Source organism: Orcinus orca, chromosome 9 (genome assembly GCF_937001465.1).
Source record: "Orcinus orca chromosome 9, mOrcOrc1.1, whole genome shotgun sequence".
NCBI lineage: Eukaryota > Metazoa > Chordata > Mammalia > Artiodactyla > Delphinidae > Orcinus > Orcinus orca.
In genome coordinates, this window is record NC_064567.1 from 85115581 (window position 1) to 85259759 (window position 144179).

Genomic DNA, 144179 nt, shown 5'->3' on the forward strand with positions numbered 1-144179 from the left:
AACTTAAAAAAAGACTTTGCTTGCCTGAATTGTAGTAAGATGTATTTATTTTGGTTTTCAAGCATTAAAACATTTGTCTAGTTCTTGAAGATTTGTCTAACTTATCCAACAAGCATACATAGTAATAACATAATGGCAACAAGAAAATTACTGTCAAGAAGACATCAAAACAGCATAATGAAGCCAGATTAGGGAAAAGGGGCCCAAATAAGAAATTAAGACTCAGTACCCCAACTTTTATTTTTTTAAACTGGGAAGGAATTCCCTGGCAGTCCAGTGGTTAGGACTCTGTGCTCTCACTGCCAAGGGCCTGGGTTCGATCCCTGCTCTGGGAACTAAGATCCCATGAGCTTTGTGGTGCGGCCAAAAAAAATAAGATTATATAAAATAATTAATTAAATAAAAAACTGAGAGATTAGTACAATGAACATCCATATTAACACTCTTCATTTCGGTTTCACCAGTTGTTAAATATATTACAAATACCATGTTTGCATTATCACTAATCATTATTGGTCTTCCACAGGCCCAACAGACCCCAGTGCTGTCTGGGACCTTTTTGATCTTGTTAACGGCTTCATCAGACTGTCCTATCAGGACTTTGCCCTGTGAAACTGTAGAGTATATTATTCTCCTATCACCAGAGCTGCTGGTCTGGTATCCTCAAAGAAACTGCAGACCTGAGGGTGCTACGTACTTTCACAGCTTGGATCTAGGCCCATTTATGGTCTAAGAAAATCGTGAGAACTTGGCATTAACTGAATTGATACTTAACTTTTGTCAGGTGTGTTGTAGGCCGGTACTGTGGAACTGGTATAAGGGAAGGAAAGAATTAGGGCTCCCTGGAGGAGTTAAATCCCTTCATGGTAAACCAGTGACCTAGGAATAAAATGTTTCTCTGAGTTCTATGAGCCACTCTAGCAAATTAATCAAACCACGGGAGGGCGTTGTGGGAACCTCCTCTTTATAGCCAGTCGGTTAGAAGCACAGGTAACCACCTGGACCTGTGATTAGTGTCTGAAGTAGGGGGCAGCCTGGTGGGACTGAACCTTAACCTGTGGGATCTGATGCTATCTCCAGGTAAATAGTGTCAGAACTGAGTTGAATTGTAGGACACCCAGCTGGTGACTGAGAATTGGTTGGTGTGGGGAGAAAACCCACACATTTTCATTGGTGTCAGAATCGTAATAAACAAACAAATAGATGCAGGATTCAGGTGCCAAACCTAAAGAGAGAACTAGGACACTTAAATGACATTACCGTTAGAACATCTACATCTAATTTAAAAACAAATTATGAGGCTAATAAAACAACTTTAAAGTAAAAGAAAGTGGTACAAACTTCCTGGTTTCATCTCTCTCCCTCTGCATTTAAGAAATAAAGAGTGTAAACTGGAGAAGAAATATTTGTCTACATGCTTTGCCCAACAGGACCTCCAAATAGCAGAAGTGAGGACTTCCCTGGTGTTCCAATTGTTAAGAATCCACCTTCCAATGGGGACGCGGGTTCAACCCCTGGTCAGGGAACTAAGATCCCACATGCTGCAGGGCAACTAAGCCCACATGCTGCAACTACTGAGCCCTCGAGCTCTGGAGCCCACGCGCCACAACTAGAGAGAAGCCTGCATGTTGCAACGAAGACCCAACGCAGCCAAAAATTAAAAAATAAAATAAATAATAAATAAATAAATATCTTAAAAAATAGCAGAAGTTACTTCAGAGAAGGAACTGCTTCTATTGGACAAAGAGAAAGGATAATTAACAGGAACCATTCTGGAGAGAATCATGTATCTCATGGTGGGGATTTCTGGGGAGTCTTTAATGAGGGTTGAACCTCAAGAAGCCAGACAAGCTGCTCACGACGCTGCCCCCCCACCAACCCCCACCCCCCCGCCACCAACACAAAGGAATTACCCTCATTCAGAAACTGAGAGACTTAATCTCAGAGCTCCTCTCTGTTCTCGCAAACCTGGGTCCCAAAGAAGGCCCCCAGATAGACCATTTTTTCTAAAAACATTCTTCATACTTGATCTGGTATTTTTTACTTTCTAAATGCAATCCATCAAAATATTTTTCTATTTTCTAGGTTATTTCTATTTAAGTATAAAATTAAATTTATTTTAATAATATTATATGCAGAATTCTAACTTACAGATACCTCCATTCATCAATTTCTTAAAAGCTTTTTAGTTTAAGGTTTCCACAATATTTAATCCATACTTCCGTGGACTTTTATGTTCTTAAATCCCATGATTTTTAACTTTCTGTTTAACCTAAACCTCAGACTTGGGAACCATCTCTTCACATACTTGTACTTAATCGTTCATCTTGCCCAAATGTCTTACATTTGACTGAACATGCCCAGTTCTTCTGACAATTCTTCATAGGTCTAATTTAACAAACCTTCAATCAATTGCTGTTCTCTGAACACTCTCCAAGTTTTTTTTTCTGTATATAGCATGGCATGTAAAGTTGAATATCGTTTGATCCAACTGAAGCCTGGCCAGTGTCAAATAAAGCAAAAGTAACTGCTTTTCTTTTCTTTTCTTTTCTTTTTTAACATCTTTATTGGAGTAAAATTGCTTTACAATGGTGTGTTAGTTTCTGCTTTATAACAAAGTGAATCAGTTATACATATACATATGTTCCCATATCTCTTGCCTCTTGCGTCTCCCTCCCTCCCACCCTCCCTATCCCACCCCTCCAGGCGGTCACAAAGCACCGAGCCGATCTCCCGGTGCTCTGTGGCTGCTTCCCACTAGCTATCTATTTTACATTTGGTAGTGTATATATGTCCCTGACACTCTCTCACTTTGTCACAGCTTACCCTTACCCCTCCCCATATCCTCAAGTCCATTCTCTAGTAGGTCTGTGTCTTTATTCCTGTCTTACCCCTAGGTTCTTCATGACATTTTTTTTCTTAGATTCCATATATATGTGTTAGCATACGGTATTTGTCTTTCTCTTTCTGACTTACTTCACTCTGTATGACAGACTCTAGGTCCATCCACCTCATTACAAATAACTCAATTTCGTTTCTTTTTATGGCTGAGTAATATTCCATTGTATATATGTGCCACATGTTCTTTATCCATTCATCCGATGATGGACACTTAGGTTGTTTCCATCTCCTGGCTATTGTAAATATAGCTGCAATGAACATTTTGGTACATGACACTTTTTGAATTATGGTATCTCAGGGTATATGCCCAGCAGTGGGATTGCTGGGTCATATGATAGTTCATTTGTAGTTTTTTAAGGAACCTCCATACTGTTGTCCATAGTGGCTATACCAATTCACATTCCCACCAGCAGTGCAAGAGTGTTCCCTTTTCTCCACACCCTCTCCAGCATTTATTGTTTCCAGATTTTTTGATGATGGCCATTCTGACCGGTGTGAGATGATATCTCATTGTAGTTTTGATTTGCATTTCTCTAATGATTAATGATGTTGAGCTTTCTTTCATATGTTTGTTGGCACTCTGTATATCTTCTTTGGAGAAATGTCTATTTAGGTCTTCTGCCCATTTTTGGATTGGGTTGTTTGTTTTTTTGTTATTGAGCTGCATGAGCTGCTTGTAAATTTTGGAGATTAATCCTTTGTCATTTGCTTCATTTGCAAATATTTTCTCCCATTCTGAGGGTTGTCTTTTGGTCTTGTTTATGGTTTCCTTTGCTGTGCAAAAGCTTTGAAGTTTCATTAGGTCCCATTTGTTTATTTTTGTTTTTATTTGCATTTCTCTAGGAGGTGGGTCAAAAAGGATCTTGCTGTGATTTATGTCATAGAGTGTTCTGCGTATGTCTCTAAGAATTTTATAGTGTCTGGCCTTACATTTAGGTCTTTAATCCAGTTTGAGCTTATTTTTGTGTATGGTGTTAGGGAGTGTTCTAATCTCATACTTTTACATATACCTGTCCAGTTTTCCCAGCACCACTTATTGAAGAGGCTGTCCTTTCTCCACTGTACATTCCTGCCTCCTTTATCAAAGATAAGGTGACCATATGTGCGTGGGTTTATCTCTGGGCTTTCTATCCTATTCCATTGCTCTATCTTTCTGTGTTTGTGCCAGTACCATACTGTCTTGATGACTGTAGCTTTGTAGTATAGTCTGAAGTCAGGGAGCCTGATTCCTCCAGCTCCGTTTTTTGTTCTCAAGATTACTTTGGCTATTCGGGGTCTTTTGTGTTTCCATACAAATTGTGAAATTTTTTGTTCTAGTTCTGTGAAAAATGCCAGTGGTAGTTTGATAGGGATTGCATTGAATCTGTAGATTGCTTTGGGTAGTAGAGTCATTTTCACAATGTTGATTCTTCCAATCCAAGAACATGGTATATCTCTCCATCTATTTGTATCATCTTTAATTTCTTTCATCAGTGTCTTATAATTTTCTGCATACAGGTCTTTTGTCTCCTTAGGTAGGTTGATTCCTAGGTATTTTATTCTTTTTGTTGCAATGGTAAATGGGAGTGTTTTCTTGATTTCACTTTCAGATTTTTCATCATTAGTGTATAGGAATGCCAGAGATTTCTGTGCATTAATTTTGTATCCTGCTACTTTACCAGATTAATTGATCAGCTCTAGTAGTTTCCTGGCAGCATCTTTAGGATTCTCTATGGATAGTACCATGTCATCTGCAAAGAGTGACAGCTTTACTTCTTCTTTTTCGATTTGGATTCCTTTTATTTCCTTTTCTTCTCTGATTGCTGTGGCTAGAACTTCCAAAACTATGTTGAATAAGAGTGGTGAGAGTGGGCAACCTTGTCTTGTTCCTGATCTTAGTGGAAACGCTTTCAGTTTTTCACCATTGAGAACAATGTTGGCTGTGGGTTTGTCATGTATGGCCTTTATTATGTTGAGGAAAGTTCCCTCTGTGCCTACTTTCTGGAGGGTTTTTTATCATAATGGGTGTTGAATTTTGTCAAAAGCTTTCTCAGCATCTATCGAGATGACCATATGGTTTTTCTCCTTCAATTTGTTAATATGGTGTATCACATTGATTTATTTGTGTATATTGAAGAATCCTTGCATTTCTGGAATAAATCGCACTTGATCATGGTGTATGATCCTTTTAATATGCTGTTGGATTTTGTTTGCTAGTATTTTGTTGAGGATTTTTGCATCTATGTTCATCAGTGATATTGGCCTGTAGTTTTCTTTCTTTGTGACAATCTTTGTCTGGTTTTGGTATCAGGATGATGGTGGCCTCGTAGAATGAGTTTGGGAGTGTTCCTCCCTCTTCTATATTTTGGAAGCGTTTGAGAAGGATAGGTGTTAGCTCTTCTCTAAATGTTTGATAGAATTCGCCTGTGAAGCCATCTGGTCCTGGGCTTTTGTCTGTTGGAAGATTTTTAATCACAGTTTCAATTTCAGTGCTTGTGATTGGTCTGTTCATATTTTCTATTTCTTCCTGATTCAGTCTTGGCAGGTTGTGCATTTCTAAGAATTTGTCCATTCCTTCCAGGTTGTCCATTTTATTGGCATAGAGTTGCTTGTAGTAATCTCTCATGATCTTTTGTATTAATGCAGTGTCACTTGTTACTTCTCCTTTTTCATTTCTAATTCTATTGATTTGAGTCTTCTCCCTTTTTTTCTTGATGAGTCTGGCTAATGGTTTATCAATTTTGTTTATCTTCTCAAAGAACCAGCTTTTAGTTTTATTGATCTTTGCTATCGTTTCCTTCACTTCTTTTTCATTTATTTCTGATCTGATCTTTATGATTTCTTTCCTTCTGCTAACTTTGGGGTTTCTTTGTTCTTCTTTCTCTTATTGCTTTAGGTGCAACGTTAGGTTGTTTCTTCGAGATGTTTCCTGTTTCTTAAGGTAGGATTGTATTGCTATAAACTTCCCTCTTAGAACTGCTTTTGCTGCCTCCCATAGGTTTTGGGTCGTCGTGTCTCCATTGTCATTTGTTTCTAGGTATTTTTTGATTTCCTCTTTGATTTCTTCAATGATCACTTGGTTATTAAGCAGTGTATTGTTTAGCCTCCATATGTTTGTAGTTTTTACAGATCTTTTCCTGTAATTGATATCTAGTCTCATAGCGTTGTGGTTGGAAAGGATACTTGATACAATTTCAATTTTCTTAAATTTACCAAAGCTTGATTTGTGACCCAAGATATGATCTATCCTGGAGAATGTTCCATGAGCACTTGAGAAAAATGTGTATTCTGTTGTTTTTGGATGGAATGTCCTATAAATATCAATTAAGTCCATCTTGTTTAATGTATCATTTAAAGCTTGTGTTTCCTTATTTATTTTCATTTTGGATGATCTGTCCATTGGTGAAAGTGGGGGTGAAAGTCCCCTACTATGAATGTGTTACTGTCGATTTCCCCTTTTATGGCTGTTAGTATTTGCCTTATGTATTGAGGTGCTCCTATGTTGGGTGCATAAATATTTACAATTGTTATATCTTCTTCTTGGATCGATCCCTTGATCATTATGTAGTGTCCTTCTTTGTCTCTTGTAATAGTCCTTATTTTAAAGTCTGTTTTGTCTGATATGAGAATTGCTACTCCAGCTTTCTTTTGGTTTCCATTTGCATGGAATATCTTTTTCCATCCCCTCACTTTCAGTCTGTATGTGTCTCTAGGTCTGAAGTGGGTCTCTTGTGGACAGCATATATATGGGTCTTGTTTTTGTATCCATTCAGCCATTCTGTGTCTTTTGGTGGGAGCATTTAAACCATTTACATTTAAGGTAATTATCGATATGTATGTTCCTATTCCCATTTTCTTAATTGTTTTGGGTTTGTTATTGTAGGTCTTTTCCTTTTCTTGTGTTTCTTGCCTAGAGAAGATCCTTTAGCATTTGTTGTAAAGCTGGTTTGGTGGTGCTGAACTCTCTCAGCTTTAGCTTGTCTGTAAAGGTTTTAATTTCTCTATCAAATCTGAATGAGATCCTTGCTGGGTAGAGTAATCTTGGTTGCAGGTTTTTCTCCTTCATCACTTTAAATATGTCCTGCCAGTCCCTTCTGGCTTGCAGAGTTTCTGCTGAAAGATCAGCTGTTAACCTTATGGGGATTCCCTTGTGTGTTATTTGTTGTTTTTCCCTTGCTGCTTTTAACATGTTTTCTTTGTATTTGATTTTTGACAGTTTGATTAATATGTGTCTTGGCATGTTTCTCCTTGGATTTATCCTGTATGGGACTCTCTGTGCTTCCTGGACTTGATTAACTATTTCCTTTCCCATATTAGGGAAGTTTTCAACTATAATCTCTTCAAATATTTTCTCAGTCCCTTTCTTTTTCTCTTCTTCTTCTGGAATGCCTATAATTCTAATGTTGGTGCGTTTAATGTTGTCCCAGAGGTCTCTGAGACTGTCCTCGGTTCTTTTCATTCTTTTTTCTTTATTCTGCTCTGCAGTAGTTATTTCCACTATTTTATCTTCCAGGTCACTTATCCATTCTTCTGCCTCAGTTATTCTGCTAATGATCCCTTCTAGAGTATTTTTAATTTCATTTATTGTGTTGTTCATCGTTGTTTGTTTCATCTTTAGTTCTTCTAGGTCCTTGTTAAATGTTTCTTGCATTTTCTCTATTCTGTTTCCAACATTTTGGATCATCTTTACTATCATTATTCTGAATTCTTTTTCAGGTAGACTGCCTATTTCCTCTTCATTTGTTAGGTCTGGTGGGTTTTTATCTTGCTCCTTCATCTGCTGTGTGTTTTTCTGTCTTCTCATTTTGCTTATCTTACTGTGTTTGGGGTCTCCTTTTTGCAGGCTGCAGGTTTGTAGTTCCCGTTGTTTTTGGTGTCTGTCCCCAGTGGCTAACGTTGGTTCAGTGCGTTGTGTAGGCTTCCTGGTGGAGGGGACTAGTGCCTGTGGATGAGGCTGGATCTTGTCTTTCTGGTGGGCAGGTCCACATCTGGTGGTGTGTTTTGGGGTGTCTGTGGACTTATTATGATTTTAGGCAGCCTCTCTGCTAATGGGTGGGGTTGTGTTCCTATCTTGCTAGTTGTTTGGCATAGGGTGTCCAGCACTGTAGCTTGCTGGTCGTTGAGTGAAGCTGGGTGTTGGTGTTGAGATGGAGATCTCTGGGAGATTTTCGCCGTTTGATATTACGTGGAGCTGGGAGGTCTCTTATGGACCAGTGTCCTGAAGTTGTCTCTCCCACCTCAGAGGCACAGCACTGACTCCTGGCTGCAAAGAAAGAAAGGAAGAGAGAGAGAAAGAAAGAAAGAGGATAAAAGAAAATAAAGATAAAATAAAATAAAGTTATTAAAATAAAAAATAATTATTAAAAGTTTTTAAGTAAAAAAAAAACGGACAGATAAAACCCTAGGACAAATGGTGAAAGCAAAGCTATACAAAGTCTCACACAGAAACATACACACTCACAAAAAGAGGAAAAGGGGAAAAAATAATAAATCTTGCTCTCAAAGCCCACCTCCTCAATTTGGGATGATTCATTGTCTGTTCAGGTATTCCACAGATGCAGGGCACATCAAGTTGATTGTGGAGCTTTAATCCGCTGCTCCTGAGGCTGCTGGGAGAGATTTCCCTTCCTCTTTGTTCGCACAGCTCCCAGGGGCTCAGCTTTGGATTGGGCCCCGCCTCTGCGTGGAGGTCGCCGGAGGGCGTCTGTTCTTCACTCAGACAGGACGGGGTTAAAGGAGCCGCTGATTCGGCGGCTCTGGCTCACTCAGGCCGGGGGGGAGGGAGGGGCACGATGCGGGGCGAGCCTGCGGCGGCAGAGGCCAATGTGACATTGCACCAGCCTGAGGCGCGCAGTGCATTCTCCCGGGTAAGTTGTCCCTGGATCCCGGGACCCTGGCAGTGGCGGGCTGCACAGGCTCCCAGGAAGGGAGGTGTGGATAGTGACCTGTGCTCGCACACAGGCTTCTTGGTGGCAGCAGCAGCAGCCTTAGCGTCTCATGCACGTCTCTGGGGTCCGCGCTGTTAGCCGCGGCTCGCGCCCATCTCTGGAGCTCCTTTAAGCAGCGCTCTTAATCCCCTCTCCTCGCGCACCAGGAAACAAAGAGGGAAGAAAAAGTCTCTTGCCTCTTAGGCAGCTTCAGACCTTTTCCTGCACTCCCTCCCGGCTAGCCGTGGTGCACTAACGCCCTGCAGGCTGTGTTCACGCCGCCAACCCCAGTCCTCTCCCTGCGCTCCGACCGAAGCCCGAGCCTCAGCTCCCAGCCCCGCCCGCCCCGGCGGGTGAGCAGACAAGCCTCTCATGCTGGTGAGTGCCGATCGGCACCGATCCTCTGTGCGGCAATCTCTCCGCTTTGCCCTCCGCACACCTGTGGCTGCGCTTTCCTCAGCGGCTCTGAAGCTTCTCCCTCACCCCACCCCTGTCTCCACCAGTAAAGGATCTTCCTAGTGCATGGAAACTTCTCCTTCACAGCTCCCTCCCAGAAGTGCAGGTCCCGTCCCTATTCTTTTGTCTCTGTTTATTCTTGTTTTTTTGCCCTACCCAGGTACATGGGGAGTTTCTTGCCTCTTGGGAGGTCTGAGGTTTTCTGCCAGCGTTCAGTAGGTGTTCTGTAGGAGTTGTTCCATGTGTAGATGTATTTCTGGTGTATCTGTGGGGAGGAAGGTGATCTCCGCGTCTTACTCTTTCGCCATCTTCCCCCTCTCCTCAAGTAATTGCTTTTCTCCTTTTTCTCATATATGCCTTAATACACTCCTATTAAGTACTTGTCTCATTTCAACATAGAGAAGACTCATCCAACTTGACACCAGCCATAATTGTTGGATCTCACTTGGCTTTGTTTCACTCATGGCTGTCTTAGCCGGTATTTCCACGTTTGTTGCAACTCAGTAGCATATTAAAAGTTAAATGTTAAATCCATAAGAGGATTCCATATATTTTTCCTTCAGAGATTGTTCCCTGAACAATTGGTATAAATGTGGAATTTAGTGCTTGGGGTCTCAAGGACCCCAAGGCTTGAAACATTCAGAGTATTTCTGTGATGTGAATTGGAAAGGATTCAGATGGCTAGATACAAGGAGAGGTTGCTGAAACCTGCAGAAGCAGCAGGCTGCCTTTGCTTTCTCTTATCAGAGTTCAGCTGTAAGCACTATAAACCAATTTCAGCCAACTTAAGCAAAGGGGAATTTATTGGAAGGATATCAGTATTTTCAGTAGGCTGAAGAACCATGCTTAGAAACTAGCAAACACCAAGAATGCTCCAAAAAGCAAGAATCTCAGCCATGCTCTGAAGAAGAGCATTAGCATCCGCTTGTTGAGACTGTTGTTTGGTTCTTCCCTAGTCCCTCAGGGTTCTAAACCCTGGTGTTGCAGGAAAAATGCACTTCAAGAGGATGGTCATGTCCCAGGTCTCAAGTGAGTCCCTGGGATGGGCTGCCAAGTGAGGGTCCTTGGCTTCACACAGGAAAGAATTCAAGAGCGAGCCACAGTGAAGTGGAAGCAAGTTAATTTAGAGAGATACATGTTCCACAGACAGAATGTGGTCTGTCTCAGAAGGGAGACTGGCCCCAAAATATGGGGTGGTTCGTTTTTATGGGCTGGGTTGTTTCATAGGCTAACAAGTGGGAGGAGTATTCCAGCTATTTTGGGGAAGGGACAGGGATTTCCAGGAATTGGGCCACCACCCACTTTTTGGCCTTTTATGGTCAGCCTCAGAACTGTCCTGTTGCTGGTGGGTGTGTCATTTAGCATGCTAATGTATTACAGTGAGGCTCAAGTTCTACTGGAAGTCAAATCTTCTACCATTTTGGGCCTAATCGGTTCTAACCAGTTTATGTCATATCCTTGGCTATGTCATTCCTTTAAAGGTTATTCTCTGTATCTATAAGCTTAGCTTTATATACATATTTTAGATTCCACATTTAAAAAAGATCATACAGTATTTGTCTTTTTCTGTCTGACATCTCACTATTTCACTTAGCATAATGCACTCGAGGTCCATCCATGTTGTTGCAAATGGTACAATTCCATTCTTTTCTTATGGCTGAATAATATTCCATTGTGTGTGTGTGTGTATATATATATATATATACCACAATTTCTTTATCCATTCGTCCATCAGTGGACACTCAGGTTGTTTCCATATCTTGGTTATTGTAAATAAGGCTGCAATGAATGGGGTTCATTTATCTTTTTGAATTAGTCCGTTTTCTCTGGATAAATGCCCAGAAGTAGAATTTCTGTATCATATGATAGTTTTATTCTTAATTTTTTAGTAATCTAAATACTGTTTTGCATAGCGGTTGCACTAATTTACATTCCCACGAACAATGCAGAAGGGTTCCCTTTTCTCTACATCCTCTTTGAGTCCTTTTGATAATACCCATTTTGACATGTATGAGGTGATATCTCATTGTGGTTTTGATTTGCATTCACCTGATAATTAATGATGTAGAGCATCTGTTCATGTACCTGCTGACCATCCGTATGTCTTTGGAAAAATGCTTGTTCATATTATCTACCCAGTTTTTAATTGGATTATTTGTTTTCTGATATATGAGTTCATTATATATTTTGGATGTTAACCCCTTATCTGATATACGATTTGCAAATATTTTCTCCCATTCAGTAGGTTGCCTTTTCATTTTGTTGATGGTTTCCTTTGCTGCGCAGAAGTTTTTTAGTTTGATGTAGTCCCACTTGAATTTATTTTTGCTTTTGTTGCTTTTGCTTTTGGTGTCTATTGTTCTTATTCTACAAATGATGAAATTGAGAGAGCTTAAGTGACTTGCAATGATATTGCACAAAGATGAATTACTAAGAGTTATCACAGTAATTTTATCAGCACAATCCAATTACTTGGGGGTGATGAGATGTGAAACTCAGAGTAAATTCTTGCTTGATTTTGTGGCTTGCATGTAAGATCCTCCCAAAAGTAGTAAATTATAACTTAATAAATAATTCAAGTAATTTATTAAGAATATGTAATGTGACAATAGCCAAAAGGTGGAAACAACCTAAATTTTTATTGATAAATGAATGGATGAACAAAATGTGGTATTTCCATAGAAGTGAGTATTATTAACCTTAAAAAGGAGTGAAGTTCTGATACATGCTACAACATGAGTAAACCTTGGAAACTTTGTGCTAAGTGAAATAAGCCAGGCACAAAAAGCAAATACTGTATGACTTCACTTACATAAGGTGCCTGGATTAGTCAAATTCATAGAGATGAAAAGTAGAACAGTGTTCACCGGGAGCTGGGGGGAAGGGGTAATGGGTAGTTATTGTTTAATAGGTACAGAGTTTCAGTTTAGGATGATGAAATCTTTACATGGATTACCTGACTTAATCTTCACAACAGCCCTATGATGTAGATACTATTATTATCTCCATTCTGTGAATAAGGAAATCAAGGCACAGAGTGGGTTAAGTAATTTGACCAAGATAATACAGTTGGTAAATGTTAGAGCTAAGAATTAAACTTAGGCAGTTGACTTCAGAAGCTATCTTGTATTAGTTAATTTTATTACATCCCTTGAGGGAATTTGAGATGCTTTAGGGGGCTGAAAATGGGGGAATTCCTGCCCTACCAACCAATATTTTCAACTTGTTCAGTTTCATGTCCAACACCTGAACAGGGAAAATGAATTCATAGAGTTGTTGATTATTTTATTTGTTTTTTGCATTGCAGAATCTTATTTTGGAAGAGACTTTTTGGTTTTTCTAGACATTGGACTTTCATGTACAGTTAAATTTTCAAGATAATTTTGGAGACTAACATGGAGTTTTTTACTTTCATTTTTGCCAAGGTAAGTGCAAGAAAATATAAAACTATCATTCATCACCACTACTAACAAAAAGGACATCTTAACACCAAATAAATAGGAAAGTCATAAAGACAGAGAAAAAGAAATTTCAATTCAATTGGGTACGTTTACCCTTATGAAAGTGTCGCTCACTGCATGTTTCTTATTTCTCTGAATGTACCAGTGGCTAGTGGAAACCTTGACATAGAGAAGCAACATTCTTAGAAAAAGCAAATGAATATTTGGTCTCAGTCAACCACCTTCCACCAATATCCAGTGCTTGAATTCATCACATTCTCCCAAGTGGCAGGGAGCCTCTGATGTCTCACTTGTAAGAATGTGATTTCTCTTAGGTATGTTTTAATGACAGTCATCACTGGGCTATTTGAAAGTCTTGTGGGGACCTGCAGAGCATATGTTTATTTAGTGAGAGGGTAGCACTAGCTGTAGCACGAGATTGCTTTGGACATTTAACCTTTTATAGCTTATGGCATAAAATTTCTCTACATACCGATTTTGAGTATAAAATACGAGGTAATTTTATGGTTTTTAAATCTTTCTAATTTGCTGGTCCCTTGATTCCCATCTCGGTAGGCCGCCATTGTGATCTCTAACAGGAAAACTGAATAGATTTGAAATTATTGTTTATGTTGCTCTCTATACAGACACAATAAAAAATAATTTGTCTCTCATTCTCTTGAAGAGACTAAAATATATTTTTAAAAATCTCACAGTAGCTGTTGAGATGTGTGCTAGCTTGATGAACTTGTGCTGAATATGGAAATGCTCTTCCAGGCCAAGGAAATCTCAAAGAAAATTATCACCTTAAAAAGGTAATTTTAACACTGCAGCACATTTAAATTTCCTCAGGTATCACCAGTCTGAAGGTACAAGAGGAGAGTAACATCAACGGTAATAATTCACATTCCACTGACTCTTGCCCCCACTGATTTATAGACAAACTTCGCATTTGTTTCTGGGCAGTCCAGGGTGTGTTTGCAAAGTGCCCGAACAGTTCTGGGAAGTTTTCCTATGGTCCCCATCAGAAGGCAGGGCTGGGACTTCCCCGGCCGTCCTGTGGTTAAGACTTCACCTTCCAGTGCAGGGGCTGCAGGTTCGATCCTTGCTCGGGGAGCTAAGATCCCACATGCCTTGGGGCCAAAAAACCAAAACAGAAAACAGAAGCAATATTGTAATAAATTCAGTAAAGACTAAAAAGTAAAAAAATGAAAAGGCAATGCTGCTTCTTCCCAGCCATGGGCTTTGGCACAACATGCCCCACAAGTCAGCTGAGCCTCAGCGGCGGGTGCACAGTAGGCTGGTGCTGAGATTCCTGCTGCACATATGGAAAACATGGTCCCTTCTGTGTAATTGCAGTTCCAGCTCTAGGTAATCAACCCATGCTCTTATTTTTATGTTAAGGCTTATTTTTATTTTAGAAAAACTTCTTTCATTAGTAGTGGCATGAAATATATGAAGATTATGTTTGGAATCAAGCACTTGAATTCACTCCTTCCTTCAGTGAATGTGTATTGAACCCTAGTATATGCCAGGCAGTGTTCTACATGCTGGGGATAAATGATAAAACAAACTAAGCCCCTGCCCTCAAGGAGAGTAACAATAACCAAATTAACATCGAGTTCATGATGCCAGCTCATTTCTGCAAATATAACATCTTGATTTCCAGCAAGTTTTCTGAGATTCTGATCTAAAGAATTGCTACCTTCAATAGCACAAATCATTTGAGGGGGAGAGGGGCCAGTTATGTATTTCCTCTTTTATAATTAAAGTAACTGTAAAAAGAGGAGGAGAGTTCTGAGGGTAAAGGCAGAGAGTGTTGCAATCTTGCTAGATTTCACATTGAGTCTCTCACTCTGATTGATGCCATTTACACTCCGTGCAACTCCTTCCCTAGATCTTCGCCAGGACTTGACAATTCAGGACACTGTAGACTAGTTTACTTTCTAATGCATTTTATGTCATTTGGAAGCCCTTCAGTGCCCAAATACTATATACTATGTTTGCAACTTACTTTGAAATGTATCAAAAAATAAGATGGATTAATGTATGATAGAGGGCTGCATAGATGGTTAGGTATGTAATAAAGCAAATATAACAATGTTAACTGTAGAGTCCAGGTGACAGGTATACGTATAATTAGGTCACTGGATAGGTCATGGTATAATTCTTTTAACTTCTCTGTGTTTGAACATTTATGTAGTAAAATATTGAATAAAAATCTGTTTACTAGACTGAAGATTTATACTTTTTAGTTCCCATTATGGAATTAAAATTTTGTGAAGACAATATTTAAATTACCTTTCAATAAAATTGTCTTCATTAATGGACATGGATTAATTTTTCTTAACATGGATTAATTTTTAAATGTTTTTTAAAAACACTGGGGGGAGGGGGAATTGGAGAAAGATGGTCAAAAGGTACAAACTTTCAGTTATAAGATAACTAAGTACTAGGGATGTGCTGTACAACATGATGACTATAGCTGACACTGCTGTATGACATACAGGAAAGTTGTTAGGAGAGTCATCTAAGAGCTTTCCTAAGAGCTCTCATCTCAAGGAGAAAATTGTTTTCTTTTTATTGAACCTATGAGATGATAGATGTCACTTGAACCTATTGTAGTAATCGTTTCACAATATATGTAAATCAAGCCATCATGCTGTCTGCCTTAAACCTGTACAGCAATGTTTGTCAATTATTTCTCAAAAAACTGGGGTGGGGGGAAGCACTTCCATGTTTCTTTTTAGAAAGTTTATACAATGGGAATGTGAAATTGCTGTATGATTTTTTTGTTTTAAAAAGACATATCTTCCTAGAATATCTATTTTACATACTCAGGCAATTGTTAACAAGTTTAACTATTAATAAATTCACTTCTTAAAATAAAATCAGAGAGGCAACTGTTTGACAACTGCTGAAAATACTTTTTCTTAGAGGAGCTGTATTGGTCAGGGTTCAAAGCAGAGAACAAAATCTACTCTAAAGTAATTTAAGCAAAAAGGGATTTATTACATGGTCTATTACAAATGGTTGGCAGGATTGCAAAAACAGCCTGCTGGCTAAGCTTCAGGAGTGACTCACAAATCCAGGCTATAGAACCGAGCTGTCAAGGGACTGTTGTTCAGGCCATTCTCGAAGTCCACCTGTTGAATGGGGAAGCCACCCCTACAGCTACTGGTTCCACAGCCATATGTCCTTCACTACAATACACCCTGTCATGAAGATGCCTCATAAACTGCTCCTCCCCCACTTAGTTCACTCTACACAAGTGCCTCTAGTGGTGGAATTTATATCACATCAATAACTCTAGCTGCAAGGGAATTTGAGAAATGCATTTTTAGCCTTCTAGATACTAAAGCCCAAGAAGGCATGTTAAGAAGAGGGTGGCATTAAATGAAAGACTGTTGGAGACTTTTTGATGAACAAACCAGCCTGACAGCGCTCACTGATCAACATTACCATTGAGTGTCTACATTACTAAACACTATAGCCCTTCTGCTGGGTGTAATGAGTAAATGGCAGCACCTATGAAGCCTTCTTGCCCAAAACATCAAACCTGAATCTGAGAAAGCCACCAGATCCAACTATCAAGTTTACAAGAACTAGAGGGAAAGAGGCACATGTTAACACCACCACAGGGGTGCAATTAGCAAAATCCAGTGTGGGAAACTTTATAGGACAAATGACACAGTTCAACAAATAAATGGAAAGGGGAAAAAAAAGGGAGGGGAACCTAAAATTAAGAAATTTAAGAGGTGTATCAAGTAAATGCAGTGTGTGAATCTTGTATGGATCTTGATTCAAACAAAACAATTGTCAAAAACATTTTATGAGACTCTCAGGGAAATTTGAACATGTATAATACTTGGAAAATTGATCATATTAAAGAATTATTAATTTTTTTAGATGCGATAATGGTATTGTGGTTATGTCAACAATAGTTTCAGTCACTTAGACAATAAGCTCTTTGCTTTTCAGTTGGTTATATATTCTTTCATAATTTATGGCTTCGTGTTTTATTTATTTTTTTTTTTGCTGTATTGGGTCTTCGTTGCTGCACGGGGTCTTTCTCTAGTTGCAGCGAGCGGGGGCTACTCTTCGTTGCGGTGCGCGGGCTTCTCATTGTGGTGGCTTCTCTTTGTTGCGGAGCACAGGCTCTAGGCACACAGGCTTCAGTAGTTGTGGCGCACGGACTTAGTTGCTCTGCGGCATGTGGGATGTTCCCGAACCAGAGCTTGAACCTGTGTCTCTGCATTGGCGGGCGGATTCTTAACCACTGTGCCACCGGGGAAGTCCGTGTGTTTTATACTAAAGAGAAAGTTTATTGTGCTAGGCATTTTATGTATGTTAAATAATTTAATCCTTGTAACAATCCTTTGGTAAAAGGAAATTATGGTGTTCATTAAGGGAAACACCTATTACAGCCTTTCTGGAAGGCTGTAATATCTATTTTAAATATGTATCTATTTTAAAGTACACTTAGTATGTTTAGGAAGGAACAGGAGGCAGAGAGTCTTTCAGGGAAGGAACAGGCCTCTCAGCTAATTAATGGGCCTCTCAGCTAATTAATGGGTAAGGCAAATTATCAGATATCTCCTTTCAAGAAAACAGATTTGTTAGATTCCATAAAGGAAACATTAGATTCAATGTTCAAAATATTTTCAAATTTTTCCCTTGTCCCTAAAAATATGAGAGAGCGTGAAACTACTGTCTCATTTTAAAGATGAGGAAAAACCCAAAACACACTCCCATCAGGGTGAGCTAAGGGTGAGAAGCACATTGAGAGTCTTGATATTTTCAGACACAGCCAAGGGGATGACACCTGGCCCATCAGTGCGTCTAAAACTAGTTGGGCAGAATCTTGAATTTGCAGTTTTCTGTTAATGGGCTTATACCATGCATTCTGAAACTTCTTTCTTGGAGGCAAAAAGACCCTTAGATATGATAGTGGCTTGTGCCCCTTCAAAACTCAACTCTACCCAACAAAATCTTATTCCTTATTTCTCTCACTAGGAAGAATTTAAATTTAATTTAAATTTTCTCCTGTACGGGGAGGGCAATAATGGAAAAAAAAAGTTTCAGAAACACTGCCTTAGTCCAAAAGATGTTTTATTTAGAATACAGTGATTTTTTTAAACTATAGTTGATTTGCAATGTTTCAAGTATATAGCAAAGTGATTCAGTCATGTGTGTGTATATATATATATATGTATATTCTTTTTCAGCTTATTTTCCATTATAGGCTATTACAAGATATTGAATATAGTTCCTTGTGCTATAGTGCTATACAGTAGGTCCTTGTTGTTTATCTATTTTATATATAGTAGTGTGTATTGGTTAATCCCAAATTCCTAATTATCCCTCTCTCCACTTTCCCCTTTGGTAACCATAAGTTTGTTTTCTATGTCTGTGAGTCTATTTTTGTTTTGTAAATAAGTTCATTTGCATCCTTTTTTTAGATTCCACATATAAGTGATGTCATGTATTTGTCTTTCTCTGTCTGACTTGCTTCACTTAGAATGATTATCTCTAGGTTCATCCATTTTGCTGCAAATGACATTATTTCATTCTTTTTTATGGCTGAGTAATATTCCATTGTAGAATACAGTAATTTTTAAATCATGTTTTCATGTTCTTAGAAGTGGATATCATTACATTTTTTAACACATTTATTAGAGTATAATTGCTTTACAGTGGTGTCTTTTTTCCTGCTTTATAACAAAGTAAATCAGCTATACATATACATATATCCCCATTATCTCCTCCTTCTTGCATCTCCCTCCCACCCTCCCTATCCCACCCCTCTAGGTGGTCACAAAGCACAGAGCTGATCTTCCTGTTCCATGCGGCTGCTTCCCACTAGCTATCTATGTTACATGTGGTAGTGTATATAAGTCCATGCCACTCTCTCACTTCGTCCCAGCTTACCCTTCCCCCTCCCCGTGTCCTCAAGTCCGTTCTCTACGTCTGCGTCCTTATTCCTGTCCTGCCCCTAGGTTCTTCATAACCTTGTTTTTTCCCTTTAGATTCCATATATATGTGTTAGCATATGATATTTGTTTTTCTCTTTCTGACTTACTTCACTCTGTATGACAGTCTCTGGGTCCATCCACCTCACTACAAATAACTCAATTTCTTTTCATGGCTGCGTAATATTCCATTGTATATATGTGCCACATCTTCTTTACCCATTCATCAGTCGATGGACACTTAGGTTGCTTCCATGTCCTGGCTATTGTAAATAGAGCTGCACTGAACATTGTGTTGTTCATTACTGTTTGCTCTTTAGTTCTTCTAGGTCCTTGATAAACGTTTCTTGTATTTTCTCCATTCTATTTCCGAGATTTTGGATCATCTTTACTATCGTTACTCTGAATTCATTTTCAGGTAGACTGCCTATTTCCTCTTCATTTGTTAGGTCTGGTGGGTTTTTACCTTGCTCCTTCATCTGCTTTGTGATCCTCTGTCTCCTCATTTTGCTTCATTTACTGTGTTTGGGGTCTTCTTTTCTCAGGCTGCAGGTTCATAGTTCCTGATGTTTTTGGTGTCTGCCCCCAGTGGCTGAGGTTGGTTCAGTGGGTTGTGTAGTCTTCCTGGTGGGGGGACTCGTGCCTGTGTTCTGGTGAATGAGGCTGGATCTTGTCTTTCTGGTGGGCAGGACTGCGGCCGGTGGTGTGTTTGGGGTGCCTGTGACCTTACTATGATTTTAGGCAGCCTCTCTGCTAATGGGTGGGGTTGTGTTCCTGTCTTGCTAGTTGTTTGGCATAGGATGTCCAGCACTGTAGCTTGCTGGTCATTGAGTGGAGCTGGGTCTTAGCATTGAGATGGAGATCTCTGGGAGAGCTTTCACTGTTTGATTTTAGGTGGAGCCGGGAGGTCTCTTGTGGACTAATGTCCTGAACTTGGCTCTCCCACCTCAGAGGCTCAGGCCTGACACCCAGCCAGAGCACCAAGACCCTGTCAGCCACATGGTATCTAGAAAAACGTCTAGGAGAAACCACAGCAAGGCCAGCTGCTTAGCAGTTGCAGCTGTAACAGGAAGCTTATTCCTCCCTATGGATGGGGCAAGTTGTCCTGCAGGTGCAAGGGTGCCTCCTTGGTCCTAAGGAAACTAACTTCTTTTCACCCTCGCTGTGGACTAGTCGCCAACATTGTGTCATTACATTTGTTTTTAATTAAATTAATTTTAAAAGCAAATAAGCATATATATAAAGTTTTTTTTCCAGATTCCAAGTGGCTTATGAAATCAAAATGCTACCTTATCTTCCTAAAAATGATTCACCAAAAATAAATAAATTTTTAAAAAAAGAATTCTAGACCTAAGGAAGCATGATGGAAAAAGCAATTGATTCTAGAAGTCAAGAGAGTAATATACTGAGAATTAGGAAGGCTTTATGGGGAAAGCACTACTGGTGGACTTTGAAAGGTATATAACTCCCTTTTACATTTGAAGAGGGTTCTATGCAGGGGGTCAATGTTGGGTGGGACCAGATGAGCAAAGCACAGAGGAGAATAATTCCAAGGTATACTTGTTTCTGCTTTTGTTTTTTTAATAAATTTATTTATATTTTATTTATTTATTTTTGGCTGTGTTGGGTCTTCGTGGCTACGTGCGGGCTTTCTCTAGTTGAAGAGAGCAGGGGCTACTCTTTGTTGTGGTGCACAGGCTTTTCACTGCAGTAGCTTCTCGTTGCAGAGCGTGGGCTCTAGGCATGTGGGCTCAGTAGTTGTGGCTCGTGGGCTCTAGAGCGCAGGTTCAGTAGTTGTGGCGCACGGGCTTAGTTGCTCCGCGGCATGTGGGATCTTACCGGACCAGGGATGGAACCCATGTCCCCTGCATTGGCAGGCGGACTCTTAACCACTGCACCACCAGGGAAGTCCCTCCAAGGTATATTTTGGGGCCGAGTTTTCTATAGCTGAAGTTTAGGGTGCGGGGGCCAGTGGTGGCAGATGAAGCTTTACAATTGGAGCCACATCATGGACCTCAAACGACATGCAAAAGCCTCCCTGCTTTCACAGATACTTCTCTGGGAAGAATTATTTAAACGGAGCTGTTACTTGAATACATACCACCACCTAACTCCACTTCTGCCTCCTCCCCCACCCCCTTTATCCGAGAGAGAGCAAAATGCCGCTGCATTGTAACCTTGGACAACTTACTTCTCTCTGTACCCTGATTTCCTCATCTATAAATGGATATTAAAGGTAGTACCTACTCATTGAGTCACTTATAGCAGTATATGGGCATAGTCAGCAACGTATGAGTGTTCGTTACATAAATAATGGATATAGCTCTACCTAGTAGAAAATCTCAAAACATTGTTCTGAGTCATATAAGGAAAGGGAAGGATTTCAGATCTGTTTAGATCTCTGCTAACTTCCAACCTTGGGCTTAAGACTTTTCACATTACAAATTTAAGTATATCATTACAGTCTTAAAGAACATAATTGCTAAAAGGACTGCTAGTGTGCCCTTTTATTTTAGAGCTCAGGTAGATGCTGCTTTTCCAGCCCTAGGAGCTGCTTACAGAGTTTCATTAAACGAGTACATTTCTAATTATGTAAGGCATTATTTAAGACTTCGGAAATTCCTTGGCTTCTAGCTACAGCATTTTGACATTTTCAGTTCATTACCAACTGTATATACACCTATGAACCGTGGAAAAGTGATAGTAAATAGGAAAAATGTGGAATCTACATTAAATATTTTGAGATTTGACTTATGCATTTTCTGTTCTCCATGTTTGTAGTTGTCACAGTAAAACATAATGTCTTTAAAACAACACTTTGTTATTTTGCACAGTTCTGGGGATTAGGAGGGCCACCTGGACACTGCTCCACGTGGTGTTGGCTGGGATTAGCTCTTCACATAGTTCCTCATCATTCTCTCATTGTTCAGTGGTTTAGCCTGAGGTTCTTTGCATGCCAGCAGGGACCCAAGAGACTGAAGCAGCCTGTCCTCTTAAGGTCTACACAGAGAGTCAGCCTAGAAACACATCTGCTGCATTTGATTGGTCAAAGCAAAGCAGAAGGCCAGCCCAGATACTAGAAAACAAACTCCACCTTGATGGGAGGAGCTGAAAATATTGTGGCCATGATTTCCAACCTGCCACAATAGCTTTTACCAAGTTAACTATAAAATTAAAATTGACCAAGTTGGTAAAATTCCAGATTCTGACTTCTGTCCCATACTTTTGCCCTAGAAATTTACTGCAGGATAGGAAGTAAACAGAGATACCAAGGAAAAGCATGCAGATGGCCTTCATCGGTTTTCTTTAACATTTATTTTTCCTCATTTTTTGTGTATGCCCTGTGGCACATGGGATCTTAACTCCCCGACCAGGGATTGAACCCACGGCCCCTGCAGTGGAAGTGCGGATTCCCAACCACTGGACCGCCAGGGAAGTTCCCTTCATCAGTTTTCAAGCTGTGTGATTTTAAAGCCTATTAGTGACATTTGACTTAAGTACCTAGTCAGTTAACTAGCACACACATTTTCTAATCAGTTAACTAGCACACACGTTTCTTGCCTGCTAAAGCCTACACTCCAAGCTTCTCTGAAAACTAGGGCATATAGTAGTGTCAGTAGTTAAGTGCAAGGATTTTGTAACAGGAGCTAGGTTTAAATTCTGGCTTTGCTACTTTGTGTGACTTTAAATTATCTAAAGTCTGTATTCCTCAGATTCATCCATAAAACAGGGATGTCCATCTGGCAAAGTTTTCGTGAAGATTAAGAAAGATAATGTATTCAGAGATTAGCAGAAGGCCTGGCACTTGGTAAGCATTCAGCAAGGTTAATAATTATTAGATAGGCCTGAGTCTACATGAAGGTGTATTGATGCCTTAAGATTTGCATAATGACTCTTGCAAAGGGGGCCACTTGGCATTAGGGACTTCACAAACACTCTAAAACAGTGAAGCCACCCCAAGAAGCTTTGGGGCTATAGCTTTCTAAATTTTCTTGAGTGCCTTTCCTGACTTTTTTTTTTTTTGGTACCTATAAATTTCCTCCTGGCTTGCTTTGCTGCCCCCTTCTGACAGAATGGGGAAGAGTTCCATGCTGTCCCACCTCTACAGCCACTGAAACTGCTAAAAGCTATCAATGTCAAAGAATCCAACTTTCAAAAGCCTTTGGCCGTAAATTCAAGTGAATTCAAATGAAAGCAAAGTCTAAATGTAAAATTTCTACATATAAATTTTACTTTATTTCTGTTACATGGAAATCGATATTGACAGATGAAATAATATTAAAATGGATCAATCCATTTTCAATCGTTAGATTGAAAAGATGCCAAGAATACTCTGTTATTCTGAATGGCAATAGTAAATTTCCTATAAACTTCATTTTACCTTTCTGAAACAATGTGTACATATATAATTTTAATTTTAAAAATGTTTTTCTAGGGAATTCCCCAGTGGTTAGGACTCAGTGCTTTCACTGTGGAGACCCAGGTTCAGTCCCTGGCCGGGGAACTAAGATCCTGCCAGCCGCAAGCCACAGTGTGGTCAGAAAAAGAAATAAAAATGGTTTTCTAATGTTAATCTCAGCTAATCTCTACATATTTCAGATTACACATTACATGTAGGGTGCCCAGATTGGTATTTAAAATTTTTTGCATAGAAGCTGCATGAAAATATTATTGTATAATTAATTGAAATACAATGAGAAATGCTAAATACTTAGATTTTATATTTAATACAGTAAATTATTTAATGCTTTCTCACATTTTAGTTTTAGAAAGTATTGGAAATATTCTAACAGGTTTACATATAAGTTGATAAAGCTAAAATTTACAAACTACAATACTTTAAAATATCACAGATGTATTGTACATTTGTGTACTTACTATAAACTTAATCCTACTAAAATTTTTTTCAGTCAGGAAAACAATGTTTTAAGGAGAAATTTAGAACTACTTTTCTGTTTAATGTTTGGCTATTTGGGTATAAATCTGTAGTAGCTAAAGAATATGTTCTTGCTGAAATGTTGACAAGAGAGTTAAGTCACAAATACTATTACATTAAATCACGATTATAGTACATAGGCCATCTTATCTCTAAAACATGAAAAATGGCTGGAATCTTTGGAATTCCCTTCCCCCACTAACTCAACAAAGCCCAGATTTGTTGTAGTTTAAAACACTGAGACACATCTTCTTGAGCTACCCAAGCATAGCTGCTTTTCACTGATTAAATTATTCACGATATAACTGGTCATCTGCATATCATGCAAGATTTGTGCACCTTAAAGACAAATAGCGGGGGAAACAGACTACAGCAAATCTGTTAAGAAAATACAGCTTATATTCAAAACGAGAGCTACTTTTAGCACAATATATTGAATGGATATGTGCCAAAATTTTGTTAAAGTTTTCACAATTCTCCATCTGCCAGAATTGAAAATATGAGCTTCTGGCATTTAAGAGCTGTGTAATAACAAAGATCTAAAATTGGAGAATAGAGTATTAAAAAACTGAAATTAATTCACATCTGATTATTTAGAAAGCTATTAAATGTGAATGTGAACTTTTGATATCTAAAATAACATCACTAGAAGCAGGCAATTAGGAGACATCTGTGTAAGAAAACAAAAACAGCAAAAACTTTTCCAAAACTAGCACAACTGATTTAATTAAATTTAATTCTATATTTAGGATTAAAATAGAATGACTTCACAGATTGCAATCAAGACCACCAAAAATGTACTTCAACAAAAATATTATAATCAGAACACATTTTAAGACTAAATATATTTAAGATGTCCTTCTTCACTTGAATTTCTCTAAAAAGCTTCAGATTGCCAATTGCATTATTTTTATTGCTTCCCTTCTCATTTAGCACAAAATCATCTCTTTTTAGTTTAACTATGTGCCCATTAATAGACAAATGGATAAAGAAGATGTGGCGTATACATACGATGAATATATATTACTCAGCCATGAAAAAGAATGAAAATTTGCCATTTGCAACAACATGCATGGGACTAGAGTGTATTATGCTAAGTCAGACAGAGAAAAACAAATCGTATACGATTTCACTTATATGTGGAATCTAAAAAACAAAACAAAACAAACCTAACAAAACAGAAACAGATTCATAGATAGAACAAACTGGTGGTTGCCAGAGGGAAAGGGGGTGGGGGGATGAGTGAAATCGGTGGAGATTAAGAGGTACAAACTTCCAGTTATAAATGAGTCACAGGGATGTCATGTACAGCACAGGGAATACAGTTCATTAATATTGTAGTAACTTTGTATGATTACAGATGGTAACTAGACTTATTGTGGTGATAATTTTGTAATGTATAAAAATATTGGATCACTATGTTGTACACCTGAAATTAATATAATATTGTAAGTCAATTATACTTCAGTTAAAAACTGACACAGGCAATGGCATTAAAAATGTTTTAAACAATAAAATAAAAAAAAGAATTTCATAGTTTCAGCTATTTGAAATGACCACAGGGGTTTAGGACATACAGTTATGTAAATTTGCTCAGGTAAAAACTTAACCACATGTCCTACGAGGCTGTTACCTGACAGGAAGTCACTTAGCTAATGACTGAGCCTAGCTCAGCACTGACATATGACTATGGCTTTACTGCTCTGTTTACCAATATTAGGAGAAAATGTCCATAAAGTGAAAAATACTAGAGTAAAAAATACTATTTGTGAAAAATTGCTTCCAAAAGAAAGGTAACTGATAGTGTTAGGATGGAAAAGGAAAGATTAAAGGTCTTTGTAGCATTAGCTGTAAGGGAGAGGATTTGGATAAAGTGGCAGGATAAATTTGCTAGTGGTTTATCTCAGATACAAATGACCTTATTATATGCTTTATATAGAAAAATAAAAATGAGTAACTTTATTGAGTGTTCTAGGCAATATAAAAATCACTGGGAGAAAGCTAAAGGTGGAAAAAGGCAGAATTTAAAATATTATAAAAATAGGCAATGGAATAGAAAGAAAAAATCTAGTAATTGACTCAGATCAATGAATATATAACATACGACGAGACTATATATTTAATAGAGGAGGGACGTTAACTGGTGATTCATAAAAGGAAAAAGAAATCTACCTCACACTCTATACAAAAAATTTAATTCTGTAGCTTTAGGTAAAAACATAACAAAAATATAAATAAAAAATAAAGCTTCTAGAAAACTAAAGAATATCTTTATGATCGTGGGGTGGGCAAAGATTTCTAAAAGAGGACACCAAAAAGGAGTGATTATAAAAGATTGATAAATTGGATTTAATTAAATTCAATTAAAACAAAAACCAACAAAAAACACCATTAGTAGAGTGAAAAGGCAAAGCACAGGCAAACCCACTTGTGATATATAAATAATTCCAACAAATCAATAAGAAAAAGACAAACAACTAAATAGAAAAACAGGTGCAAAGTTGCCAGATGACAGGATATCTGCATACTCAGCTTTAGTAGATACTGCCAAACAGTATCTGCTTGAGACTTGAACAGGTCCTTCACAAAAATGAATATCCACATGGTCATAAGCACATGAGAATGTGCTCAACCTCATTAGTCAGGAGGGAAATATGTTAACAATCAGAACCACCACTTTGGAAAATTGTTTGGCAATATCTACAAAGCTGAATATATATGTGCATACTCTGTAATCCAAAAAGTGCACTCCTGGATATATACCCAACAGATTCATATATATATAAGTGTACCAAAACACATTTTAAAATGTTTGTAGCAACAAAATTTGTAGTTTTCCCAAGCCAAAAACAATCCAAATGTCTTATTAGTAGCACAATGAACAAACTGTGGTATATTCATAAAATGCAAAACTCTAGCAATGAAAAATGAACAAGCAACTGCTTAGAAGCCCAAGGGGAAGCTTCTCAGTGGCTGGTCCTGTTCTACTGCTTGACCTAAGGGTGGTCACACTCAGAGGAGTGTATACTTTGTGGTGGTTAATATGCTTTTTTGCACCCTTCTGAATACATGTATACTTCAATGAAGGAGTTCCAAAGCAACTCCTTCCCAAGAAAAAAATCTTTACAAATGATTTTAGTGCCATATTATACAAATCATAAAGTGTATGGAGACTAAATTTTTTTTCAGTTATACTTTATTTCAGTTTAAATTTTATTAAGAAAATGATATGCTATAGAGGTGTTTGTGTCTTATGACTGTCAAGGGTCCACTATATTCACATTTTTTGAACAAATATATGAGAAAAATGTGAAATTCTAAGACCACTGAGCTTTATAAATTTTCCAACATGAAATCATAGTATTATTTTCTCTTCCACAACAATCCTCTTTCTATTCATATATGATTACTTTATCTCACTTTAGTCTCATAATTTCTTCCCTCTTTTATATGCAGAGGGAAAATACAGATGTCTATCAGCTTTGATCCATGATGTCAAAATTCAAACTTGGTACTTACGGAAAGGGCCTCTGCTCCAGTGCAGGATGGGAAGAAACCAGTTCCCTTTTCCCAACTGCACCTTTGTTTGGTGTTTTCCTGGCATCCCAGTAGGCAACAATGAGAAGGCTAAGAAGGATGCCTAGGGCTGACTCCAGGATAAGTATTTAGAACTGCAAAGCCATGTTTCTGCAGAAGGTGCTCCCTATTCTATAATTAAGAAATTAAACCCCATTCACACTCATGACTTAAAGATAAGACTCAGCTGGGAGGAAGGTGGATATTAAGTCTAATTTCCCACAAAAGAGGAATGAAAAACCAAAACAAGTAGGCACTGTAAAATTGTTTTTGTCTTTTTAATGGCAGGTCAAATATCCTGAAACATACATATATTTTGATAGTCTTCTAATCCCAGTTGAGTTCAAATATTAAAGTAACACACACGAGCTAAGAGAATTCAATATTGTTCCAAGGCACTTACTGAATCTCCATGACTAAATGAAAACAAGGACAATTAGGATGGACAATTAGACAGTTTATAATATAAAAATAACTTTTTGCTTACAATTTACAAAATGTATTATTATTACAATCTTTGATCTCTGATAACCTGTAATGCTGGCTGCATGACTCCAGCAATTTTAAAATTCTGAAACTATTTTCTAAAACTTCAGGGCAAATAATTTACAAATAAGGTACACAAAGATTTAGACCATGCAGAAATTTCTTACATCTTCTGTTAATAATATTTTATGACTGTAACTTTATCAAATTATATACCTACTTGCCCTGTACATATACAAAATAATGCATACATGATAAAACATTAGCAAAAGAGTAGTCCTTAAACTCAATTTATCATAAAAGTATTACTATATTAACATGTCTACAAGCAGCGTGTAACAGGGTTAAGAGACATTAAGGCAATAATACTTGAAGTTACAAAATAAACCATATGTAATACTTTTTCCTAAGTGTAATATAAGGCAGGTAGATGGTCCCAGCAAAAAACACTAAGGTAACAATCTACACTGCTGTTAGTCCCACATTTTTAAGATGGAATACTATAAATCTGGCTTTCAGTGGCACTTGAATTTTCCAGTATAATTTAAAGTGTCTTTTAGTTCCCTGAATCATGTCCATTCTGAAGGTGGATCTCTTGGTCCTTTGGGTTTTCCACAGCGATTACCAAAACCTATAATCAAAATACCACAATAATTCTCTAGTGTTCAGAAATATTTTTAAACTATTAAGCTCATGTCTGTAGACATTCTTATTTTATGGAACAAATAAATTTCCATATGGAAATTTAGAACTTAAAACTAAACAAATCTCTACAAACACAAACCAATTCTTAATTTGTTCTGGGTAGTTGAAAATAATTGCTTCTTTTATAAAAATAAAATCAATTCTATCAAAATGTAAGAAAAACAGCTAAGATATTTTAGTCTTTCCGACTCAAAAGAAAGATTTGTTTACATACTGCAGTTTTTTATATTTTAGTTTTTAACCTCAGTATGAAACAGAATAAATTAGTTCATTTGTTTCATAATTAATTCCAAGCAACTTTGACGGTACATGTTTTATTCTTGGCAAGTGCCATTTAAGGGCCTGAATAAATCATAGCACAAAGATAAACTTTGCCTTAAGGAAATTCTGGAATGATGGCAAATAACTTTTTTTCATTCTTGCCAGCATTAACTACACAATTACAGTTTTAAAATCATCTAATAAATTACCAATCTCTGTGGCTTCTGTTGGACTTTCTGATATTTGATCTTTCTTGTTACTGAAATTAGTTGGACATTCTGTACAAGTCTCTGTATGAATACCTCGTGCTGGATGGTCTAAAATGCAAATCAAAGCCATTGTTAGTCATAATCATGTTTAGCATCATAGGTAGAAGAATCCTCTAATTGTTTTAATGTGGGCAGTTAGTTACAAGAGCAAGTTTTTTTTTGAGCATAATTTTAGAGGCCCAGATAAATATAAATGCAAGGGTAATGAACACAGGAAATTATATTAGGTGTTCTTGCAGGCACCTAGAAACCTGCAGCAAGTACTTCTGCTGTGACGATTCTCCTCATGCTCCTACTTTAACTGCAACTGAAATGCCTTTATATGGAAATCAATGGCAAACAAGTTCATAGTTTATTAATGGACTTAATATTTGTGCTTAAAAGTAGTAATTCTTTTAAGATTTAGCATTGCTTAAATTTTAGTTAGTTTACTTATTTAACTGCCAAGGCATACGATTAGTAACAAAAGAAATCAACTACTATGATTCAGGCATTCTTTCACCACCTTCATCACGTCCCCTACACCCCCTGTAAGGAACTTTTCTGGAAACTTGGAATACAAGTCAAATAATAGACAATCCTTGTCCTCGGGTGCTTATAGTCTAGACAGGGGTCGGCAAACGTTTTCTATAAAGGGCTAGAGAATATTTTAGGCTTTGCAAGCCACATACGGTCTCTGTCGCACATTCTTCATTGATTTTTGTTTCTTTGTTTTTAATTTTAAACAACTCTTTAAAATGTAAAAAGAATTCATTCAGCTCAAGGGCAGAATAAGAAAACAAGCCACGGGCAGGATTAGGCCTGTGGGATACAGTTTGCTAACCCCTGGTCTAGTAGGAGAGACAGACAAGTACATTACTTATAGTAGTGTGATAAGGTTTATAATAAACGGGGACAGAAAGGAGAGGCATGTAGACGAAACTAGTGGCGGAGATTCAGCGTTGGCTTCTATAAGGAAATGATGATTTAGGCTAAAAGCCGCAATTTTCTCAATGAAGTAAAGGGTCTACTACTGAGTAAGAGTTAGTGGGATTCATGAAGAAAATAAAGATTTGGAAAATTCAGGGGAAATAAAAAGGGTATAAAGCAGAGCATGTAAGATAACCAAGCAACGCTGAGGGCTCAACTGTGGATCAGTCCTAGAACTGTATGCTCAACCTGTAAAACAGCCAAGTTCCTCAGCAGTATTCAGTAATCCCGAGGGATAAAGCAAAATGGTATGGGAATTAGGGGCAAGAAAGTTAAGGATAACTGTGAGTGTGACTAGAGTGATGGAATCTAGATTGAATAGAGAAGGAAGAGATACCAGAAAGGAGTTAACAGATACTAAGAAAATAAAAGACCCAGGGATCTAGCCATAGCAGCAGTAGTCATATAACATAGATAATAATAACAGCATTGCTACCATTTCAGTGCCTACCATGTGCCGGGCACTGTCTAATACTCTCCATATATGATTTAATTTAATTAAATCTTCGCAACAATCCTCTAGGGTAGGTTACTACCATTATCTGCATTTCACAGAGAAGAAAACTGAAGCCTGGAAAGATGAGGTAACTTGCCCAAACCCAAATAGTAAGTAAAATGGCAAAAATGGGACTCCAATCCAGGTGGGCTTGACGCTAAAGCTTCTGCTCTTTTCCTTATAATATGTTGCTGTAGAAAAGTAAACAGAGAATAATAAAGAGTTTATGAGATGGAATGGAGCCCCATTAGGCAAAGATCCAGGAAGAGAGCAGCTGAAGCAGAATGGAGGGTAAGGGCAGAGGTGATAGATAAATTGAGGGAACTGTATAAGCTAGGATGTTTGATGAGCTGCTTACATAGTTTCTGATTTATAAGAATTAACAATAACTTGATCTATTTTACTATGATCATAAAAGTAATGTAGTAGAAAAATTTTCTAACTTGGCATTATAACACTGCATTGAGCTAACATAATCTTACTAGCCTTCACAAATGTAAAAGTCCTAAAAGGAAGATTTCCAAAACAATTGATTTTTAGGCCCCCAATTCAATCATCTAGGTTAATTTGGCGCATTTATTCAAATCATTGTCAGATCTAGATTCTAAGTGTTTTTATAAACAACAGAAATAAAATACAGGAAAATATTTTTAAAATAATTTCCTTCCCATCAGCCTGTTAACTACTGATAATAAATGCTGTTATCCTCCTGACCAATAATAATATCTGGTATAATAACGAATTTAAAAGAATTATACTACATAATTCAGGTTCTAGAAGAGCTGTCCTACATATTTCCACATACTGAAATAAATTTCACAAATAAATAGCATACACCATGAGACATGCTATCTTATGGAAATTAATCTATATAATCTATAGCAAAAAGGAACACAGTCCAACTTACCACATGTTTCACTTCCAGAGGTTATCAAGCCCTATAAGGAAGACATTCAATAGCTATTACAGTACATCCCTTTCATGTACAAATTATAGAAAATTTGGTCTGTTATAAGTATATATCCCAATAAATCAAGATCTATCAAGATTCTCATGTCAAAGGAAAAGAAAACAATGGTGTTTTCAATTAGGGTTAAAAATGTTTAATGTTGTGGTGTTTTATACTGGGAGTAAAAGGATAGGGGAATTCCTTTTCCTTCTGGATGAAAACTGAAAATGCAGAAGTTACTACATTACGAGAACATACACACAACTGCATTTTGCCAGCCCTCTACTGTATTCATCAAATTATGATATCACTGATTGTAAGACATAGAATCATTATTAGGTTACCAATACTTTATCTACCAATTAAAGTATATCACAATGCTTTTTTAGTCAATTTTAAGATATACCCCAATTTCAGATATTCAAATGTGAGAGAAATACGAAAAATATTAATGTTGATGAAAAATAGCATTTCCAGTGGCTAAAATATTTAGCTACCAAAACATTTCCTGAATGTGAAAGGAAGTCTCATGTGACCAGAAAAACTAAAGGGAGAGACAATATACCTGGTTCTATAATGGAAAGAACAAAATCTAGGAAAGTACTGGGACCCTGAAAATAGTAACTCCTGTTCTATTCATACCTCCAAAATGATTTGAAACAAGGCATAATTTACAAATTTCAAAAGCAGCTTGGGAAAATAATACTCTGAAGTGATGGTCATATGTAGATCATAATGCTCTTTAAAAAAATTTTAGATCTCACATTTTATACACTTTTCATCTGAACTCATAGCGTAAGAAATAATTATCAAAAATTATATTTAATAGCCTTAAGGTAAGTTATTATAACAAACAACTGTAAGATAAATTAGTAAAACAAAAGAACAAAAATATTGAGCTATAGCTGTTCCAATCCCAAAAGGACTCACTTCAGGTTTTCTTTGTTCACACTGTTCCTGATTTTGAAGTTCACTCCACTCAGATCTTACAGGTGTATCTGAGAAAAATGAAATCTTACAATTAAAATTAACATCTTTAATTATGAAAATTTCTTGCTTTAAGGTAATATACAAAATACTGTAGATTTTTAGAAACTATCACTTCCACTAAAAAATTTCTAGCTTCTATTAATTGAAGAATATCCCTTTAAGCTTCGCTTTCTTCCTTAAAATTTAAAGAACTGAGTTATCAGAGTTTATTACAAGTGCATTGTAATCTACAGGTGTGACAGACATAGACTTATGTATTTAATATTAGTGGAGTATACGGCTTCACTGTTTTTAACATTCTTAAAATCAGTTAAAATGAATAAAATATTTGTAAAATGCAGCTCAGATAAGACTAGTAGTGTGCACCTCCACTGAGCACAAGACACCGTAAATATATTAAAGCTGTTTCTATACTCTTTTTCAGGATGGGAAGGAGGAGGAATATATTATCAATACTCTGAAATATCACTTTCTCCCTCACTGATACTCTTGTGGCCTTAAGGGTGCTCAGTTAACGTCAACTGAGTGATGCCTGCCTACAACAGAATTTAAATGTTTACTTACCTACACTGGTACCAAGTGAAGCAGTTAATATCTTTTCATAAGTAAATGCCATTTTTAATGAATGAAAAGACAATAAACTGTATACAGTTATAGTTGCATTTAACTGGATTATAGTGTTTGATATAAATGCAGCCATTTTATTAGCAGTCTTAGCAAATAAAAAATACCATTATAAGTATTTTTCATACAAGGAATTAAAAACATTTGTCAGTATAAATTCAAACCTGTTTTTGAATTTAATTGTGTAGCTCAACAGCAACAGACTGACATCAGCCATGTTTTACAGAGCTTATTATTAAAGCATGAAATATGTAAAATCAGAAGATATACTCACTGTGTTCACTGGCCAATACAAAAGACTCAGGAGTTCTTTCAGGTAGGGGAGGAGGCGAATCTTCACTAACATCAACATCTATAACAAATACATAAAATTTAGACAAATTATGAACTTGTTAAAAAATGTTAACTCATTTAAAAGTGAACTTGTTATCTAAACAAAATAAGACAGCTTTCTTGACATTCTTATAAATCACTGCCACAAGTATCTAGGAGAACCAGTTTTTAAAAATGCAAAAATAAACAAGATATCCTTATCACTTGACTTGTTATCAAAAACAATTATAAAGCTTATTGAGCAAAGACTGAACTCCATCACTGTTGCACAGAGAAAATGACTCTCCCATGACGTTCCTGACACCGTGTAGGTATTAATCACACTGTCCTCTGAGTCTGAAGGCATCTTCAGCAGAGAAGCCAGCAGGCGAGTGCCTTCTCTACTGGGTTTGCTGATAATGCTTTGGGTCCACAAAGGAAAGCTTCAGTCATTTGACTTAAATCAGTGCTTCCCAAACTGTGATCAATTGCTAAACTCCTTTTACGAGTTTTGCCGTACTGTGGACCATATGTCCTATTTTTTTAAATCCCACTCATTTTAAACTTAACTATGTACTTCAGTCATGTTTTAAATAGTAATGACTAAAATAGCAGATTAAAAGTGTTAGTTATTTTCCTAATATACAAAAATATAACCATTAAAATTTTTGGATGTTCATTTATTTATTGCCTAAAATCTTGTGAACAGTGGCATATGACCATTCTTTGAGAATACTGACTGAAGCCATATAAAAGCTTTTCACCAGTAAAAACAAAATTAGCTCTTGGAAAAGATAATGCATTAAGTAAGCCTTGTCAGTTAGCCTCATTATGGCATTAGGTGAAATGAGAGTATTAGATCCTTTGAGGTTTCACTGGAGGTAGAAAAAGAAAATATGAGGATACAGTTCTGTGTGTGGACTCTCAGGTTAGAAAAGATGGGGCAAAGAAAGGAAGCTGTGAGGATCCTATATTGTCTGGCCCTTGACAACTGTTTTCTTAAAAATGTGAACAACTGTGCCATGATACTTGGCTATTTTACCACATTTGATAGGCTATGCATTAAAAAGAGAGTGAAAATCAAGAAAAGCCTTTTCAATTTTCAACATGCATGAGCCAGGTATGACTGCTCTGGTTCCTCCTACAATTGTTTAGCTGAAGACACAAGAAAATACAGCCCCTGGATCCTGCTGAGAGAAGAGTTCCAGTCCAATACTTTATATATATGTGTGTGTGTGTATATATAAAAATCTGTATACACACACATACACACACACACACACACACACACACATATATATAAAACATGAGTACTGGAACTCTCTTGTATATAAAGTTAAGCTACTAAAGAACTATCTAACCTGTCTGGTAGTAACAGTCTAAGCAATCATATTTCCCCTTGCTCTTTTGTTACTAAGAGCTCACAGTGAAGAGATGGCTGTTGAAAGGAAGGGATGCATAATCTTGACACTGTGGTGCCATTTCACAATTACGTGAACAAATCAGGAAGGACAGTATGGCTTGTTTACATCAAGTATCAAGTATCTTTCGGAAACTCTATACCTCTTCTGTTTTAACAGTCCTCGCTCTTAAAAGACTTTATTTTCTAACTGTGGCCTTGGCTTCTCAACTGCATGTTTCTCCCTGGATCTCTGGATTGCCTTTTCTGTGTTATAAATTTGTGTTTCAGAGGTTATCCAACCAGAGGCTGCACATTTTTCGTAGGCTTTTGTAAATCATACACTTTATGGGAGCCTAGTGTAGCCATGTTTGAGAAATCTTTCAGGAGGCCTGAGTCAATATTAAAATCAGAATGATAGCCAGGAGTTTTTTTTAGGCAGTAACTTATGCAAAAGGTTGTTTTAGGTATCAAAACAAAATTATTCCATAGCAAATTTTAAAACAAACAAGCAAACAATAATCTAATCCTTGAGCCAAAGGTTCATCTACAAGGTAAATAATTACTAACATTAAAAATAGGACTGCTTGTAGTTATGCTGCAACACAGAATACTTACACAGGAAAATCTTCTGTTAATACCAAACTCATTTAGCATAGTTAAGGTAGGGTGAAAAGAAACCAGAAATCACATTTACAGCTATCTTTGCTTTGAAATACAAATAAAATGGAGAGAAAGGAAGTGAGCTGGTATACAGAAGAGTGCTTTCAACTATTCTGTACAGTATGTTGTATTCTAAAGGAACTCTTTCTGTTATCACTAAAACACTGGTCATATGGCAGTAACTTTTAATGAGCATGTTATATCATGCATCCTTCCTGCCCTCACCAAACTCTATTTCTAGTAATGGTTTAAAAAAATTTATTTCCTAGGTACAAAACAAATGCCTGATATGCTAAAAAAAAAAAAAAAAACCCAAAACGACAATTTCTTATCTACATGTTTTCTTGTGTAGTTACAACTTAGCAGTTATTTTTCAAACTCTGAAGTCGAGAGAAAAAAATATATTAACAATTTTAAATTATGCCAAACTGGTAAAGTAGTATTTATTGTGGCAACCATTATCTTCTGAAGATCCTTCAAATAAACCACAAAAGAATCAAGAACACAGAAAATCCTGTAAATTTAAAAAACTAGCTTAGACTCTCATTTACTCTACCAGATACATCCCCAAGATAAAAAAAAAAAAAAAAGTATGTGTGAGTTGAGGAAAATAGAGGCACCACAGTATGGGTGGTACTTACTGGGTGAGAATTAGAAAAAGTCATCTTTCAAGTTCACAGTACTTATTTGACTGCACATTATAAATACCAGTCTATGTGTGTCGCTATCAAAGTTCACCGACAAGTAAAAGACCACTGATAGTCAACCTATCAATGAACAGCTTTTGTGTTTATATATTTGCTGTCAACTTCATGGTCTTTTTTTTTTTTTTTTTTTCATGGTCTGTTTAAGACGGCACCGTGGTAATTTTTAGCAGATTAAAGAGGAGTTTCAAGACCCAATAATACATCTTGGGAACTTAGGGGATACGTTATCTTGAAATGCTTAGACTGCTTAAAGAAGAGAGTCATTAATTAAACAGTAGTAGCACTGATGACTAGACATGGAAATATCCCACTTTCTACTGACTGAATTAAACTTCCTATATTCTGCTGAGCAGCTGCAATATTGTTCCTTGGTTAATAAACTCATTATTGAAAGGAGCCATTTTGCAAGCATTTGTGAGGAGGTTTAAAATTTTAAAAAGGTATTTTGTAGTTAAAAGATCATAAAAAGATAACAAAATAGATATCTGTAATATACATGGGCAAAATTAAATGGACAATCAAGCCATTCTACAATATTTGTGTCACTGTCACTTTAAGTAATCCCTAAATTATTTCTAATTATTCAGTTATATAAAATTTTGACCCATATAAATACTAAGAGTTGTAAGATATAAGAAGAGAAAATTTTCAGTTACAACAATTTAAATATTTTGGAAACAAAAAGTCCAATAATGCAATGTGATCAAACTAAGGTAACAATAAATAAAGGGCTTACTTAAAAAAAAAATTAGTATCAAAAATAATGAAATTTTGCGTAGGTTCTGGAGTAAAGTGTGGAATAAAACATAATGAATTAATATAGCTAAGCTGCTTAGAACAGTGACTGGCACATAGTAAAAATATTTAAGTGTTAAGATACTATTATCATTACCTTTTTCAGCACCTGAATGTATTGTTCCTGCTATATCATGTCTAGCAATGGACATTGACAATACTTTCCTTGTAGAAATGCTTTCAGTACTAGCGGCAGCAGAAACAGTGGCACTTGCTGTTGAAATACTGGTTTTATTCTTGGTCACAGCACCATCAGAGTTCCTTTCATCAGAGTCCGAGTCATCAGAGTGAAGAGGATTAGTAAAACTGAGGGGTGCTCTGAATAGAGGGGAACTGTTGTGATGATCTGTGAGATCATGGGTTGCAAGTTGTGTCGTGGGGCTTGGTGTTGAACTCCCAGTTTTCATTGTTTGACAGTGGGTATCTGAGGATTTGCCTTCAGAGGAATCAGGCATGGGTAGAGTATTCTCAGGTCCATGAAATGACCATGGTGCATGTCCTTTCTCATCAAGAGGTAAGCGGTCTGGCCTTGGAGGTGTGTCTGAATTCTTCTGTGATTCTTCTGGTAGGATAACTGGAGCTTTATTTGACTGTGTTGCATTGCAGTCCACACAGGAATTCTGGGAAATACCATCAATTTTTAGATCTCTTGAATTCAGTTCCTGTGATTTAAAGACTTTATCAATTGTACATGGTGAAGCCGAAGCCGATTTAATTTTAATTGCATGTCCCCTATTCAAGAGTGTGTTCCCTTCAAAACTTTTTGGTCCTTCTTGAAGAGGGACCTTCTTAATCTCAAAACTTAAATTTCGCTCCAATTTTTTATCTATTTGTTCAACAGTTGATTCATTTTTCCCTGTAAGTTCTGTTGATTTATTATAGTTTCTGTTGAGGTCTGTTGAATGTTGTTCTGATGAAACCACGTGCAACACTGGCTTTGGATGGTATCTGTCATTGTCCTGCCACACAGTAGTGACTGTTGGAAAAGCTGAAGGGGGAGAAGGTGTCAAGATGGGTGGCACTGGGTGAGGTTCTGGAGGCTGCAGTATTTCTTCCTTAGCATCCCCTTCTACAAGGCAACTGGAAAATATTTAAAAAAAGGGTATTAAAAGAATGTTCATCCTTTTAAAAAATAAGTTTATAGGTAACAGTTATGTAGCTAAGCCTCTTTAAAGTAAAAGTCAGTAGAGTCTGTGGTTATGAATTAAAATTTGCCAAACTAAGTTAATGTTTAACAAGGTAGTAATGTATGTACATTGTTTAAAAAAGTCAAATAACACAAGAATTTTAATAAAAAACCAGCAGTCCCCTCCCACAGCCCTCCATTTACCCTGACACATCAAGTTTCAACTTTTTAAAAACAGCTACTTCGAAGATTTGCCTCCATATTTCAAAATATTTCAGAATGCATAAACGTTATTACTTGATCTTTCTATTTCACACATACTCTACTGTCTTCCTACTATGTAAATGTCTTCTCCATCTTCCTAATACTGCTAATTTTTGGTTAGTTCAATCTTATGACTACAGTTATTATTCATACCAATGACAGCATGATTTCCTATTTTTTCTTATATAACTCTTATTTTTTCCCTAATAATTGTCTTGGGTTTCCTATGTACCATCAGTAATTCAGCCCTTCTTCAAACTTTCCTGCAGATTTGTACACCTCCTCTCAATTGGTCAAGCATATCAGGTAACTATCAATATCACAGACATCCGTCTTAGAAACCTTGAGCCTCGCGCTCCAGTGTGGACCCCTGGCCCCCGAGGCTACCACAGAGCCGACACTCTCTCTTGTGTTACACTCTCCCGTTTCCCAGGTCCTATCTACGTTTTTCTAGCTACACTTGCTCAATTTAGTGGGTTATACCCTCCAATTGCCTCTTAAGAACTATACATAGGAAACAAATTTCCTGAGGCCTACATAATTATTATATTTTCAAGGTTACTGACTTTTGGAAAAGGTGTATTATTCTAGACTAGAAATAACTTTCCTTAAGAATTTTATAATTGTGATTCCTGTTCCTTTGAATGTGAGCTGTTTTTTCTCTCTCTTTTGAGCTTTTAGTTTTTTTTTTAATTCTTCACGTTCTACAATCTCATGGTGTAACTTTTTTTAATCCATTGTATTACAATTTTTAATCCATTATATCGAGAACTTTCTGTGCAAAAATTCATGTTACTACTAGAAGCTTCTTTCATAATTTCTTCTCTTCCAGTCTCCTTCCAGACTATGATTAGTTTTAGTTATAATTATTATTATTACTATGATTATATGACATACCTCTTGGTTTGATTCTCTAATTTCTTTATCTTCTCTCTCCTATTTTCTCTATTTGTTCATTTTCTTGGGAGATTTCCTTGACTGTCTTCTAGCCTTCTTTAATTAAAATTAAATTTTAATTTTTAAAATTTATGCTATTATATTTTTAATTTCCAAGAGCTTCTTATTTATTATGACCTGTTTCTTATTTCATGGTTGCAATATTTCCTAATTACTGAGAAAACAGACATTTGCCACCCCCCCATCTTTTTTCTATTCTGTGTTGTCTCCATTCCATCCATTTTTTCCTGCTTATTTGGATTATGTCTTTCACGTTAGAGGCTTTGTCAAGTGTCTGATAATTCCTGGTTCTGTTCATTTTGAGAGAATGGAATATTTTAAATGACTGGGAAATGTGTGTGTAAATGTAAGGGGGAGGGCTTGTGGCTTAGTGGCCGTCTTACTGCTTGGTGACTGAATACAGTCCTTGCAATGTCATTGGTGGGCCACAACCATCAGTAACTATCGATTTCCTCTCTTGGGCTGGTTAGTTTTTCAAGAGAGGGGTTCTGTCTCCCACCAGAAGTGGCTATCAGTATTCTGGGAGCCAAATAAGGGGTGGGAGCAATCTCACTATTCAGCATGCAGATTCCTGCTTTCAGCAAGGAACTAACAACCCCACCATCAGTTGGACCTGATATACTGAACCCAGAGACTTCCAGGTTCAACCACGCCAGAGTAAATCCCTCCCTACTCTGTTCCCAGGTGTGCGCAAAGCTGTCATCTGTCTGCTCAATTTGATGGAAGGAATCTGGGGTTCTAAACACTCTTTATAGAGACATTCAAGTACTCTTCTTGTTTTCAGTCCCATCCTACACACCAGGCTTAAGGGGGACCTCCAATTTCTGGGACTTTCTGGGGGTTCTTTGAAGATAATCATCTTGATTCTTATTGGCTTCCCTCACCTACAGGAAAGCAAGTTTTAGCTTTCTCTGTTCTAAGTCCCTTTTCACATTGGTCAGTGTGTTTTCCACTTCCCAAAATACTGTCAAAATCTCATTTACTACCACCTTCTCTTCAGTTTTTTGGTTTTTAATCTTTATATATTTTTATGTTCCTCCACTATAATTTTAGGAAGTTTAGGGAGGGACCAGAGTTAAACGTGCTTAAACTGCCTATTTAACCAACAATCCTGTAAATGTTTTTAGAAGCAGTAGCCTTATGTGATGTTGATATGTACATAGTAAAGAAATTATTAGCTACTCACATTTTAAAAATAGCTTTAAGTGAGGTACAGTTGATATACAAAAACCTGAACATACATTTTTTCTAATTTATTTTATTTATTTATTTATTTTTGGCCGTGTTGGGTCTTCGTTGCTGCGCGTGGGCTTTCTCTCACAAGAGTGGTTGCGGTGATCAGGGCCTACTCTTCATTGCGGTGTGTGGGCTCCTCATTGCGGTAGCTTCTCTTGTTGCAGAGCACGGGCTCTAGGCACACAGGCTTCAGTAGTTGTGGCTCGCGGGCTCTAGAGCGCAGGCTCAGTAGTTGTGTTGCATGGGCTTAGTTGCTCCGTGACATGTGGGATCTTCCCGGACCAGGGCTCAAACCCGTGTCCCCTGCATTGGCAGGCACATTCTTAACCACTGTGCCACCAGGGAAACTCTGAATATACTTTTTAAAAAATATATATATATATATATTTATGGCTGCGTTGGGTCTTAGTTGTGGCATGCAGGATCTTTCGTGGCGGTGCGTGCAGACTTCTCTCTAGTTGTGGCACGTGGGCTTCTATTTGTGGCGCACAGGCTGCAGAGCACGTGGGCTCTGTAGTTGCAGCATGCGGGCTCTCTAGTTGTGGCGTGCAGGCTCAGTAGTTGCAGCGTTAGGTCTTAGTTGTCCCGCAGCATGTGGGATCTTAGTTCCCTGACCAGGGATTGAACCTGCATCCCCTGCGCTGGAAGGTGGATTCTTAACCACTGGACCACCACGGAAGTCCCTGAACATATTTAATGTATACAATTTGATGAGTTTGGACATATGCATATATTGGGTTGGCCAAAAAGTGCTTTTGCTTTCCAAGTAAAAATAAAAGACACATTTTTCATTTTTACCAAGAACTTTATTGAACAACGTATTCACTCTTTTGTTCCACTACCTTTTGCCATTTTTCAGGCAATTTTATAATTCCGTCTTCCAAAAACTTTTCATTTTTTGAGCAAAGAACTGTTCCAGGTGCCTTTTACAGTCTTCCAGGGAATTGAATTTTTTTTCCATTAAGAGAATTTTGTAAAGACTGAAATAAATGGAAATCCCAAGGTGCAATGTCTGGTGAATACGATGGATGAATCAGAACTTCCCAGCCGAGCTGTAACAGTTTTTGCCTGGTCATCAAAGAAACATGCGGTCTTGTGTTATCCTGATGGGAGATTATGCATTTTCTGTTGACTAGTTCTGGACGCTTTTTGCCAAGTGCTGCTTTCAGTTGGCTTAATTGGGAGCAGTACTTGTTGGAATTAATTGTTTGGTTTTCCGGAAGGAGCTCATAATAGAGTACTCCACATACACAACATCCAATCCCACCACATACACAACATCACCTTCTTTGGATAAAGAGCAGCCTTTGGTATGGTTGGTGGCGGTTCATTTCGCTTGCCCCACGATCTCTTCCGTTCCACATGTACAGTATCCACTTTTCATCGCCTATCGCGATTTGTTTTTAAAATGGAACATTTTTGTTAGAGAATCACAGGCAGAAATATGGTCAAGAAGGTTTTTCTCACTTAACTTATATGGAACCCAAACATCAAAGCGAGTCACACAACCAAGCTAGTGCAAATGATTTTCAGCGCTTGATTTGGATATTTTGAGTATGTCGGCTATCTCCCACGTGGTATTAACATTGAATGTTCTCAATTAATGTCTCAATTTGATCGCTATCAACTTCAACTGGTCTACCTGACCGTGGAGCATCGTCCAGCGAGAAATCTCCAGCACAAAACTTCGCAAACCACTTTTGAAACATTCAATCAGTCACAGCACCTTCTCCATATACTGCACAAATCTTTTTTTGCATTTCAGTTGCGTTTTTACCTTTCTTGAAATAATAAAGCATAATATGCCAAAAATGTTGCTTTTTTTCTTCCATCTTCAATATTAAAATGGCTACACAAAAATTCACCAATTTTGATAAGTCTTTTTTAAATGCACACTGATATGACAGCTGTCACAATACAGTCTAACAAAATTGTTTCGAATGAAGTTAAAGATAACTAAGTGCTCCTAGAACCATCTTATGGAAAAAACCAAACGAACCTTTTGGCCAGCCCTATACATCCATGATACTATCACCACACTGAAGGTAATAAACATATCCATCACCTCCAAAAGTTTCCTTGTATCCCTTTGTGGTTCTTTTTGTTACTCAAATTTAACTGATAATTACACTAACAGACTTTCCCCTTATCCTTCCTTAATCTAACGCTTGTTGAAATAAGGCTTAATAAATACACTTTTATAGTACTTTCAATATGCACAAAAATTATAAGCCCCATCACAAAGAAATATATGTTACATACTGACTTTCCACTATGGTATTCAGCATTAATATTTTCACGAGGTATTCTGATGGAAAAAAATTCCACTGATGATAATGACTTGCATCATTCTTATTGTAAATATTGTTCTTAATTTCATCTGTGCTGAGGAATGCACTTTTTACTTCTCAAAAACAAAACAAAACATTCAGGACCTACCACTTGCTAGGTATTACACCAGTACCAGAAGACAGAACAATGAACACAACAGTTTGGGTCCCAAAGGAGTAAAATAAGGCTAAAAAGGTAAGTTGGAGACATACTGTGAAGGCCCAGAATTTCACGGTAAGAAGTTTGGTCTTTATAATATAGAAATATTACATTTAATTGGTGTGACAAAGTCTTAAAATGAGTAACTCTATAACTTTTGTTTCAAATTGATGTTTTATAGAAACTCAGAAAATTATTTTCCCTATAATAAATTAGGCTGGATTCAATATGAGATGGAAAGATTATAGAGGTGAAGGAAATGACAACCAAAATATTAGAACATAACATTCTAAAAACAAAAAACCTTCACTACTACCCTTTCTTCTAGAGAGTTAATACTATATAATGAAGAGTATTGGACTAGAAGGTAACAGATGTGTGTTCTTAGTTGAACTCTGCTAGTCTATGCAGGTCAACACCTTTGAGAACTAGCTATATTAACATCCATGTGATCAAGATTACTGTAAAAATCACTGGGTTCACTATATCACTTATCACTTTGACATATCATTGACTACAGAATGAATAAATACATGTGATCTAAAAAAGATGAGAAAACATATATAATAGACACTGTATCAATGCTAATTATTAATTTTCACCAAATGGTATCTCCTAAACACCTTACACTTTGGAGTTGAGGAAGATGATCCACTTGTGTTTAACCTTTATTTCTTGGTTTTATTATGTATTCTAATATCTATCAATAATTTTAAAAATACATCTGAGATTAAAGGTATTTCTAAACAGTGAAAAGGAACAAAATAAGAATTAGAAAAGAAATAAAACACAGAGAGCATAGGAAATTAGAGAAGTACAGTAAGCATGCATAGCAGTGTGTTTTGCCAAAATCTACCCTCATTTATCTTAAAAAAATGCCAATTTGGATAATTCAATTAGAACTTTAAACTTTCAGTAGTCAAATAAATCAATCTTGTCCTTTGTGATTTCCTTTATCCCTTCTATTATATCCCCCTCTACAAGTCTGTCAAACATTAAACTATATTGTATGTTTCAATGATTTGACTTTTTATTTCTTTTTCCTTGTTTAATATATGTTAAATTAATTCATAACACGATATATATTTCCTAGTTGCTTATTCAAGTCCATCAACTAACTGGTATGTATGTATGTGTGTGTGTATATATATATACACACACACACATATATGCACGCTTTTTTTTTTTTTTTGGCCACTACATGCAGCATGCAGGATTGTAGGTCCCTGATCAGGGATTGAACTCATGCCCCCTGCACTGGGAGTGTGGAGTCTTAACCACTGGACTTCCAAGGAAGTCGCAACTGGTATATTCTTATACCACTAACAGATTATTTTTATGTTTATAATGCATTTTATTTATTTGCTTATTTATTTTGGCTGCACTGGGTCTTAGTTGCGACATGCAGGATCTTTTAGTTGTGGCATGTGGGCTCATGGTTGAGGCATGTGGACTCTTAGCTGCGGCATGCATGTGGGATCTAGTTCCCTGGCCAGGAATCAAACCCAGGCCCCCTGCATTGGGAGCATGGAGTCTTACCCACTGGAGCACCAGGGAAGTTCCACTAACAGATTGTTTTAAATATAGTTTTATAATTTTTAAAGGGTTGGTTCTCACTCATCACTACTTTCATCCTAAGTTTTCTTTGGTATTTTTGTCTCTTGATTCTTACAAGTGAACTTTAACATTATATTGGGAAGTTCAGAGAAGATTCCTTTGGTATTTTGATGAGAAGTGCATCAAATTTGAAAACAACTGATATTTTAAATATCACTGAAAAAAGCTAAATTACAGTTAACTTTTCCAACCAAGAACACTTAATTTTTTTCACTAATGCAAATGAATACATTTCTACTTCAGGTTCTACTTTCTACTTACAGTTATTTCCAGGTATTCATATTTTGAAAGGGATCACTTTTAAAATTTTTTCTTCTCCTATTTGGCTGGTCTATAGGACCACTTTCTAGTATTATTCAACCACTTTGCTCCTCTTTCTTATAAATTAGTCATTTTAAGGAAATACATTTGGTTTTAATGTAATTATTTTTTTAAATCAACAAAAGGAAAATAACATTTCAAAGAAGAAACAAAGGGCTTCCCTGGTGATACAGTGGTTAAGAATCCGCCTGCCAAGCCAGGGGACACGGGTTCGAGCCCTGGTCCAGGACGATCCCACATGCCACGGAGCAACTAAAGCCCGTGCGCCACAACTACTGAGCCCACATGCTGCAACTACTGAAGCCCATGTGCCTAGAGCCCGTGCTCCAAAACAAGAGAAGCCACCGCAATAAGAAGGCGGCACACTGCAACGAAGAGTAGCCCCGGCTCGCTGCAAAAGCCTGTACACAGCAACGAAGACCCAACGCTGGCAAAAATAAATAAATAAATTTATTTAAAAAAAAAAAAAAAACAGAAAAAACAGTCAAGTAGAATAATAGCTGTTTTATGTATATGGATTTCTCCCATAACCCAAGTTTCTACTCGCCTTTTTCCCAGGGCCCTGGGTCACCTGAATCCCACCACATCCTGTGCTTGATGAGAGTTCCCGAATGCCTCTATTTGAGCATACCTCAGCTCTTTGTTTTGATCCCAGAAATACCCTCACCTATCCAGGATATTCTAAGTGCCACAGATGTTTAAAAAGTCCAGTTCATTCTCCCATTCTCTCCAGTCCTTAAAGGAAGTAAATAGATATTCATGCATTTCTGCCAGATATAAAACACTCTCGTTCTTGGCCTATATAATGCCACTGTTTCCTGGTTTTCCTTTATCCCTTGATTGTTCATTTCTTTTTTTTTTACAGCTTTCTTTTAGTTTGCTCTTCACACATTTTGGTGCTTACCCAGGTTCCCTCCTTGGTACTTTGAGATATTGTACCCAGAATCTGAAAGATCTTATTCATGCCCAAGTCTTCTACATCAGCTATATACAGAGTCCTCAGTATATTTTTTACCTCCAGCCTAGATATCAAAATGTCTAAAACAGAACCACTTTCTTTCTCCAGTCCTATTCCAACTTAAGTTTGTTTGAATTGAGAGGCATTAGAAGCATCAAGTATATTGTTTTTGTCTCTGAAATATTTATAAATTAAGAAAAATTTACTAAGGCATACTTTTGTGTCTCTGTAGTAAATCTGTTGACAGTTTATAGAAATAACTAACAATGTATACTTCCAGAGTGCTGGTGTTAGTGACAAAATATCGAGAATATTATTAGTTTAACAACATATATATTGAAAAGAGAAAATGAAATCTGCTATTCAAAATCTACAATTTGATTTCTTTAAGTATTTATAAACCAGAATCATATGACTGACTACATCTAATACAACAAACATGAGCCTTCCTCTCCAGATCCGTCTCCAAAAACTCCAATGTACTCTAAACAACTGATTAACTTGCTTACTGTAAGCCATACTGAAAAAATAAAGTATACTGTTTTTATCAATCTTATGCTCTTGGGATTTTATTTTCAGTTAACAAAGTATTCTTTGTGGAACACAATAAAATTCTGCCACTTACCTCTATTTCATGAATAAGAAAGAAGATGGACTAAGCATGTAATACAAACTCACACACATATAAAAACTTGAGCACATATCCCGAAATAAAGCCCTGACATAAGCTGAATGAACACTTTTCTGTTAATACTCATTTACTACTTTTTAGAATTATTTTTTCATTTACTGAAGAAAAATAGGAGCCAAACTTTTTTTTTTTTTTTGCGGTACGCGGGCCTCTCAATGTTGTGGCCTCTCCCGTTACAGAGCACAGGCTCCGGACGCGCAGGCCCAGTGGCGATGGCTCACGGGCCCAGCCTCTCCGCGGCATGTGGGATCTTTCCCGGACCGGAGCACGAACCTATGTCCCCTGCCTCGGCAGGCGGACTCTCAACCACTGCGCCACCAGGGAAGCCCGACCCAAGCTTTTAAAAAGGTATATGAGAAAGGTTTAAAATTCAGAACACTCTACACATTTTTTTCCTTCAAAATTAGGAAAAGGCTACCACGATTTGTAGTTGGAGGTAGATGACCATATAAATCAAAAATATTAGCGTACACTCTGAGGGCCTCTACCTTGGCTCACTCTGAAAATCCAAATTAAAAGATATCAGTGTAGCAAAAATGTTTCTTAATTTCCTTTAAGGTCATTAGTTTCTTTAGGACTCTACAGAACTGATATGGGAGACAAAAAAATTAGAGAACTAACAGTTTATAGGTTTTAACTGGCTACCTTCCATAGTAAATACCAAAATGGAAATCAAATAGGAAAGAACTGTTGAGAAGTGTTGGTGTACAGTTAACATCCTGAGCATTTAAACACTTAGACCTCAACCCACCTATATAGGCTTTTCTGATCTCCCTTAGAGAAGTATGCAAAGGCATTCCAGAGACTATAATAGCTACTACATCTTGCCTTAGTTGTAAGCTTTTACTTTTGTAAAGAAGGATCTCATTAAGGTACAGCAACTCAATGCCAAGACACAACCATAGTCACCTCACCCAACTTTATTCAACTTCTATCAAACTTTTAAGGGGAAAAAATTGGTGAATCCTATACAAAGGAAGTCCTACTTTGAGGGAAGGTGAATCAGTTTGGGCAGATCTATGCTCGAGACAAGACACAGTATAAGTCATTCTAACAGTTTTATTACTTATCTTCCACTGTGTCTCCTTTTAAAAATAATTCAGTAACTCAATCTTTTTTTTTTTTTTTTGCGGTACGCGGGCCTCTCACTGCTGTGGCCTCTCCCGTTGCGGAGCACAGGCTCCGGACGCGCAGGCCCAGCGGCCATGGCCCACGGGCCCAGCCGCTCCGCGGCATGTGGGATCCCCCCCGGACCGGGGCACAAACCCGCGTCCCCCGCATCGGCAGGCGGACTCCCAACCACTGCGCCACCAGGAAAGCCCCCAGTAACTCAATCTTAACTCCACATTGTAATGGGAAAACCAACATTTAGTGAAGACCAAGTATGTGCCAGGTCCTACATGTAGCATTTTCACATACTTTATTTCATTTAATTCTTAGGACAATACTTAAACAAACAAACAAAAAACCCAAGATCAAATAAATTAAGTGGCTTACTCACGACTTCAGAGCTAGTAAGTGGATGAAAAGGATTTGAAACTAAATCATTCTGACTCTATCTATATTCTTTCCATACTACCATCTAACTGACCTAGCTACCCTGAAAGAAAAGAGGGAAAAAGGGGGATAGGAATATATATTGATTTTAACTGTTATAAATGAGAGCTTGGTATGAAAGTAAGAAAATCTAGAAAGAAATAAACTCAGCTTTGCCAGTGATATTATTAAACATCTTCACATAACCTCTTTAACAGGCATACAATTTTTGACAATCATATTACCTGTTCAGTCATTAGAAAACTGAAATAAATCTTAGGAATAGCTAAAATTTTAGTTGTACCACATACCAAAAGATGAGCTATAGTCAATTCATGGTTATGCTCACTGTTCTGGTATAGTATACTACTGAAATTTTATCTAAATTGAAAAGAATTTTTTACAGTACACCATTAAAAAAGTCAGTTGCCATACATATGCTACATACTAAACAAAAGAATGATAAGAAAACTTATAAAATAAAACTAAGAAATATTCAGAATTTTTTTGTTTTATGTAACAATGAGTAAAAGATAAGTATCCTTTCAAAGAAAATGTGACGTACAATACCTGCGGGTCCTTGGTGGTTTTGGAGGGGGAGAATCTTGTTTGTCAGGATCTATGGAGCTGACCATATTTTCAGTGTTAATTTCATTCTGCCAAGAAAAAAAAATGCTTCATTAAAGTTAGGGGAAAAATAATTTTCCTTCCTCATGTTTCAAATAAATTGTTATTGGGCTTGTGAATTTTTAAAACAATGCTAATTTTGCCAAATAATAAAATAGGTGTTATGTCCTCTACATTTAAGCCCGAAAAAACAATATCAAAAAAACAGTCCATATCCAGTTACCAAGAAAATCAACTGTGTCGAGCAGCATTTCAACATATTTCAAATGCTACTGTTAAGAAACAGATTTCCCAAGAAAATAAAGATCCAAGATGATCTTTTTTTCAGGCATTACTACCACTAGATTCGTAATGTGCACATAGGGGGAAAAAAACCAAGGTAAGTCTTATATCCTTCACCTTTCCCAGACTTTTTTGAGACTCCTGTTGCTACCTACTACTTTAAAAGGGATGATCCTGAGTCAATACAGTTCTTATACAACCTATAAGAACCTCAGGTTGTATTTAGGATTGTGAATAGAGGAGATGTGAAATTATTATATAAAACATTGTCTTGAATTAGTTTCAGCCTCAGAAAGTACCTCATTTTTATATAGCTAGGCTATGTCAATTCTGGGCCAGAAGACAAGAAGGTTTTCACCCTTGCCTACATCTCAGATAATTTTACGAAAAAAGCCATCTTTCCATATACGATAATCAATTAAGGAACTCTGAAACTGTAGTTGACTTTTTTTTTTTTTAAAGTCACAAGACACTTCTACCATATCCATCATGGCATCTTCTTTGTCTATATAACTGTTTCTTGCCAGTGTCCTTTTCTACTAAGTACTCCCAACAATAGAAAACAGAGACCTCAAGTTCACAGCAATTTTTAATGGACCCTGTTTCCTAATATCAGATGCATTAGAAGTGTCTTACACATCTTACTATGCATCTTGTTCTGACCAAAACAAGAGTTACATGATGAGACTAAAAGCCTGCATCCTTAATTACAGCTGCCTATCAAATCGGAGGCATCTGTTGCAGGGATATCTGCTATAGATAGGATAACCACATAATTCATTGTCCATATCAGGGCTTTTACACCTAGACAACAAGTATAAACTGGTTTTGCCTCGAGTAAATCAGGACTTTGTTATCACACTTTTAGATCCTCAGATATTACCAGAATTTAAAGACTACTCTCATCATAAAGATTCCTCTCACATATTAGTGATTCATGTGCTTATTTCTATTAATTAAACAATCATATTCCCATAATAACACTCATTAATATTTTTGTACCAAAATCTATAAATATTCTTATTAAGTAGGTTAAAGAAAGATTAGTGAACCATATGAAACTGCTTCGACTGAACTGTTGTTTCTAACCTACAAAAACACATCAATTTTTTACAATTTCAACATAAACAGCCTCATGTCACGTCAAGTCAGGTTTTGCTGCCAAATACCAAACGCACACACACAGACACACACAGACAAACCAACGGTAGGTTTTCAGTGCATTTTATATTTTGGGACAGAGGTAAGGCATTGTGGATCTATATGTGAAAGGCAATGAACAGTAAGCACTGGAAAGGATACAAAAATGTAAAGGACATAGCCCTTAACTTCAAGAACTGTACAGTCATCAAACAAAAAAGTGAAAGGGTAATAATAAAACCATAAAATGGTAAAATCAGTACAATGAAGCTATAAAATCAGAGAAAGGAGATGTTATAGGTGAGAATATTAAGAATATACTTGGGAAAATATTAAGAAGTTGAAAACATTAAGGTAGCATGTCGAATGGCATTAAGGGGTGGATAAGACACTGACAAATAAAAGAGAACAGAGGATGGAAGTATGGAACAGGGAGAGAAAGTAAGGGTATTTTAAGCAAATGACTGCATGTGACAAAGGAAAGAAGGTGTCATGATGATTCCTCATTCTGGGTGAATGAAAGCTATTAACAGAAAGGGACAAAACAGGAAAAGAACTTCTGGGGGAGGTAAGATTTTTGAGCATGTTGAATTTCATATGATTAAAGGAATCCATGTGGTAATGCAGAACTACAACTCAGAGAGCCACTGCCCCCACACAGCATGAACAAAACCTCCTAGTCACTGGACTTGAGAATAAAACAATGTTCTTCTTGGATTCCTAGTTTTTACCTACAATAATGTTTGCTGTACTTTTATATCTTCTGATCCTCTTATATGTACAGCTTTTGTCCCCACACTTGTCCTAATGTATACAGCTCTTTGGCTGCTTCTATTACCACTTAAAACAATCACCAACTTTTGAAGTTGAAAGGAATTTTAGAAATTAAAGAAGCTACTGGAGATTAGGTTCTAGTGTATTCTCTTGTTTAAAGCAGAGCTTGCTAAAGCTATTCTTTTTAAACTTTCGACCACCTTTACCCATTTTGCTAAAGTGTATTAATATTTTTTGTGTATTAATATTTCCACATAACAGCTTTATCAAGGGCCACAAAAGAAAAAAATCAGAACCTAATTATCAAATATATAAGGATATATTATCAGCTGCAGAACAAAATAAATACTAAAGGTGCTTTAAAAAAACTTTACATTGGAAAAAAATTCAGAGTTCAGTAATATCACATCTAAAATGTACAACACAAGCATAACAGAAGGACCATAACACAAACTATTGTTGCTGTTAATCACCCTAGAACTGAAAATCCTGGTGTAAACTGGTGGTAGTATCTTTTATATACAAGATAAAAAGGCATGTGCGCATACCTTAGAGATGCTTGCTTACTGAGGTGTTTCTAAATCCCAAGTCAAATGCTACTGGATTCCAAAATAAATTTTCTCTTTACATCTTCTACTCTGAGAAGTGATTTTAGTTGTAAATACCTCTAACAAATAACATTTATCATAGAGTCATATTGCTGATTAGCATTTCAAACTAAAATCTCTACAAAAATAATTTTGAGACATAGAGCTTTAAGAGCTTTTTTAAAAGTTCCTTAACTTTACTTCTAAATTAAGTTGTCAGAGAAATAATAAATGGAGATTTATGATTGTTTTTCAGAGCATAGGTTCAGAAAGATAAGTAAGATATTTCAAATCATTTTACTCAACCACACAGCTCTAAGATAATTTTCCCCAAATTTTTAGATCCTACATTTTCTCTAACTGGGATTTACGGTTTCTAACCATATATAAACATGTTATAAAAACAGTCATTTATATTTTAAAGTACCTAGAAAATAAGATTTCTTAAGAGGAAAACATTAAAAAGTTATCTAGAATGATACGCTATCTTTTATCCTATCCACTTGTCCTTCCACGTTTTTATCCATTCATCCATTGAGATATATAGTACCAGACATTATGGTACACAACCTTTGGCAAAATATTTATTCTCATAAAATATAGTTTTTCAGAATGGATTCTATAGAAAATTGTTTTTCCCTTTTGCAAAATAGGAAAAAACATCTTGTACAAATGGCAAATTCAGCAGTCATCATGTCAGCTTTAACAAAACACAAGGACATAATCTAATATTTTAAGTTCAGTTAGCATGCAAACATGTAGTGTGTGGCTCCTATATAACCAGGCAATGAGATAAGAAAGTAGGATTGAAGTAACCACTATCTGCTATTGGATGCTATTTCATCTAATCTCATATAATGTATGATTTTTCTTGTATTCCTTAGGGATTTGTAAACCTTTGACCTATTAGAAAAAATCTATAACAAAAATGTAACTGTAGTGTGGAGTTCAGGCTAGTAAAAAGGAAGTTTAATTTTATGAATAAAACCTAAAAAAAAGAAAAATCAGGTAATGAGAAAAATGAAGATGAGAGAGTAATGCAATATTTTTCACACTTTTTTGGAAATATAGTTAAAACCTTTAAAAATACAACATTGAACATTGCCTTAAAATTTTTTTCTAGCAAAGGCAACAAAAGCAAATTTAAACAAGTGGTATTATCACACTAAAAAGCTTCTGCATAGCAAAGGAAACCTCAAGAAAATGAAAAGGCAACCTACTAAATGGGAAAAAATATTCGCATATCATGTATCTGATAAGGGGTTAATATCCAAAAAAAATAAGGAACTCATATAATTCAGTAGCCAAAAAAAAAAAAACACAAGTCGATTAAAAAGTGAGAAGATCATTTGAACAGACATTTTTCCAAAAAGACATGCAGATGGCCAACAGGAACATGAAAAGGTGTGCAACATTACTAGCCTTCAGCGAAATGCAAATCAAAACCACAATGAGACCTCACACCTGTCAAAATGGCTATTATCAAAAAGACAAGAAAAAAGTGTTGAAGAGGATGTAAAGAAAAGGGAACCTTTGTCTATTGTTGGTGGAAATGCAAATTGGTGCAGCCACTATACAAAACAGCATGGAGGTTCCTCAAAAAATTAAAAATAGAACTACCATATGATCCAGCAATTCCATTTATGCATATTTATCTGAAGAAAACAAAAACACTAACTCTAACTGAAGATAAAAAACGCTAACTAAAGATAGATGTACCCCCATGTTCACTGCAGCATCATTTACAACCCAACTGTGCACTGATGAACAGATAAAGAAAATGTGGTATTAAAAAAAAAAAGAAAAGAAAATGTAGTGTGTACACACACACACACAGGAATATTATTCAGCCATAAAAAAGAATAAAACCTTGCCATTTACAACAACATGAATGGAACTTGAGGGCATTACGACAAGTGAACTAAGTCAGAGAAAAGACAAATGTTGTATGAACTCATATGTGGAATCAAAAAACAAAAAACGGAACTCATAGATACAGAGAACAGACTGGTGCTTGCCAGAGGTGGTGGTGGTGGGGGGGCCCAAAGTGGGTGAAACAGGCTCAAAAGTTGCAAACTTCCAGTTATAAAATAAGTAAGTCACAGGCTATAATGTACAGTTTGGTGACTGTAGTTAATAATACTGTATTTTATATTTGAAGATTCCTAAGAGAGTAAATCTTAAAAGTTCTCCCCACAAAAAAAAAAAATTCTGTAACTATGTATGATGATGGATGTTAACTAGACTTACTGTAGTGATAACTGCACAATATATGCAAATATTGAATCACTATGTTGTACACCTGAAAGTAACATGTTACATGTCAATTATATCTCCATAAAAATTAATTAAAATTTTTTCTAGCTGATTCACTTTGCTGTACAGCAGAAACACAACATTGTAAAGCAACTATACTCCAATAAAAATTAATTTAAAAAAAAAATTTTTCTATACATTAAAAAATTTTTTCACTTCTAGAAATAAGGAAATGGTATAACTCTGAAGCATAAGAACCTTAACTTTGAAATTAATATTGCATTTATGGAAAAAAACAGAAGTATTTTTCAATTAAAGGTTAAAGAAAAAGTAGCCTATTTAGCTTTTGAAATACTAAAGGAGTCTCAATTTAGATAAAATTATACACAGTAGTATATAAGCATTCTATTCTATATTATAAAATATTTGGCTTCATTGAGCACAGGTTATAACAGGCTTTAGTTAAACTAAAGGGAAAAGAGAGATCATAATATGAGGCATAGTTGTAAAATGATTTCTATGTTAACAAGGGAAATAAGAATGAGGTCACATATGAATCTTAAAAATCTGAAACTATCACCTGTCTAATAAAGGAAATACACTGTCCCAAAAACCCATGGATTAATATTAGATTATTTTAACACACTGAGGTAAGCATTTGGTTAACAAATCTCTCATTTGTAACACCAAGAAATTTCAAATAGTCTTGGAAATTACCAAAACCATACAAAGGGGAAAAAGGAAAACAGTGGTTATAAATTTTGCCACTAATTTCCTCATTTTACTTCAGTTATTGAGGCTAAATTGGTTTATCATGCAATAGTCATCTTAGATTCAATAATAAAGATGTAAAGAAATTCATCCAAAAAAACAGCCTGATACCTTCAAGGATAAGACGATATATAGAGGAAATAAGAGAAATACTTTAAAAAGAGGCAGAAATGAGAACACTGTGAGAAAAGAGTATTTTTGTCAGGTCAAAAGTTTGAATATCCAATAAATTCTAACGCTAAAATGACAGTGAACTAAAACAAGCCCCAAAGGGACCTAATTATGGTCCTATATTTCTACATGATTAAAAAGCACGTACAAAATAATGACAAAGCTTTATATCATCATGGCCAAGAACAAAACAAAATTCATGTAGAATCAACTTAGAATTACTTTGGTTGGATGGAAGGGGAGAGAGAAAAATGCAGTTAATTTGTTAAAAGTAATTTACACTTGAAACAATATTGAATTATATAACTTTTGACTGAGATCTACATTCATAACTATATTTTACTTAGAATATTATTTAACTTGTAGTGGAGTCATTATATATCCATCACAATAGAGATTCAAAGAGGACGAAGGAAAGGAGTTAAAAAATCAAAGTTAAAAAAAAATAATAACTGTAACGGATATTCTCAGATAAAACACAAGATGGCAATTAAAAAGCTAAATATCACATCTTGGTTAAAAGTTTTCTAAAATTAATAGGTGAAGAATACCTACCACTCCATCAGCAATTTTCTGGGCTCCATGAATTTCATATAGTTGTAGCTGTTTTTCAAACAGTTGGGCGATAGCTCTATGAACAAGCTCATACTGCTCCTATTAGGGAGATGAAATGATAAACAAGGGGAAAGACATTAAAAAAAATAAGAAGGCATTTATAAAAATATAGTTTATAAAGTGAAACAAAAAACTATACCTTAGTTTGTACTGCAGAATGCCTCTGTGTTCTCATTTCTTGTATTAAGTTGAAAACATTAAATTCCTCTGGTATTTTCTAAAACAAAGAATTTAAAACATGAACTGTGGACAACTGTTCAGAAAAAACAGTAAAATAGTCTTCAACTCAGGTTTTCACACAGACCTTATATACGTGCTGGGTAACTGAAAATTTATTGAGCACTATCTATCATGCATCAGAGACTGTGCTTAGTCAAGAACGAATCTTGACACTCAGCACTCAAGCTAGTGAGCTAGATACGTGAACAAATAAATGTCCAGCCAACGTATGGTTGCCGTACAGTGGGAATAAACATGCTGTGACTAACACTGGTGTGTGAGTGAAAAGTGAAATATACATAAGCATGGCGGATTAAATGTATAATCTATGTGGGGAATTGAGAAGCTTGATGTAGATAAAACTGACTAAAAGACTGAAAGAAGGAGAGCAATTCAAAGGAGGAGAAAAAATAAGGCTACTTGGCATCAGACTGCAAACATAATAGAGTCTGAACGCATTCTAGAGGCCGGTGTTTCCTGGGCTGGCTACGTAAGGACCAGCTAAGAGAGCTACATCTCTGGAGACTGTGAAACATCCTAGACAATTCGTTTGTACATCTGGAATTATAACTACTGCAATGGGCAACCATGACAAGGGCAGATCTGATATTCGGGTAACTTTTGTAGCAGGGAAGATGACAGAGTGAAAAGCGGAGAAACTGGTGGAGGCTTACTGAAGCAGTCCAAAAAAACAGAAAGGTAGATTTAAGGCACATTTCTGAGGCAGAATTACTAGAACTTGGTGATCAACAAGAATATTTTGGAGTGATAAAGAAGACAGAAGAGTTAAACATGATTTCCAGATTCACTGCTTGGGAGTCTTTATATACACCAGAAGATTTTTATATCATTTCCTAAACTAAGGCTTAAGATTATATTTATGTTATGTCAAACTCAATCAAATGGGGACTGTGTTCAAAATACACAACTTTTGAAATGACAAGATGTTTGTTTGCTAGTATTCAACCAAATGCCTCTTGCCCCCCCCAATTTTTTTTTTTTTTTTTTTTTTTTTTGTGGTACGCGGGCCTCTCACTGTTGTGGCCTCTCCCGTTGCGGAGCACAGGCTCCGGACGCGCAGGCTCAGCGGCCATGGCTCATGGGCCCAGCCGCTCCACGGCATGAGGGATCCTCCCGGACCGGGGCACGAACCCGTGTCCCCTGCATCGGCAGGTGGACTCTCAACCACTGCACCACCAGGGAAGCCCCCCCAATTTTAATCTTTGACTTTTATGTTAAAATGTATTAAAATCTAGCATTTTTATTCACTTAAAAATTTTCATACAAGTGTTAGGAGATGATTTGTTTAGGGGGAATACAGAAATAAAATTTAACAGAGGGCTTTTTGAAAAACTGTTTAAAATTTAAATACTCCGGGGCTTCCCTGGTGGCACAGTGGTTGGAAGGCCGCCTGCCAATGCAGGGGACACACGTTTGAGCCCTGGTCCGGGAAGATCCCACATGCCACACAGCAACTAAGCCCGTGCACCACAACTACTGAGCCTGCACTCTAGAGCCCGCAAGCCACAACTACTGAGCCTGTGCTCTAGAGCCCACAAGCCACAACTACTGAAGCCCGCGCGCCTAGAGCCCATGCTCCACAACAAGAGAAGCCACTGCAATGAGAAGCCCGCGCACTGCAACGCAGAGGAGCCCCCACTCACTGCAACTAGAGAAAGCCCATGTGCAGGAATGAAGACCCAATGCAGCCAAAAGTAAATAAATAAATAAATTTTAAAAACAATTAAATATTCCCTAAGCAAAAGTGAAAAATGGAACGAAGGCAGGGAAAAAAAGAATAGAAGGAAGAAAGAAGGAAAAAGAAACTAAATATTTTATTATTCCTATTTTATATGACATAGATTGACAAATTCATAGAAACTATAAAGCTATGAAGAATAAAAGCTTCTCCCTAATGTATAGAAAATAAACATTCTATAGAACCGGCAAATAAACCAAATGTACATACAATGAGGAGACTTGTGCTTTTCAAATCTGTAATGAGGGCTATGTCTTTATATTCTCCATAGTATTAAACCCAATTTCTTGGAAATAGTACTGGTAGCAACAATACCAGGGATAGTAAGAGAAACGAACATTAAATTTAGCACTTGCTACATGCCACACATAGTACTGAGGAACTTTACAAACTTTCTTAAGAACTTATTTAATTCTTTGAGTTATTAACATTATGATTCCCATTTTCAGATAAAGAAATTGTGGCACAATGAGATTAAGTAAATCGACCAAGATCCCACAGCTAGTAAATGAGAGAGCCAGAGTTTTAATCTGGGACGTTTGGCTGCAGTTATTAGCATTCTTAACCACCATATTATATAATGTTTCCAGTTAGGCATAAATATTTACTGAATTGATTATACTTATACATAGAATAAATATAAAAGGCAACAAGAGTGCTGTATTTGGAAAAGTCAGTGCAGAGTTTACATGCCTAATGTAGGTATTAATTCATCCAGAACAAATGGATGACAATATGTTTATCTTGCTGCCCAGTGTATTACCTCAAGGTAATATGCATCATTTATACCTTTCACTGCCTTTATCTCTTACATAGCAAAGCTACTTCTAAAAAAGTTACATATGTATAACAAAACATATGCTATAATTTACTGCAATTAATTATCAAGTTTGAAAATCATAACAGATCAACTAGATATAATGATACATAAAAATTATTCTTACCCCAGCTTTTAGTAAATTCCACGTATAATCTATGGCACAAATGGCACCTGTTCTTCCACAGCCTGCACTATAGATATAAAATTTGAAAAAACAATTTGATTTTTGTGGTAAAAGAAACGTTAAATACATGTGGGTGGACATGTTAATATTCAGAAGCAAAAAATCATTTAAGAAATCTGACAAAATTCTACTTAGTAAACAAACTACAACTTAAAGAGTGTGCATGGCAAACATCCTTAACATTAAGATTTATATCTTGTTTTCATTTAATTTAAGGAACTTCCAAAAGTAACTCACAGAATACCTAGAAGCCTTCACTTTGAAAGTCTGTCTGCCTCAGAAAACCTTGTCTAGCTAACAAAATGCCTTGCAGATATAAATTTATACTATGTTCTAGATGGCTCTGGTGCTTTAGAGTAGAGGAGAAAACTACATCATTTCAATTGCAAAAGGTATAGGAAAGACGAAGAATGCTACAAGCCCTAGAAACTGGTTTGAACACCAGCAGTGATTTCACCAAAGAAACAAAAGCCACTAATGCTCTCTAATCTCCTGAAGAACTAATAGAACCTGGAGAATGTAAAGTAAAATACCACAGGTTAGTTATTTTAAAATATGACAGAAATACTTTAAAGCAACTGATTTTCAGCTAGAGGGAGGCATATGCACTTAAGTATTGAGAATCACCATGAGTAATTAAAGATGTTACTGATATCACTAGAATAATTTTAGGCAGAAAAAAAGTTGGGCAGCACTTTAATGTGTATTTTGAAACTTTTAGAAGTATCAGTAGTTTGGTAAACATGTAATCTAAGAATTCCTGATAAAGTACATTATAAGCAACTTAGTATGGTTTTTAAAAAGGTCTTAACAATAAACAGTAATAATATTAATTTTAAACCACTGATGTATTTGTCAATTCCACACATCAGAATGTTTCTAAAATTTTGGAGTTAACAGTTACTAGGGCTAAATGATATACATTTGAAACTTGATGGTTCAAAGTGTGATATTACAGAGACACAGAAAACCAGATCAATGCAACACAACAGAAAATTCAGAAACATATTTGAGTATATTCAAGCATTTATTACATACTGGTGGATTCTCCAATTAAAGCGGAAAGACTAGACCATTCAATAAATAGTACAGGGAAAGTTAAAGCAAAAATTAGATTCTTACCCTTTATCTTAATCACAGAAATATTCCAGATGCATTAAAAATATAATGTTTAAAAAAACCTACAAGTGTATTTTTACGCACTACTGTGTTAGGGAAGGACTTTCTAAGCATATGTCAATGTACACAAATCGTTAATGAAGATATTCACAATTATGTATGGTAAAACACAGGCAGAATAAAAACCATGAAAAACCAGAGCACTTACAACATGACTACACATTAACATCTTCAACATATAAAGATATATAAAGAATTCATAATGTATAATTACTGAGATGAAAATCACTGGCAAAGTAAACAAACAAGCAATCACAAAAGAATATAAATGACCAAGAAAAAAAAAAGCTTGCCTGTCACACTGACACTGAAACAAAAAGATAAAAGTATTGGGAAAAATATGGGGAAATGGGCATTCCCACAAACAAACCAGCAGTGGTATGCTTAATTATAATGAGCATCGAATTTATGGATAACAAATTTTTAAATATATACTAAAGGTATGAAAAGGTTCATGTCCTTTAACTTAGAAATCCCACTTTTAGATATCTATTCTAATGAATTACAGATGTGTTCAACGATTTCACCATAAGATTGGCCACTGGATATTTAAATTGTTGTTTAAAATAGCTGAAAATGAATGGGGTAATAAATGAAATGCCAAGCAATGGAGGTTAAATATAAAATACAGTGCAGTCATAATGTATTCCAGAAGAAAATTTATATGACTTAGAAAGATGTACATAATATATGAAATGGGGAAACATTCTTAAAAAAAATACTATACACACATTGAAAGCACATACACTAAAATTTTAACAGTGGTCATCTCTAGTGGGATTGTGAGTGACTCCTTCCTTTTATGTTTGTGCTATCTAAGTCACTACAGTTACCATACTATTTTGGTTCAAAAATATTAAATGATCAATTTATTTTTTAAAGGAAAATCTTCCTATCAAATTGGATTTATGAGCTATGTACATTGACTGGACAATATTAATAGAACAGGAAATAATTTCAACTAACTTGTAAAGAAGTTAAGCCAAAGCAATTTCTTTATCTTTTAATTCTATAATTAAATAGATCTTTCTAACCAGTTAACTACTTAATTAAAAAGTCAACTAACCACAGAATTAACTACAGAAAAATAATTTTAATTAACCAGATTGTTAACTTATTCCCACATCTCCATCAGCAAGCCACCTTTCTGGCCCATAAATAAAAAGAAGCCCTTTCGGGCCTCCCTGGTGGCACGGTGGTTGAGAGTCCGCCTGTCAATGCAGGGGACACGGGTTCGTGCCCCGGTCCGGGAAGATCCCACATGCCGCAGAGCGGCTGGGCCCGTGAGCCATGGCCGCTGAGCCTGTGCGTCCGGAGCCTGTGCTCCACAAGGGGAGAGGCCACAACAGTGAGAGAGGCCCGCGCACAAAAAAAAAAAAAAAAAAGAAGAAGCCCTTTCACTTCACTAATATAAGGCATCACAATCCAACCAAATGGCTAAGAAAACTATCTTTGGTGTTCCATCTCCACTAATATCTTTTAACTATTTAATTAACCAGTAAATCTCTGAGTCTGAAAAATTTCATTTATTGATGCTTTTTATAACAAATGTGAATGAGATATAAGTCACTTAAAAAGATAAACTGTAGTTTTATAAGTAATATGGTTTTAAATTTTTTAGAAGCATTGACCGTAAAATAAAAATTAAGAGAAGAAAAGCTGCCTCAGGATTCAAATAGCTTTTACTATTTGGAAACCCATATAATGACCTATCTAATGAAATTCCAAAATTTAGGTTTTAAAATATCATACATTACCCATATTATAATGCCACCTATATTTCAAAGTATTTAAATATTTAGAAAATTCTTCTGTACCTGCAATGAATACAAATAGGCACATCTTCATGTTCTTGGTATTTCCTCATTAAGCTTATCATGTCCAGAATAGAATCAAATGATGAGGGAACATCATGGTCTGGCCAGTTCACATAATGAAACTGATATAGCCTACGAGATTCCTTCAAGAATAACAGAAATTCAGCCATTATGAAGATACACTTGCAAATTTTAAAGCATACAGAAAAGCTGCAAATCTCACTTTACTGCCATTTCTAAGAGATGTAATTCATATTTAGCACTTCCTTAAAAAAATGATAGCCTGTATTTATCATGTATAAAGTATTGATCTAAGGGCTTCACATGTAACAATTTACTTAATCCCCATGTAACACCATGGGGAAGGTATTGTTAATACTATCCTCATTTTATAGGTAAGGAAATTGAGACAGAAAGAATAACATGCACAATGTTTCACAGCAAGTGACAGATATGGGATCTGAAAGCAGGCAGTCTTACTTCCTAAACCTACACTTTAACCATTATACTATGTATACTACTTAATTAATCTACAGTATTAAATGGATGAGCAATATACTATAAGCATTGTTTTAGAATCTATTGTAATCAGAAGACTAATAGACTATTTAAACCAAAAAGAAAATTAGAAACGAACTTGTCCAAACCCAAACCTACTCAAATTATGGTGTGGGCTGCCACCCATCTCCCTACCCTTTCAAGGGATCTGTGAGTTTCACACTATTTTTATAATAATACTAAGGTGTTATTTGCCATTTTCATTCTCATTCTCTCATGAGTGTCCAGCAGAGTCTTCTCAAGGCTATATGATTTAGGATGATGTCATCACTTGGAAAGGTAATGGAATGTCTGCTTGTATATTCATGCTTTTAAAAAAACTTCTCAGTTTTAATTTCAAATATAGTAAATATTAAAAGATATAACCCACAGAAACAAGAGCTCTTTGGAATCTTCAACAGTTTTTAAGAATGTAAGAGTCCTGACATCAGAATGTTTTGAGAATGGCTATTCTGGTGTTTAATAGAAAGAGCACCGCTTGGAATTCAGGTAAAACTGTATTCAAATTCTACTTCTGCCATTAACTGAACAACTTCAGGTAAGCTACCTAACTTCTCAAAGATTCTTTATCTTCATCTATGGGCAATAGAGATAACAGTACCTACCACTATGAAGCTAGGAGGATTGAAATGCCTGATACAATACTGAAATTCAGTAAGGTATCTATAATTAATATTATAGATTAAAAAATAGCAGCCAAATGATAATAATTGACTCAACTAAAGGGAAATGATTAGTCAGGTCAGGGGTTGCTAAGAGTACTGGAACCATGTCTACTTATAAACAGGAAGGAGTTGTTAAGTATGCTTACAATGCACTGTTTGGGGAAGAATGATGAGTGTCATGGCCAAGCTTAATTACTTATAGTGATTTAAAATTTAAGATAATAGAAACAGAGAAATTGAGGAAGAATTGATAGGCATTCTCTATTGTCTATCAGATTTTTCTTTGATTCCTTCCTGGAGAAATTATCATTTTATATAGCTCTGAAACTGAAGTCATGGGCCTCCAGTGAAAACAAGTTATATCTAAATGAAGACTTAGCGTTAATAGTGGCTTGTCTCTTTCTAAAAAATTGTAAACTAGTAAAAGTGGGTAATAATTATGTAAATAATACTATAATCTGTTTACTGCAATAGAGGAAAAATATTTGCAGCACAGAAACCAACTATTCCAAATACAGTAAACTTATTTTAGGGAAAGTTGTTCTAAGTAAGTAATTATATTAACTTTAATTGATAAAACATAAGGCTCAAAATGTAACTAATGTAAATGTAACTATATAACTAAAAAAATCAACAAACCTCCTTAACTATGTAAGGTAAGACAGTATACTATTTATATATATCCTCTCTTTAAAAACTATCTCTAAATGGAAAATACTTACATTCTGAAACTCAAGTAAGAGTGTCCTAATGAAGTAGTCTGTTCTTGCTTGTTCAGCTTCCTAAGTAAAGGGAAACGATTGTGAGTCAGTAGAACATTAAAACAAAAACATACACACCAAAACAAACAATAACCTCATATTTAAAGTCCACCATATGCAATTAATCTTTAAAATTCCAGGTATGCCTGATAATTATAAAAACAACAATTCTAGAAGTCATCAATTTGTTTATCTAGGTTTTATTTATTTATTTATTTATTTATTTATAAACAGAAGTGTCTGTTAACCAATTACTTAGCTAGGAGTCTATCATCCAACAAAATATTTGCAAAGTGACAACCATCCCCAGAATCATGTAACAGAAATAACACCTACAAACAAAATGTCACTCCTTAGTACCTACAAACATCTTCAACCATTTTATCTTTCCATTAAGCTTGATTTTCTCTACCTAACACTCAACTCTGAATTAACTGGATGCCAAATGTGGAAGGAAAAGGATGCACTCACAAAATCCCAAATTATTATTTTGGTTGATGACAACATAATCACTTTAAAAGTCTCTTACTATCATTTGTCAATATATTAGAAAGCTAACTATTCTTTTTGCTTTTTTAATTAAAACTACAGACAGGGTAGGACAGCGATTGTCAAGAACAACAGGGTATGCTGCTTTATTAATTAAAAAAAAATCAGTATTATTCCTGCTTTAATTTTTTAAACCATAGTAATTTATTTTGAACTTTTCAAATAACATTGCAGGGGGACTTCCCTGGTGGTCGGATGGGTAAGACTCCACGCTCCCAATGCAGGGGGCCCGGGTTCGATCCCTGGTCAGGGAACTAGATCCTGCATGCATGCTGCAGCTAAGAAGTCTGCATGCCACAACTAAGAAGCCTGCATGATGCAATGAAGGTCCCACGTGCCTCAACTAAGACCCGGCACAGCCAGAATAAATAAATATATATATTTTTAAAATAACATTAAGAGGAAAGTATGTTTTTATTTTCATCATAACAGAGTACAAATGAAAATATTGGTCCAAGACTTAACCTTTTCTCACCTATAAAAGGTGAGATAAATACTTTTGGCTTTGTGGACCATAAAGTCTCTGTCTACTTTATGTTGCTGTTGTGATAGGCAAATATATAATTAATGGGTGTGGTTGTACTCCAATAAAACTTCACTCATAAAACAGGCAATGAGCTAGACTGACCCATGGACAGTGTGCTGCTATCTGATCTAAGTGGTTACACACAGCAACATGCTACTGAGCTCCAGCCTGCCCATTCCCCACTGTTCACCAACACTTTACCCTCCTTCTCATCCCCAAACCAAGAGAGCTCCTGATACTGTCCTGTCTCAGTCTCAAACACTCTGATTGCCAAGTATAGTCAAGTCACGTACTATGGTTATTTTCACTTCCTTGCTTTCTACTTACAAATTTGATTTTTTGTTTGCAACAGTGATAACGAATCCTGAGTTGTCTGAAACAACCACATGCCATACAAATTACTTTCCATTTTGAAAGAAAAATTTTGCTTCTTCAGCATGGATTAATTCCATCATTGACAAATCAAACCAGCTGTTACGAATCAAATCAAACCTCTTATCAAGAGGACTTTTAAAAATTACCTTTTAGTGCAACTGAAAAACCAACCCAAAAAGTCAATTCATCTTTTCCAAATTATAAACTATTTCTTACTTTTCTCTATTCATTATTATAAGCTGTTTACTATTTCTGATCCCCGACTGTTAAAAAATTTTAAGTTGTTTTGTTGTTGACTATTAATCACTATATGTGGTCACTTGAACTGTGACATTCATTACAATTATCTTATTACATTTAAATTTACAAATGTTCAACACAACCATGCTGCACAGAACTAGGTTTCCTGGACTGTCTAGGGACTTAATATTGTAGAATACTTTCTGAACTGGTGAAGGGGTAGTGTTCCCTCACTGGAGTACAATATGGTTATGTATTGGTTTTTATTCATTCCAAACAATATGAAATGCAGTAGGATTTTTAAATTTTTTAAATTTAATCCACAAACAGTTAATTCTAACCAGGACTTTAGAGTATTGACTATACTTTAAATCCAGGCCATTTAACTAGGAGTTACAGTTAACATTACAAAAATCACACTGTATTTATAAAGGAGACTGTGTAAAACAGCCTGAGTCCTTTTCTGCATAAACCTAGAAAGCACTAAATTTCTGGTAGCATCAGAGGAATTCATAAGTCCTAAGTACAAATAAGTCATAAAATTAAGGACTTCTTGAATTCACCAATGACGAGTAAAATCATAAAAATTATATTTCATTTAACCATGGAAAACAAAGTCAAAAACAAGCAATTATGAGATGGGTAATGTAATGGTTAATTTTACATGTCAACCTGGCTGGGCCATGGTGTGCTCAGATACTTGGTCATACGTTATTCTTGGTGTTCCTGTGAGGGAGTTTTGGGGTGAGATTAACATTTAAATCCGTGGACTTTGAGTAGTGCAGACTGCTCTCTCTAAGGTGGCTGGCCCTCATCCAATCAGTTAAGGCTTGAATAGAAAAAAAGGACCAGCCTCCTCCAAGTCAGAGAATTCTCCAGGAGACTGCTTTCATGTGTAACATTAGCTCTTCCTGGTTCTACAGCAGACCGTCTTTGGACTGGAGCTAAACATCAGTTTGCCTGGGTCTCAGCCTGCCCACCTTCGGATTAGAACTATTGTATCAGCTCTCGGTCTCCAGGCTGCTGCTCTTCAGCGTGAAACTGAAGCATCAGCTCCTCGTGGGTCTCCAGCTTGCCCACCCTCCCCTGCAGATTTTGTACTTGCCAGCCTCCATAATCATGTGAGCCAATTCCTTATGATAAACCTCTTTCTCTATATATATAAACATCCTACTGCTTCTGTTTCTCTGGAAAACCATGACTAATATAGGGAAGTTATTTAATTTTCATGTATGTTTAATCATCGTATTTTGAGTTGAGTCAATAAGACAGTATATTTCTTTCAAGTGATTAAAAAAGACACCTTCATGTGTAACCCAAAGCAAATTGTTGGTTCTATTCTAAAGCTTATATTTTACTTCTTTTTTGTTGTTCCTTCACTGTTTTTGTTTTTTAATTCATTTTCTCAGATTTGTGTTGTTAGTTTTAGAACTTGAATTTAATTCACTTCCACAGCTCATCAAATAGGTATATATTTTAAGTTTCATATCAAGTTTTCTGCCATAAAAGATCAACCTCTACTTTCAGGATGGAAGTTCTCAAACCCATCTTTGTATATAATTATAACAATTCTGGGGAGAATAACATAGATATGAAAGATTAACATAATAAACTATACTTCCGTCATCAAGGATCTTTCTTATTTGTTAAATTTGAAACTAATACTTTATATACCACTTTTCAAATAGATCACTCAAAGCAGTTATTCGTTTATTCTTAGATACATAACACTTATGATCAACTTATATATAAAGAATAACACAGAATTAACAAAATAAGGTACAAGGAAATTATACATTTATGAAAAGTCATTCTCAAAGCTTCTTAGTTTAAAAGCAGTATAAAAACAAACATTATTATTAATGTTTGTTTATTAAGTGTAGATTTACATTAAAACATTGAAGGCTTGGCTTATATAAAACCAGGTTCATACCATATTATAATTTAATTATCAGTCGAACATACTCATTACCTGATTAAATAATGTATATAAAAATAGGTACTTACACAAGAAATTTTAAATGGTGCAAATGTTATAGGGTCTTCTCCATACAAAGGCCAATAGCGCTCACATTTTTTCTGTTTTCCAAAAAAAAGTCAGTAAATAATTGATCATTTGTTTTACTTGAACTTTAACAAATATTTTGCGTTCAGGTTGTTCTTCCTTCCCAGAAAACAGAAAAACTGCCATCAATAGGCAAGGAGCTAGGAGCTCTCAGACTTACCCAACTAACCATAAAGGTGGGCTACCATGACCTCTCCAAGATTAGTCATAAGAACCTTATTAACATAAGTGTATAAACTGTTCATTGCTACCGGCTTGGTATATAGAGTAGACTCCAAAGATCCTCCTCTAGAAAAGAAAAATTGCTTAAAAAAAAAGTGCCTGGCACAAGGAGGTCCATTCAGTATAAAAAGTTGCCAGGCAAGTTTTAATGCTTGTAAAATGACAATCTCTATAAAAACTGGCTGAATTCTTGTTAAGTGTAAAATCTGTGGCATCGTGGAAAGAGCACTCCACTTGGTATCCGAAGAATTTTGCAAGTAGCAATTTTACTGTTTGGTTGACCTTTAGTTCCTTTACCTGTAAAAATGGGAATAATAATCCTTATCTTATATGATTGCTTCAAGTACTAAATAAGAGTTTATTTCAAATGTTCCACTGGTGGAACGCTATAAAAGAATAATGTATTATTTAAACTATCCACTTTTGAGATTCTAGGAAGTGTAATTGAACAGTTTCCCCTTTTACTTTCCCATTTTAAACAAGTATAGAAATAGCAGAATATTCAATTTTCATTGGTTTCTAATATCAAGTCCCATCATTTTAGAAACTTAGGTAAGTGAATGAAAGCCTAACTTTACAGAGGATCCAGTGATTCTGATGCAAGAAATGATGCAATTTTACCAAGACCCAATAAAATGAAACCCTTTAAGTGACAATTTAGCTTAAAATAAACCTTTGGCATGGGAAATACATCAGTTCTTACTAAATTCTCATAGTTCCATATATAGTAAGTGGAATTGTTACCTATAGGCTAGAATTAACTGTAAGCTGACAATACTGCTCTCAGGGCAACAAAGTAGAACTGCCTAGTATGTCAGTTTAGCTTAGAGTAAATACTATTAATATTTTAGAAGCCTTAAAGCCACAAACTTCATTTCCCAGTAGAAGTTTATAGAAAATGATAAAATTAAATTATATTGACGGGTTTTTTTTCTTGTTGTTTTGCCTAGTAAAGTTTTAACATCTTGAAACAGAAAACAAATTTATAGAAGATTAACTTAGTAAGAATGAAAGCTTGTGACTAACATGCCCCTCATTCAGACGAGCAATAACTGAGTAATGATTATATTGGTATTTATATTTCAGGTATGAACTAATTACAATTGATACCAAAAATAATGTGTTAAACATCATATATACATAATCTATAATAATTTATCATTCGTTTCAGAGATGAGGAAGCTGAAGCTCAGAGGGGACAGTTCAATGTACCATGCTCCAAATGCTAGTAAAGTGTAGGTCTGTTTGATTTTATTACCTGTGCTCTTTCCATTAGGTCACATTCTAAGTCAAAGTCAAGGTTATCAAACAAATTCATAGCCCTAACTGACAAAACAACAAAACTGACTAACAAAACACTATGAATCAAAAAAACATTAGCTTCAAAAATTTCTGCATGCAATACAACTTAATTTTTCAAGTATTATTACTGATATACAGTGTGAGCCTATTAATAGAATGAAGAGAAACAAAGCCTAAATCTTAAAGGTAATGGTAAAAAAATTAGGAAGGTGAAATTTAAGTTTCCTAACACCACTGATTAATAGTAATGGTACTGAGGTACATACTGACGATACTTAAACAGATAATTACTTAACAGTTTGTACTGTAATTACAATTACTTAATTACTTTCTCAGTTTGTTTATTTTCTAATCTTAGACTGTTCATTTTCTGTCCAATATTGCTAATACTTCCACTATTTGTAAATGATATGGTTGAGCGGAATGACAAAAATTACTAGTAAAAATAAAGTTTTCCAATGATTTATACATCATAACATCTCACATAACTGAAAGATGTATTATCTTGCTTTATGCAACATATCTTTTACTGAAATTTTTCATAATAAGTTTTACAACTTAAAAATGACTTTTTACTTTAACTAATGAACTACCTTTGTATAAGGAGACTTCAAATCATCACATAATTTGTTTGATTTGTTTCTCACATTTATAGAAGCCCACACTTAAAAATGAAGACTTAAGAATTGATGCTGCAAGAGATCACAATGGTTTTGAAACTAATTTCACGTGGACAGAGTTTTTACCAATGTTAAAAATTTCAGATTAAGGAATTTTCTTCTCTTTGGAGATAACATTACAAAAATGTAGTGGTATTGGCAGACAGAAATCAGAATATTCAAATTGTAAATTGATGAAAATTAATCAGAATTACTGAATTCATTTTTATTGCTCAATTTTATTCAATCCATAAAAAGTGTTCTACTTACACCACCATTAAATATTTGAAGACTACTAAGTAACAGTACAAAATCTATTAAATGTATTTATAAAATGTAAAAGTTTATGTGCTTGGGGATTATTTGGCTCCTTTTGATGAAATAAAAGCAACTGCAGAACACAAAAAAAGAAAAGAAGTAACTATTTTAAAAACTAGGGCTAAGAGTATAATAAAAGACCAGGAATATATATCCCTAGAAATGAAGTAATAAAAAGAATACTCCACAATTATTTTAAGTGTTAATAGTTATACATACCCTTCCCATCTCAAATTCACGACAGGCCATTACAATGATCTAAAAAGAAGTGGGGGTGGGATGAGATAAAGAATATATCAGTTATAAAGAATATATCAGTTAAAACACAATTTTGTTTTTTCAATAAAATATACATTTCAAGAATTATTTTTTATTCTGAGCAAAAGTATGCCTGGCCTGTCAGAAAAAAAAAAGTAGGTTGAGTTAAAGAAATGATCAAAATCATTCCTTCGAAGTAAAGGGCTAACTAACTAAATATCAACAAATTAAATTGGCTTCAAATAACATGATGTATTTGATTTGAATTAAATTTTTTGAAGCTTATAGACTTATTTCTATCTTTTGACATAATATTAAAACAGCGCATTCAGGATATTTACCCAATAAAATAGCAATACTTTACATACATTTAATAAAATTATCAAGGTTGAAGGTATTTAACTGTCTTTGATCATAAAGGTTATTACATTTGCTTACCCATCCCAACATTTTATAATGTAATATTTCAAACATACAGCAAAGTTGAAATAATTTTACAGTAAACTCTGTATAGGCACCATCTATTCTCTACCATTAACATTTCATAATAATTGTTTTTATCACATAGCTCTCCCTCCACTCATCTATCAGTCTATCTTATTTGGTAGTTGTCTTACTAGTACTGACATAGGACAAGATTCAAAGTATTATCACACCCTATTCTTGAAATATTTCGACAAGTTTGTCAAAATTTAATGAGAAATCCTAGCCATCAGTTGCTGTCTTTTTAATAAACATTAGCTATAATTAACATATCATTATGGCTCAAAAGTCATGTCATTACATGTAATACTTACTACAACATTGTACTCCCATATCATCCTCCAAAAATCTATTACTGTATTTGCTAAAGGTCCTTGGGTTGCCACATATGCTTTTGGCCCATAAACACCCTAAAAGGGTTAAAAGCAAATTTCATATTTATTATGATTAACAAAAATATTTCCTTACCTAAATTTTAAGTTTTCAAATTTTATTAGTAATACTGCTGTTTTCGCCTAAACCATTCCCAAGTAATTTTTCTTTAATAGTACATAAAAGCATGGCGAAATATATTTCACTTCAGCTTCTGATGAAATGTTACTACTTTTGAGTAATTATTAGACATGGTGCACAGAATTCATAATTAAACCTCCTTGTGCTAATTTTAAAATTATTAGTTACCTAGGAATTAAAAACAAAAGCCTTAGTACCTAGGCAACAAAGCTAACTCTAGCAGAAACATAAAAGCATGCATCAATTCTAAAAGATAATACTGGAATAGCTAACTTCTTTCTTACCTAGATTCTTCCATAACTACCTTTAGTTAATTATTCAACTTAAAGTTTTTTAAGCACCTGCTATGTATACTCTAATAGTAAACCCAAGAATATATCAAACAAAATAGTGGACTAAAATACTAAACCAGCACATAATTGAATCATACAGTGAGTCAGTGTTATTAAGTGCAATTAAAACCTAGAACTTTTAACAGATGTCCTTATTAAAGAACATAAACATCAATAATATCTGAAAGAACGAACTACCTACGTGTTAATTTTTGTTTAACCTATTCGTTTTGGGTTTTGCCATAACTGTAGTAAAATTGACTTTTTAGTAAAAACAGTTTTTATTTGAAACCATGACTGTTCAATGTTGACATAGATATTAATTTTACCATATAACTCTTACTACCTTAATATTTTTCTCAACAAAATATTATATTAAGATACGTACAGGGGCTTCCCTGGTGGCACAGTGGTTAAGAATCCACCTGCCAGTGCAGGGGACACGGGTTCGAGCCCTGGTCCGGGAAGATCCCACATGCCGTGGAACAACTAAGCCAGTGTGCCACAACTATTGAGCCTGCGCTCTAGAGCCTGCGAGCCACAACTACTGAACCTGCATGCCACAACTACTGAAGCCCGAGTGCCTAGAGCCCAGGCTCCACAACAAGAGAAGCCACCATAATGAGAAGCGCATGCATCGCAATGAAGAGTAGCCCCCACTCGCCACAACTAGAGAAGGCCCACACAGCAATGAAGACCCAACACAGCCAAAACTAAATAAAGTAAATAATTTTTTTAATTAAAAAAAGAAAAGAACCTTAAAAAAATGTATAAATACCATATATAAAATAACTGAAATTATACTGCCATATAACTAGAAAGATTCAAAAGCACAGAATAACTAACAGAACAAAACTGTCTTTTATTTACTCAAGTAGCAGTTTGAATCTCTCTCTCTGCTGATAAATATGTTAAAAACTTGACTGCTTTTGATCAGAGTATCCAAAAAAGGTTATCTATAAAGACTATATTTAATCTTGCATTTCAGCTGTCACTTGAAACTTAGTGACAATTGCCAGAAGTTTTTAATCTAAGTTTATATTCTGTAATTTTAAATCAGTATTACCCAGTAATTCCAGCCCTGGTAATTTATTCTAAGAAATTATTCAAAAGAATAACAATGTTCAGGGCTTCCCTGGTGGTACAGTGGTTAAGAATCCACCTGCCTAATGCAGGGGACACAGGTTCGAGCCCTGGTCCAGGAAGATCCCACATGCCATGGAGCAACTAAGCCCATGTACCACAACTACTGAGCCTGCGCTCTAGAGCCCACACACCACAACTACTGAGCCTGCGCTCTAGAACCCGCACACCACAACTACTGAGCCTGCGTGCCCACAGCCCGTGCTCCACAACAAGAGAAGCACCGCAATGAGAAGCCCACACACTGCAACGCAGAGTAGCCGCAACTAGAGAAAACTCGTGGGCAACAATGAAGACCCAACACAGCCAAAAATAAATAGATTAAATAAATAAATTAAAAAAAGAAAAACAATGTTCACTACAATAATACCATCAAGAAAAACTAGAAACAACCTATACGGTTCAACAACAGAAATGACCATGTACATTTGTGTACCTAAACTCAAGGGGACAAACAAGAAGATTTAGCAATCAGCAAGGTGTTTATAAGTCTTCAATGTAAAAGAAGAAACAAAAATAGAAAAACTTTATCTCCACTGTCATAAAACCAAGCAAAACTCTTTATGAATAAGGAAGCTAGAAGGAAAGCCCATAAAAATATGTCATGGCTGTGCTTTTAATTTTACTTCTTTTACTGTTGGTATCACATTAGGCAATTTTAAAATTTTTAATAAAACTAGTATGTAGGAAGACATTAAATATGGCAGAGTTGATACTTAAAGTTAATACATACCTTAATAAAATTTGCATTGATATAGTCTGAATCTTGAGAAGGAGTCTTTAAAGTCAACTTAACTCGGCTGTGATCAACTACAAGAAAAAATAAAGGATTTCATAAATTATGTCCCATTGGCAAACAGGGTTTTTTTCTAACAAACCATAAATAAGATTAAATAAATAACTAAAATTATTTATTTTAAAAAACAATGAATGGGACTTCCCATGGGCAACGAAGCCCATGCGCCACAACTACTGAGCCTACACTCTAGAGCCCGCAAGCCACAACTACTGAGCCCATGCGCCACAACTACTGAAGCTCATGCGCCTAGAGCCTGTGCTCCACAACAAGAGAAGCCTCAGCAATGAGAAGCCAGTGCACTGCAACGAAGAGGAGCCCTGGCTCGCCACAACTAGAGAAAGCCCGAGCGCAGCAACAAAGATCCAACACAGCCAAAAATAAATAAATTAATTAAAAAAAAAAAAAAAAACAATGAATGAAAATTGACTCTAGGTACCAGCAGGCTAATTTCTAACATCATATTGACAGGAAGTCTAATTGTAAAGCTGTGTTTTTAAGTTGGAATCAGAGTAAATCTCAGGCGCTCTTTTAAAATACAAATTCCTGGGCACCGTCCTAGATTTACTATACAAGAGTCTGAGGTTTAAGTGTCTACAGTTTTTAACAAGCATACCAGGTGATGAACACTAACCATTTATACACAAATACATCTGCCAAAGTTCTTGTAAGGAAATCTAACTTTCATATTTTACAAGAAATTAGGAAAATTAAGTAAACTGTGACAAATGAATTAAGATGATGTATGAAAAGTGCTCAATACTGCACTTCACCAATGATACTTATTATTAGGTAATGTCCACTTACGGTAAATAAAATCTTTACAAGAAGGTCTCAAAATATAAATTTTATTGATTTTATAAAATTATGTAGTTGTATTTTTAAAATAAAGGTAATATCAATATGATTTTTAAAAATTAGATCTTAAAGAAAGATAGAAGATGAGACTTCCCTGGTGGTCCAGTGGTTAAGAATCCATGCTCCCAATGCAGGGGGCCCAGGTTTGATCCCTGGTCAGGGAACTAGATCCCACATGCCGCAACTAAGAGCCCGCATGCTGCAACTAAAGATCCTGTGCGCTGCAACTAAGACCTGGCGCAGCCAAATAAATAAATAAATAATATTTTTTTAAAAAAAGATACAAGATGAAAAGTGAACTGCCCCTGTCCTTGAATTCCAGGGCTCTCTCTTTTCCAAAAAAGACACTATTAAAGTTCCTTTTTCATTCCAAAATTCTTATGCATATACCTATATACTTTGAAAAAGCAGACAAATACAATCATACTAAACATGTTGTTCTGAACCTTGTTATTTTTCAGTTAGCAATATATTCTAGAACTCTTCCCAGAGCAAAAACAGATCACCTTACTCGTTTTTAATGTTATATGGACGTTTCATTACTTATTTAACGAGCTACACTACTGATGGGCCATTTTTTCTTACTAGACACACTACTACAATGAACACTGCAGTACTTGTATCTCTTACCGGCAGTACCAGAGGGTAATAAGTTCCTAACAAAGGAATTGCTACTTGCCTTCTAAAAGGTATATACCAACTTATGCAAGTGTTATTAGTAAGAGTAACTAATTGGGTGTTATCATATATTTTAATAGTTGACAATCTAAAAAATAAGACATCAGACTTGCATTTCTTGAATTATGCAAATGGTTGCATATTTTCATATAGTTGTTTGTATTTCTTTTACCAAAGTTGCTTGTTTATACCCTTTGAACATTATCCCCATGTGTCTATGTTTTCCTACTGATTTATATGAAATCTCTGTAAAGAGAGAAAAATCAACCCTTGGTCATAGATAGTGCAGATAGATTTTTTAAAACTTTTCATTTAGAACTAATTTTAGATTTACAGAAAAATTGCAAAAATAGTATAGAGAAATCTCATACATCCCTCACTCATCTTCCCTTAATGTTAACATCTTACTTATATAACCATAGCACAGTTATCAAAATGAGAAAACTAACATTGTTACAATACTATTAATTAAACAACAGACTGTATACAAATTTTACCAGTTAAAAAAAAGTATCTTTTTTCTTTCCAGGATCCCACAATACACTTTGTTATTATTTCTCCTAAGTCTCTTCCAATCTATAAAAGTTCCTATGACTGATATTTTTCTTATGATTGGAATGAGGTTATGCATTTTGTCCAGACAGCAGAGAACAATCATGTGTCCTCAGTGAGAAGACACACCAAGGGGTTCATGATGTCAATATGTCATATTACTTGTGAGGTTAACCTTGGTCTTGGTTAATTTGGTGTCAGCTGGTGTCTCCACTGTGAAGTTACTATCTTTCCCTTTGTAGTAAATAAATATTTGGGTACATACTTTGAGCCTATGAAACCCTAAAGTAGTAGGATTATCTAAGATTCACGGTCTCCAGATTAGAAAGGGCCATAACATGTAATATGCCACTATCATTTTGGTCCTTTCTAATCCAGGGACAATGACCATTAAAGGCAATTAAAATACAAAAAAACATACAGAAATGGTAACAGATACAAATAAACTTCTTAGCAAACTTTTTAAAAGGAAAACTAATGAATAACTAATTTATATGCCAATGACCCGAATTTTATACATTAGTACAAAGGCCCAGTTCTGCTGATTTCATTTATTTATTTTTGGTGAAATTTTCTTTGGAAATTTGTAGGAAGAGATATATAAGAAAGACATAGTAGCTTCTAATTAAAATTATGTATCTCCTTACCATGTTTCCAGGAAAGAGAATGTTTACATGCTTATCAATGCTTTGTTTCTTATTTCATTCCATCCTACATGTCTTTTTTAAAAGCCATTTGGGATAAGGAATATACATATAAAAAATCCTATGCTTTGGGTAAATGACAATAGAATAATTCAGTAGTTAGGACAATGACAGTTAAGTAACTATATGAAGCTTCCTCTCAACCATGTTTGCCAGTAATGATGGGTCCCACCTAACTGCCCTTATTCATGTGGCATGTTAGCCTCTATTCAAAGTATCTCAAAGCCAGAGACTTTGTACAATAGTTGGTTTACCACTGGATCCTTAGTAAATGTTTTGGGGATTGTGAATCCAAATGACAACAGTGGCTCCCAAATGATAGTCAAGACTTGTGCCAAGCTGCTTGCTACATGCAAGCTGGGAATTTTTTTAAATTTTTCTGTGATGGAAAATTTTATGCATATACAAAAATATGATAGTATAATGAATCCCCATCTATCCAGTACCCAACTTCAATAATTATCAGTATTTTGCCAATCTTATTTCACCTATGGCTAATCATACAGCAGCTGGGGACCGGAAAAAGCAAACTAAAATGCAAGATTTCCGAGTCGCATATTCTGCAGTAAGTTTGATTCAGTCAGTTCAAGATGGGGCACAGAAATGGCTTTTTTTAAAAATGAAATAATGCCCTTTGCATGCAGCAACATGGATGGACCTAGAAATTCTCATATGAAGTAAAGTAAGTCAGAAAGAGAAAGACAAATACCGTATGATATCACTTAGATGTGGAATCTAAAATATGATACAAATGAACATATCTGTGAAACAGAAACAGACTCAAAGACATAGGTAACAGACTTGTGGTTGCCAAGGGGGAGGGTGGCAGGGGGAGAGAAGGATTGGGAGTTTGGGATTAGCAGATGCCAACTATTACATATAGGATGGATAAACAAGGTCCTACTGTATAGAACAGGAAACTGTATTCAATATCCTGTGATAAGCCATAATGGAAAGGAATATGAAAAAGAATATGTAAGTATAACTGAATGACTTTGCTGTACAGCAAAAATTAACACAACATTGTAAATCAACTATGCTTCAATAAAAATTTTTTAAAAAGAAATGGCTTTTTTTAAAACTCTAAAGCACAGGCAAATTTTGTAGTCACTACTTCATACTACAGAATCATAGTATATATATATATTTTTTATAATTTTTAAAATTTTTATTTATTAGGCTGCACTGGGTCTTTGTTGCGGCACAGGCTTAATTGTGGTATGTGGGATCTTAGTTCCCCGACCTATTTATTTATTTAGGCTGCACTGGGTCTTTGTTGCCGCGGGCTTGGTTGTGGTATGTGGGATCTTACTTCCCCAACCAGGGTTCCCAGCGATTGAACCTGGGCCCCCGGCATTGGGAGCACGGAGTCTTAACCACTGGACTGCGAGGGAAGTCCCAATCATAGTACATTATTGAGAATTTAAAAATCAATATTATGCTGTGTATAACACATAATGCATATTTTAATATTCTTCATTGGTGCTGTTATTAAGCATAAACATGAATTGAAATAATTTAAAGAATATTAAAGAAATGAAAACAATCATTCCTCTCCATGGTTTTGCAGAATGCCTCTACAATCTCCCAAGAGCACAATTCCAAATAGATAAAACCAATATTCGCTACACAAGAGGCTCTTTAAAGTAGCAACATTTTTTTCTTGAACAAACATCAACACCTACTGCAACAACAAAAATATATATTGTCACCTCCAAGGAAACACACACCTATTGATAAATCCTAGGTCTGAGAAATAAAAGGATCTCCATAATTAATATTGGGATAGGCAGAACACCCTGATCCATCACTTCTAAAGGCTAGCCAACTCAGTTTTAGCCCTTTTCAAGAGACAAAAGCACAGGTTATCCTTGACACAAGAGTATCTAGAAATTTCTTAATTATAGGACTAGCCTCAGTGTTCTACCATAAAATAAACCAAATCTCCAAGATGGCTTGAGAAAAAACTAAGTGATCTCTGAATAGTGATGAAATTGCTTTGAATGGATCAAAAGCAAGGATGTCTGCTCTTGCCACTTCAAGTTAACATTATACTACAGGTTCTAGCCAGAGCAATAAGGCAAAAAAGACACGCAGATTGGAAAGGAAGTAGTAAAATGGTCATTAGTTGCAAATGACAAGATTCTGATATGTAAAAAGTCCTAGTTTTCACCAAAAAAATACTAAACTAAATACTAAAATAAATGAGTCCAGGGAGGTCAGTGGATTAAAAAAAAAAAAAAATCAACATGCAAATGTAAACTGTATTTCTATATACTAGTAATAAAGAACTTGAAAATACAATTAAAATAATTCCATTCACAATAGCATAAAGACTTTTTAAAAAGAAATATAAGACTTGTACACTGAAAACCATAAAACATTGCTGAGAGAAATAAAGAAGATCTAAATAAATGGAGAGAGACATTCTATATATATATTTCACAACTTCTTTATCCATTCATCTGTTGATGGACACTTAGATTGGAAGAGTCAATATGGTTTAAGATGGCAATTCTCCCTAAATTGATCCACGGGTTCATCACAACTCTTATCAAAATTCCAGTAGGATTTTTTGCAGAAATTGACAAGCTTATCTCACAATTTATATGGAAATGCAAAGGACTCAGAAGAACCAAACCAATTTTTTAAAAATAAGAACACAGGGAACCTAACACTTCTTGCTTTTAAAACTTACTATAAAGCTATAATGATCAAGACAGTGTGATACTGGCTGAAGAATAAGTCAATGAAATAGAATCAGGGGTCCAGAAATAAACCCTTACATTTGCAGTCAGATGATTTCCAACAAAGGAAAGAAGGCAATTCAGTGGAGAAAGGATAATGTTCAACAAATAGTGCTGGAACAATGGCACATGCTCAAAGATTATTTTAGACCCTTACCTCACACCATATTAAAAATTAACTCAAAATGAATTATAGACTTAAATGTAGGAGCTAAAACTATAATACTTCTAGGAATGAAATGAGAAAACATAAGAGAAAATCTTTGTGAGTTTGGATTAGGCAAAGAGTTCTTGGATTGAATATCAAAAACATGATCCATAAAATTGATAAACTGAACTTCATGAAAATTAAAAGCTTGCACACTTTAAAAAACACCACTAAGAAAAGACAAGCTATAAACTGGGGAAAAAATTTGCAAATCATAATATCTGAAAAAATATTTGTATCTAGGGTATGTAAAAATCTTTTATAACTCAGCTTTATAAAACTTTATAACTTTTATAAAAGTTATGAACTTTTATAACTTTTATAAAAAATCAATTTTAAAAAACTACAAATGATTTGAAGAGACTGTTCACCAAAGACAGTATACAGTGGCTAACAGAACATGAAAAGATGCTCAACATCATTAGTATTAGGATTCCAATTTGCACAAAATTGGAATTGGAACCATAGGAGATACCTCTATTGGAACCATAGGAGATACCTCTATTCTTCTAGTGGATGTGTAGAGATAACTGTCAATAACTGTGTTAGACTGTCAATAACAAGTGTTAGCAAGGATGTAGAGAAACTAGAACCCTCATACACTGCTGGTGTAAAATGGTACACAGCTACTTTGAAAAACAATTTAACAGTCCCCTAAAATGTTAAACATAAGCTTCTGGGACTTCCCTGGAGGCGCAGTGGTTAAGACCCCGTGTTCCTAATGCAGGGGGCCAGGGTTCGATCCCTGGTCAGGGAACTAGATCCCACATGCATGCCACAACTAAGAGTTCACATGTCACAGTTAAGGAGCCAGTGAGCTGCAACTAAGGAGCCAGCAAGCCACAACTAAGGAGCCTGCGAGCCATAACTAAGACCAAATAGACCCAGGGCAACCAAATAAAATTAATTAATTAATTAATTTCAAAAAATAATTTAAAAAAATAAACATAAGCTTCCATAGACCCAGAAATTCCATTCCTAAGTATCTACCCAAGAAAAATAAAACCATATGTCCATACAAAGATTTACCTAGAAATGTTCATAGCAGCATTATTTATAATGTTCCTCAACTACTGAATGGATAAACAAAATGTGATAGCCATACAATGGAATACTATTGAACAATAAAAAGGAATGAACTACGTACTAATATATTATACAATATGGATGAATCTCAAAAACGTGCTAAGTGAAAAAAGCCAGACACAAAAGACTACATATTGTATGATTACATCTATATGAGATTTCCAGGAAAGGAAAATCTAGAGATGGAAAGCAGATTAGTGGTTGCCTGGGGCTGAAGATTACAAACTGGCATAAGTAACCTTTTTGGTGTGATGGAAATATTCTAAAACTGTATTGTGTTGATGACTATACAACTCTATAAACTTTTTTTAAAGATTGCTTTCCATTTATAGTTATTACAAAATATTGGCTATATTCCCCATGTTGTATAATACATCCTTGAGCATATCGTACACCAATACTTTATCCTTCCCACCCCTGCCCCCATATTGCCACTCCCACTCCCCGTAGCCACTAGTTTGTTCACTATATCTGTGAGCCTGCTTCTTTTCTGTTAGATTCACTAGTTTGTTGTAGTTTTTTTAATTCCACATGTAAGTGACGTCATACAGTATTTGTCTCTGTCTGACTTATTTCACTTAGCATAAAGCCCTCCAAGGCCATCCATGTTGCTGCAAATGGCAAAATTTCCTTCTTTTTCATAGTTCAGTAGTATTCCACTATATCTATATCTATATTTAAAATACCTCTTTATCCATTCATCTGTTGATGGACACTTAGGTTGCTTCCATATCTTGGCAATTATAAATAACGCTGCTATGAATATTGGGGTGCTTGTATCTCTTCAAGTTAGTGTTTTTGTTTTTTGCACAGAGAGGATGTGTCCAAAGTCATAGATAGCAAGTGACAGAACCAGGATATGAACTTCCAGAGTCAGAACTCTTCACCATTATGCTATGCTGCCACTTTGTAAAAATTTTGCTACTACCAGCCACTAGATCCCACAGCTGAGAGTAAAGCTGAACAAAAATAGAAAGATGAAGGATTAAATTTATGCAAAGAAGACAGTAAGGGCTTCCCTGGTGGCGCAGTGGTTGAGAGTCCGCCTGCTGATGCAGCGGACACGGGTTCGTGTCCCGGTCCGGGAGGATCCCACATGCCGTGGAGCTGCTGGGCCCGTGAGCCATGGCTGCTGAGCCTGCGCTCCGCAGCGGGAGAGGCCACAGTAGTGAGAGGCCCGCGTACCAAAAAAAAAAAAAAAAAAGACAGTAAGAAAGAAAGGAAAGGAGACAAGAAAGAGAGAGAGGAGGCAATTTGAAAAAGGGATATTAAGGAAGAAGAAAATTTCAAATATATGGACTGGTCAATGACATCAAAATAGTTAACAGAAAAGAATAAGCACTAAAAAAAGACTACCAAATATGGCAATTAAAGTCATTGGGAAATTTATCAAGGATATTTTAGAAGAACAAGCTTTAGGAATGAATGACATTTTGTCAATTGTACCTCAGTAAAGCTAGGGAAAAAAGGATGAATGGAGAGTTGAGGGAATGGTGTCATGGAATCTATATATTTCAATATACTTGAAGGAAAAGAGAAAGACTACTGGTAGCTTTAACAGATAGCAGGTATGATATAAATTTTTACTTTATAAAATGGGGACCCTTATGTATGCATGCTTTTAGAGGTAAAGGTATTTTGCTAGAAACCTATGCTATTTAAGAATATAATTATGTTATCGTTATTAGAATATGATGCTATCAGTCTTAGGCATGCCCTCAGAGATACCCTCAGAGATCATATTTAGACTACTGAGAACAGCAGACACACAGGCATGAATCATCTTATGGTTCACTTTTAATGCATAATTAATCAATTAAGGTTCTTATTGTTAATAGACAATAGGTAAGAGTTAATATTTTTAGCATTTTACAAAATGTATTCAATTATACTTATTGAATTATGTCTGTATGATTTTATTTTAACAAAATAACTTCTTTGAACAGGGAGTCCACAAAAGGTATTTTTACTTGGATTTTTCAGAATTTAAAAGTGAGTATCAGAGTAACTGTGATGCTTAAAGAAAAATTAAACAATGAAACAACTACAACAACAAAACTATTATCAGAAGGAAAGGCAAGCACAATCACAAATTATTATCATTTATTTATTTAGAATAAAGCTAGTTTAGGCTATAAAACTGCTAATTAGCATTTCTATTTGTTCCTTTAATGGCATTTCAAACTTACATGGCAGTATGTCCTTATATCTGTTCTTTTTAACATTTTCTTCTTTTTCTCCAGTGGCTGTAGGATAAATCTTTTCTGTTCTATACTTGGTTGACAATCTTCTTAGTCGCTTAAAATCAAAAAAAGAAAATTCAAGTTCAGAAAAACATTAGTATTTCAAAATTTTAATGAAAATTGTAACGATAAATAGCTCTTCATTGAATTTTGCTAACCTTGATTCCTCCCAACTCATTTTCTTGTTTTTGTAGTTTCACAATATCTCCCTACCCCTTTATAATTAACCCTAAGATTATTTCATTTTTAGCATAAGTGTAAACATAAGATTAATACTCCAAACAGTAGTAAAAAACAAAAGGGGGGGGGGAACACTAGAATAAAAGTAATTTTATTTAAATAAATCATTAATACACTGAATCAGAATATTTAACTCAGGGTCTCAAAAAGCAAATTTGAAAATCATGCCTAAAAGATTATGTACAAGTTTCTTTATTTCTTCTCTCAATAAACCTTGAGCACCCATGATGTGCAAGCGTCCTTCCAAGGCATAAGCTAATAATTACTTATAAGACACTGCAAAACAAAGTTCTTTGATATTGAATTGGAAATGTCTAACAAAGACCAATTCTGCTTATTCACTGCATTACAGAAGTGGTTTGTGAGTTAGTGACAAATTCTTACCACATATGGCGGTAGGGATGTTCTTTGGGCTGGAATATTTCTGCATGTCAGTAATACACTTCCTGCTTTCAGAAGCACTGAAAGTCAGCATTGTGAATTGTTTAAATTCACTACTCAACTACATTGCTGAAATTTAATTTCAAAGGAGCCTGCTTTCTTCCAGGCTTAAAGACATATTGAAGGCATTCTAGTTTAACTATTCCACAAAATTATTAAATACAAATGAAAAAGAAATCTGGTAATGTTTAACTTTTTCACCATTTTATTTTTGTTCCTCATGATGCTAATAATTAAGCAACTAAGAATATTATGTCTATATTTTTAAAAAATCACAGATAGAACTTTAATTCAAGATCCTTAACTTTTTCTTGTATTGACATACTTTAACATATAACACTTGAAATAATCTTAAAATAGACGCTTACACATAGAATAGTAAGCTTTCTGTTTTTCTCTGAAAAACTACTGAACTTTATCATCACAATCTTAGAGATCTAAAGCAAGAATATTCATTTTTAAGATAAAAAGACTTAACTAGAATCTTGTTCTGCACTGGCACAATGCCAAAGCAAAATTCTCCACATTTATGATGTTATTTCCTGTAGTAATAAAGTTCTCAAAGTATGTAGGTGTACTGGGGGTAAAAATTGTATTTAAAAAGTAAATGTGCTGTTCATAAGGGTGTGGGAAAACCAGACCTTTGATGCAATACTGGTAGAAAAGAACATTAGCACAACCCCTAAGGAGGGTAATTTGTCAACTACAAATACACATAACCCTTTAACCTAGGAACTACACTTCTACAAATGTGTTCTCTAGGTAAATGGCACACACTCATGAAATGATGTACACACAAAGTTATTTATTGCAGAATTGTTTATAACAGCAAAAGACTGCAAAAACTGGAAAAGACTATTAATAGAGGACTGGCTAAAAAGATGTTTCATTTATACAATCAAATATGACATATGTTGAAAACAAATGAGGAAGCTCTTGATATACTGTGATATGGAAAGATCTCAAAAATATATATTAAGTGTAAAAAAGCAGAGAACACAACAGTGTATATATAACTATTGGTGTTAAAAAGAAAAAAATACATTTGTATGTGCTTGTACATGTGCATAAAACATCTCCAAAACTATTAACAAAAGTTGTTGTCTATGGGGAAGAGAATGAGTTGCTGTAGGAAATGGATGGGAAGGAAACATTAATATACGTCCTTTCATACTTTTTGGATTACATGAATGCATTACCTATTCAAAAATAAAATGTTAAAAAAAGTAAAAGAAAAGATTATTCATAATTTCATTATTCCACATTAACAAAGATCCTCCCAGTTATTAACATATATATCTCACATATTTAATCAGAATTTTTGCGTTTTCTCTGCTCAAAGATTTTCATTTTTAAATATAGTACCTTAATGTATTACAAAATATTCTATGTGAATGTGACTAACAGAAGGATATCAATCCAAACAGTTGCAGAAACACAGGGGGAAAGGGATATAACTTAGGTAACTGTCACTGAAAAAAAAACACACACACATACACACATATAAAAAAACTACAAAGCAAAGGGAAGAGGGGATGAATTTAATTATAAAATGTAAATGTACTTCTGGAATACCTGCTGCAATCACTCCAAGCATTTCTTCTTTTACAAGATAAATTATGTTATTGAGAAATGTGCAACACAAAGTTTTTATAGAAAATGACTTCTCATTTCTCATATAATGAAACTTAAGAATGTGTACAAATAAATATCTAATTTGAGTTTGAATTTTTATACATTCAGTTTTCTTAAAGACTAGCACAGCATGGAATGCCTTCTACTGTCACGGTTCCAATGAAGAATGTTCTATTAAAAAAAGTCTACATAAGTAGTGTACTTAGAAATTTTCATACCCCTTAGAGATACTAATCTTTGATGTAGTATAAATAAAACAACGGTGGCCTATTAAACATAAAAACTGTTTCATACTTTTTAAAAAATTGGCATCAAAAAAATTCTACCCAACTGTATTAAAAAGATATCCTCAAATAGGAACTTATTTCCTAACAAAAAGATCAGCTTTATAGTTAGTTGCTTGAATGAAAATTCTTGATCTGACACTCTCTGGCTATAAGACACTGAATTAATTTAACCTGTGTCTCATCGTCTGTGATCTGAGGATAATACCTACTACTCTCACCAAAAAGCCTGGCATGAAAAAATGGGCTCAAATGTTAACTATTACTATTGAGTAATTACTGAAACTCTTTAAATGTTATTTGCTACTACAGATTTCTTTCTTTCTTTAAATAAAACCTTTCTTAGATCAGAGATCAAAAGGAGTCACATATTCTAGGCCAATTTGTTTGCTTGGGAGTGTTGAGTATTTTAAAGCATGCTTCATTCATACTGTCAAATTTGCGCATGCTTCAGAATCACCTAGAGGGCTTGTTAAAAGAAGGATTGCAGAGCCCCACCCTCAGAGTTTCTGATTCGGCAGGTCTGGGATGCAGCCTGGGAATTTGTATTTAATGAGTTTCCAGGTGATGCTGCGGCTGCTGTCTGGGGTCTGTGCGTAAGAACCACTGGTATAAGGTATGTTCAAGAGGAAGGAGTATGGTGATCGACTGCATGGGGGAATGGATGTTGATTTTCAACAATTCTTAGATTCCTCTGGATCTTATGTACAGATTGGCAGCATTGACAATTTCTGAAAAGTGATTAGGGATTTTTCTTGGGAGGAGGAGCACGGATTAGGGATGAAGAAGGAAAAATGTAATTATCAAGTAGCAAAAACAAAGGGATGGGGAGGAAATCACTGTTCAGCAGCAAGTGGGAGCAAAAAAACCACACCACCTATAAACAAAAGTACTTAAATGAAAGAATTAAAAGGTTTTGAGGGAATTCCCTGGAGGTCCAGTGGTTAGGACTCGGCACTTTCACTGCCAGGACCTCAGGTTCGATCCCTGGTCGGGGAACTAAGATCCCACAAGCCGCGCACGGTGTGGCCAAAAAAACTCCAAAGTTTTGAGATTAAATTCTAGATAAACTGGGAGGTACAGCAAACCAAAACTCCTTCCTAAATCTCTTAAAACATCAGAATAATACAACAATGTACAGATCTGGTAGCCCTTGACACCAGCAGTATGTAATTGGTAAACAAAACAAAACACCATAAAAAGATGCTTTCGAGATTCGACTTTTAAAAATTATCATGATAATCATCTTTCTGTGTCTTTGTGAATGCTCTTTCTTTGCTTCTTAGTGGTCATTCCACTCACATACCTCCAAATCTTATACATCTTTTAAGTCCTAGCTCCTTGAGAGTTTCTTACTCCCCTCGTGCAACAATAATCTTTCCCTTCTGAGTTCTTTTTAGACTGTATATGTACTCTTGAAACACCATTTCCTTCTCTTTATGATAAATATATAAAGAGAATACATCTTATTTCCTCTACTAAACTCTAAACTCTATGAGTACAAGATTACTGTCAGATTAAAATGTGTAATGCCCTGCATCCCTGGAGAATATTTAATGCTTATATGTTAAATAAATTAATCTTAGAATAAGATTTGAATGCTGGCCTAAACGAAAGAAGACGGTTTTGTTCTTTAAATACCATACCAAATTTAATGTCCCAATAGTACTTGGGAGGAGACATAGCACCACCAAAGTTCATTTAACTATATGAAATGGAAAGTACCTACACATTTCATTTCATTTTAACTTCTGACCACCATTTCCATTGTCTGTAGTGAAGTTGTCAATATGAAATTGAGAAACATGCCATAATATACTAAGGAACATTATTCGTAACTACAGTGCTACGTGACAGTTTGTATGAGAACAGCACTGAACTAAACACTAATAAAATCATTTATTAAGCTACACATAATTACACTAAAGCAAGAAAATATTTTGAATCGTTTACTGTCCTAACTGGCAAAAATACAGCTAAATGGTATATTTACCTCAACTTATAGGTACTATTGACACCCCTTATCATGTGTGGCGCTTTCTTTTTTTAACTAAGCAAACAAACAAAAAACCTTTAAGAAAGACATTTTCAACTACCCTTAAAAGTCTTGAGAAAGTCACATAATAAACTCATATAATTCCATTCTTATCTCAGTTTCTATTCTAAAAAGCAAGCCTGATTATTTTAATTTGTCCCATGCTTAAAAACCCTCCAATGGGTCTATCACCTCCTAGATAAGTTACCAAATCCTTTCATTTTAACATATTTTGAAAGCTGCCTGTCTGATTTCCCAGCTTCTTCTTTTTATAACACTCTCTCACTCAGAGTATGACGCTTCAGCCATATAGACTTACCACCACCAGCAGAAGCACCCTTCCACCCCTCATCATCACAGTTCTACAATTTTTCCTCTTGCTGGTGAGTTAATAGGAGGACTCTGGCTAGAGTGTTATTTCCTTTCTGAAGGCTTTCTTTCTTTTTTTTTAAAATAAATTTATCTATTTTGGGGTCTTTGTTGCGGTGCGCGGGCTTCTCATTGCGGTGCGAAGCACGGGCTCTAGGCACACGGGCTTTAGTAGTTGTGGCACACGGGCTTAGCTGCTCTGAGGCATGTGGGATCTTCCCTGACCAGGGCTCGAACCCATGTCCCCTGCATTGGCAGGCAGATTCTTAACGACTGTGCCACCAGGGAAGCCCCTAAGTCTTTCTTGAACACTCCCTTCCTCATTGCTCCCAGTTCCCAGCACTTAGTAGTCAATAATATTGTTTTATTACCACTTCTGAAAAGTATTTACAGTCTAATGTGTCACCCATTAGACTATAAAACTGAAAGAAGAGACTGGACTATCTTATTGTACTTTATAGCTAGTGCAATGCAAATCACATTAAAATGGGTGATTTCAAGAATTGTTTAATTAGCCTTCTCAGATAAGTCAGAGATGTCTCTAATACATTAGAATTTGTGATGCAAACAAAAATGGAGTTTAATATTCACTGTTTTAAAGTTCCAAACAAATTAGTTTCTCTTTATTTCTTAAAAACACAGAAGTTTTATTCCCCAATCCTAAATCAATAACTGATTCTCAGAGGCCCCTAAAGTCACATGCAATATGACTATCCTCTTTAAGGTATCCAGTTGTGTGTCAAGATTTGGTTCTTTAAAACGGTAGAACAGTTCCCTTGTTTATCTAAGGACCAAAGCTAGTGACAATGTGTTTGTGACACCTGTTGAAACTCTCCAGTCAAAGAGCGAACTGTCTACTCAATTGTCCACTGGGTGTCTCACAGGCATCACAACCATGTCCAAAGAGCACCACCATTCAATAGCTGCTCAAGCCTCAAAGCTGGGAATAATCACGATTCCTACCTCCGCCTCCCCTCACCCCCAACATCGAGTCAATCCATCAGCAAGCTGTGTTAGCTCCACCGCTAAAACTTATCTAATTCTCTTCATACTCACCAAACAGACTTAGAATTCAGAATAAATGTAGACAGGAATAGGTGTTAAATTTACTTGTTGGCTGGATTTTCAATCAGGACAATTAAGAAAACAGACAGAAAAGTAGTAGAGCTAAAGTAAAATTAAGCTAACTCAAATTCTTTTTGTATAAGATGGCCTATAAATAAATACTGGAGCTCAAGCCTTCTCTACTCTGTTACTAGGCCACACACTGCTGCCCCAAATTCCTGAATGCCATTAACACTTAAAAAACAGCTTCATAAGACACTAATTTTAGTAAATATGCACACACTATACAAATCCAAACAACATTACCTTAAAGTGAAATAAAATGGAATTACTTCAAGCTTTAGAGTTACACTGTAGCAAAATATATGAGTACCTATATAGTACTGCTTTTGCCATTGCTCTGAAATATTTCTGAGGCAAATACTGGAAAATCCATCTGAATTTTAAAAGGCAGGGCGTTTGGCACATAGTTGGCACACAGTAATAACTGTTAAATGAAAAAATTCATCTGGTTTTATGCCTGAAATGTTAATGCCATCAGTCACAAAAGCCCCTCAATCGTAATACTACTGAGCTAATCCAACCACACAAGGTGGATGATTACTAAGAAAAAATAAATTTTTTTAAAACCTCAAATATAAAGTAACAGCAGCAAGTAGTAAAATCAGAGTATAATTTCCACCAAACATATACTATCTCTAACTTAACTGGCTGTTCTTAAATCTTTACAAATATATTTATATAAAACTATGTATGCCTCTAATAATTGTTGAAAGCAACTAAAATAACTAACGGGTCTTTCAGCTACACAACTGCAATGTTTACCTTTAGGTGCAAAATATGAAACTCTGCCTTTCAAAATTCATCTTCCTATCTTTGCTCACGCTTTACCTACTGCTGCATGACAGACTAAATTGTCTGCCATTCTTCTTCAGAAATGCATAGCTATGCCTTCTCATTAAAGCTAAGTCAGGGGCTTCCCTGGTGGCGCAGTGGTTGAGAGTCCACCTGCCGATGCAGGGGACACGGGTTCGTGCCCCGGTCCGGGAAGATCCCACATGCCGCGGAGCAGCTGGGCCCGTGAGCCATGGCCGCTGGGCCTGCGCGTCCGGAGCCTGTGCTCCGCAACGGGAGAGGCCACAAGAGGGAGAGGCCCGCGTACCGCAAAAAAAAAAAAGAAAAAAGCTATGTCAGGGCTGATACTAAAAGGACATACTTTGAAGTAAACAGGGGCCAATCTTACCAGTCTTTTGGGTATTAATAAGAGTAATGATTTTTACTCTTTGATCATCCTGATTTCGATGCTTCAATTATTTTCCTAGTAGTCTACCAAGCAAACTCCTCACTTCTTTCTAGCTCAGTTCTGATATTATCTTGCTGAAACGTTCCCTGAGAATAGTCCTGGCACCCAATCCCATCTTCCACTTCCTCCCATACTGCTTCCTTATCTCTACCCACAGCACTTGCTATATACCTCTCATCTAGGACATCTCCCAATGTACAATAATTATTTATATGTGCACATATACCATCCCTGATAGAACATGAGTTCCCTGAAGATGCAGACCAAATCTTCTTATTCTATTAATACCAGCTACTACAAGCATAACCTGTGACAAACTGCAGCAAGTCAATATACTCTTTAGGTCTTCTCAGGTGGTTATGTTCAGAAGAAACGGATGCAAATCAGAATTGACCAGTGAACTTAGGAAACGATTTTCTCTCCTTAAATTTCATTACCACTTCACAATGAGACAGCTTTGAGTCAGAGAAGCTGGGGTTCAATTCCTAGTTCCATCAAATAACAGCAAAGGAGATCTCCTCAACATAGTAGCTTTATAATCCTCCCTGAATAGATGAAGCAATGGATCTTCATTTTGAGAATTCGTTTTTAAATAAAACTTTGTACTACAGACTTTATATTTTAAAACAATGAATGTGGCAAAACATAAAAGTTTTTAAGAAAAAAGGTAATAAAAAAATTTCACAGCAAGACTATAATCGTTTTTTGCACACCCTAGACAACAAGCAAATGGTTTCCTTTTCTTCAAGGAAAGGCTCCTGTTCTCTGGTTTGAAAAGAAAATACAGTACTTTCTCAAGATCAAAATATTAGGAGGATATAATCCAAGTTTATCCCCTCCCTACCTCTGGGCTATATTTTTTATGGAAAAAAAGTAGAATCCTATTTGAACTAAGAGGACAATACAATTGTTTTGTTAATACAGCAAATGGGGGAAAAAAACAGTGTTCCCAGGTTTACTTTATTTTGTTTCTACTCACAAAGCCTTCAACTCTTTCATCTGTTTCATCATCCTTTATCTCATGTCCCTCTAACTATTTAACTCATGTAACCACTGGTTCCACATTTTCCAGGTCAATCCCAACTTCAAATATTTTGTCCCACTGTCCCCACAGCAAATTGCTCAAAAATTCCAAAACCTGGGTATTAATACTATGGCTTCTGGCTATGCCTCCCTTTACCTAGTTATGTGTCTTGATTTAAGGAAACATGATCACTATAGTGCTCTTTACCCTTTAGTCTCCACTGAGGAATACTCTGCCAAGCCCAGACTCTCAAAGTATTACAAAGCAATCCGTCACTAATCTCATTATTCCAAAATATATAATATAAACATACAGTGAGCTAGAGAATATTGAGTGCCAGGTTTAACACATTAAGTTACAATAACATCGACTGTCCAACTAAAAAATAAAACAAAGAAGACCCCTCAAATTAATAGCATGGATGCAGAATTCGTATTTTCACCTTTGCAAAGATGTAGCACAGGAAGAGTCACCTTTGCAGTTTAAGAAAGCTCAATTCATATCTACCACTATATGGAAATAAATTATTTTTTTGCTAGGCCAGACTGCCACAAAGCTGTGGTCAACAGACCAAACTTTTAAAGAGAAACCTATACTTCCTGGAGAACCATTAAGTCCTGAACCCCCTGAAAAATTTCACTCTTCCCTCTACCACTTACACTGAAAACTACTTTCATGAAGTCACCAATAATCTCCAAAAGGCATCAAAACCATAAGCCTCAATTCCTATAAAGTATTTAACTCCTTTCTTCAATTTCATGAAACAAGTGTCTCTTGATTCTCCTCTAACCCTTTCTGGTCCTTTGCATCAGCCCCTTAAAGCATGTGTTCTCTCTTGAACTATTCTCTCCTCAGATTTTGTCTTTTATCAAGTTTATCTCCTGCCTACCACGCCTTTAACTATTACATTTATGACGATCCCCAAATCTGTATTTCTGCTGACTTTTCTCCCCAGTTCCAGTTCCATATTTTTTTTAAGATTTTTTTTTATTAGTTTATTTATATTTATTTTTGGCTGCATAGGGTCTTCGTTGCCGTGGGCGAGCTTTCTCTAGTTGCAACGAGCAGGGGCTACTCTTCGTTGTGCTGCGCGTGCTTCTCATTGCAGTGGCTTCTCTTGTTGCAGAGCACAGGCTCTAGGGGCGCGGGCTCAGTAGTTGTGGCTCACGGGCTCTAGAGTGCAGGCTCAGTAGTTGTGGTGCACGGGCTTAGTTGTTCCACGGCATGTGGGATCTTCCCGGACCAGGGCTCAAACCCATGTCCCCTGTGTTGGCAAGCGGATTCTTAACCACTGCGCCACCAGGGAAGTCCCTGCTTCTGTTTTATGTTTTTTGGCCACGCGGTATGTGAGATCCTAGCTCCCCGACCAGGGATTGAACCTGCACCCCCTGCATTGGAAGGCAAAGTCTTAGCCACTGGACTGCCAGGGAAATCCCTCCAGTTCCATATTCAAACTGCTAGACTGCCAGGGAAGTCCCAAAGAAACCCTCTGAATGACTGAGGAAAAAGAGAAAATTTGGTGAGCATAACAAAATAGTATAATAATTAATTAATTAATTAATGTATGTATGTCAAGGAGTAGAGACAGAAAAAAATGCATTTATGTTTATTAAACCATGCGTATAAAGCACCATACCCAACATCTAGCATACAGCATGCCTTTAAATATGTAAAGACGGAGGGGCTTCCCTGGTGGCGCAGTGGTTGAGAGTCCGCCTGCCGATGCAGGGGACACGGGTTCGTGCCCCGGTCCGGGACGATCCCACATGCCGCGGAGCGGCTGGGCCCGTGAACCATGGCCGCCGAGCCTGCGCGTCCGGAGCCTGTGCTCCGCAACGGGAGAGGCCACAACACTGAGAGGCCCGCGTACCGCAAAACAAAATAATAATAAAAATATGTGAAGACTGAGATGACCATATAAGATTTATTAACAGATGAGGAACTTAAGGAAATATTTTAATTACCTGCCTCAGATTAGTTGACTTGTTATTGAAACTAGCAAATACCAAAATATCTTTATTTGTATACTCAAATACTATCTTTTTTTTTGTTCTTAAAGAGCATTTTAATCTTTTTGTGTGTACCCTAAGGTTTGATGCCATACCACAGTACAATACTTGAGACCACACTGTTCACTACCAGCTACAGTTTCTATTTAAAAATTCAGAAAGCAATTTTCAACTGTATATTCCAAGTCTATTTTAGGCTGCATTAGACAAAATAAATTATGGGCCAAATTCCAGAATGGTAGAATAAATTGTCATTGATGTTCTCCCTAATCCTTCCATTATGGATCTACACAGAGATCACATATGTCCCGTTATTTATTCGAAAGCTTGAAAATTAACTTTACAAGCCATATTTTTGCAACCTCCCATTCCACTCCCCAAGTCTAGTAACACATAAGGAATTACTATTTAGGGATCTGCTGGGCCCATTTTTCCTATCAATGCATAAAAACACTTTAATATAAGGTATTTATGTTTTTAAAAAGATAAAACATTAACTATAATAAAGGATGTGCTTTCACATAATCATTTCATTTTTCAAAAAGAAGGGAAGACCAAGTAGAGATAAAGTCAAGTTAGGCTGGCAAACTTTTGTTTGTAAAATTAAGGTTTAAATTCTTAACAGAGACACAGTTTGGCAACTATCACAAGGTTAAATATAGAGTTACCATATGACCCAGCAATTCCACTCCTAGGTAAATATACCCAAGGGCACTAAAAACGTATGTCCACACAAAAACGTGTACACAAGTGCTCACGGTAACATTGTTCATAAAAGCCAAAAAGTGGAAACAACCCAAATGTCCATCCACTGATGAATTAATAAACAAAATGTAGTCTAGTCATACAATAGAATATTATTTGGCCACAAAAAGGAATAAAGTGCTGATACATGCTCAGCTGTTAAATCTTGAAAACGTTATGCTAAGTGAAAGAAGACACAAAAAACATTATATGATTCCATTTATATGAAATGTCCAGAATAGGCAGATTTATAGTCAGAAAGTAGATTAGTGGTTTCCAGGGTGGTGGGGTGAAAAGGAGTGAGGTGTGACTGGTAATGGGTATGGGGTTTCTTTTCACAGTGATGAAAAAGTCCTGAAATTAGATAGTGATAATTTCCTGCAAAAAGTATTTCATTCTGGCATTATATTAGACTTGGTCCGGAAAAGGCCAGATCACACTACTGTGAAGTTATGTGCGCCCCAAGTTACCAAGGGCATGATTTTGTCTTCGAATATCTCTTTGTAATAACGATAAACAGTGCTCCTCTTTCATATAACACACAAAACTCAAACAAAAAGCCAAACTTCAATCATGATAAAAACTAGGATCTACCTACATATAATTATCAAGATTTCTGCAAGAAATCTTGCACATAACTTCCTACCCCAAGTTACCAAGGGCATGATTTTTGTCTTCGAATATCTCTACCTATATAGTTGTTTGCCCTAACCACTAAAGGAAGAGGAACCAGCTAGTTGTTGCTAAGTGCCATTACAGTGTCTCAGATTACCAAGCCACACAATATTCATATAACATTAGATAGCTCTGCTCAACTCATGAATTAACTGTTATGATTTTCAAATAAAACCTACTTTCTCAGCTTGCTGACATACTGGATCTGGACACCTATAATAAAAGGAAAAAGTAAGATTCAATTATCACCTTCATGAGGATGACTGGTCTTATATCATTTTTCCTAACCTACTCTATGTGTCAGGTATTCTTTTAGGTGGTACAGATATAGTGGTGAACAATATATTGCCCTCAGGTAGCATATATTCCAAAAGTAGATCTTGGTCATATAGTATTTATCATTCCCGCTTCTTCTATCCATCATTTGTTTACAGGTTTTATCCCATCACTACAACCACTGCTGCCACCCAAGATAATAATTTTCTGTCTTCCAGAGATAATCTTTTATATTTTTCTTTATTCCTCCACAATACCTAGTATCTTCCATGTATCACATATTCAGTAAAGCATGACAAGTCTTTTAAACAAAATGGGCACTGATACCATATTCAGAGCATCACATAGTCAATGAATTGGCACCCTACTATCACATTTATAACTTACTCAGTTCAATAAGCTGAGATAATAGAGTTTGTATAACTGGAGAGTATACATTTAAAATGCTACTTGAAATTTGATCTTTGTGGTTTACCATCATACTGACATATGAAACTGATAAAAAATGAAGTGTAATTTAAAATAATTTATTTAAAGTAATAAGCCCCTTGTCCTAAATAACATACCTGAAGACACTTTGTTTTTGATTTGCTTCTTTATTATATTACCTACAATGTCACCAAGGAAAGTTTTCAATCTTTTATCACCAGGGGGAAAATGTACAGAATATATGGGTGCTAATACACACATATAAAAACCCATCAACATATTCTTAGAGATGAGGTATATATGTGTGCCTATGTATACACATACATACATATAATTTAAATATGTAATATATTAAATTTAACAGTTTAAAATTTATACAAGCAATGCATGCAGATGCTAAAACATTCAAACCATAATGTCAAGTTGTGCCATGGGTTCCTAAGACCACCCGCAGGTTCAGTGATACATGAGGACGACTCACAGGACTATCTCTACCGTCACATTCACAGCTATGATTTATTACGGCTGAAGTATACAAAGCAAAAGCAGCAAAGGGAAAGGAGCATGAGGCAAAGTCCAGAAGAAACTAGGCACACGGTTTCAAGAGTCCTCCCCTAATGGAGTCACACAGGACCCACTGAATTACTCCAGCAACGAGCTGTGACAGCACTGGTGAAATGCTGTCTACCAGGGAAGCTCATTAGAGACTCAGTAGCCAGAGTTTTTATTGGTGGCAGGTCATACAGGTACTCTCTGTCTTAGCAGGAACCAAATTCCCAGATTTCCATAAGGAAAGTAGGTGTTTAACAAAAACTATATTTGTACAGTAAAGGCAAAGGGAGCCATTCTTATCATGGAATGATGGGAATCCTCCCAAAAGTCCAAGTTCCCAGACCCCAGCCAAGGGCCAATCTTGCAAGTAGGCCTTTCTGAGGATAGCAGTCACAGGCTTGTTATGTTAACTTTTTCTGCACACAATTATAAATGAAAAAGTAATCACCTCTCCTCCATATCCCTCCCCTTTGAAGTAACCAACCATGTTAAGCCTCTTTATTAATAGATATTTTATACATTGTTTCACAAAAAATTGCTGTAACTAATATACTTGGACATACTATTTTACACACATATGCAAATATTTTAAAGAAAAGATTCCTAGAAGTTGACACGATGGGTCAAAGAATATACACATGATCAACTCTATTACAAGTGGCCAAACTGCTTTCCAAAAAAGGCCTTACCAGTTTACCTTCCTAACAGATCCAGAATACTAGTTTTTCTCTATCCTTGCCAACATTTGCTATTATCAATTTCTGAATTGCCATGATTATCAATTTTTGAATTTCACCAAATTTGGTGGAATCTGATAGACCCCTCAAAAGTTAACATTAATTAATTTGTATTTCTCTGATTATTGAATAGGTTGGTGACGTTCCCCCATGTTTAAATAATTATTTTCATTTTTCTTCTGTTAATTTTCTTAGCATTTGTTAATTTTCTTATTGGAGTGTTATATATAGAAGCTACTCATATATTTTAGACAATAATCCTCCAACTGTTTAATGTGGTTAAAATGTTTTATCTCAATCTACTGCTTATCTTGCATTACCTTTTGTATTATAGATGTCTTTCATTTTTATGAGGTCAAATTTGAGCTTTATTATTACAATATTTGTGCTTTAAATACAAGTCAGGAGAAAAAACACTCTAATTCAGACTGGCTTTGTCCCTAAATGTTTCACCAGTCTCTTTACACTGGCAAACTGACTCCTTTAGACAACTATTACATTAAAAAAGTTTACCCAAATGTGGTGGATCTTTTTTGAACTTGCTTATTTTAAAATAAAATGAAAAACTCTTATAATTCAGCTACCATTTTAGACTACAAAGTGAAGTCTCAGGCAAAACAGTATTCTGCATCGCTTTGTGAAGTGACAATTCTTAGGTACAAGCTAATTTCTAATAGGATGAGGCCCTTAGGGTGACTTGGTACTTCACTGTCAGCTTGACTTCTCTGAGCCATACAAAACCTCCTGTAATAATACTTAATGTGTAGTGTGGGTACACTGGCAATCTCTGGGAGTAAAATATTTTAAAGCATAACCCCTATAATCAAATAAAATTTATTATTTAAATTATAAATCTTCTGTTGGCTAGAACATTTCATGAATGACAAAGACCAAATCTACTTTTACCTCTGAAAAACTGATTTAGCAATTATTCTAAAAATTCATACTATTTTTAACCAATTCCTTGTTTATTTAGAAGTCTTAATATATAAATTCACCAACGGCCCTACTATATGAGTTATTTCTATAAATGTTCTTTTTGATTGTGCTTATTTAGTTAATAATGCTAACTGCTGTTCCCTGAAGTCTCTTCTTTATCCCCACCTTTATTTGTTTGCTCATAGGGTTCCCTCTACTTATAAAGTCCCTCCACCAAAATTCACCTATCCTTCTAGGCTCATTTTGAAAGCACTTGCTTATTAAGCATTCCATGACTCTCCTAACAGTATATGATTTTTCCTTTTTAAGAATCCTCATTTAAAAAAGAAAAAAAAAAAAGAATCCTCATTGCACAACAACATGAATGTACTTAATGCCAATGAACTGTACACATAAAAACGGTTAAAACGTTGACTTTCGTTATGTACGTTTACCAATAAAACAGCTGCCCACCCCCCCCAAAAAAAAGTAGAGGGACTTCCCTGGTGGCACAGCAGTTAAGAATCCACCTGCCAATGCAGGGGACACAGGTTTGATCCCTGGTCCAGGAATATCCCACGTGCTGTGGAGCAACTATGCCTGCGTGCCGCAACTACTGAGCCCACGCTCTGCAACTACTGAAGCCTGCGCACCTAGTACCCATGCTCCACAACGAGAAGCCACCGTAATGAGAAGCCCGTGCACCGCAACAAAGAGTAGCCCCCACTTGCCACTAGAGAAAGCCTGCATGCAGCAACGGAGACCCAACGCGGCCAAAAAATTAAAATTTAAAAAAAAAAAAGTATAGAGTGCTAGGTAAACAGTAACACAAGGGTTGGCAGTTAAGAGAGTAGAAATGGGAGAAGGGATCCAGGGTTAAGAGAGGAGGGGAGAATAATAAACCAAAACAGTACATTTATTAGCTTTCTGGGCAATCCTCACTCCCTCCCCCAACTTCTCTTTTCCCTAAAATGTCTACAGCAGATTTACCTTTCAGGACAACTCATATATATGATAGGATTTCATAGACAGGAGTAATTTTCCCACTGCTTTAAAAAAATAACATAAAATCCATTCAAAAAAATTTTAATGCAAATTTGTCCTACCCTCTTCTCAGTGCTTTTGACAAGCTCACCCATGACTTCTATTCCCAAATTCAGGGTTAAATCCAAATTCACAATTCTTTTTGTAACTCCTCAATCCATTTACTTTCTACATGACCCTCCAGGTTCTGTTCCTAACTCTCTAGAACTGAGAGTTTATCATCCTCAAGTAGACACTTAAGTGTCCCGAATGTTCCATATTCTTCCCTGTTATTCTCAGTATATATTCTTTATCTCAGAAATCTCATCTTTTTCCGTGAGTTCAACGATCACCCATACACAATAAATTAGAGAGCTACAGGGCCAACCATGACTGGCCTGAGATCTAAATTCAACTCAAACTCTATACATCTAAAATTGAACTCAGTACCCAACTCCTCAAATTTATCTTTCCTCCTGTATTCCCTATCTCATCACTACCACTTAGTGTCCACATTAGCTCAGATAAATCCTTCCTCACCCTCCCATATCACCAAATCTTGTGAATGCTATCTCAAAACTGCCTTCCAAATCCATCCCTTTTCTTCATATTCATTGTCACTGTCTCCAGGCCCTCCTGCTTGAACAGCTCAAATAGCTTTCTAAGCGGTCTCTGCTTGTATCCTTACCTCTCTGCATTTTATTCTCCACACAGCAGCCAAGGTGATCCTGTTAAAATGTAAGTTAACATCATACCTAAGAGTAAAACTCATGTCATTTAGAGTAAAAGCCAAAGTCCTAACAATGACCTACAAGAACCCTGGATGGTTTGCCGTAACTCCCAACACTATTACAAATCTACTACTCTCTTCCTCACCCATTCTGCTCAAGCACACTGGCTTCCTTGATATCCCTTCAATACACTCTTAACTCAAATACTTGGGCACTTAATGCTCTTTCTGTCTGGAATACTCTTCTCCCAGATAACCGCATGGCTCACTCCCTCACTATTTCAAGTCCTGGTTCCATGTTTTAACCACCCTACATAATAATAATATCCCCTACACCTGTCATATGGTAGACTGATCATATTAATAGCCTGATCTTCAACTCTTCCTATATTGAAACCACATGTGACTTCACAGTTCTTCCGACTTAAAAGGTGTAATTTATCTCCCAACCCCTTGAGGTTGAGGTGGCATTATAACTTGCTTTGGCCAACAGAATGTGAGATCATTTTGGAACATATTTGAAAATATTAGATATGGCATAAACAATATATGGTTTGCAAACAAAACATGGCTTGTAAACAGTATAAAAACTGGCATATAATAAAGCAACAACAGAAAATTAAATGTGTTGGTTAAATATTCATCTTATACTTCTGGTTTAGATTAAATTGCATTTTCCAAAAATACCTTAAGAATAATCTACCAGCCATCACAAGAATGTAGAGAATGAGAAAATATCAATATTTTATTATTCTTTGAAACTCTTAAGCAGCATTAGAATAATTCATGTCACTACAGTCTATTTTACAAGATTTGCAAGATTCTCTCTTATTTTTAAATATCCAATATTTAATTATATTTCCCTTAAGACCTAAGAGCATGAAAAATAGAAAGTATGCTGCATCTGAGCCAATAATAGAGGAGACTAAAGAGGCAGGTGAAAAACTAGGTATAAATGATGCTTCAACATCAAGGGCAGGAAGGACTTTAAAAAAAAAAGTCAACAGTGCTGAATGCTAAAGAGGCAACAAGAAAGCTACACACTACTATAAAGTATCTACTGGATATGTCCAGGAGATCTAAGGCAACCATAGTAAATGCAATTTCAGCAGAATGGTAGTGCTTGAAATCAGCTTACAGTGGGGGTTAAAGGAATGAAGAGGAGGCCAAGGAAGTAGAGCTAGCCACTGCCCACCTAATTACTCATTCAAGGAAGCTTAGTTTAAGCCTTCATTTTACCATTAATAACAGTTTCTTTGAATCCTTTCACACAAAAAAAATTTCTAGCTTTTGAACTATTAAAATATCCATCCTCTTTACTTTTCCATAAAATGAAAAGATCAAAGCATCTGGTATACTGAACATTAAAACAGTGCTTCTTACTTTAATAATTAATCTTCTACTATCTAAGTTATAAAGTAATGAAAAATATTTGTTATTTTGTACAACATCTAATAATGCCAGTGAATGGGTTTAGAGATATTTGAACATATTCAATTTCTTCCAATAGTTGCAAAATCCTATTATTAATACCCACCTACTCTGTGTTCCTCCTTGGCATTTACATATAACCTATCTACAGCACTAGAAGTAAAGAACTACAAACAACTAGGCATAAATTACAGGAAATTTCTAAATTACACAGTGCATCCAGATTTATCTCTAACACCCATTAATGAATCTTAGGCACAAAGAGGCCAATGGACAGAGTAGATAGAGAAAGCTAAGAAGACACAGGTGCACAGGCAAGCAGATACACAGCACAGACAGAGGCACACTGACAACCAGGCAAACACAGCATTACAGCACTTAGGTTTTAGATGATCCGGGAACTACAATTGGATTTATTTTATTAATGCAAAATCTATTGTGAAGAAAATACATTAGTCTTTGAGACAGTGATAAATTTCAGATACATATTCAGAGAGAGAATAAAAAAATGACAATATAATACTTGAATAAAATTGATCCTTAGAATTACACTTCCTTGCAAGAAGGTAATGTTCTGGTTCCATATTTTAACACTGAAAAATTACAACTTAAATCTTAAGTACCATAAATATGCAGCTTATAGATTATCTTAATTTTATAGTTTCTACACAGAAACCTTACAAGTTTGACGTTTAATATGTACTGAATATGTGAAATAATGCTCTGCCAGAGCCAACAGAATGTTCTCTCAACTCACAAGGACTCTTTATGCTTCTTTTTCCCTTCTCTGAAAGAAGGTGGGTGGAGTTTATTTGGGGCTGAAACCTTAAAATAGTTAAAGTTTTTTTGCTGTTTTGCTTCAAAACAAATACACTTTGGGCTACCTGCCTAGTTAGGGGACTATCCCTTTTCTCTTTAAGAAAAGTACCTACCAATCACATCTGAACAAGTTCACCACCTTGGTCAACTCCACACAATTATTCTACACAAAACCCATTTCATCGGTGGCAAGTTGATTGATGTGATGTGAATTTCAGGAATGTGAAAGTGAGATAGAGCAATTCTAGTCATAATGAGTTCTTCCCCTAAACTGAGATACAGTGAATGAGATAGGTTAGATCACTGTAAGGGATGCCTTTATTCAATAGCAGGTGCAGCCCCAAGCAGTGAAAGTCAAATGCAGCCAGCTAAGAGTAAAGCAGGTGCACAGAGAAGCAAAGACAAGTATCCAAGCAGCCCTAGATAGACACAGAAACTGATAAATATGGAGAACCACAGAAAGACAGAGGGGCTGAAATGAAGAGTCACCCAGGTTACAGATGGCTCTTCATTTCTTGGTTCCTATCCTTAAAGCAACTCAAGGGCAGTATTCTACTGCAATATTTTTTTTTCCACTTAAGCTGGTTTGCAAATAGGCTACAACCAAAAATCTATACCAACAAAGAAGGTTTCTATAATTTTCGATATTTATGCCCCCCTTTGCTGGTTTGCAAATAGGCTACAACCAAAAATCTATACCAACAAAGAAGTTTTCTATAATTTTCGATATTTATGCCCCCCTTTTTTTTCCTTTATTGACTTTTTCCCTAAAGAATAAGAATGCAACTGCTGGTCTAAGCAACATCATGTCATAGAAAAAGCATCTTACTATTGTACATCTTGCTTATTTGGGACAAACTCAGCTTTGCCAACTTCTAACCGTGAAACCTGTAACAAGCTCCTTAAACAGCTTTCTTGTTCCCTTTAACATCAAAGGGTCTATGACCTATGAGTAAATCCAGTGTACACAGTGAGGGGAGGTGTCCAGAAAAGCCACATTCTCCACATTTTCATAGCACGGGAGCTAGAACTCCTTTCCTTTCTCACTTTGGTTCTAGCCCCAAATGTGTAGTCTCAAAATCTCTCAGAGTCATCTCCTAGAAAACTCAAATATGCTGAGGAATCCAAACTAAACAGAGGCTTACCATTATAAATAACTTGCAGAGGTTCTAAAGACTCTTTTAAGTGTAATTTTTTTACAGGGCACTTTTAACAGAAGCCAATGAAAAACACTGATCTGGCCACTTAAGAACTATATAAACAGAGAGTGTATTACTTTATATATCTGGGATAAGGTAAAATTACCAGATTTAAGAACACTGGGCTTCTGGAACTCCATTTTTAAAAGATCCTTCAGGGACTTCCCTGGTGGCACAGTGGTTAAGAATCTGCCTGCCAATGCAGGGACACAGGTTTGAGCCCCGGTCCGGGAAGATCCCACATGCCGCAGAGCAACTAAGCCCGTGCACCACAACTACTGAGCCTGTGCTCTAGAGCCCGCGAGCCACAACTACTGAGCCCACGCGCCTAAGCCCGTGCTCCTCAACAAGAGAAGCCACCGCAATGAGAAGCCCGCGCACCACAACAAAGAATAGCCCCCGGAAGGGTAGCCCCTGCTAGCTGCAACTAGAGAAAGCCAGAAAGCCTGCATGCAGCAATGAAGACCCCACGCAGACAAAAAAAAATTTTTTAATAAATAAAAAGATCCTTCATACCAACCAAACCATACATTATAAGAGTGAACAACTATGCCACAATAATGAGACATCAAAACACTCCTCACCAAAACATTCAGGAATGCTGAGGCCAATATTATATTCATCTCAAGCTCAGCATTTCAGCTGCTCTCCCTTTGGGAATCCCCTCCTATTTGTTTGGGTATATGGGCTTTGCTTATTTTTTACACTGCCACCCTGTTCCTCTCATCTAAAACCCACAGTTCTTATCTCTGTGTCTTTGCAAGTGCTGTTTGCTTTCTATCTCTGAAATGCCTTTTATCCTAATCCACATGACAAACTTTTCCTTCAAGAGTCAAGTCAAATGTGGCCTCCATGCTGAAATTGTCCATGTTCTATTCAGGCAGATTTAGGCTCTCCTGCCTCTGTGGTTTAAATCTTGAATACACTTCCCTTAGAGTAATACCAAGTCTTTAACTACTATTGACCACCTTCTATGTACTACATTAGAAGCTTTACATACATATTATCTTGGTCCTTCTAGGTAGGTATTACATCCCCAATTTCCCTAGATAACCTGCTTATAATCATAACAGGGCCAGGACAGAAATTAACTACCTGATGACTCCAAAGCTGATTATCTTTCTACTAGTCTAGAGTTTCTAAGAGTTTTGGAACCCAAACCCCTTGAGAATCTAACAGCTATGAACCTTCTCCACCCCTCTCCCAATGAGCTTACACACAAAACACTATGTATAATATGAAAGGGTTCGCAAACCCCCTGAAGCCCATCCACTGCCCCCAGGAAAACTTCTTGCTGCTTCTCACAAGTCTATTCACAGCCAGTAAACTTCTTAAGGGCAACAACTGTCATATTTTCAAATATCAATTCTAAACACAGTACCTAGGGCATAGTGGGCACTCGGTGAACATCTTCTGAATGGTGGATGGTAGGAACCATTGAAGGATGACAGGGCTGCCATTTTTGCATTCCTTCAGAGCCTACCAGGGTAGCTACTCAACTGTTGTTAAATAGCTTTTCAAATGCAGATTACATCTAAAAACAGTTACTATAGGAAATGTAGATATTAGCATACACCCCAAAGCCTCTGAGATTAACACGATACACGTTCCACATTCTCTAGGAAAAACTTTTGGGGAGCAACTACTTATATCTGCTATAAGCCAGTTCACAGACACTATAATATTATACAAATGGAAACAAGTATCTGTGCTATTTCAGATGGAAGGAGATAACAGTCAAGGTTTGAATGCATGAATCTAAAAAATTTAACTACTACAGGAAATATGAAATGCTGGGAGAGGGGTTCAATTCCTGTTTGGAAGAGACTAGTGGTTTAGAAGAACTGCATGTCACTGGACTTGCCTTAGCAAGTCTTCAACTCAAATCTAATGAAGGCTTTTTTTCCATGGTATTAAAAATCAAATTTGCAATGGAGAACAAGTGCTTTAAGATAAACTGGGCTAATATATTTATCTCAGAAAGTGAGAGTTAATTACAATTCTTACTTCTGAGTTCTGGGTGAATGTGGTAAAGTCATTCTAAATTTTTAGTGTTTTGATCTTCAAGGTATTTGTCTATAAAATAGAAGGAAAGTTTTCTAAGAAAGGGGAAAAATATGCTCAACAGTACAACACAGATAAGCAAGATTTCATTCATTCAGTGGGTATGCTCAAGGATGAGAAATAGCTCATTCCAGAGGAACGAAAGGACACACACTGCAGAGTACAGGAGTTAAATACTGGAAAGGTATGAGAGACTATGTTAAGAAGGCTCTGGAAGGCCAGGTTAAGAAGTGTAGACTTTATCCTATTGGCCTGTGATTCTAAACCAGGGCAAAAGCTACAAAATAGGCAGCAGGGGGATAGGAGAAAGGGAAATTCGTAAGACAGACATATAATTATAGTTTGAAAAAAAGCAGAGCTTGGGTCTGATGCTTTGAGTTGCCTTAGGCATTTAAAATTCCAATAATTTTAATGGTCATCAAAGGGAGCCTTGAGGGTTTTTTGAACTTATATTTTTCGATGATAAAAATAAAACCATGTTTCCAATACGGTTCTACATAAATGTATTAAAGAAAATTGAACTAGGCAGCAACAAGGGGACTCAAACCCACATCTTCTGATTTTATAACCCGTATGCCCTCCATTATCCCACAGATGCCAACACTTGAAAGTGATATTTTAGGAAAGTGAGCATGATATATGGAATGAATTAGATGAGGCAAGAAACTAGAGGCAAGGAAAGAACAACAGCTATTGCTGTAATCACTCCCAAAACACCCACGATTTACAAGATACCACTATTGTTGAAGAGATGTCAGTGACATGTTATCTGGATTTCCTTAATGAAATCTAAAACCAAAAGTTAAAAGTGGACATTTTATTAAAATTAATCATGGGGTGGAGGATATACAAGTAGTTACTTTAAGTGGTTCCCTCAATCCTTATGCATATCAACCAGTGTCCAGAGAAAAATACGCACCGTACTATTTTTCACATTTATGTAGAAGATATTACAATTAATAAAAATGTATTTATTTAAAAGTTTTACTAAATTCAGTCTAATACTTTATCTTTTATTTTCTTTTTTCAGTGGATACTAAAAATAAAACAACATTTGTGCCTGCACACCTGTAGGTAAGAGGAAGAAAAAGCAATTCTCATGCTGGTCTAAGAGACAAGCCCCTTGGACCACCTGAAGAGCCAAGCTCTGTTTTACAGCATTAAGCTCGCTACAATTTCTGCTAACGCAATGGCCATTAATGCTTATTAAATGCCAGGCACTATATTAAGCAATGGGGATACAGAGATAGTTAACTAAGTCCCAGTCTGTAGCCTTGGAAGCTTTCAGTCTGGGGAAATCAGAAATGTAAATGTTTATGAATCTAATGAACTGAGTGCTATAGAAACCCAGAAATGTTTACCATACGAACAAAAAATTTTAATCTATCTAAATGTTAATGCCTAACTGTCAGTTTCAATCTTTCAAAAATCTTTTCCAAATTAGATATCAAATATTGAAGGAAAAAAGCTAACAATATTCTAAAATTAAATACAGGAAAACATCCTTGAGAATTAACACTTGAGGTAAATTTTTATTGTGCTATCTCAGTGAGCCATGTCTGGAAAGTTACTTAAAAGTTCACTTCCACTTTTGAAGTTAGTTAAAATATAAATATGTTTGGCTGGACACTCATCAAAGGTAAGAAAATCTTAACTAAACCAGTGGCACTGGGAAAGGACTAAGATTAGCTCAGATGCTACGACTGGAAAATATTTCCTTTCACTCTAGCTTTAAAGACATGTTAGACATACCGCACCATTTATATAAGCTTACTGAGATATTTTAAAAACCTACAAGCCAACCACAAGATAGCACTTCACACCCTCTAAGGTGGTTATAATAAAAAAGACAGACAGTGACAAGTATTGGTGAGGATGTAAAGAAATTGGTGGGAATGGAAAATGTGCATTCTCCTGGTTGAAACGTAAAACATGGAGCAGCTTTGGAGAACACTCTGGCAGTTCCTCAAAATGTTAAACATACTTGTAGGTACATACCCAAGATAATCAAAAACATTGTACAAAACAAAAACTTGTGTAAAAGGTTCATAGTAGCATTATTCATAAAATAATACAAATGTATTACATCTTATGTATTATTATACACAAAATATTCCAAAATGTGAAAACAACGCAAACTGTCTATCAACAAACGAATGGATAAACAAAATATGGTATATCCATACAACAGAAAATTATTCAGTCATAAAAAGGAATGAAGTATTTCTGACCACGCAACAACACTGATGATCCTTGAAAACATTAAGTCAAAGGAGTCAGTCACAGAATACTGATTCCATTTATATGAAATGTCTAGACGAGGCAAATCTATGGAAACAGAAGGTAGATTAGTGGTTGCCCAAGGTCTGCAGGGAGCGGGGAGGAAGGGAGAAATGACTGCTAATGGGTATGCGGTTTCTTTTGGGGGTGATAAAAACTGATTGTGATGATGGTTGCACAATTTTGTGAATACACTAAAACCTATTAAATTACACAACTTAAATGAGTGAATTTTACACTAAGTGAATTATATCTCCATAAAGCTGTTATTAATTTTTAAAACACCTACAAGCCACAATATTGAACAGTTTAACAACGATGAAGTTTTTTATACTTATCTAGTCTGTGCAGCGTTAAGATCTTGCCAGGCTTTCAGTCCATCCTCCCCTCCTACTTTTTAACAAATCAAATCGTAGCCTTAAATCAAAACTTCAGAGGTCTTATTTAACCAAAAGACAAGTTCTTGTTATCTGTCTTTTAAAATTATACTTAAACAGCAGTCATTTCACAAAAGATATAGATAAGGAATGCATATATGAAAAATGTTCCTATCTCATCTTTTTTTTTAAAAGCAGAGGGTGGGAGGGGATCTGTGTCTTCCTCTGGCTTCTGCCATCTCCTTTCAGAATGTTAAAAGTAAATGGAAGAAATTTATACTACTTCGCCTATTTCTTCTTCAACCCACTACAGTCTGGCTTTTTCCCATACCCCAACCCCAAACTGCTTTTTCTAGTCACCAAATCACTCCTACTTGGCAAATAGAATGGGTGCTTTCTCAAGCTCACCTTACAGGTCCTCCCAGAATTACTGTATCAGACTTTGGTGACTACTCCTTTCCTGAAACTCTCCCAGGCTTTTCTGACATCCTCTGGGTTCCCTTCCTTCCTCTTTGACCACACCTTCCCGGGAGCAATCACTAGCACTTCCGTTTAGAAGCTGCTCTTTAAATGCTGACGCTCTTCAACCTAAAGTTGGTCACTCTATAGGCTTGTCTGAATAAGCTCGTTTCACTTTCCTGCTTTCAAATAACTCTTACATGCTTTAATTCTGTCCCGTCAGCTCTCTCATGCTCTACATTTCCACAAGATGTCTCATAGGCACCTCCTTTTAACGTGTCCAAAGCTAAACTCATTCTCTTCGACTTTGAAATTTCTTCCAACCATCTTCTGCTTGGTCTCCTCTGCTTGTTTCTCCTCTCTTCTTCCTTACCCTACCAAACAGTACCTTCCAACTTGAGTGACGGTATATCAAGCTAGAAACCTTGGAGCCGTACTACAACATTCCTATCTCCTTCACTACTCACATCTAGTGACTCGTTGAGACCTCTTCCTTTATCCTTATCAGATCCTTTGTACACTCTCTGTTCTACTGTCTTAGTTTAGCTCAGGCCCTCATACCTCACTCCCTATATTTCAACAGCTTCAAAAATGCTCTCCTTCAATCCGGTAATCCATTCTTCATACTACCATCAGAATCAACTTTCTGCAGCACAAATCTGTCAAATGACTGCTTACTTTTCTTAAAATATGCAGCGATCTGCAGAGACCTATAGTACTGATTCTCAGCATTTTACCAGAACCAACCTGAATGATATAAGTGAAGGCTCAAAGTAAAGCAGGCTGGGGTGGTGAGGGGACAACTGGAGGTGGGGAAACACTGCTGCAGTGTTCAAACAGAATGTCTATTTTCTTAACACCTGCCTACTTTCCCTGTAACTCTAAGACCTGTAGTGTGTTACTGTTCAAAATTACTATTACTGATCTATAGTATCCAGCATAGATTCAAGAACCTTCAAAACCTGATCCCTACCTAGGTGTCTCAGCCTCATGTTAGCCTTTATCATGCACTATTTCACTGTTTCTCAAAATCTGGTGATGGCCCACCCCCAGACCATTTCAAAGAGTCCACGAGGTCAAAACTCTTTTCCTAACAATACTAAGTTATGCTTTCTCACCTGTAAATATGCAAATGCACAGACTTTAGTACAAGATTTTTTTTAAACACTTTCATTCCCTTTAGGAGTGTACAGCGGAGCTTTCTAGAGGGTACATGACACGTGATACTGTGAAATGTGACAATGCAACAGTATGAATGCAACAGCTATAAGAATCCAGCTCTCTTCTATTAAGCCAGACATTAAAAAAATTTGCAAAAATATAAAAACAATGCTTCTTCCCACCAATAACTTTTTGAAAAATAATTACTTGTCATAAAATATAGTATACAGGTTAATATGGAATGGTTTTATTATCATTATTTTAAAGTAAACTGTATTTTTAAATATCTTCTAATTTCTAATACAGTAAATAAACAAAAGGTCTTTGGAGTCCTCAGTAATTTTTGAGAGTATAAAAGACTCTTAAGATCAAAAGGTGTGAGAACTGCTACATTATTTACAGCAGATTATCTACCACTCCCTAAATATGCTCAACTCTGAAACCTCCATCCTTTTGCATGGCGATGCATCCTCCACCACCTGCCTAGTCCCAGCCAGGTCCTAAGGGACCTCAGATGCATTCTGGAGAAACGGGATAGAGAGAACAGGTTTTGAAGTCAAGCAAGATACTTAACTTCTCAGAGTGTGTTCCCTTACCTGTAAAATATAGGTTATATCTATCTACCTCATAAATTGCCGATATGTTAAATAAGACACAATGTAAAAATATCTGGCACAGTGTTTAACATATAGTAGGGATGAAAAAATGTTAATTTCCTTTCTACCTAAAATAATTTATAAAATCACAAACACTATTGTAGTAAGATTAAAAACAATACAACAATTATTTAATCATAACAAAGCAAGCAAACTGGTTGTTTTGAGCAGTTCCTTCAGGATTACTATTAGTAGAGCAGATGGTTTTATATAATAAATTCTCTGAAATGCATAACTACTACAGTGGTTCTGCAGTTACTTGTGATTGATAAATTCAGATTAATTTAAAATATCAGTTATTGGGACTTCCCTGGTGGTCCAGTGGCAAAGAATCCACACCTTGCAATGCAGGGGATGTGGGTTCAATCCCTGGTCAGGCAACTAAGATCCCACATGCCATGGGACAACTAAGCCCGCCCACCAGAACTGCTGAGCTCACACACCTCAGCTAGAGAACCCGGGTGCCGCAAACTACAGAGCCCACGTGCCCTGGAACAAGCACGCCACAACTAGAGAGAAGCCCACGTGCTGCAGTGAAGATCCCAACTAAGACCTGACGCAGACAAAAATAAATTGAAAAAGTAAATAATAAATCTTAAAAAAAAATAAAATAAAATATCAGTTATTTTAAATAGCATTTTAACATAGGAATGCTTGCTATTACACCTCAGTTTAGCCTTAGAAAAAAATGTCCATAAATCTTCTCCTTCCAGTGTTTCACAAAAAAGTACTATAATTCACACCTCCTCTGCATCCTGTTTTTTAAATACTCTACTAAGTCCACTCATTAAATTTTTGTTTTCATCTCCATAAGTAGAAATAGAACCAGTTTTTAAACTGAAACTGCCATATTTGTAGCTTCACTGTTGTCCTTTATGATTTTTTTTATATACAAGTGTCTAGTGTATAAACTTTAGCCTAATCAGAATAAATTTACTTCTTGTTTCAGTACTTTAATTATACATGATAAAGCTTTAAAAAGCAAAAGAAAATTACTGAAAATGGAAAGCCCAGACATCTCTTTTTCCTTCTGTCTCTAGTTACATGTAACTGACTACATAAATTAGCCATTTGAGAATATAGAGACAGCACAATAATTTGTTAGATGAAGACCCTAAATATTAGTTTCATATTTCAGTCTTGTGAAGTAGGTAGTATTTTTCTTCTTTTAAAGGTGAGAAAACTCAGTCAACTCATTTTCTTTCAAGTGGCCTGCCCAAGGTCAGAAAACTAGCCAATGGCAGAGATGGGAGTAAAACATCTGTCAAACATAAATGTGCACCACCCTACCATACACATTTACTTGTCATGATCACTGTCTCCCATTTCATAAAGAAGACTAAGAATCGAGATAGTTGAGATCATGTTCTGGATCTGCCACAGATTAGCTATTTAATCATCAACTTGTAATCATTTTGGTGCCGTAGTTTACACCACCTCAATACCTTAGTTTTCTCCTCTTTCACAGAATGGGGTGCACAACAGGCAAAGGCCAAGAACAGACAACTCACAGAATAGTTAACAAGAGGAAAAATTTCTACCCTTACTAGTATCAAGATATTCAAATTAAAACAAGATACCATTTTTCAACCATCAAATTATCAAAGATCCAAGATAATTATTATGAACACTCATACAGTACTGACAGTTGTATAAACTGACAGGACTTCTTCAAAAAGTTATTCATAAACACATATTAAATGTTTATATCCCTTCATCTAGTACTTCCATTACTGGAAGATATCTTATGCAATAATCCAAAATAAAGAAGCTTTATGCATAAGTGTTCACTACAGAATTATGACATATAATAGCAGAAAATAAATGGCCTAAACATTCAACCATAAGAAAATAGTTAAGCTAAAAGACAGTGGCTAGGTGAAATATTATATAGCCACCTAAAATCATTTTTACAAATGAAAAACACTTAAATATTAAGCTGGAAAAAATTTTCTAAGAATATTAAATGGTATTGATTATGTAGTATGGTCACAGAGTAGCATTAAAAACATTAACAGAGATAGCCTTTGGGAGATGGGACTATAGGAGGGCTGAGCGGAATAATGGAAAGACCACAGTTTGAATGCCCATTCCACTTTCCTACAGGTAAGGCATTCTTAATTATTACTGTATAATTTCCAAATTTGAAACAATGAACATTATCACTTCATATCTGAATAAGGTTATAATACAGTAGCTAGATTACCCCGAAGGCTCAGTCCTAAAATGCTAAAAAATTTTTAATGCATTTTTAATCCATATCAGAATTTAAGAACAACAGAAGAGTTAGAATCTATCAGGGGATTTCCTATTCTCTTTCCATGGCAGAGGGGACAAAGTTTCCCTCCAGCTTTCTAGTCAAGGGAAAAAGAGGCACCAACTAGCAACCTTAATTACAGCTATTGCTTATCAAGTCACAGAATAAAAAAAGCAAGCACTACAAAAGAACAGCCCTAGTAATCAAATCTCAAGTGTAGAATCCCCTAACTATCCCTAGGTACTATGGAAGAAAAAGGAAACTCATTTAGTCCTGGAGAAATGAAATCTCCAATAGGAATCCCTGACTCATCCCCAAAGCATGAACCCTAAGGCTACTTCCCCTGTACAGGAGTTCAGAGACTGGGCACTTGTCCTGATGGCCTGCATCACCAAACAATGCTCTTTCCTGACAGGATATGCCCATGGATAACAAGATGATTAGCATGCAAAGAATAAGTGGCCAGGGACCACACCACCTCTCCTTCCACAACCAAAATAAGACTGTGTAAGACTAGTTTTAAACATTTAAAATATTCTATATAAATATTTTCTTCTCTTTTGGCCGAAGAGTAGTAAAAAGGGGACTCTGTCCAATTATTGTGATACCATTCCAAAGATACCAACACATTTAAAATTCTCAATAGTAAAAAGGGAACATGTCTTCTTTTCTTTAACCTTTTCAGATCATAAAGTAATTTTTCAAATACATAGGCTAAATATCAAGAGAAAATCTTTAAAATAAGGCGTAAATTACTTAATCAACATTTTCTACACCTTCAAAAGATACTAACAAAACCTAACTCCTAGCCTCCTCTATTATTGGTCTAGGGAGGCGGGAATCACAAAGCTCCAACAACACTGTTACAATATTGTATAAGGTGAAGGGTTAAGAATTTTAACGCTAAAGCTTTACTAGACCGAAGTCTCTTTAAAATGTGAAAAATTATTTCAGCACTAAAAGCCATTTCACCTGCACCTTGTAAACAATTAAACTGTACTTTGAAACAAAAACTAGTCAATGTTTGCTGCTCACTCACTTTTATACACATTAACTGTGTATCCCTTGAACAATCGCGAATTTCAGAGTTAAGTGACTATTCCTGGAGGTGTATCTGGCCCGGGAGCAAAATTTTCCCTAGCTTATTTCCCATTCCCAAACCCCGCCAAGACTAAGGAGCAGCCACTTCCCAAAGTCCCACTTCCTTTTCCATTCCCCAGACCTCCAGGGTTTCCAACGCCCCAGTCTTGCGCAATATCCGTAGGAGCAGCCGCCGCAACCACCGCCTCCTAAGCCGAGAAACAACCCTAAAGGGAACATTGTCCAGCAGAAAAATACGGGGCGGGGGGGCGCAATGGAGGAAGTCGACTTCTCCTCCCACGCCTTCGGATCTGACCCCCTCGTAGTGATGGACCAAGAGCAATTCCACGACCAGGACTTTTAACCTCCTCTCCAGCCCGCCTGTACAAGCAGAGGGCGGAAGGCGGGGGAGGGGGTGTCGGATGGGGGGGGGTGTTGGGGAGACTTCGAAGGTTATCTCCCACTTCAGGGCTTCGGCCCGTACGGTCGCCTCCGCCTCAACACGACTATTGTTCCCAAGTTCCCCACCCCCACCCCGGATAGGAAGTGATAGTCACATCCCCTCTGCCTTCGGCAGTGTCCCCTAGGGAGTCTGAAGTAGGCTTCCTTCAGGATAACCACGCACCTCCCCACCCCTACACACACACGCGCTTACCCCCTCAACATCAAGTCACATTGACCCCAAAACCATCTCAAACCTGGATCTCAAGAGACCAGAGATGAAACAGGGGTAAATGGAAATTGAGCAAACCACGAGAATGCTTAGGGACAGACCCTTTCCCATGCACCGGAGATAACTGCGAACCCAGGAACGGCAAACAGTCCTACCTTGCCCACCCCAGTGACCAGCTTGAGCAAAGGGACCCCACGAGTTAATTGCCACCTTAAGAGCCCCGTTCCTCCCTCAGCCGCGACCCTCCCTGGAGGGGCAGTTGGATGGGGAGGTGAGGAGAGACGAGCCCCCCGGCCTGTACCTCATTCGCCTCCGGCTCCCGGCCCGAGAAACAATAGGTGGTCTCTGGCGGCGGTGCTGAGTGCGGGCTCGGCCGGGCGGCCTCTCCCTTCGCGTCCCGGACGCCGGCGGAGGGGGCCGCGATCGCGGGAGGAGAAAAGGCGGCCGAGGGGCGGAGGCGACCTCACCTCCCGCCGGCAGCCGAGTCCACCCGGCCCTTGGGGCTGGCGCGCGCCCCCTCCGCCCCTCTCCTTACAGCCGCACACAAAGCGCTGGCGGCCCGGGCCGGCCGGGCGAGGCTGCAGTGGGCTCCGGTGCCGGCGAGAGGAGTCGACAGCGAGGGGAGGGACTCACCATGAAGTCCCGGGCGAAGTTGTCCTCCCCATTGTGGTCCGGACTCTTCATGGCCTGGACCCTCTGTATGAATTTCCTCAGGATCTCCACTTGCTCCATCCTCCCGAGTCCCCCCGGCTGCGGTCGCTGGCCCCCCCGCCGCCCTCCCGCCCGGCGCAGAGCCCGCTCAGTCTTCCCCAGCTCGCTCCCCCTACCCGACCCCTCTCTCCCGACCCCCGCCGCTCCCTGCTCCTCCCCACCGCCCAAGGCGGTGGCAGCGGCGGCACCAGCCCGGCTCCCGATCCTACAACTTCCAGGAGCAGCCGCCGCTCTCCCACAGTACGGGGCGAGCCACTGCGGCTAGCGCCAACCCCAACCCCCAGCTTGCTCCATCCTCCTTCCCCGCCCTCCTCCTGCTCTGCCGGAGACGCCGCCACCGCCTTAGGAACACGGCTCTCCGACCGCCCTGCCCCCCCCAACCCCTTCCCGGTTCCTCCTTCCCTCCCTCCCTCCCTCCCGGCTAGCAGCCGCAGCCGCCTCTCCCCACGGGCTCGCCCCCGCCGCCACCCAAACGCGCGTCTCCGCGCAGCGGCTCCGTCCCGGGTGCTACGCCGCGCCGAGTCGCCCCCGCCCGCCCCGCCCCCAAGCCCGCCCCGCCCCCAAGCCCGCCCCGCCGGCCCTAGCCCGGCTAGGAGTGGCTGGGAGGCGCTTCGGCAGTCGGCTGGGAGACTTGACTCTACTTCCGGGGCGTGGTCCCGCCCGGGCTGCGCATAGGTTTGAGGAGCGGTCGTAGGAGGGAATTCGACACAACCGGGCAAACGCTACTCAATTGGAGTAGGACTTGAGTTGGAAATTGCGGTCTCACCGCCTATTAGTGGGAAAAACATATTTCTAGAGTGCTTCCGCCCGCCGCCAGCCGTGGGCTGGGACTACAAATCCAGGCCGGCCGGAGTCCAGGAGTGGGGCGGGGGAGGGCGGCGGTGGGAAGAGAGGCATGCTGGGAACTGTAGTAGTGTCATCTCCACGTTCGCCGCAGGTATGTCTTCATCTTAATGTTGAGGGCACTTAGACCTTGGCACTTTGGGGAATGGCTACAGCCAAGAGAAACGAAACGCTTCTTCAGTGATAGGACTTTTGCTTTTTGCACATCCGTCTAAACGCCGGCGAGTGAGCGCCTGAGATTCAGTTTGTCCTAGTGTGTGAATTGACAGGAATCTATCTTCTTGCCTTTAGATTCGCAGCACCTCAGAACTGAATAATATATTTTTCTCCGTAGAATGCATCTTTGTAAGTCTTCTAATAATCAGAGAAATCCGTCCCAGTCTAATTCATCATTTTACAAAGAAAGTGTTTGCCCATGGTCCCCCAGCATATTCTTAGCAGAGCCCAAACTAGAGCTCAGATCCTTTTGCTTTCACTACAACACCATATTGTTTCTCACAAAGGAGCGTAAACTTGTGATAATGTGACTGAGGTGAAGGACCTGATCCGTGGACTTCTTTTGGTCACTTAGACCCACACACACGTTTTTTACAGATCAGATTGGTCAGGCAATTTGGTTAAAATAGGAAATGTCAGTGGTAGGCCCCTTTTCCCAGATGAATGTTTAGAAGCACCGTGAAATTTAGTGATAAACTTGAAGAAAACAGGTATGAGTAACAAGATCCAGTTTCCTATTTGTTTTAAAGAAAAATATTACTCTTTAAAATAATACAACTGACATATACCAATCTACTCTTCTTCTCAGAAATAACCACTTCCAGATGTGCCCTTCCAAATGTCTTCCTATGCATTTATATACAGGTATGTGCATGTAAAAAGATACAGTTTTGTCCTGTATTTTAAAAATTCACTTAGAGGAATAGTTTAATTTCTAAGGTAAGCTTTACTTAAAACAAGGGTCTGGAGTATTTTACTTTAATCAGATTACTGAGACTCAGTTTCACTGGATATGAGAAAAGATTAGGATCTGGGTTTGATCACCTACCAGTATAGCTCACTGTAAGGTACCCTTTCCCCCCAGAACTGGGAGAGAAATTAGACGTGGGCCGAGAAATGGGCAGATGATCGAGGACTGCTTCTACTTTTGATATGTCAGAAGAATGTGCAAATCAGATGGTGATTGATAAAGACTATATGCTGGACAAGCTGTATATCAGTCTAGTGTCAGTCGGGTTACCTGTTTGAGTTATCAAAAGTGTTAGTTGTTTCGGTTATCGAGTCCTATTTTCGCTAGTGGTTTTGCAGTCTTTTTTTTTTATTTTTAACTTTTCCTCTTATTGCAAGCATTTCTCTCTTTCTTGCAACACAAGTCTCTTTTGAGTTCTCAGCATCTACCTTTGGCATCTCATGTAGGTTAAGGAAAACAAAAGTAAAGTACCTTTATGGATTTCAGGTCTTTTGGAAAGACTTTCCTCTTTTTAATACATTTAAATCTTGTTTCAATCTACAGATATTTTTTGAGCACCTCAAAATAAGAGGGGTTGTGCTGTGTGAGGGCAGAGAGAGATACAAAAATATCTCAGAGGTGGTTTCTTCTAGAGCTTACAGCTGTTTCAGGAGACAGGAAAAAACATAAAATCTTGGTTACTGTAAGTTAATAAATGCCAAATGAGTGATACAGACAATGAGTAGTTTAGCAATTCTCAGAAGAGAGAATTACGAACTGGGTTGTCAGCATGAAGTAGTCACAGAGGACCTTGAAAGAGAAGTTAAATTAGGTTTGAATGGGAAGAAGAACTCCCAGGGAAGAGAAGTGACGAAACTAAGATCATGAAATAGCAAAGCAGAAGTTTGAAGCAGAACTTTTGTATATGTGTAAAGGCACTAAAGTAGACTAGGACTGGACTCTGGCTGAGGATTTGGACCTGATACTGTCGTCAGTGGGAGCCACCAAAGGTTTCTGAGTATAAAAGTGAAATTAGGAAAATATTAGTCTGGCCGTGTATGGTAAGTTGTGAAGTAATAAGGGAAGAGAATGGAATGAGCCCTATTGGGAGCGAATACATGACACGACAAAAGCTGAAACTAAGGTCATAGCACTGCAATTACAAAGACACAGATGGAGGTGAGAGAGACTGAAAACTCACAGAACTCGGTGACTGACTTAGCGGACAAGAAAGAAGGTGGAATTTAAAAATGACTGAAATTGGATTGGAAGAGGTCAGAAAGTTTGACAGAACACAGGGCTGTGCATGGTATGAGCAGATGGGGCCTTTGCACAGAAGGTGAGAGAAATTGGCACATCATCTTTGGAGGCAATTTGGCCATATATGTATCAGAGTGGAAACGTCATGCATGCTTTGACTGAAAAATTTATAGATAATATTTATAGCTGTGTACAAACATATATGCTTACTGCAGGCTTTTTTGTAACAGGGCAAGAGTGGAAACAATGTATCTGCCTATCAAAAGTTAAAAAACAGAATCACATATATATAATTAAGTCCTGTGAAGCCATTAAAAAGTGAAAAAAATAATCTGTATGTGTTGATGTGGAATAGGTTTCAGGATCTGCCTGTTAAATGAGAAGAACTAGACACACATTGCGTTTATCATATTCTTCCATTTATGTAAAATGGAATGTGGATAAAATACGGATAAAATGCTTAAACATGCGTAGGATTTTCCTGAAGGATACTTCAAAAACTGTTAGCTGTGATCGCCTCTGGGAGGGCTTTGAGGTTCTTTGGTGGAGAGGGTACAACTTCCAGTGTGCATACCCTGTCATATTCTGAGTATTTTATGATGTGTGTACATTACTTTTCCAACAAAGTTAAATCTATTTGATTGAAAAATTTTTTAGACTTTCAATCCGGTCAATAGGAAGAATGGTGATATCGTTAACAGAAACACAAATAAATAAAAATGAAGCAGATCTTGTCTGGGTGATGTTTTAAAATGGCACAGCTGTTTCAGAATGTCCACCTACTTACACCACAGTTCTCAAGGAACACAACTGCCCTGCCCATTCACAGCCACAGCTGAGGGTTTGGGCACTTGACCCAAGTTAACCAACCCATGTGGACTGGCCAGCAGCCTATGGCCTGGTGTAGGAACATGATCTGGGAGTATCGGTCCTCACTGTGAAGAATCGGAACTTAGAAACCTAGAGGGAGTAAGTCATTAAGCCGCAAGGGCAGAAGCTGAATGCCATGGGGTAGAATTAGGGATCTGACAAGCCGAAGCCTTGTGAGAAGAGTAGAAAGTATGGAGAATCTAGTTAGTCAAGAAAGGAGCATGAAGCATGCATGCAGAGATAGGTAGATATGTCACCTTATACCCATGTGGCCATGGGAGAGATGGGGAGAATCTCTGGAGCAACTTAACTTCTTCATAACTGTTTAGGACAGGTTCCATGGACATTTATTCCAGAAGTCAATTCTGCTTTTCCTGAAACAGAATAGGGCAATAATAAAGAGTGTGGGCTCTGAAATGAGAGAGATGAAGATACAAAAACCCACTCCATTTCTTACTCAGGGCAAATCACTTAACCTCTCTAATCCTCAGTTTCATCTTCTAGGAAAGCTGCCTGGTGCTGTCTTAAAGAGGTGTGTTTCAGAATTAGTGTACTACACCTTACACTTGCTTATAGAAAACACAAGAACTGGTTAAACAAAGAATTAATGATTTCCAGACCTTTTACTTTTTTACCCTGGGTCTCTTCTTTTGGCTTTTTTTCTGTTCACTGGCCACCTTTACTCAGGGTAGACACATGACGGATGAGAAGGAAGCCAAATACTGTTTTCAGCAATCTCCCTTCTTAGTATTGCAATACTTTTGTGAAGGTTTGAGTGGGAGTTTAATAATCCAAAAAAGGGTTCAGAATTATATACCTACTTCATATTCAGTATCCCTTCCCCTCCCAGCTTAGGTGGAAGTAATGCTTTATATCTATATAGAAATTTTAACTTCTGGAGTATTGTTACACCTGTTCTCTCATAAAAACTATTATGGCTTTCATGGCATTATAGCTCTTTGTGAGCTCTGTTTTTCTTTACAAACCTGGGAAGTAATTTGGCATCATTGTCCTCATTAATAGATGAAAAACTAAATAAAACATGGGCGTGAACATGACTAGCTTATGTAAAAAACAAATGTCATGCATGGCCAGAAGCCACAGGTCCTGAGTTTCCAGCTTGTTGCATAAACCACTGAGTCACAATACTTTTATGCCTGTGAGACTACAGCTGAAGAGTCAAACCATTCCTAAGTTTCTCCCAAAGTAGCACTTGTAATATTAACCTGTCATATCACGCTACATTCCTCAGTCTTCTCCATACTCTCAAACTTAAGGACTCATAGCTGAGAAGTTATGGGAGCGTGGATAAGAAAGGAGGGAGGGAAATTCTTCTCTACTTCATTCCTGGTATTCTTTACTCCCTCATTCCTAGACCTAGTTACAGCAACAAAGCTGTTCACCATTTTTTTAATATGTGAGTTTATTGTTGAAATATGAAATCCATTTTATAGGGAACGGGGGGGGGAGGAGCATATCTTTTTAGTCTAGTGTAGTATGAGAGTTTTAGAAGAAAGGCATATAAAAATGGAGAGAAATTTGGAAAAGATGAAATTTTTTAAATAATATATATTTCTAAACTTAATATGTCAGAGTTTTTTTTCACACAGTACTGCCTGTTTATTCTTATAACACTACCCTAAAGTAAGCAGGCTGGGTAGTATCATCTCCATCTTTATTTATGCATTAGAATACTAGTAGGGATAGTAATGCCTAAGCTTAGAGAAATTAAATGATTTGCCCAAGGTCATATAGATGGCAGAACTAAAACCAAAACACAGGTGGTTCTGCACTCAGTGTTACACAACGAAGGCTAAATAGTGTAATAATAAATACTAACTGCAGGAGAATGGTGTAATTAAATACACTCTCTAAATTTTCTATCTCATATTTCTCATGCTGTTTCATTTAGCATTCGAAGAAAAATTAAAATTTTATAAATAACTTCAAAGTCAAGTACTACCTGAGCATCTAATTACTGATCCTTTAACCTGATGACATTTAGTTTCTGTATTCAGGAATGGATGATCAACAAGGGCTGTGACATATGATTGCACCATATATAAAATCCATACAGTATATTGGTTGGTCTCAGGTCCAACTATCAGCAAAAAGCCACAAAACAAGTAAAAAATCCCTTTCATTCAGTGACTGCTATTATTTTTAATTAAAAATAAATTGTTGGGGGGCTTCCCTGGTGGCGCAGTGGTTGAGAGTCCGCCTGCCGATGCAGGGGACACGGGTTCGTGTCCCGGTCCGGGAAGATCCCACATGCCGCAGAGCGGCTCGGCCCGTGAGCCATGGCCGCTGAGCCTGCGCATCTGGAGCCTGTGCTCCGCAACGGGAGAGGCCACAACAGTGAGAGGCCCGCGTACCACAAAAAAATAAAATAAAAAATAAATGAATAAATAAATTGTGGGGGCTTCCCTGGTGGCGCAGTGGTTAAGAATCCACCTGCCAATGCAGAGGACACAGGTTCAAGCCCTGGTCCGGGAAGATCCCACATGCCACGGAGCAACTAAGCCCGTGCGCCACAACTACTGAGCCTGTGCGCCACAACTACTGAGCCCGCGTGCCACAACTACTGAAGCCCGCGTGCCTAGAGCCTGTGCTCCGCAACAAGAGAAGCCACCGCGACGAGAAGCCTATGCACCACAACTAGAGAAAGCCCGCGCACAGCAATGAAGACCCAATGCATCCAAAAATTAAATAAATAAATAAATAAAATGGTGGACAGAGAAAGAGAAATACTGTATGATCTCAATTATATGTGGAGTCTAAAACAAACTCATAGAAAAAAGAGATCAGACTTGTGGTTACCAGAGTCAGAGGGTATGGGGAGGGGGAATCAGAGGAAGGTGGTCAAAAGGTACAAACTTCCAGTTATAAATAAGTACTAGAGATATGATGTACAATATGATGACTATAGCTAACACTTATATGATATATAGGAAAATTGTAGAAAGAGAGTAAATCCTAAGAGTTCTCATCACAAGGAGAAAAGTTATTTTCTTTTTTCTTCTTTCTTTTTATTGTATTTATATGAGATGATGGGTGTTAGCTAAACCTATTGTGGTAATCATTTCACAATATATGTGAATCAAACCATCACGCTGTACACTTTAAACTTACACAGTGATTCATGTCAATTATTTCTCAATAAAACTAGAAAAAATAAATTGTGATTCCACTTATATGAGGTATCTAAAGTTGTCAAATTCATAGAAACATAAAGTAGAATGGTGGTTACCAGGGTCTGGGGGTGAGGGGAAAGGGCAGCTGTTTAATGGGTATAGAGTTTTGACTTGCAAGATGGAAAAGTTCTAGAGATCTGCTTCACAACAATGTGAATATACCCAACACCACTGAACTGTACACTTAAAAAGTGTTTAAGTGTTGCCTGGAGGGAAGCTTTATATATGCTTGGTACCCTGGTTTTTATGTCTGTTGCCCCAGTTTGGGGGGCTGCTGCCTGGGGAATGCCTCTTGATTTGCCTGGCTCTGGTAGCCATGAGGCTTGCATTTCTGGGTCCCATGGCGCTGTGGCAATTGGAGAAATGGGCTTTGGCAAGTTACATCCCCAAGGCACTGTACAGATAGTGGACTGAGGCACACTCCCCAGCCTTTCTGTGAAGGAGGCCTCTTTGCTTGTCCTGGAGCTTCAGCCTGAGGGGCAGGCTTCAGGTTTGACCACATTTTGTGGCATATAGAGCTGCTTTTAAGGAACATAGGCCTTGCCGTGCCATCTGGGCTCTCTCCCTCTTCCTTGCTCCAGTTCATTAATATCACCCAGGAAAGACCTTATACACTTGTCTGGAGCCCTGAGTTTTGCTAATGCCACTCAGGGACACCTCCAGATCATATGGCTCTGGTGGCCAGTGGGGCTTACACTTGTGGTCCTACAGGAGTGTATATATTTGCATACATTTAAAAACTGATGCTTGAGGGTTTGGCTTCTAATCAGCCTGAATCTAGGTACTGAGATCCTCCATTTTGGGACACTGACAGATCTTGGCACAACCTCAACAACTAGGAGCTGTTAGAAATATAATAGTCTGCTTGGTCAAGCACAAAGATTTGAGAAACAAGCAAGAGGAAATGAAACGACAAATTTTGTCTCCTACATGAGGCCACACCTTCAAGACTGGGAGAGGTGGTTTCACCTACTGTTAGAAACCAACACACAGAATCATGCAAAATGAAGAAATAGAGGAATATGTTCCAAATGAAAGAACAAGATAAACCCTCAGGAAAAAATACCTTAATGAAATAGAGATAAATAGTTTTCGTGATAAAGACTTTAAAGTAATGGTCGTAAAGATGCTCACTGAACTGGGGGGAAGAATGGGTGAACACAATGAAAATGTCAAAGAGATGGGAAGTATAGGAAAGTACCAAATAGAAGTCATAGAGCAGAGGATACAATAACTGAGCTGAAAAATACACTAGCTGGGTTTAAGAGCAGACTAGATGAAGCAGAGGAAAGGATCAGTCAACTTGAAGATAGAGCAGTGGAACTCACCCAGTCAGAGGAGCACAGTGAAGATAGCTTAAGGGACTAATGGTACAACATCAAACAGACTAATATATCATCAAGCTCCCAGAAGGAGAAGAGAGAAAGGGGCAGAAATCTTATTTGAAGAAATAATGGCTAAATACTTCTCTGACCTGAGGAAGGAAACAGACACCTAGAACAGGAATCCAGAGTTCCAAATAAGAGGAATCAAGTAAGAGACCCACATACCAAGACACATTACACTGTAAATGTCAAAAATTAAAGATAAGAAGAGAATCTTAAAAGTAGCAAGAGAAAAATAACTTGTTACATACAAGAAAACCCCCATAAGACTATTACCAGAATTTTCAACAGAAACATTGCAGGCTAAAAGGGAGTAGCACAATATATTCGAAGTGCTGAAAGAAAAACACTTCCAACCAAGAATACTATACCTGGCAACAAAGCTCACTCATAAGTGAAGGAGGGATAAGGTGTTTTCCAGATGTGCAAAAGCTAAGGGAGTTCATCACCATTAAACTGGCTTTACAAGAAATGTCAATGGGACTTCTTGGAGCTGAAAAGAAAAGGTGCTAATTAATAACAAGAACACATATGAAAGAGTAAATCTCACTGGAAAGGCAAATACATAGTAAAGATAGTGAATTAATTAATTACCTATAAAGCTAGTATGAAGGTTAAAGACAAAAGTAGTAAAAATAACTATGGTTACAATACTTATAAGGGATACACTATATAAAAAGATGCAACATCAAAAAATTAAGATGTGGCAGGGGGAGTAATAACAATGAGTTTTACAATTGGATCAAACTTAAGTTGTTTTCAACTTAAAATAGAATGTTATAGATATAAGTTGTTATATGTAAGCCTCATGGTAACCACAAAGCAAAAATCTATAGTAAATACACAAAAGAGAAACAGAAAGGAATATAAGCATGCCACTAAAGAAAGTAATCAAACAACAACCAAAGAGAGCAAGAGAAGAATAAAGGCACAGAAAGGAACTACAAAAACAGCCAGTAAACAATTAACAAAATGGGACTAAGCACATACGTTTCAATAATTACTTTAACTGTAAATGGACCAGATGCTCCAATCAAAAGGCATAGAATGGTGAATGGATTTTTTTTTAAAACATCCATCTATATACTGCCTACAAAAGACTCACTTTAGAGGTAGGGACTCACACAGACTGAAAGTAAAGGGATGGAAAAATATATTTTCCATGCAAATAGAAACCAAAAGAAAGGTGAAGTAGCTGTACTTATATCAGACAAAATAGTCTTTAAAACAAAGAATGTGATAAGAGACAAAGAAGGGCATTACATAATGATAAAGGGGTCAATCCAACAAGAGATAAAAAATTTTGTAAATATTTATGCACCCAACATAGGTCACCTAAATTTCTAAAGGAAATGTTAACATACTTAAAGGGAGAAATATATAGCAATACAATAATAGGGGACTTTAGTACCCCACTTACATCAATAGATAGATCATACAGAGAGAGCATCAATAAGGAAACACATTGGCTTTGAGCAACACATTAGACCTGATAGACTTAACAGATGTTCACAGAACAGCCCATCCAAAAGCAACAGAATACACATTCTTCTCAAGTGCACATGGAATATTTTCCAATATAGATCATATGTTAGGACACAAAACAAGTCTTGATAAATTTAAGAGGATTGAAATCATATCAAGCATCTTTTCCAACCACAATGTTATGAAACTAGGATTAATAACATGAAGAAAACTGGAAGATTTGCAAATATGTGGAGGTTAAACAACATGCTACTGAACAACCAATGGGTCAAAGAAGAAATCAAAAGAGAAATAAATAAATACCTTGAGACAAATGAAAATAGAAATGTAACACGCTAAAATTTATAGCATGCAGCAAGAGTAGTTCTAAGAAGGAAGTTCATAGCAATAAATGCCTTCCTCAAGAAATAAGAAAAGTCTCAAACAACCTAACTTTATTTTTTTTCTTTTCCATTATGGTTTATTACAGGATATTCAACATAGTTCCCTGTACTATACAGTAGCACCTTGTTGTTTATCCATTCTATATATAATAGTTTAAATATGCCAATCTCAAACTCCCAGTCCATCCCTGCTCCACTCCCCCACCCCCTTGGCAACCACAAGTCTGTTCTCTATGTCTGCAAGTCTGTTTCTTAAATAAGTTCATTTGTGTCATATTTTTATTCCAGGTATAAGTGATATCATATGGTATTTGTCAAGGAGCTTTACACCTCAAGGCGCTAGAAAAGGAAAAACAGACAAAACCCAAAGTTAGTAGAAGGAAGGAAATAACAAAGAATAGAGCAGGAGTAAATTAAAATGAGACTAAACAGACAGTAGAAAAGGTCAATGAAATGAAGAGCTGGTTCTTTGAAAAGATAAACAAAACTGACAAATCCTTAGTGAGATTTACCAAGAAAAAAAGAGGGAGCCCTCAAATAAATAAAATCAGAAAAGAAAGAGGAGATAATATAACCAATACCAGAGAAATACAAAGGATCATAAAAGACTACTATAAACAATTATATGACAACAAATTTTACAGCCTAGAGGAAATTGATAAATTCCTAGAAACATACAGCCAACCAAGACTGAATTACGATGAAATAGAAAATATGAACAGACTGATTACCAATAAGGAGATTAAATTAGTGATCAAAAACCTCCCAAGAAACAAAAGTTCAGGGCCAGACAACTTCACTGGTGAATTATACCAAAAATTCAAAGTAACGTTAATACCAATCCTTCTCAAACTCTTACGTAAAGTAGAAGAGGAGGGAACTCTTCCAAACTCATTTTACAAGGCCAGCATTACCCTGATCCAAAATCAGACAGGGATACCACAGGAAAAGAAAATTACAGACCAATATCCCAGATGAACATAGATGTAAAAATCATCAACAAAATATTAGAAAACCAAAATCAACAGTACGTTAAAAGAAATCATACACCACAGTCAAGTGAGATTTATTCCAGGGATGTGGGGTGGTGGGGGCTGGTTCAACATCCACAAATCAGTCCATGTGATGCACCACAGTAACAAAATGAAGGATAAAAATCATATGATCATCTCAATAGACGCAGAAAAAGCATTTGCCAAAATTCAACATTTATTTATGATTTTAAAAAGCTCTTAAAAACTCTCAACAAAACAATTATAGAAGGAATGTACATCAACATAATAAAGTCCCTATGTGACAAGACCACAGCTAACATCATACTCAGTCGTGAAAAGCTGAACATCTGAACATTTTTCCTCTAAGATCAGGAACAAGTGATGTTCCTTGTTCAAGTGGAAGAAGAATGTTCACTCTCACCACTTTATTCAACATAGTATTGGAAGTCCTAGCCAGAGCAATTAGGCAAGAAAAAGAAAAGGCATCCAAGTTGGAAAGAAAAAAGTAAAACTGTCACTGGTTGCAGATGATATGATATTATACATACAAAACTCTAAAGATTCCATCAAAAAACTGTTAGAACTAATCAGCAAGTTAAGTAAACTTGCAGGATACAAAATCAATACACATTTCTCTACACAAATAATGAACTATCAGAAAGAGAAATTAAGAAAGCAATCCCATTTACAAGTGCATCAAAAAGGTAAAATACCTAGGAATAAATTTAACCGAGGAGATGAAAGACCTGTATATTGAAAACTACAAGATGTTAATGAAAGAAACTGAAAAAGACACAAATAACTGAAAACATATTCCATGCTCATGGGTTGGAAGAATTAATATTGTTAAAGTGACCATTCTACCCAAAGCAATGTATGGATTCAATGCAATCCCTATCAAAATTCCAATGGCGTTTTTCACAGAAATAGAATAAACAACCCTAAAATTTGTATGTAGCCATAAAAAACCCTGAATAGTCAAAACAATCTTGAAAAAAAAGAACAAGGCTGGAGACATCATACTCTCTGATTTCAAACTACTCCAAAGCTATAGTAACTAAAACAATATATTGACATAAAAAGACACCTAGGGCTTCCCTGGTGGCGCAGTGGTTGAGAGTCCGCCTGCCGATGCAGGGGACATGGGTTCGTGCCCCGGTCCGGGAAGATCCCACATGCCGCGGAGCGGCTGGGCCCGTGAGCCATGGCTGCTGAGCCTGCGCGTCCGGAGCCTGTGCTCCGCAGCGAGAGAGGCCACAACAGTGAGAGGCCCGCGTACCGCAAAAAAAAAAAAAAAAAAAAGACACCTAGATCAGTAAAACATAATAGAGAGCCCAGAAATAAACCCATGCATAAGTGGTCAATTAATTTACAATAAAGGAATCAAGAATATACAATGGGGAAAGGACAGTCTCTTCAATAAGTGGTTTTGGTAAAACTGAACAGTCACATGCATAAGAATGAAACTGCACCTCTGTCATAGACCATCCACAAAAACTAACTGAAAATGGATTAAAAGCTTGAATGTAAGGCCAAAAACCATAAAACTGCTAGAAGAAAACATAGGCAATAAGCTACTTGACATAGGTGTTGGTGATTTTTTTTTTAAATATTACTTATTTGGCTGTGGTGGGTCTTAGTGGTGGCAGGCAGGCTCCTTAATTGCGGCTCACGAGCTCCTTACTTGTGGCATGCATGTGGGATCTAGTTCCCTGACCAGGGATCGAACCCGGGCCCCCTGCATTGGGAGCATGGAGTCTTAACCACTGCACCACCAGGGAAGTCCACAGTGATGATTTTTTGAATATGACACCAAAAGCAAAAGCAACAAAAGCAAAAATAAACAAGTGGGACTACATCAAACTAAAAAGCTTCTGCATAGCAAAATAAACCATCAGCAAAATGAAAAAGCAACCTACTGAATGGGAGAAAATATTTTCAAATCATAGATCTGATAAAGGGCTAATATCCAAAAATATATAAAGATCTCATACAATAGCAAAAAACAAAGAGTCTGATTTAAAAAATGGTCAGAAGATCTGAATAGACATTTTTCCAAAGAAGACATACAGATGGCCAACAGGTACATGAAAAGGTGTTCAATATTAGTAATCATCAGGGAAGTGCAAATCAAAACCATAATAAGATATCACCTCAGACGTTAGAATGGCTATTATTAAAAAAGACTAGAAATAACAAGTGTTGGTGAGGATGTGGTGAAAGAGAAACTCTTCTGTACTGTAGGTGCGAATGTTGCAGCTGCTATGGAAAAACACTATGAAGTTTCCTCGAAAAACTAAAAATAGAACTACTGTATGATCTAGCATTTCCACTTCCGGGTATTTATCTGAAGAAAATGAAAACAGTAATTCAAAAGATATATGCACCCTCATGTTCACCGCAGCATTGTTTAGCCAAGATATAGAAACAACCTAAGTGTCCATCGATACATGAATGGATAAAGAAATTGTGATATATATGTAATGGAATATTATTCAGCTCTAAAAAGAATGAAATCTGCTATTTGGGAGAACACGGATGGACCTTGAGGGTATTATGTGAAGTGAAACAAGTCAGACAGGGAAAGATGAATACAATACTGTGTGATCTCTCTCATATCTGAAAAAAGAAAGTTCATAGATGCAGAGAACAGACTGGTGGTTGTCAGAGGTGGAGGGAAGGTGTGGGAGAAAAGGTTGACCTGTTTTATTGTTGCTTTTTTAAAATTTAAATAAATTGTTTTTTTTTAAGTGACTAAGAAGGTAAATTTTGTATTATGTGTTTTTTGCCACAATATAAATACATAAATAAATTGTATTTCTTGGGATGATGATAAAGTATTGGAGATGAATAATGGTGGTGGTTGTACAACAGTGTGAATGGACTCAATGTCACTAAACTTCATACTTCAAAATGGTTAAAATGGTAAATTTTGTTAGGTATATTTTACCACAGTAAAAAAGATAAATAGTAATAAATTTTATTTAAAGTGCCAGTGTGATTTTATCACTTTCATTATTCTGTGAAAAACTTTGCATTTCACGTTTCCGCATAGGCCACTCTAAAGTTAAGATTTCTTTGAGCCTCTCAGTTATTTAACTATAGTTAAACATAAATAATTTGTATTGTTAGGGAGCTGTTCAAATCTCAACTAAAATCTGTAGAGGCAAATTTCATTTCCAAGACTCATCATAACGTTATGCAAAAAATCTTTTAGTGCCCACAGAATTCCACAAGGCACCTTACATGCATATTATGTTCCATTCAGTGAAATCACTAGATGATTACCTTACCTCATCAGTGACTATCTCATTTCAGGATACCCATTTTGTAGTTATATTCAAATTCATTCAGTAGTTGAAAATTTGTTTAAAGGCATTTACTGTAATAGCTAGTTACTCATTTTTTTTTGTTTTCAACTAATAAACATTCAGGTTTTAAAATAATTTTAAAATTTCCTTTTAATATGTTCTAACAGTTACTTTTTAAAAGTAAACTTTAAAAATTATTTATTTTATTATTTTTAAAAATATTTATTTATTTATTTGGTTGTGCCGGGTCTTAGTTGCGGCAGGCAGTCTCCTTAGTTGTGGCATGTGAACTCTTAGTTGTGGCATGCATGTGGGATCTAGTTCCCTGGGCAGGGATTGAACCTAGGCCCCCTGCATTGGGAGCATGGAGGCTTAACCACTGTGCCACAGGGGAAGTCCCCAAAATAATTTATTTTAAACTTTGTGGTACATATTTCTTTCTTTTTCAAAGAAATAAGCTATGTAATTTATCAAAACAATTATTATCTACCCTCTCCTTATCCATTTTTAAGTAGTCCCATTATTTCAAAATTCAAGTGAAATATTTGCTTATACCTTTCTTTAAATGCTAAGTTGTCTCCTAGAGATCTTTCACTTCCTTTTCCTAGTTGAATGTTTGATATTTAATGTTTCTTCAGTAGATTCCACTTTGCTCTCTTTCTCTAATTTTCCCTGACTGATCTTTATGTTGCATATTACATAAAGACTATTTTAAGTATATTCATAATATGTCACAAATCCAGTATCATACGTCACATAAATTGTACTATGCAGTGGTTTTATTTCTGGTGAGCAATTTGTGAGGCATAATATTAATTATGCAATGCTTTTAACAGCTAAACTTTTAAATTGTGTATTTGTATGTGTGTGGGGAGATATTTGTGATTTACACTAAAGCACTCAGAGCTGCCCAGGCAGCCCTTTTATTCATTCTCAGTCAACTCCCACAGCTCTTGAAGCCCTACACCCTACTTCCTCATTCCTAGAGAAAATAGAAGTTACCTAGTTTCAACTAACCCCTTTCCAAGTGAAATTTGGAAATCACAATATCCTATTCTCATTTGTTTCTCTCCAATATTAGGTTTCTTAATTCTCTCCAAAGCTAAATCCTCTCCCTGTGATCCTCTCCATTCTTTTATCTCTTCCTAGTCTTGCTGTACAAATATTTCCTCTCCGTTATCTGTCTTCAGTCTTTCCCTCTCCACTGACTCCCCTTATCCTACTAAATGCTCAGGACTCCCACAAGCTACTGCACAGGCCCATTTATTGCAACCCACAACGCTCTGACTACTGGCACATTTCTCCTAAAAGGACCTTCTAGTTGCTAAAACCAACGACCTCTTAGTTTACATCCAGCTCAATCTTTCCTTGGCTTATGACCCTTTTCAATAAATATCCTTCTTCCTGAAATCCTCGCCTTCCTTAGTTTTGCTTTTAAGTTGAGGTGAAATTGACACAGCATAAAATTAACCATTTTAAAATGAACAATTCAGTGGCACTGAGTACATTCACAGTGCTGTGCAACCACCACCTCTGTCTAGTTCTAAAACATTTTCATGACCCCAAAATGAAACCCTGTACCTGTTAAGCAATTGCTGCCCACTCCTCCAACCTCTCAACCCCTGGCAACCCTGAATCTGTGTTCTGTCTCTGGATTTACCTATTCTGGATATTTTATATAAATGGAATCATACAATATGTGATCTCTTGTATCTGGCTTCTTTTTTTTTTCCTATGCTTTTGATTACGTTGGATACCTCATATAAGTGAACTCATACAGTATTTGTCTTTTTGTGACTGGTTTATTCTTCTTAGCATAATATCCTTAATATTCATCCATGTTGTAGCATGTGACAGGATTTTCCTTCCTTTTTAAGGCTGAATAATATTCCTTTGTATTTACCTACCACATTTTTTTTTTTTTTTTTTTTTTTTTTTACCTACCACATTTTTTAAATTTATTCATCCAAGGACATTGCGCTGTTTCCACATTTTGGCTGTTGTGAACGGTGCTGCTATGAACATGTGTTTACGTGTATGTGGAGCAATATCGCTAGATCATATAGTACTTCTGTGTTAAACTTTCCGAGGAAGCACCAATGTATTTTCTACAGTGATTGCACCATTTTATATTCTCACCAGCAATGTACAAGGGTCCCAGTTTCTCCATATCCTTGCCAACACTTGTTATTTTCCTTTAAAAGATTTATTTTGCTAATTTTTAGCCATCATAGTGGGTGTGAAGTGGTATCTTGTGTTGGTTTAGTTTGCATTTTCTGAAGATGAATGTTGTTGAGCATCTTTTCTTATGCTTATTGGCTATTTATATGTCTTCTTTGGAAAAATTTCTATTCATGTCTTTTGGCCACTTTTTAGTTGGGTTCTTTGTCTTTTTGTTGCTGAGTTGTAAGAGTTCTTTAGATCTTCTAGTTACTAGACCCCTGTCAGATATATGAGTTACAGATGTTTTTTCCCATTCCGTAGGTTATCTTCTTCCTTCGGTTTTAAAACACTGCTGTCTGCTATTTTCCTCCTAGCTCTCTTTAAAGCAATAAATTTATTCAGTAGGATAATTTTTAGCGCCCAGTATATTGTTAGGCACTGTTTTAGGTAGTGGAAATAAAAATACAAATATTGGGGCTTCCCTGGTGGTGCAGTGGGTGAGAGTCCGCCTGCTGATGCAGGGTACACGGGTTCGTGCCCCGGTCCGGGAAGATCCCACATGCCGCGGAGCGGCTGGGCCCGTGAGCCATGGCCGCTGAGCCTGCGCGTCCCGAGCCTGTGCTCCGCAACGGGAGAGGCCACAACAGTGAGAGGCCCACGTACCGCAAAAAATATATATATATATACAAATATTGTTTACTCTCTGACAACTTTTGATTTTTTTCACTGTCCTCTATATTTCTTTTAATGCCTTAGTGTGAGCATTTTCTGGAGTTATGTTGCCTTCTCTGCAGAGGCTTCTTGCCCCTTTCTATTTTCCCAGAGAAAGCCTATTTAACCTTCAGGGCACAATTTTAACATCAGTCCCCTGGGAAGATTCTGTGATTTCACCAGGAAGAATCGATTACTCCTTCTTTGCTCCTGTAGCACTTTATACATTTAACACAATATTATAGTCCTTACATTGCTTTATAATTGTTTATGTGATATGAGCTAGGATATGAGCTCTTTAATGTAGGGATCTTATCCTCATAGTTAATAAATCTCTCCCAAGCTCCCAGTAAAGTTGGGCACATAGCAGTTATTCAACAAATATTGAATGAATTATCAGGCCCTGATTTTTTTTTTAACTTTTCATTATGGAAACTTCTAAATTTATACAAAAATAAAGAGAACAGTGAAATGAATCACCATTACTCATCTGTCAGCTTTGACAATTATCATCATATGGCCAATGTCGTCTCATCTAAATCCCTTCCACACTCTCTCTCCACTGTATTATTTTGAAGCAAACCTGAGAAATCATTTCATTCAAAAATGCTTTTCTGATTTTTTTGTTGTTGTTATAAAGTACTTATTTATTTATTTTTGGCTGCGTTGGGTCTTCGTTGCTACGTGCGGGCTTTCTCTAGTTGCAGCGAGTGGGGGCTATTCTTCCCCGCGGCACATGGCCTTCTCATTGCAGTGGCTTCTCTTGTTGTGGAGCACGGGCCCCAGGTGCATGGGCCTCAGTAGTTGTGGCTCGTGGGCTCTAGAACGCAGGCTCGGTAGTTGTGGCGCAGGGGCTTAGTTGCTTCGCAGCATGTGGGATCTTCCCGAACCAGGGCTCGAACACGTGTCTTCTGCATTGGCAGGCAGATTCTTAACCACTGCGTCACCAGGGAAGTCCCTTTTCTGATATTTTTAAAGGAAAGATTTGAACATTACATATAAAACTTCAGTGTACGTGGAATCAACTAACTAGAACTCTCTGTTAACTGTCCCCCAATTTTAAGAGAACAAGACAAATCATAAGAAATTATCTGTGATCTCAAAGCCTAAACAATTCGATTTAGTAGGTTCTAATCTTACAGCAAATCCAGAATAATCTTCTGAATTTCTACACTTAGAAAAACTCTCAGATGACAAGCTAACGTTCATTACACTGAGCTTAAAGGTATTGCAAGATCTAAATTATCACAGAAACAGCCAAGGTAAAGTATTTCACTTAGGCAAGAAATATAGTTTTTTATGGTAAACTTTTTAAAAAAAAATTTTTTTTGTTAAATTTCATTTTACCAGAAAAATGTTTCATTATATTTAGATATAAAATGACACAGCTAGGACCACAAAGTGTTTTTTAATTGCATTGCATAATGAAGTACAGAGTGCTATAGGAGTATGGTTAAGAATATTGAAAATTACTACTCTTCTTTTAATCTGAGAAACATTTTTTGAGTTCTTTCTATTTCCTACATTACCTTTGGTGGCTCTGTTGGAAACTTGTGAAGGTCTTTTCTGATACATCTTATGATTACCACTTTGCTAAGCTACTATCATCTCTTGTCTACCTTTCATTATAGTCTTCTAATTGGTCTTTCTGCATCAGCCCTTGCCTGCCTCTGCTCCAAAGGTGAGAACAGTCCTTTTTAAAACATGTCAGATCCCATCACTCCTCAGCTCATAACCCGCTAGTGACTTCCTGTCCCACTAAGAGACAGCGTGCCATATTCTCAGCGGATGTGGTATTACTTACTAGGATCTGTTTTGGAAATTTGAGGCAAGCCTTTTGGGATGAACATGATTGAGTGGCATTTTGTATGTTGGGGCCTGCTAGTCCATCCTACAGATTCCCTTACCGTAAAGAATCGTCTCTCACCCTGTATGATGTTTAAAAATCAACTTTAGAGGTATAATTTGTATAAAATAAAATAGGCCATTTTAAGTGTGCAGTTTGATCAGTTTTGACAAATGTATACACCCGTGGAACCACCACAAATCAAAGTATTAAAGCATTCCCATCACCAGGAAAAGCCCCCTTGTGTGTCTTCTACATGACTCTTGGATGTCCTTTGGACATTCCTGAAGGTGAAAAACCTGTTTATGATGATTTGAGCCTAGAACCTAACTCCATTTATATATAAATACAAAATATTTTTTGCGTGATTTTAATGTACACTTGATCTTCCAGAAATGCAACTATCATAGAAGTTGAGGGAAGATGACACTCTAGAGTGTTCAGAATTTTACCAGAGGTTTGTCATTTAGAAAGTCATGTCAGAGATTACATCAGCGTCACCATTTGTGACATTTGAGGTTCCAAGGAAACACTCCTTTATTCTGCATTTGTAGCTGCCGCATTTATGGTGATTATAAAGGTGACATCTTTCTTTATGTTTTTTACAGTGTTCATGTCTGAACATTTACATATTGAAATAGATTTATTTTGTTATAGATTACTTTCATTTATTTCTCATTTATATGACAGGTTCAGTATTATATTGATTCTTTTGAAGTTAGGTGTGTAGATAAGTTGTGTCATCTGTGAGGTTAATTTCAGGATAGTAAGAGAGGAGTATAAAATATTTGTTATAAAAAGAGAGTTGGGACTTCCCTGGTGGCGCAGTCGTTAAGAGTCTGCCTGCCAGTGCAGGGAACACGGGTTCAAGCCCTGGTCCAGGAAGATCCCACGTGCTGCGAAGCAACTAAGCCCGTGTGCCACAACTACTGAGCCTGCGCTCTAGAGCCCGTAAGCCACCAACTACTGAGCCTGCATGCCACAACTACTGAAGCCTTTGCACCTAGAACCTGTGCTCTGCAACAAGAGAAGCCACCGCAACGAGAAGCCCGCGCACCGCAACGAAGAGTAGCCCCTGCTCGCCGCAACTAGAGAAAGCCTGTGGGAAGCAACAAAGACCCAATGCAGCCATAAATAAAAATAAATAAATAAATAAATAAATAAAAGAGAGCATTGGGCCTGTCAGATTGGAGAAGAACTGTCCTATATATTCCAATCCTGTCTCTTTCCTCCCCTGGATTGCCGCTCTGATTGAATCTACTATTTACTATTCTCCTCCATGCTCCCTTGCTCTAGCTACACAGGCCACTGGCTTCCCTGCTGTTCCATGAAAGTTGCAGGCACCTCTGGACCCCTGTCCTCATTTGCTGTTTGTTTCCTCTGCTGGAATGCTCTTCTGCCACATATCCACATGGCCCACTCCCTCGCTTTCTTCAGCTTTTTGCTTAAATGCCACTTTCTCAGTGAGGCTTTCCCTGGCCGCCCTGTTTTAAATTGCATCTCTACCCCTCAGTACTCCTCATGTCTCTTCCCTGCTTTATTTCTCTTACAGAACTTATTAGTCTCTTGACAGGCTTACTTATTTATTTTTTTGTCATCTTTTGACCTGCCCTATGCCCTCTCCCCCGCACCACACTAACATCTAAATTTCATGAGGACAGGTGCAAAATGTGCGTTGGTGCTGGTGAAAAGAAAGTCATCCAGTTCCCCAGCAAACTGGCATTTGTTTTGATATGCTACATAGTCAGCCCTGGGCTCCCTTCTTATCTTCCAGCCTGGTATATTGTACTGGCTTCCCCAGCCCTTAGTCGTATTTATAAAGGCAGCAGCATCCCTAGAGTTTAGAATAGTGGCCAGCACACAGTGGGTACTCAATAAATATTTATTGAATGAATGACTGTCTTTAGAACTCCAAGAGGGGTGTTTTTGTTTGATTTTATTTGTAAGTTTGAAGCTTTAAATATTTTTAGTTTTATATTAACATGGCTTTCTAGAGAGTAATACAAAGTATATTACCTAGAGATGTACCATTTACATTCTCTTATGTTGTAAAGGTTGGTTGATTCATAATTAGTTCTCTAAAGGTCCTATGGTATTCTTTTCCTCATTAAGAAGATTGATAGCTATAACCTAGTGTTATTTATAAGCTATACCCATAAAGCACACTGATATGTGTCCTACATATAGTATAATTAACCTGAATCATAAATTACTTATCAGTCATTTGCCTCCATGTGTTAGAGGCAATATATGGTATCTTTCTTAAGAATAAAACTGGGGAAACATTGTTAATACAAATATACTTTATTGATTTGAGCTCCTGCTATTTCAGAAATTAAATTAATTTTCTTGAACTGACCTAAAAATTTTAACCCTTGAATAATCTCCAAATAGAAGCAAATCAGTGGTGTAAAGAGGATTACAGGAGGATGATCATCCTATTTAAGAGAACACCTACCTATAAGTAATCATTTGACATAATCATTCATTTATTCATTCAAGCCAATATATATATATATTTGTGTGTGTGTGTGTGTGTGGTACGCAGGCCTCTCACTGTTGTGGCCTCTCCCGTTGCGGAGCACAGGCTCCGGACACGCAGGCTCAGTGGTCATGGCTCACGGGCCCAGCTACTCCGCGGCATGTGGGATCCTCCCGGACCGGGGCACGAACCCGTGTCCCCTGCATCGGCAGGCGAACTCTCAACCACTGTGCCACCAGGGAAGCCCCCAAGCCAATATTTTTTAAGCAGCTGTACTTACCAAGCATGTGTCTGGAAATATAAGGGCAAATGAGGCAGAATCCCAGCCTAATACAAGCAAGTAAACAAATAGGTACAATAAAATGTCATGGTCACCAATATAGCAATCTTACAGGGGACAGAAAGGGATAGACATGGGATTGCAATGGTCATATCTACCTGCAGAATTGGGAATGAGACAGAAAAGTCTTCAAAAAGAAGGTAACACTTGAACCAAATTTCTGGAGTTAAGAATGTTGTTGTGTGGGTTGAATGATGAGATGAAGATATTCTAGGCATAAAGAGCTGCATGGGGCTTCCCTGGTGGCGCAGTGGTTGAGAGTCCGCCTGCCGATGCAGGGCACATGGGTTCGTGCCCCGATCCGGGAAGATCCCACATGCCGCGGAGCGGCTGGGCCCGTGAGCCATGGCCGCTGAGCCTGCGCTCCGCAACGGGAGAGGCCACAGCACTGAGAGGACCGCGTACCGCAAAAAAAAAAAAAAAAAAAAAAAGAGCTGCATGATCCAGAGGATGGAAATAACCCACCTGGTTAGCAGAACTGTTTGAAAGGGTTGGAGTGTAGACTGCTGTGGGAGTGAAATGAGTTAAGGCTGGAGTGGTGGGTGGAGGTCAGGGAATGAATGGCCTGGTACCGTGGACTAAAGGAATTTGAACTTTCACCTGTGGGCCACGGAGAACCAGTGAAGTCCTTCAGGAAGGATAATTACATCAGTTTACTTCACTGGTATGTCAGTAATCCATTAGACAGGTGGAACTAGAGGTATTTCAACTGTTACAGTAGTCCAGATGAGCATTGCTTGAGATCCCACAGTAAGAATGTAGCGATTGAGATGAAGAGGGGGGAGACAGATTGGAGAAATGCTAGAGGCTCTAGGACTTGCTGATGGTTGTGGTGGAGATATGGGGGAGAAAGGATTTAGCATAAGAGTCATAATCTCAGATGCCTCAAGAGCCAGACAGTGACAAAAATGAATGAAAGAAGCCTTAGCAATCATTGTGGCCATTATGAATACTACATGAAGCAAGAGCTTACCTGAGTGTAAATGGGACATCTGCTACTCAGCTTTAGCCCATTGTTCCGTGTAGGTAGGGCCTGATGTTGCTTCATTTTCTGATTTTTTTTTAAGTTTTTATTTGTCTTATTATTTTTTTTCCTTATTTTTTTGGCTGCGTTGGGTCTTAGTTGCGGCACATGGGATCTTCGTTGAGGCATATGGGACCTTTCCTTACGTTGTGCATTTTCTCTCTAGTTGTGGCGTGCGGGTTTTCTCTTCTCTAGTTGTGGTGCGCAGGCTCCAGGGCATGTGGGCTCTGTAGTTTGCGGCACACAGCCTGTCTTGTTGAGGTGTAGGAGCTCAATAGTTGTGGCGTGTGGGCTTCGTTGCCCCATGGCATTTGGGATCTTAGTTCCCCTACCAGGGATCGAACTTGTGTCCCCTGCATTGGAAGGTGGATTCTTTACCACTGGACCACCAGAGGAGTCCCCATTTTCTGATTTTTAAAGAGAAGCCTAAATCTGTGTGTTTCTGTGACATCTCCCAAATCTTAAATGTTGGCTCAAAGTTTTTTAAAGTTCTGTCTGAACCAAATAAAAACAACTTCAGAAAATAAACAGGGCTTCCCTGGTCGCGCAGTGGTTGAGAGTCTGCCTGCCGATGCAGGGGACACGGGTTCATGCCCCGGTCCGGGAAGATCCCACATGCCGCGGAGCGGCTGGGCCCATGAGCCATGGCTGCTGAGGTCCAGAGCCTGTGCTCTGCAACGGGAGAGGCCACAACAGTGAGAGGCCTGCGTACCGTAAAAAAAAAAAAAAAAAGAAAAGAAAAACAGCTAAGTTGCAGCCTCTGTCCTAAGATGTCTCCTGTTTTTGTTTGTTTGTTTTTATGATTAGAAGTATGGTGTTATTCACTAAGATAGGAAATAGAGGGAGAGAAGCAGATTGGGAAGATGAAGTGGAGAAGGCTAATGATTAGATTTAGACCATGTTGAGTTTGAGGTTCATCAATTAATAGGAAGCTACAAATGTAGGTCCAGAACACAAGTGAAAAGTCTGAACTGGAAAATAAAGACCTGGGAGTTATTAGTAAATAGATGGTAGATGAAATCATTAGCCAATTTGCTTCGAACAACATTTCAGGAAACTTTTGTTTTTCTGTTCTTGCTCACTGGCAACAATTGGTAGAGATACCTCTCCTGGCCCATTTAGGAGCCCTCCAGAATACCTGACAGTCAAGGGCTTCAGAAAAATTCACTTTCTGACAAATGCGAGGATTTTTCTCTTAGTTTCTGTAGCACTGTCCTTATCCCAATGTCTGTTAGCATTTTGTGTCTCTAAGCAGGATCTTCATGTCTCTGATGGTACCAGAAGAACTGATATGTGGTAGGCTCTCTGAAGGCAAAAGTCAAATGTCTCCAAATGCCACTGTTTTTATAATATTGCATGATTATAAGTTATTAGAAGACAGGGATTCTTCTACTTTGTTCCATGGTTCCTCCTTAGCAGCCAATTTTCTCTGTGAATCCTTAGAAACAAGAATTGAGTGGAACAAAAGTGAGCTGAATGCTATGTGAAGATGAATTCATCTCCAAGGTGTGATCTCAGTAGCTTGCTCATATTACACATAGGATGTGGGTCAGTTGCAGCTCTATCAGCCTTCAAGTAGGTGTCATATGTGTCCTCATTTCAGGACCTAGGCTGAAGGAGCATTGCCTTTCTGGGACATTCCCTTTTCATAGCAGATAAAGATGGCTGGTGGAAACTCACCATGTCTTTTAAAGCTTCTTCTCAGAGATTACGTGTATCGTATCTGCTCACATTCCGTTGACTAAACCTGACATCTGTGGGTGGGGTTACATAATCCTCTTTCAGGAAGCCTGTACTTGGGGATAATCACTGCAGTCTACAGTAGACGGTGAGTGTATTTTCTGTGCTGTGGGTGTAATGAGAAAATGAAAAGAAAGGAAGTGCCATAATTGAGATCTTACTCTTCTGATGGGTTAGGAAAAGTGCTTGTAAACAATTAGATATCTATGCAGCAGAGTAGAGGATTTAGTTGTACTGATATAATGAAAGAAAAGAGCCCCAGATTCCAGTGGAGTGAGTCTGCATTCGGATCACATGCTTGGCGCTGATGACAGCCACCAAAGTGAAAATCAGTAGAAGGAATACTGACACGAGAATGGTAGTAACGATGCAATCCTGGCATTCAGTTCTCTGCTGGCCACTCTGATTTTAGAATCTTTGTAGGCATAGCAAATGCATATATGTATGGACTGTGACCACCTGGAGAGCCTCTGCCCCAAGTAGAGGGAGCAGCTGCCATTTCTCAGTTCCAGCAGATGTTGCCATGTGGGGACACTAAGAACACTATTGCCACCTTCTATATTTGAAATCTCACAATTTTTGTGTTGGCTCAAATTTTTAAAAATACACTGTGGGCCAAACAAAATATTCCTGTGGGTTAAATCAATCTTAGTTTGTGACTGCTTGTCTAGAGGAATGAGTTGATTTCATATCCTTCATATAATCTCCCATGAACATGCTTCTCTCAACACGTGTATTTGTTCTAGTTGTTTTCCAGGTCGGAGGTATGATTTCCTTTTGCAAGGATAGAGTTGCTTAAATGACATGGGTTCCTGAATAGAAGGCCAAAAAGGAAGAGAAGGCAATTCATCCCTTCTCAATTTGTATTCAATGTTCAGATGATCAGGAGAATATTAACTTCAGAGCTGGCTTTCTTCCATGGTGTACTTGGAACCAGTGCAGGAGAGGCCTAACTTATTGCACAGAGGCCAAAAATGATCTGGTAGCAGCACCCAGAGGGCACTTCCTTCTCATTTTTACTCTTGTATTTGTACTTCCCACCACTGACATTAGTGCTTGATGTTCTCCTACTTATATATAGCCAATTCGGAGTTCACAGACGATGGTGACGGGAAGAAGGTTTTACCCCTAATTTTATTAGAACCAAAGAGTGCTATTGAAATGTCTGCATGTGGATGCATGGGTGTCCCAGTTCTTTTATAGTGGCTTCCGCAGCTAAGCCCTTCTGTTGCATGCGTATCACTAAAGTTAAGTCACGGAGAATACTCTAATACAGTGATCTTCATTAGGGTCTTCTCAAGGACAAGTACAAAATTTACATAGCCCGACCGACAAGGCTCATATTTCAAGATGACCTCAAATATTCAGCTAATCAAAGGGGATAAAAACTTCAGAAACCACACCCAGAAATATGTCAGACTTGTTTCTTTTTGGACTATAAATCCAGGGAATGATTGAGATTCTTTAAATTTAAGAATAAAACCATATGTTTTATAGAATTAAAGGAATTTTTCAGAGTATTTGGGGTATATGGCATTGTACTAGTAGTATACATATTTCTATTTGGAACTGTTTGACATATTTAGAGGTAACCATATATACTGCCACTACAGTATGTCAGTAGGTTACATCTAAATAAACACACATCTGTAGCATTTGCCTCTTGTGATAGAGTATTTATCAAGAGTTAAATTTAAACTTTAATATTATGTACTCAAATGTGTTAGCTTGAATTACAATAATGGTAAAACTAAGAAAAAATTTACTAAGTTTATTTATTAAATTTATTAAGTTTAACAATGTAAAATTATTTGTCTGTACTCTTTAAAAAATATTTGAATTAGCTTATAATGAATACAGAGGTACTTGAAAAAGAGAGAGAGAGACAGAAAGAACAAAAGCCAATTTATGAATGGGTTTGTGGGAGTGGAAGCGATGTGTAGAGATGGTGTATAATTAACCTGAAACCTTAAGAATGACTAGATGTTAAAACTGAGTAGAAAACTTAACTCTGGACTTCTTGCTAAAAAGGGAAATATAAGTTGCATAGTCTTACTAACGACTAAATTGAATGATACCAGTTGCTCAGAAGAAACAAATATTGCCTAGCTTTGAACTCAAAGAAAAATTTACCTCACAAAGCTTGTTATGAAGGACATTGCACAAACAAAAGTGTCCCCAAATTGCAATTTTATGAAAGATGCCAAAATATTCCTTGCATGGTCATTTCAACATAGGCTTTTGGCAGAAGTCCAAGGGCATAATGTTAAGTAGATTTCTATGAAAGCTGAAGAAATGTAGATTAATTTTGTAATTTGGGGGTGTTGGTAACAGAACAAAGATAGACTAAATAATTGCTATGCCTTTTAGAGTGTCCACTTAGCAAACAATGAAAGATATATTGAAGACAACACGTTGTAAGACTCACAAACCTCCTGAGATCTTTTGTTTTCATTAATTCAGAAAGTATTTATTGATGTCACAGTGTATATATACTTGTTCTGCCTGTGGCCTAGAAATGTTCATGAATATGTCATTTTTAGATGGTCCTTAAGTATTTATATATGATTTATATATCCATTTGCTTCTAAGGAAAAATTATGCTTATTGTCAATTCAATCTCTGAGGTATATATATATATATATATATATATATATATATATATAAAATTCTGTTTTCAACTACTGTGTTTTGTTTTGTTTTGTTTTTTTGTGGTACGCGGGCCTCTCACTGTTGTGGCCTCTCCCGTTGCGGAGCACAGGCTCCGGACGCGCAGGCTCAGCGGCCACGGCTCACGGGCCCAGCCGCTCCGCGGCATGTGGGGTCTTGCCGGACCGGGGCACGAACCCATGTCCCCTGCATCGGCAGGTGGACTCTCAACCACTGCGCCAGCAGGGAAGCCCTCAACTACTGTTTTTATGAGATCTATAGTTAGTTAGATTTTCACCTATACTAAGGTGAGGATATACAGTTAAAAAAAAAAATTCATTAAAAATATTCTATGGGCCTAATTTGGGCAATGTATTTTAAATTGTTAATAAGACAAACAGGGACCTCCCTGGCCGTCCAGTGGTTAAGACTTCACCTTCCAATGCAGGGGGTGCAGGTTCGATCCCTGGTCGGGAAGCTAAGATTCCACATGCGCTGCGGCCAAAAAACCAAAAACATAAAACAGAAGCAATATTGTAACATATTCAATAAAGATTTTAAAGATGGTCCACATCAAAAAATAAAATAAAATAAAAGACGGACAGTTCAAACAACGGGCAAAGGATTAAAAATATCCAGAAGAAGTTCCAGACTCTCATAAAATTTTATCTGGCTATTTGACCTAGCCATTTGTATTTCTGATAAAAGCAAAATTTCAGGTCATGTTCATGTGTATTTATTTTGAGCCTTGACTTGGAGAACACAGCTAATATACATGTCAGATGATTTTGATCATAATGGGTGATAAAAAGTGAAAGAGAAAATGTTGTAATGCAAAGGCTGTATCAAACTCCAAAACATAAAACCTTAACAGTTTTGCCCTTTGTTTTCATGGGAAATTGTGCGTGACATTAGTTTGAAATAGGTGAGTAGCCTCTCCAAAGACAGTAGAAAGAATGGGATTAACTTTATTGAGGCTCTCCTGTGAGAGACACTGTGAGGCATTATGCTAGGCTTTTTTTGATAGGTATTATATGTCTTCAAGTCCTGTCCATGGCATCTCATACATAGGTTAAGTAACTTGATCAAAAAAGTGTACCAAGTGAGGATTGTAATGATGGCAGGAACACAAGGAAGCTGGTTCCAAAGAGGCTTAGGTAACCTGCCCAGTCCCACAGTGAGGAGGTGGCAGAGCTGGGGTCTGACTCCGTAGTACACAAGCAGCAGTATCCGGTTAGAGAGACTACAGAAACATATAATTTTAAAATTGAAAGAGTCTTCATAGATCATCTAGTTAGTTCATTGTCCTTTAGCACACCAGTTTTATACATGGGGAAACAGATGTTCAGTAACATTAATGTTCTTTCAAATGGAAATAAGGTGTGAAATTATTGGATCAATTTAATTCTTTGCCTAGTACATAATAGACACTCATATTCTAATAAGTAAATAAGAGGACACTATGATACTAATTGTCAACTTTTTTGTGAAGAGAAGGATGTTTTTGGCAGTGAGACAGTCATCAGTGAACTAAATGAATAAAATCCAGGTGCTTGAACTTGGACCTTCCAGCTCCCCACTCAGACCTCCCCCCACTTCTCCCACCATTTTCCTGTCAAATGCTTAAAAACTGGTTTAGGGGAACATGGAAGTTTAGAGAAATCATAAGAGCGTATGTTCTTCTCTGAAGTTCCCCCAAATTAGCCTACGCTTTACCAATTTCCAACTGGAAGTACTTCTGTTACTTAAAACACTTAGGAGAGCTGGCCTATTTTTTAAACATCAGTGGTTCTGAAAACCTGAATTCTAAGGTTCTCCAGATGGTGTGTTTACTAGATCTCTTGCAGAATAAAAATTTTTTGTAATGTAGTAAGTGTCTAGTTTTGCTTTGGACAGAAATGAATACTTCACTCACCACATTTAATTTAAAAAAAAAAACAACTCCTTTGCCTCTCATTCAAAGCAAAGCTTGTCCTCTCTCAGTATGTCCAATCATGTCCAGTCAGGGGTATGTAGTCCACAGAGATTTTTCCCATGAGAGAACTACTTCTTTCAGCATGGAGATTCCACAAACTCCCTCTCTGACTAGCTGTTTCCAGTGTTTACTCATCCTTATAATCAGGAAGTTCATCTTTGCATCTGCCATATATGATTCCTGCATTTTCTCTGGCTCTGCCTGCTGTGCTGGCTGGGACAAGCTGCACAGAAATTCCCTCACCGGGGAGCCTTCCCAAACTCAGGCAGATAATGCTCAGTGGCGTGGTTGTCGCCACGTGAGGTGCAGAACAAATTGCAATGTGCCCACCATACGTGTTACGTAACAGCAATCCTACTCTGATGCTCAACTCAAACTCGCCACTGCATTAAATCTCAGTACCCCCAAATTGTTCTATCCTCTCCTTCCCTTCCCCCATCAAAACAGCTACTTATTAGATATTGAGTGGAACAAAATGATTATCTGATGAAATGTTTTTCATTTAAGCATGATTGATTGAAAACAATTATTTCTCCAGCAGGCATTTGCTTTTTAAAGTAAGCACCTATTGATTAAGGAATAACATGCTTATAACTGAGAGATATTAGAAGTTGGAGCTAAGGTTACTTCCTTTCAGGCCTGTGTAAAGTTTAGAAATAATAATGAAGTGCTTAGCGGGTTGTATCCATACAGCAAGTAGTATCTATTATTATTACATCCTGTAGTCCAAAGAGTCTTTGATTCTATAACTAATATTTCCATGGCCTTATCTGAAAAGTTTTCTGCTTTAGTACAGTCCGTATTAACAGTTCTGAAATATAGAGTAAACTAATAAGCTCAGTTTCTTAAATTTGTCCTTATAGGTCTGATT

At 36.9% G+C, this 144179-nt stretch overlaps 1 protein-coding gene across 4 annotated transcripts; it reads right to left on the reverse strand.

Annotated features, from left to right (window-relative positions):
• Positions 1–27441: 27441 nt before the first annotated feature.
• PTPN12 (protein tyrosine phosphatase non-receptor type 12) lies at positions 27442–114045 on the reverse strand. 4 transcript variants are annotated; one of them, XM_033439716.2, is made up of 19 exons: positions 113629–113777; positions 94054–94087; positions 81997–82105; positions 72912–72988; positions 70505–70600; positions 69669–69707; positions 66891–66962; positions 63155–63214; positions 61210–61352; positions 58154–58220; positions 55371–55448; positions 55172–55270; positions 48579–48664; positions 36910–37892; positions 33211–33288; positions 32253–32320; positions 31281–31311; positions 28849–28956; positions 27442–28304 (listed from the first exon to the last, which is right to left on the reverse strand). In XM_033439716.2, exons 1-19 carry the CDS (start codon positions 113658–113660, stop codon positions 28243–28245), a joined length of 2322 nt encoding a protein of 773 aa, XP_033295607.1. In that variant the 5' UTR covers positions 113661–113777; the 3' UTR covers positions 27442–28242. The 4 variants fall into 4 exon arrangements, with proteins under 4 accessions (XP_033295607.1, XP_004263441.1, XP_033295605.1 ...); XM_004263393.4 differs by lacking the exon at positions 94054–94087 and having other exon boundaries at positions 113629–114042; XM_033439714.2 differs by lacking the exons at positions 31281–31311; positions 94054–94087 and having other exon boundaries at positions 113629–114045.
• Positions 114046–144179: the final 30134 nt, after the last annotated feature.

Excerpts from the sequence above, each read along its gene's own strand:
- PTPN12 (XM_004263393.4), bottom strand. The coding sequence starts at position 113,727 with ATGGAGCAAGTGGAGATCCTGAGGAAATTCATACAGAGGGTCCAGGCC. Across the intron at positions 58,221-61,209 it reads CCTATTTGTATTCATTGCAG|TGCAGGCTGTGGAAGAACAG; the intron begins GTACAGAAGAAT and ends TTATATCTATAG. Across the intron at positions 32,321-33,210 it reads TGTATTGGCCAGTGAACACA|ATACACCTGTAAGATCTGAG; the intron begins GTGAGTATATCT and ends CATTTTTCTCAG.